Genomic DNA, 124,382 nt, shown 5'->3' with positions numbered 1-124,382 from the left:
ATTGCAGCCGCACATCATCATGCAACTCACAATCAGCAATAGAAAACAAATTGTCTAATGTTGCCTTTTCAGCAGATTGAGTGCTGGGGCAAAATCCCAAATAATAATGGTGGGTTTGATGTCGAAATACTGAGTGTAATCAAAGTAGAGAGAGAGTAACATGGAAGTTGTCTGCCACACAGGTGGGGGGAGGGTGTGGGGTGGAGGGGATACTGGGGTTTTGGGTGGTGGAAAATGTGCACTGGTGAAGGGTCAGGTGTTTCATCATTGTATAACCGAGACTTAAACTGAAAACTTTGTAACTGCTCTCAGGTGTTTCAATAAAAATAAATAAATAAAAACATGCTCCTTGATAATACAAAAAACTTGCAGGCTTTAAGAATGTGCTGAAGAGTGAGCTCTTAGCTTCTTTTTTTCTTTTTCTAGTGTTTTTATGTATTAAGACACCCTCAAGGTTGGAGTGATAGCACAGCAGGTAGGGTGTTTGTCTTGCACGCAGCCGAGAGTATCCCACCTGCACAGCAGTCTGGCAAGTTCCCCATGGCTTACTCGATATGCCAAAAACAGTAACAAGTCTCATAATGGAGACATTAACTGGTGCCCGCTCGAGCAAATCGATGAACAACAGGACAGTGCTCCAGTGCTAAGACACCATGATTCATAGTTTCAGACATTCTAATACCACTCCCACCACCAGTGTCAACTTCCTTCCACCTGTGTCCCCAGCCTCTAGCCTGCCTCCTTCAGAAGCAGAACTGTAAGTTTGATTGTTGTAGTTTGGTTTTCATTTTTCCAGGATTGAGTTCAATATCTTCTAAGTCTTGGGTCTGAAAATTACATTCCTCCTGCACTACGACCCACGGCTGTCGGGAACTTTCCAATCCCAGCGCATCATTTTTTATGGTTTGTGTTCATTGAGCATTGTTCTCTGATTCCTCCCATGCTTCTGCTGACTTATCCTTCAAGTGAGACCTAGGCAACCTGTGAGGTTTAGGACCCCCAACCGGTGTTCTCTCGGCTTACTGTCCCCCACACTCCCCAAACACAGACCCCAGGCCCCATAGTTTGGAAAGTAAATCAGTTCTACGCTAGGTGGGCAGAAAACAGGAGGGGAACTAAAACAGACTGAACTGAAATCTATCAAGAAAAAAAAAACTGGATATTGACCCCTAGAAATAGATTTGGTCCAAAAGCAAAACCAAAAAATGCAGTCACAAGAAAATCCAGTAAAACTGGTCATCATAAAAATTTGATTTTAGAAGCAGATCTGAGACAGGCTAGAGAGACAATATCTACCTTCAGGTTCAGTTTGTATTTCTCAAGAAAGATAAGTAGATGGGCCACAAAGAGTACAGTGGGGAAGGTGCGTACCTTGCACCTGGCCAACCCAGGTTCAGTCCCCATCACCACATATACACATATGGTCCCCCTGAGCCCTACTAGCAATGAGAGAAGGAAGAAAACGAAGAAAAGAGAGGGGGCAGGTCAGAGAGAGTAAGGAACTGCTTTGGGCTGACCTGGGTTCAGTCCCCAGCACCCCATATGGTCTCCCAAGCCCCACCAGGAGTGATCCCTGAACTCAGAGACAGGAGTAAGTCCTGAGCACCACAAGGTCTTGCTCCAAAACTAAAAAAGTAAAAACAAAAAGATCAGTAAAGAAGGAACAAAGAAATGAAAGATCGGAATGGTAGTTCTAGAAGAAAAACAAATCTAGTGATAAATAAGCTCAAAACACTCAAACTCCTGAAATTTTTGTCTAAACTTGGATCTGATCATAAAAATCAGGATATTAAAATGGGTGTTCATAAGAAAGCAAACATGGGTGTTCATGACATTAGCTACTTAAAGAATGTTCATAATTTACTCTATAGGAAATGCCCTCCCCAGTGTTTAAACAGCTGTAAGGGCTGGATAAATGAACAGCTGATAAGTCTGTTAGGACACTTGGTCTTATTCACAGTAGTCCTAGTGCTTCCGACTGACCTCCTAGTGAAAGAATTATTTTCACTAATTCTAAGTGAAAATAATCTCTTTAAATATAAAAATCTCATCTCTGAAAATCCTCTTCACTTTGTACCCTAATGCTGGGGAATTCCACTCATACAGAACCTCCCTAACGTGCCTCCCTCCCATACTCATCGATTTTAAAATGCTTTTTCAGTTGGAGTTAGAGCCGGTAAGCTGCTTGCCTTGCAATGGGCCACTTGGGTTTGATCCACCACACCTGGAATGTTCCCCGGATCCTACCAGAGTGATCCCCGAGTGCAGGGCCAAGGGTAAACCTTGAGCACCAGTAGGTTGCCCTCCCCCACAGCCCATCCCAAATCGCTTCTAAGTGACTAGGTAATTCCTGATAGGTATTCCTTCCATTCTGCTCGGGCATCTCGCTTCACTCTGTCAAGCTAAGCCTGTCCTCTGAGCTGGATTATGTTTAACCAGCAGAATTCGGAAGTGATCTCTGACCAGGGTTGGGCTTGGGCCTGAGTCTTCAAGAGGTCTGAAGGTGGGGCTGGAGCGATAGTACAGCGGGTAGGGCGTTTGCCTTGCACGCAGCTGACCCAATTCGATTCCCAGCATCCCAGATGACCCCCCTGAGCCCCGCCAGGAGTAATTCCTGAGTGCAGAGTCAGGAGTAACCCCTGTGTATTGCCGGGTGTAAGCCAAAAAGAAAAAAAAAGTCTGAAGGCTTCGATTTTGACGTTTGCAGTCCTGGTCACCAAGAACCCTCTACCCCTTGTGTGGGAGCTATAGTACAGTGGGTAGGACCTTTGCCTTGCATGCAGCTGACCTAAATGTGATCTGGGCATCCCATATGGTCCTCCCAGCACTGCCAGGAGTGACCCCTGAGAAATGCCCCTGGTGTGACCCAAAAAGCCAAACCTCCCCCCGCCAAAAAACCCCTAGTCTACCCTGACCAAGAATACTCTGTTCAGCCATACCACCGCCACCACTGCCGTGCCCCAAACCTGCCCTACCACAATTCAGCCACCTGGGACCACATGGGACAAAATGTGACCTTTCAAAATTTCACAATTGCAGCCAAGTGAGTCGCTCCCGCTGGCACTCTAGAGTCAAGCACAACGTCAGGATGCAACCCAGACCTCCTGCAGGCAAACTTACACCCTCCAGTGCTCCGAGCTAGCTACTTGGCTGGTCCAACAAACTCTATTCTAAGTCTCAAAATTCAAGCCACCGGGCCCTAGCCAAAAAAAAATAAATAAAATCCACAAACTGAAAACTTGCACGGTTCATTCACGTACAGGCAAACGACACCCATCCCAAGAGAGGTCTCTCTCTGTCCTGAAAGGCGGGCCAGGCGCAGAGCTGGGGCTCCCCCACCCCGGGAAGGCGACAACTCTTCCCAGCAACTTGCACCGAGCGAACTTGCAGCACGGTGCCGCCAGTGGGTGGTTCGCGCGAGCTGAGAGCCGCCCCCCCCCCCCGCCCCCCGGCTCCTCCTCTTCCAGCGCCGATGACCTCCCCAAGATGGCGGGCAGCGGGGACCCACTTCCGCTTCCGGAGCGAGCGGCCGGGCCGGAGGGGGGGGGGGCAAGATGGCGGCAGCAGTCGGGGTCCGCGGCCGGTGCGAGCTGCCGCCGGGCTCCGGCCCAGGCTGGTTCCTCAGCCTTTCCGCCTTGCTGAGCGTGGCGGCCCGCGGGGCCCTCGCCACCACGCACTGGGTCGTCACGGAGGACGGGAAGATCCAGCAGCAGGTAGCGGCCGGGGTGTGTGTGTGTGTGTGTGTGTGTGCGTGTGTGCGTGCGTGTGTGTGCGTGTGTGTGGTGGGGGAGGGTTGCCCCTCTCGGCCGTCGGCGCGCGGGGGGATTCCCCGGGCGGGCGGACGGGCTGGCGGGCTCGGGGCTGTTTGGGCCCCGCCCCCCGCCCCCTCCCACGCTTCCGGGGTGGGGGGTCCCGGGCGCCCCGGCCCCGGCGCCGCCCGGCTGCCCCGCGGCACCGCCGCCGTCCGGCCAGATCTCCCCCTTGCACCCTTCCCCCCGGGGTCCGCGCGCCGCCGCGGGCACTGCGTGGTGGACAGGCTGGGGGGCGGGGATGCAGGGGTGGGGGTCGGGCCCTGGCGACGTTTGTTCCTCGTGCTCGGCCCAAACCTCACAGTCCCCCCCCCCCCTCCTCGGGCCCACGCGGCGGCGTCACCAGCCCACCCTCCCTCTTGCCTCCCCGAGGAGAGGAAGAAAGCAGGTGTCCTCTCCGGGGGGATGGGGGGGGGGGCGCGCGCGTGTGGGTCCCCGGGGCAGTGACAGTTTGGGCGGCTGCGGGGGGGCCTGGGCTGCGTGTCGCTGACTGCCCCTTCCTGCGCCGGCCGCATCGCAACGCAACGCAACGCAACGCAACACAACGCGCCCCGGACTGTGCGGCTCTCGTCTGGGCGCCCGTTTGCCGTCGGGCGGGGGGCGGGCAGGGGACCCCACACTGGCCACAGCCAGGACCACCCCCCCACACACACACACACACATACACCCGTCCCCTTGCCTAGCCCGGCCTGCCCGCAGGTGCCTCTCGCTCACCCTGTGGCCTGCCACCCGCCCCCCGGCTCGCCTCCTGCACGGTGCCTTTTCCCCCAGTTCTGCGCCCCAGCCCTCCCGGGGACCAGGATGTGCCGTTTCCGCAGGCCCTGCACACTTTCCCTAGAGGGCTGGCTGCTTGCTGTTTTCTTATGTAATGTTAGGGGATGGTCTGCGTTTATTGGTTTTTTTTGGGGGGGGGGAGTGTAGGGGGGAGCTGCCACAAGACTCTGTATGTGTGTGTGTGCGCGTGTGTGTGCGCACTGAAGAATTTAAGTAAACTTGTGTGCGTGTATGTGTGCGTGTGCGTGTGCGTGTGTGTGCGTGTGCGCCTGCGCCTGTTCTGATGGAGAATCTCGGTCAACTCGATGACTTCCAGCAGCCTCGAGGAGCAGCAATCTGGAAAAGTCCAGCAGACGCTGCGGATGCAGAATGCATGGTTTCCCACCGCCCCCCCACACACACCTTTCCCCCCCAGCACCAATACCAACAGTGCAAGAGAGAGCATCACTGACCACCTCATCAGCATTAGCCACGGTCAGCCAAAAACCAGACCTTTGGGTTGTGTATGATGGATCGGGCGTGATAGAGGAGACAGAAACAGGTTTGCTTTGGTCCGACAGTGAGGGTCCAACTCTGAGCGTTCAGTGGGATGGCGGATTTTTTTTTTCACCTTCCTCGCCCCCCTCCTTCACCGCCCCCCTACACACACAACACACACACACACACACACACACACACACACAAAGGTGCTAAGCACACACTTTTGAAACAGCATCAGTGTTGGTGAGTGATTTGAGAAAAGACAGACTTCCTCTGAGGGGCCTTTTTCTTTTTACCTGACTTAACATTGGACCCCAAAACAAAAAAAGTCTTTAGCCATGCCAGCTGAAATGGAAAACATAGACCATGTGTTTCAGAAGCGCTTGGAAGACATTGCAAAGCCTGCATATAAGGGTTTGGGGATTGAACTCTGGCCTGCCTGCTCCGTGCAGGGCAAGCGCCCACCTACTGTATTATCACTTGATCCTTCGGCCCCACGAGGTGTGGAAATCTTCAGTAAGTCCTGACTGAGTCTCACCTCCTTTTGTTTTCTGTTGACAGTCTGTTGATGAAGGTAGGGGAGACCCCCCCCCCCAGGTGGACTGGGATTAAGTCCCCCTGCTGTGAAGGAGCTCTTTTGTAGTTTGGGTTTTGACCACAGGTATTTAGTCTCTGTGACATTGACGCCTTCCATTTGGGGGCCCTGCCTGCCAGTCTACTGGAGGAAGCCACCCCTCTGAAAAGGGAAACCTGGTAGAAATGTGTTCTTTGTACACTGAACACTGCAGCAAGAACATAGAAGAATATATGGAATTTGTTTTAACTTATTCCTTTCGGTTTGGGGGGGGGGCACACCCAGTGATGCTCAGGGCTTACTCCTAGCTCTGTGCTCAGGGATCACTTCTGGGGGTACTTGGGACAATATGGGGTGCCTGAGATTGAACCCGGATCAGCCACATGCAAGGCAAGTTGCCTACTTGCTCTACTGCCTCTCCCATGCCCCCCTCCTTCCCCACCCCAGGAATTTCTTATTTTTGCCCGTGATAAAAAATTTATGCATGTTTCAGTGTGGGTGTGAAAGCTAAAGACTTTTCTGCATCTCTGTTTAGTCACCCCAGCTCAGAGTAGTTAGGCTTAAAGTTCGGAAAGCGAGATTTCTAGGTGGCAAAGGCTGCTCAACTGGTTTTGTGCGAAGGGGACCCAGGTTCAGTCTCCAGCACCGTCAGGAACCCAGAGTAGCCTCCTGGGCACCCCTGGATACGGCCCGAAAACAAAGCAAGACAACAATATTTCTTTACTATGTGATTTTTTAAGCGAATTTTCTGGTACTTCCTTGTTGACACCAACTTTTATATAGAATGGAGGAAAAAGTTGGTGTCAACAAGAATAAAAATAAGCAAGGAGAAGGAAGTTGTATGATCTGAAGGAAAAACTGCCTATGAATAAAGAAACAGTGATCTGACTACTATCGCCGGCTTCTGAATCCTGCACTGATGGCGCGTGTGGCGGAGACTGCCGTCATTTGGCTTGGCAGCTGGGGGGAATGTTCCCTTCTGCACTCTCTGCTCTGTTAGGAGGCACACCTTCTAGATGTTCTTGCCATCAGCTTTCTGGGGTGCCCTTGAATCCCAGAGGGCAGTAAGGGGACCACCACAGAAACTTCCTCCCCACCTCCTGGTCTCTGTTCTTTCAGCTTCAGCCTTTGACACATTTCTGCACTTACACAGCGGAACTAGGAAAACACCCACCTCATGCAAGCCAGGGTCCTTACCAGGCAAGGGGGGTGGGGGGGGGAGGCAGTGCTGGAGGTTGCTAGAGGGATCTTCGGTTTAATTTGGCAGTGGGTCTTTTGGTTGGCTGTATTGTGAAACGTATACTTCGAGGGCTGGAGCAATAGCACAGCGGGTAGGGCGTTCGCCTTACAAGCGGCCAACATGGCCGACCCGAGTTCGATTCCTCCGCCCCTCTCGGAGAGCCCGGCAAGCTACCGAGAGTATTCAATATGCCAGACACAGTAACAACAAAGTCTCCAATGGAGACGTTACTGGGCCCGCTCGAGCAAATCGACGATCAACGGGAGGGCCTTTACCTTACCTTTACCTTTATACTTCGAGGTAATATTTTTATATTGATTTTGTTTCATACTGACGTTCTTTATAAAGCCTAAAGAGTGAGGCACTCTTTTTGTGTATGTTGTTTGGGGGCCACACCTTGGTGGTGCTCAGGGCTTCTTCCTGGGTCTGTGATCAGAAATCACTCCTGGTGAGGCCAGGGAACCATGTAAGGTGCTGGGTTGGCCAGGTTGAACCCTTGTGCTATCTCTAAGGCTTCCGTGGCACTTTCATTTTCAGCATAAGGGCCTGGAAGTTAGATAAACCTTAGCCTGGTTGGTATAGGAGACTAATGTAATTTCTGTGTTAAAAAATCACATTTCTTGAAGTTGGAGAAATAGTACAGCAGGTAAGGCGCTGGCTTTGCACTCGGCTGACCAGGTTTGATCCCCTGCATGGCACACGGTCCCCTGAACACTGCCAGAGGGATTCCTGAGTGCAGAGCCAGGAGTAACTCCTGAGCATTGCCAGGTGGGCCCCCCACACACACACACCCCGCCAATCACATTGGTTGTTCCGAATTACTAGGTTAATGATGAATTTCCAAATTGTTACCAGTTTGCTAGTTGTAGGTTTATTGAATCTGGAAGTTTGGCTTCATAAGCAGTCAGTATAGAGCCTGGATATGCTTTTTCTTCAGGTTTCAATTCTTAAATAGTGTTACCTTTTTTATTTGTCTTAAAACATTACAGAGTTAATTTCTTTGACAAATGTACCATCTGTCCCCTTTTTTGATTAGAACTTTTGCTATTTTAGATTTGGGAAGAAAAATTTTTGAGGGATCTAGGATACAACTCATTGAGAAAATTACCTGAACAAACACAACTAACGAATGACTTTTGTTGGTAGCTGTAAGTAGCTAATGTATCTATACTAAAGGTAAAGGTAAAGGTAAAGGCCCTCCCGTTGATCGTCGATTTGCTCGAGCGGGCCCAGTAACGTCTCCATTGGAGACTTTGTTGTTACTGTGTCTGGCATATCGAATACTCTCGGTAGCTTGCCGGGCTCTCCGAGAGGGGCGGAGGAATCGAACTCGGGTCGGCCATGTTGTGTTGGCCGCTTGTAAGGGCGAACGCCCTACCCGCTGTGCTATTGCTCCATCTATACTAGTTCCTTAAAAAGCAAGAACCTTGTACTTAGTTTATTTCCTCTCCCATAGTACCATAGATTTAAAAAAAAAATTGAAATAAAATAAATGCAAATTTGGGAGTAGTGAAGGAAATGGTTTCTCTTTCCAAGTTTACTTGTGTAAAATGTTGTGTGGTCGCCTCCCTGTTTGGGTTGTGGGAATAATTGAGGGTCCCAAATAGGCATGAATTAGTCTGGGAGTAATTTAGCCATTTTGCCTGCTGTGAAATAAATGTCTTTGGAATAAACCTCCTTTTACCTGCTCAGAACAAATGAAGTTTTTGGCAAACTGATGCTCAGAAGCTTAGCAGCATTGGCAAAGAACTGTTTGACACCTGCCTACCTCAGTCTCTAAGACCCGAGGAAGGGTGCTCAGGTTTATTTGGACAGACTGGCTAAGTCCAGTCTATTGGTCTGATTCAGCTTCTTCGTGAAGGAGTGATTTGCTCTAGTGTGATGTGAAGTGGTGTTGTTTGTCTGTGAGAAACCGTTTTCTTGCGTCTATGAAGCTGACAGCGCTAGTGCTTTTCAGGACAGAATCTGCCTTTTGGACACTGAGCTTTGCTTCTATGTTTGTACATTAAGGGATTTACTTAAAATGCTGTGATAAGCCACCAACTAGCTAGACACCTGCTGAACTTTTGCATTTGGTCCTAGACATGAGCCTGAAAACCCTTCTCAGTCCTGTATTTTAGGTATTTCCACTATTATTTGTCTATTACCTACAAAATAGGACCTTAGGAATGGACGCAGTATACGGAGACTAGTGATCACTTGTGAGTTTCAAAAGAAAAGGCATGTGGGCATGCGGGACTGAGTGTACAGTCCAGGGGAAAGGAGAAACAGGGACTGGGCCCCAGGCTGGTCGGTACTCGGTTTATTTCTCTCTTCTCCCCAGCGTAGTCTGGTCTCTTCCTTACAGCACAATCATGGTCTTGGTCATAGTCCCAGTGGCCATAGCTCCATCATCCTAGTCTCCTCGTAGACCTCAAAGTCCTCTACTTCGTTATCGTCTAGTCTCTCTAGTCTCCTCCTACCCCTTACAGCATAGTTATATAGAAACCGTGAAGGGTGGGGGTACCCATAGATGGGGTTGGACATTATAACAACAAACAGAGGCAAAGCCACTCCTTCAGGGGTATCTCTAGGGGATTAACTCAAGGACAAAGTCTCATCTGAGGGTTCAGCTTTCTAGATTACTAGGAGATCCGCTCAGGGGTGGGATTCCATCTAGGGTGTATTGCTTTCTCCTTTCCTCAGCTAGTAATCCATTTAAACGATCATAGTAAATTTACTTCTTATAATATTTCTATTCATTTTATATGGACACAGTAAGAGAGATATTAAGCCTAAAGGTTGGCTCTTCTTGGGGACATCTCGCTATATATCCCAGACTACAGTCCTCAGGCCAGGTTAGTTTTTCCTAACCCCAGCAAGGTCCTTATTCAGTTCCTTCTCTTTGGGTCATGACAGAGTTTGTTCCATGACCATGCTCTTAACTTGTTATACTTATGGCACTTAGCTTATCCCTTTCTGATGCCTGGGTAGTTTACAGCTTGCCCTGGGTCCATCCAGTCTCTTCATCGGGACCCGCCTTTTGGGGGTGTTAGGAAGTAAGGGCAACTGAGGCTTAAGTCAGGTAAATATGATGGATGCCAGGAGTAAATATTATTTGGAGTCTATTAATTCCCATGTTACAAAAACATAGCATCAACTGTCATCCTGTTCTATACAAAAAGGCCATTGCTAAATAAACCATGCGTGTGACATAGAGGAAAAAGAAAAGTAATGTAGGATTATTAGTGCTTGATGAAATTGGGTGTGCCTCAGGGGCACTGTTGTGGGAGTAGCTCAGTAAAATAAGCTCCCTGCGGGAGGAGCAGGGAGGAGCAAGACTAACCAAATGTTATCCAACAATCGCTTTATAAATATTTTCCCCAGCTGTTTATTGAACAAGTCCTGTCTATCCACTTTGCATCAGCCATGTGTTTGATGGACATGCTAGTTACTGTTAGGTACTGTGACACAAAACTCTTATTTTTCTTTGGAGGTGAGCAAGCTGTAACTCCTTAACCTTTTTCTCCCCAACTCCCCCCAACTCTTTTAGTCATCTAGATAAGTGGGTTTTGTTTTTTTTCTTTTTCCTGGTGTTTGAAGGGAAGTGGGTTTTGGCCACACTTGGTAGGGCTCAGGAACTACTCTCAGTTCTGTGTTTGAGGATCGCTCTCACTGATCCTGGGGGACCATGGGGTTGTGAGCCGGGATCCAGCCAAGGCCACCTGCAAGCACAGCGGTCACTTTAACCCCTGTGCTGTTTCTCTGGCCTACATAAGTGGTCATCCAACTTTCCTTAGCATACAAGTAATCCAGGGGGCAGGTGCTTTCTGAAATACAGAGTCCCAGGCCATTTGGTGTGTCTGATTCCAGGGGCTGGCGACAAAATCAAGGATTCTGCTTTCTCTTTCCTTTCCCCTTCCCTTCATTGTTGTGGTGGTTGCAGCAGCCAGAGCTTGTGCGCACAGGTGCGCGCGCGCACACACACACACACACACACACACACACACACACACACACACAGAGCTACAGGAGTTACACTGAGGCCAGAAATGGGATTCTTGCCCCTCAGCCTTGTGCTTGCCAGGAAAGTAGATCCTCGTGTCACTGGACTGTCACTGCCCAAGTCTCCAGATCTGTTTCCCATGACATTCTGACCCAGATGGTTCACTGTGGGTTATTCAGAGAAACTTGGTATAAGTAATACACCAAATGTCTTATTTCTTCTTCAGGCCTTATCTTTTTTTTTTGGATTGGGGGCCTGGAGAGGGCTTGGTGCAATGGAAGAGGATCTGGGCCCCAGCCATCAGTGCTCAGGGATCATTCTTGGCAATGCTTGGGGGACCATATGCCATGCTGGGATTTGAACTGGGCTTGGCCACATATACGGCAAGCACCTTACCCCCTATACTAGCTCTCTGACCCACCACTCTTCTCTTGGCCTCTTTGCCACAAGTAATCTCTCTGTCTCTCTGTCTCTGTCTCTGTATCTCTCTCTCATTTGTTTTGGGGCTCGCACCCAGCAGTGCTCAGGGGTTACTCCTGGTAGGCTTGGGAGACCATGTGGGATGCCAGGAACTGAACCCAGGTCAGCAACATACAAGGCAAACACCCTAGCTGCTGTACTATCTCTCCGGCCCCTCTCTTTCTTTGGACTTACGATGTCATAGAGGTGCTCAGCATATGGCTTTTGACTTTTTCCCCCCACCATGCCTCAGCTATTTTTGTGTACATCTTTTGGCTTCTGGGCCACCCCAGGCAGTACTGTGCCAGGGGCTCCTTTAGCCCGGCCTCTTAGGCTCTCTCTCTCCCAGCTTCTGCAGCTCAGACCTTTGCCCCAGGTTGATAGATTCCAGACCTCTCTAATCACTCTGTGTTCCTTTCACAATGAGTGGTGGGTCCCTCAAGTGTTTCATGACCCCCTCTGAACTCAATTTTCCCTTTACCTGTGTCCTGGCATTTTCCTAAACGAACTGACATATTGAAAGGGCCTTTCACCATCAACCCATCACAATCTGCTTATGGTGCCCATTCTTTAGTGTGTCTCTTTTTTTGTTTGTTTGTTTGTTTTTTGCTTTTTAGGTCACACCCGGTGGTGCTTAGGGGTTACTCCTGGCTCTGCACTCAGGAACCACTCGCAGCAGTGCTTGGGGGGCCATATGGGATGCTGGGGATCGAACCTGGGTTGGCTGCATGCAAGGCAAACACCCTACCCTCTGTGCTATAGCTCTAGCCCCCTTTTTAGCACAACTTAGTGATCTGGCCCTTCTTCTTGCGTGCCCCTACCCCCCTAAGCCCCAGGCTCAGTCTTGCTGTGCTCTCTTTTCTTCTTGAATCTTGTTGTTTTCCTGAGAACCCCTTGCTGGCTGACCCAAACTCTTTCCTATAGAAACACCTAGAATAGCCCCAGTCAAATAAGCCACTTCCTGGGGAGGCCTTCTCTGCATGTCCTTTCATGCACAGACACGCACGCTCCTTGTAGGGAGTGACCAGCCTCTCCCACTCTGCTTAACCATGCAAGCTGCCACACAGCACTCCTGCGGGGGCGGGATCGTGGTGTTTGCAGTAAGAAGGAAGTTTGAGGAGCGGTTCCCAGCCTCTAGAACTTAAACCATGTTCCAGCAGTTGGAACGCTCACCCCCATGGCCGTTTCATCTGGAGCCAATCTCAGAGAAGGGCTTTCCATCAGCGAGTCAACCCTGAGGCCTGCAGGCCAGCTGCTGTGCCAGCCGGGAGGCGCTCTGGTTCCAGCATCCGTGCTTGCCCTTTGTGTGGGTCACATCGTGTGCCTGAGAGTAGCTGACCTCTGAGTCCCTGAGGTTGCATCGCACAATTGCACAAGTCGGCTCAACAGCATGCGGGATGCCCAAGTTCAATCCCTGACACAGCATGGTCCCCTGAGCCCTGCCAGGTGTGGCTCCCCCACCTCCCCCACCACCACCCCACAGTAAAAAAGATGCAGGCAGTGAGGTAAAAATGATAAGCAAGCATCATGTCACTGTCACTGTCCTCCCATTGTTCATCGATTTGCTCGAGCAGGCCCAGTAACGTCTCCATTGTGAGACTTTGTTGTTACTGTGTTTGGCATATCGAATACGCCACAGGTAGCTTGCTAGGCTTTGCCATGCAGGTGAGATACTCTCGGTAGCTTGCCAGGCTCTCCAAGAGGGGTGGAGGAATCGAACCCAGGTCGCCCATGTTGGCCACTTGCAAGGCAAACTCCCTACCCGCTGTGCTATCTATCGCTCCAGCCCAAGCAAGCAAGCAAGCATCATAAGCATGGAAAAAAAAAATAATGATCCAGAAGGACAAAGAAATCGGAGAGATAATACAGGGCTAAGACACATGCGGTGCATGCAGCCGACCCCAGTTGGATCCCTGCTACCAGGCGAGCCCTGCCAGCAATAATTGCCCAAACACCTAGCCAGGAATCAGTAGCTCCTGAGCACTTCTGGGTATGGCCTGTCCCTTTCCTTCCCACCTCCAAAAACACCTAGAAGGCAGATGTGGACTGCAGGGGCGGGGCCACTGTGCTTTTGAGGAGGGGTCAGGCCGGGGGGGGTATGGCAGTTGCCATGAACATGAACAGAATTCACCCCGACGGCAAGGTTGGATCCAGGCTCGCCTGCAGGGTGGGCTGACATGTCCCATCAGCTTTGCGCTCTGCGAAGGGCCCCAGCAGGGAGCAGGGTCCCAGGAGCTCAGCCTTGCTTCATGGTGGGTGGCAGGGAGTTGCCCTCTCTGCGAGGTGACTCTTGGTGCTCCCTCTGCCCAGACCCGACCCTCAGTTCTCAATCATCTTCTTGATCACTTGGCACCCTGGGATTTGCCATCAGCCCACTGGCTTTGAATTGTTTCCAGTCTGTCAGGGCGCCACACCTGGCAGTGTTGTGGGAGCTATTTCCAGCTATTTCCAACTCTGTGCCGTGGGGGCGGGGAGCTGCTCCTGACGGTGTGATGCCCAGGGTTCCGCAGAAATCCCCGGTGCCAGCCCACCGGGTCCCCCCACTGCCCTGAGCTGACTGCCGGGACCAGGTCCCTCACCCTGACCTCTCAGGCTTCACCTTGGCTCTGGGAGTCTTCAGTCTTGGGACCCCTGTAGCTTCTCTCTGCATGTGTGCTCCCCACACACTCTTCTGCCATCTGGTGGCGTGAAATAGCCCCTCGGCCCCAGGGCAGCAGCCCCAGAGCTGTCTCCTGGCGGGGAATCTCCACCTGCCTCCCCACTTGTTGCTGGATCGCTCAGATCTGGAGATCTGCTCCCTTCACTGGCTCTTCTCACATCTGCTTCGTCTGTCAGGATTCCAGAATGCACCATGGGCCAAGCTAACTTTCTCCTGGGCCTCTGCTCCTCCTACCCTGCTCTTACCACAAATCCTTCCATTCATGGGTCCCTTGGTACCGGAGAAGTTTTTACACAACCCCAGGTATGCAAGTGTATAAAATAGGTATACAAGGAAGACTTTTTCTGATAATACACCCTAAATTTATTTTGAAACAGATTAAAAAAAAAAAAACTAAGTGACCCTGGCCAGAGCGGCCAACAGCTGTTGGCACCCCATATGGTCTTCCAAACCTGCCAGGAGTGATCCCTGAGTGCAGAGCCAGGAATAACGCCTGAACACCACCGGGAGTGGCCCAAAAACAAAAACAAAAGTAGTGGCTGGCCTGAGAGATGGGACAACGGGTAGGGTGCGTGCCCTGCACACTGCTGTGATTCTAGAGCACCGGAGTAAGCCCTGAGCACTGCCAGGTGTGGCCCCAAAACAATGGCCGAAGATTGCTAGACTCCATTTAAGACCACAGCCCATAATTTGAGGAGTTAGGGTCTGTCTCTCTCCTGAACCTATGCAGTCTCCTCCTAACCTCTCTCCTCACAGCCACTTTTTTTTTTATTAGTGAAACACCATGAGGTACAGTTGTAGATTTACAAATTTTTGTGTTTGGGTTTCGTTTATACAATGACCAAATACCCATCCCTCCACCAGTGCCCATTTTCCACCACCATGGATAATATCCCTCCCCCCCCCCATCCCCCCATTCCACCCTGCCACTGTGGCAGGGCATTCCCCCCTGTTCTCTCTCTCCTTTTGGGTGTTGTGGTCAGCAAAAGAGGCATTGAGTGGTAAACATGTTCAGTCCATAGTTTACTTTCGACATGCATCTCCCCTCCTGGGAGGATCCTCCAAACACCCTTTATTTGGTGCTCCCTTCTCTATCTGAGCTGCCCTTTGCCCTAGAATACCCGGCTGGCCTCTAAGCTATGGAGTAATACTCCTGGTGCTGATCTCAGCTATTCTTGGGTATTAATCTCATATTTTGTTATTTTATCACAGCCACTTTTTGTCCTGGTGAGTCTTGTTCTCCCCAGAGCAGCTGTAGTGATCTTTTATTTATTGGGTTGGGAGGAGCACCCACACCTGATCTCGGTGGCACTGGGGATCACACTCGTGGCCTCACACTGGCAATACAGGCGCCTTTAGCATCCCGTAGCTCTTGACTTGCATCTTGCCTTTCCCCCCACTTTCCTTGGCTGTGGTGGTTGCAGTGGCCGGCAGTACTCACTCATGACTGGGCCGCCAAGCGAGCCCCAGCGTTCTCACGCTTCTCTTGATTGCAGTGCCGCAGATCACAGATGGCAGCGCCACTGGGATTGGTGGGGTCGAGCAAGGGATAGGACCCCCAGCCTCAGGCCTGCCGGGAAGCGTTCTGTCCCTGAGCCTCATCCCCTGGCCCCTCATCTGTGGTGTTTTTAGGGAGGAGTGTTTGTGGTCCCACCCAGTGGTCCCCAGGGTCTCATCCTGCCTCTGTGCTCAAGGGTCTCTCCCAGCAGCTCGGGGAACAAATGGCCACATACAGGGCAAGTACCTTACCGCTGAGCTCTCTCTCCATCCTCATTTATGTATTTCAGATCTGCTCTTTATTTCAGCTTTCTCTTTCCCTCCGACATCCTTAGTTGGTTGATTGTTTGCCTCTGTCTCTGTGTAACCAGGCCTCCTCATACACACAAGGCAAGTGCTCAGGAGCCATATGCCAAGCCTGACTAGTTATTTTTAAATTAAAGTCAGGTGACTGGCAGGAGGGCCCCTTCCCCCCACCCTCCACCCCCCAGTGGTGAATCCCGACTGCTTGCTGGGACGTTGAGGCGGATATTTTATTTTATTTTTTAAATTTTGTATTTATTTACTTTTTTTATTATTAGTGAATGTGACAGGTATTTTAATCTATAGAACAGCTCCAGAGAGTAGCACGTGACCAAGGTAACCCAGTGGAGAAATGGAGTCGGGAACGTTTTCATTCGAGCAAGGATTTGCTGAGTGTCTTTTGTGTGCTCCTTGCTCCCCTAGGCAGACCTAGTTCCCTTGCATCTGGGTGAACACAGATTCGAATGTTCTGAGTGTGAGGTGCATGGGATCGGCCACGAAGAGATCCAGCCCCCGAGTGTGTTCAATTAATGTTGTTTGTGGAACTTTCATTATCGAAATCAAATATCTCTGTGTCACTTTACCACGTGCTTCCCTAGGACTTAGCGCCTCTTACTGTCCGTCAGACAGATCTGGGGAAATCTAGGCATGGAACTTCTGGCTGCCTCTGGTTCCATTCCTTGCCGAAGGCCACACAGGAGGAAGGAGCAGAATGAACCCAGGCTCCCACCTGACTCCATAGCCTGTTCTGCAGGGTGAAACATTGCCACCAGCCTAAAAAGGCTTGTGCAATCTCTCCAGGGAAATAGTCATCAGAATTCAGTATTTTTTGGTTTGTTTTAAATCATTTGCAGTTTTATCATTGAGTTAAAGATTCAAATACTGGATCATTAAGAAATAATCTACTCTTCTGAAAAGGAAATGTTTGGGCTGAGAGATCAGCGGGAGTTCGGACACATCCTAACACACTTCCCACCTGGATTCAATTCCCGGCTCCTAGTGGTTCAGGGCACCACCAGATGCAGCCCAGAGGCCTAGGGTGACTCGGGTGTCCCATCACCAGAGACCCGAACAGCAACAGATCCTCAAGCCCTCATATTGGACGGCCTGTGGACCAATATGATTTGCCTGGTCCACCAGCGCACCTCTTTGGCAGGCTGCTGACCCACACTGATTTCTTCCCCTCACAGTTGATACTCCTCCTGTTTTGATGAGTAATCAAGTTGAAGTTGATTCATTTCTCCTTTTATTTTTTAATTTTTTTAAAAGCAGCAATTTCCACTATAAATTCCCCACCCCAACCCCCCAGAAAAAAGAAAAAAGTTATAAAATGCACAGTGAAAGTTCCGCAAGGTCCTGGAAGCAATCATTTGGAATTATTTGTCTGTCATTCCAAGAAAGTTACTTTGCATTTGCAGACATGTTCCCTTTTCTGGTAACACACAACTGGAAACATTTAATGTCACGATTAGCTTTTATTCAGTAAATATGAATAAAACTTAAATATCTGTGGTGTCCCTCTTTCTCCCTGATGACTGCGTGATGGGGGTTCAATTACACACTGCATGGTACTCAGTGGTATGGATTTTCTCTAGGTTGTTAAGCATGTTCCTTGTTGAGGGATATTTAGATTCTGCCCTGGTTTTTCTCATAATGGTGATGTGTTAGCGCATGTATCTTTGCATGCTTCTTTGGGTAGATTGAGTCATATGTACCTGCAATGAATTATTTGGGATGGGATTTTCCACTTTGAAGAATACATTAGATTACGTTTTTCTAGATATTTATTATCAAACCGTCTTCTGGAAGGATTGCTTCAGGAACCTTGTATCGGTTTGAAAATGTGCTCGCAGTATTGAGATAGGTCAAACGTTGGCTCATATCCCAGCACAAGTTAAGTGAAGGGCCGCAGAGATAGTGCAGCAGGTAAATAGTACTGCACGCTTGCCAAGCACGCAGCTGCCCTGGCTTCAATCTCCAGCATCCCATGTGGTCTCCCAAACCGCGCCCAGAATTAGCCTTGAGCACCACCTCTCCCAAAAACAGTAGCACTGTGGCACTGTCCTCCTGTTGTTCATCGATTTGCTCTAGCAGGCACCAGTAACGTCTCCATTGTGAGACTTGTTGTTACTGTTTTTTTGGCATATCACGGGGAGCTTACCAGGCTCTGTCGCATGGGCAAGATACTCTCGGTAACTTGCTGGGCTCTCCTAGAGGGTTGGAGGAATTGAACCCTGGTCGGCTGCGTGCAAGGCTAATGCCCTACCCGCTGTGCTATTGCTCCAGCCCAAAAACAGTCACCGTCACTGTTACTGTCCTCCCGTTGATAATCGATTTGCTCTAGCAGGCCCAGTAACATCTCCATCGTGAGACTTGTTACTGTGTTTGGCATATCGAATACGTCATGGGTAGCTTACCAGGCTTTGCCGTGTGGGCGGGATACTCTCAGTAGCTTGCCGGGCCTCCGAGAGGGGCAGAGGAATTGAACCCGGGACAGTTGGGTTGGCCGCGTGCAAGGCAAACGCCCTACCGCTGTGCTTTCACTCCAACAGTAACAACAGATAAATTGATTTTTTTTTTTAAAAGAAGTCTAGTGAAAGACTATTTCAGCCACTCCCTTAAACTAAGCAGTGTTGCAATCTGGGGTGGACATATGAAAAGGAAGTTTTGTTTGGTTTTGTTATCTCCATAGAAAAATCGAACCGTTGTCATTCTTGGATGTTTCACACTTGCTGATATTGCAGTAAAAGAAATTAGTCGGGGGTGGGGGGTGGGGGGCTAAATACTACAGTGGATAGGGCACTTGCCTTGCACGCAACAGACCCAAGGTTTGATCCCCAGAACCGCACCTGGTCCCTCAAGCCCAGCCAGGAGTGATCCAAGAGCTCCATGGGTGTGGCCCAAGACCAAATCCAAAAATTTAGTCACGCTGATTTCTTCCCCTCACAGTTGATACTCCTCCTGTTTTGATGAGTAATCAAGTTGAACTTGATTCATTTCTCCTTTTATTTTTTTTATTTTTTAAGAGCAGCAATTTCCACTATAAAGTAACAAGCAGTTTCCTAGCAGTTGCGTTTGTCATCACCTGGGGAAAGAGGAAGTTACTGCGGTTCATTTTCTGGCACTGATTTTAGTGTCTCCTTTCCAAGAGTTTAATATCGAATTTGAGCTTAGACTGCCACAACAAAATGCCATAAACAGGTGGCTTATGCAACGTTCTCCTCGTCCGCGCAGTTCCGGAGGCTGAAGTCCAGGATCAGAGTGCCAGCAGGGGAGGGTACTGCCAGGGCTCGCTCTCTCCCTGCCTTGCTTCAACCTGTGTCCTGCCGTCCTCTCTAGTGGCAAAAAAAGAAGAAACCAAACTCTTGACTCCTCTTTTTCTTTCCTTCACCCACCCCAAGGGCTGGAGCAATAGCACAGTGGGTAGGGCATTTGTCTTGCACCTGGCTGTCCCAAGTTCGATTCCTCAGCCCCTCTTGGAGAGCCCAGCAAGCTACCAAGAGTATCTCGCCCGCACAGCAAAGCCTGGCAAGCTACCCGTGACGTATTCAATATGCCAAACACGGTAACAACAAGTCTCACAATGAAGACTTTACTGGGCCCACTTGAGCAAATCAATGAACAATGGGAGGACAGTGCACAGTGCTACCCACCCCAGGGCCGGAGCCACAGCTGGCATTGCTCAGAGATTATTCCTGGCTCTGAGCTCAGAGATCAGTCACACCTGGTGAGACTCAGGGGGACCAGATGGGGTGCCAGGGATCGAACCCAGTCATGGACGTGCAAGGCAAGTGCCCTGTCCGCTATACTTTCACTCCCACCCCTCTGGTGTCTCCTCTTAGCAGGGCACGAATCCCATTCGCCCAGCCACATGGTCTCACCTAAGCCTGATACCCTCCCCAAACCCATCCTTGATTATTGTCAGTCTGGGGTAGGGCTTTAGCATCAGGATGTGCAGGACATAAAACTCAGCCTACAGCACCCGTCTCGCTGAGAGCTGAAGTACAAACACAAGGGAATAGACAGTGTAGAACAATGGCAGATCTTTGGCGTTGGATTACGAAACCAAGATTACCAAAGCAGGGCCGGAGGAGAAGAGGGAGGTGATGAAGAGGTGGACCAGGGGTGACATGAGGACAGTGGAGGTGGGGTGGCACAGCAGCTGTACGCAAGAACAATAAAGGTTTGAGCGCTATTAGAGGCATGTTACCTTCGTTACAACAATAAGCAAACAAAAGTTGGATGGAAAGAAGGGGCTAAGTCTTGTCTCGAAGCTTGATATGTATTCTGAGATTACAGGGTTTAGATAAATACAAATAGCAATTGTCACTCAGGAAAAAAAAAAAGGAAGAATTTACATGCACATCTGTTTTTATTCATCACCATTATGCCTGAAACTCAGTGGGTGTTTATAATACATTTTCTGTTGCTATAAAAAAAATTCCCACTCTTGGGCTGCACAGATCGCCCAGTGGGTTAGGCACTTTGCCTAGCAAGTGGCTGGCTCAATTTCGATCCCCAGTGCCACAGATGGTCCCCACAAGCCCCCGAGAGTAAGCACCGAGCACCACCCCCACCCTCCCGGTCCGGTCTTGAGACAGAAATAACCAAAGAAACAGAAAAAAACAGCAATACAAAATTCCACAATACTAGTTGTTTTAAAAAATAACAATTCTTTTAATAGAAGTGTCAATCTGAAGATGAGACCGCAGACTTCCAGGAGCTGGAATCCGGGGACGGCAGTCCTCGGTCTGCAGGCGTTAGGGCCGAGCCCGTTTCCTTGACCAGAGTTGGTGTGGAAAAGCTGCCCCTGTCATTGGCTCTTCACGTCCTCTCGTACATCTAGTGACATGCATTGGCTCTTCACGTCCTCTCATTGTGCATCTAGTGACACGGCATCTCTCTTAAAAAGTCTTAGTCCTTTTTAGTCCTCTTAGTCCTCTCTGACTTTCCTCTTCCACTTTTTGGAGGAGGTTTGTTTGGGGGACCACACCCCGTGGTGTCAAGGGCTTACTCCTGGCTCTGCTCTCTGGATCATTCCTTGGTGCGCTTAGGAGACCCTATGCAGTATGAGGGGATCCGTCAGGGCCAGGCACGTGCAGAACAAGTGCCTTCCCCGCCCTTCTCTCAGGTCCGTGTGTGTGTGTGTGTGTGTGTGTGTGTGTGTGTGTGTGTGTGTTGGGGGCCACACGTGCTGTGCTCAAGGCCTGCTAGCCTGCTCCTGGCTCTGCTCTCAGGGATCACTTCTTGCAGGTTTGGGAACTGTACCCCAGCAAACCCAGCAAGCGCCCCACCCACTGTACTATTGCTCTGGCCCCACGGTCCCTCCACTTTTAAGGATCTTTGAAACCTTTGGGCCCACTTGAGTAAAGTAGGCTATCGTCAGCCTTAATTAAGGGACTGTAAATAGCAATCTTGATTCTCATCAACTGCCTTAATTCCCTTTCGACACGTAACGCAACACACTTGCGCTCTGGGAATTAGAGCCTGGACATCTCGGTCAGGCGCTGTTCAGTGAATATCTGCTGCTAGAATGAGAGTCACTTCTGAGTCATGTTTAAAATATCTCCAGCTGAGCAGCTGAATTTTTTTGATCTCTCTAGGAGTATATTAAGTATATAACTGGGAAGTATCAAAGTGATGTCAAAGTGTCTGTGATTCTTGTCCTGATCCAGCTTTTCGTTTTTCTTTCCTTGTCCAATTGTAAATTGCTTTCTTTATTCAGTAAGTTACTTCTATCTTTCCTTGTGACATAAAGTGAAGCCTGGGTAAAAGATATCAACTGGTTGATATATGGAAACTAGAATTCTGGGGGTGCACGTAAGTTAGTGTGCATGAATGTCAATGTGAAAGTCTGTCCATCTACAAAGTGCTTTTGTGTTTAGAATACCTATGTAAGTAAGAGTAGACCAATATCCAATTAAAAGGAAAGTGTAGAATGAGGGGCCGGAGTGATAGTACAGAGGGTAGGGCATTTGCCTGGCACGTGGCCCACCTGTGTTCTGTCTCTGGCATCCCATATAGTCCCCAGAGCACTGCCAGGAATAATTCCTGAGTGCAGAGTCAGGAGTAACCCCTGAGCATCGCCAGTGTGACCCCAAATCAAAAACAACAAATTGTAGAATGATAGCAGTTTTATAAGAAGAGAAGTTCATTTGTTGCCTGTGTTGAAAAATGGTGAACAACTTGCATATCAGTTAGAAAAAGGATGACTACTTAATATGAATGTTCTCATAAAATTGACTACAACCTACCATGTTCACATCTAGATTACAGCAATATAGTATATATCAAATGCCAAGATACTTTATGAGGGTTTTAAGTACTTACACTTCTGTCTTCCAAAAACTACGAACATGGAAAAAATGAGCTCTAGTTGAGGGATAAAGACCACTGTAGCACTGTCCTCCCGTTGTTCATCGATTTGCTCGAGCGGGCCCAGTAACGTCTCCATTGTGACAATTGTTACTGTGTTTGGCATATCGAATACGTCATGGGTAGCTTGCCAGGCTTTGCCATGCGGGCAGGATACTCTCAGTAGCTTGCCAGGCTCTCTGAGAGGGGCGGAGGAATAGAACTGGGCTCAGCCGGTCTGGCTGCATGCAAAGCAAATGCCACTAAAAAGAGAAAAAATTACTTAATGGTCAGGGTTCAGAATTTTTTTGTAAAGCTTTTTTTATTACAAAATTATTTTGTTTTATTAAAACTGTTTTAATAATAAATGGGGTCAGAGAAATAATAGAGGGTTTAAGGCACTTGGCTCACAATGTGACTCGCCCCAGCCAATCCTTGGCACCACACAAGCCCCTTGAGTATTGCTGGGAGTGACCCTATGAGCACAGAGCCAGGAGTACCTCCAAAGCACTGCTATGTGTGGCCCAAACCTTTCTCTCCCCCAAAATAATAAGAGCCAAGAGAGGGAAGAATACTCTGATAGAGATTGGTTCCTTTAAATATTTACCATTCTTGAAATGATCAGTATCTAAAAGCAGGTATCTCAGAAGGCGAAATTTCAGGTCTTTTTAACCTTTTTTCACTTTGTGGTCCAGCACCCCTCCCACTTTCTGTTGTGTTTTGTTTTGTTGCTATGCTCGGGGGTGCTCAGGGCTTACTCCTGGTGCTGGTCAGTGGTACTCCTGGCTCTGCTCAGGGGAACATTCAGAGTACGGAGGACGAAACCTCCATGCAAGGCAAGTTCAGTACCTCTCCCCAGCCCCTGTTCTTACAGTAGTGGATATACTTAGCCGACAGTCAGGAAATTTGTATTTCTTAGTGGTGCTTTGTTAGGAATAGGTGACTTAAGGGCATAGAGGACTGACTGCCTGTGAGCAACTTGACTGCTCAGAAATCAATCGCCACTGCTAACTGGAGCCTTGGTTTAGTTGGACAAAACGTAGTTTTAGAGAAGCTTTAGACTGTGGCTAGCCTATGTTTCAGTATTTGCCCTGGGACTCAAAATATTTCACATTGTTTCGTAGACTGGCAAACTAAAATTTTTGTTTTGTTTCTCTGGGCCATGCCTGGCATTGCTCAGGACTTTCTCCTGACTTCATGCTCAGGGATCACTTCTGGAGGTGTTTGGGGGACTCTCTGAGGTGCCCGGGATCAAACCTGGATCAGCAACATGCAAGGCAAACGCCTGACCCGCCATACCCTCTCTCTAGACTCCAAAAATATTTTTAGTTATCGGTATGTCCCAATTAATATCCCAGTTTTGTGAAAAAAGATTGATGGAATCAGTTTCTGTTCAATTCATTATAGTTGCTTTCCCTACCCTACCCACGTGACTGCTATGAAAAGAAAATTGAAGTTTTTCCAGCCCTTATTGAGATAAACCTAGCATTTTGCTTATAGACCTTTGATAGTTCTGATTGTTTGATGGAAGGAATTTGTAGCTCAGATAGTCAAATAGGAACCTCACTGCTATGTGACTGTGACTGTCACATCAGGGCCCAGCTTTACTCTCAAGCCAAGGGGTCATTAAAGGGTCATTCTTAAAAGCAAGCCTTTGGGAGCTGGTCATTATCCATGGCGATATAATAATTACGTAGTTAATTGTGGCCATGAAAGCATGAGTGAACAGGACCCCGGACTGGCTTTTCTGAGATGGTGTGGAATAAGTAAAGACCCCCCAGTGAGTTTGGCCTGTGGTCACTCAGCATTGTCCGGTTGTTATCATGAAAGCTACCATCCAACATTATTCATCTTGTCATTATGCCCTCTTTTAAAAATAGCCCTTTGAAAACATTCGCCAAGTTGTAAAGAGCAAAGCTATCTTGTATTTAAGAACTAGCCCCTCACCTCCCTTTCCCCCAATAAAAAGCTAGCTCTAAAATCCGTTCATTGAACTGAACTAACTAATGGTAGTTTCTTAGCAGCTGCAAAACAAATTTCGTTCTCACAGTAGAATTTCCTGGAGGGCTGACCTTTAGTTTGACAGTGGGGCACGGCAGAATAGTAGGAGTTTCATCTCTCACCCCTAGGCTCTCTGAAAGCCAGAAGCTAAGTGTGTGTGTATGTGAGAGAATTTTTCCGTTATTGTCAGGGTGTTTTGTGTACACGATAGATGACTTTTTGAAGTGCGGTTGTACAGAGTAAAAGTGTAGATTTATCCTCTTAATCCCTCTTCCCAAACAAAGCCACTGCAAACCAATTCCATTTATGCATGTTCAGACACGTGTATACCTGTAAAAATACCTGTAATTTTTTAAAGCAAAAATAGCATAAGTATACTTGTTACTCTTGTTTGTAGCTGACTGTACGTTGCGAATGCCTTTCTATACCATTGATCATGTTTTCTGTATCCCATTCCACCCTACTGCATTTCCCTGTGCCCAGACTGATCAAGTTCAGGTTGTTTCTCATTCCTTTTGCAGCTGATTATGTTGTGAGCATATGTGTAAATACTTTACTTAAGAATGTCTATGGCATAGTTTCCCAAAGTTTAATGCAGCTAGATCAAAGGGTGTGTACTGTAGACAGTTTTTCTTGTCATGTGTTGTCAAATGACCCTCCAAACCAGAAGAAAATGTTTAAACTGGCAGCCAGTGTGTGAAAAACCTTTTTTTCCCCTTACATCTTGCCTATGCAGTTATTTATTTATCATTCATTAAACATGAGTTGTAATTACAAAATTTATCTCGAGATTATTTTTTTCTTTGAGGTATGGCTTCTGCAATTTAAAAATAGGTGTTTTAGAATATTCTTTTATTGCTTCTATTTTTAGGACATAGAGACAGACAGCCCCCTTGTGATTTTGCAATACTTTACTTAAACACTGGATTATGAAGTTGTTCATAATACAGTTTCATGTGTTCAGTGTTCTAACACCAGTTCCACACCAGTATGACCTTCCCTCCCTCCACTTTTTTATTTTTCTTGCTGTTTGGGTTACACCTGGTAATGCTCAGAGGTTCCTTCTGGCTCTGCACTCAGGAATTTCTGGAGGTGCTCGGGGAAACATGGGATGCTGGGATGGAACCCAGGTCCTGGATTGGCTGTGTGCAAGGCAAATGCCCTACACCTGCTATACTATCGCTCCGGCCCCTTCCCTCCACTTTTGCCCACCTCGTTTCCCACCCACTGCCCAATTCCCCAAACCTGCCCCCTCAGCAGGCACAAAATCATTTTATATTTGCTTGTTACAACAAAATGGCTGATTGAGTCATCAAAAAGTACTTCAGTAAAAGAAAATTCGTGAAAATTGTTGTCATGTAGTGGGGTCATCAAATTGTTGAGGGTTTACTAGCTGTTTGTTGCTCGTTGAGCCTTCTGTGTTATTTTTGTTTTTCCTTATTGAGCTGTCATTGTCATTGTCCCGTTGTTCATCAGTTTCTCGAGCGGGCCCAGTAGTGGGCCCAACAAGTTGTGAGACTTGTTGTTACTGTGTTTGGCATATCGGAATACATAAAGGGTAGCTTGCCAGGCTTTGCTGTGCAGGCGAAATATTCTCGGTAGCTTGCCGGCCTCTCCGAGAGGGGCGGAGGAATCAAACCTGGGCCAACCAGGTCAGCTGTGTACAAAGCAAACGCTCTACCCGCTGTGCTTATTGAGCTAAGTTTCTTTATATACTACTTTCCCATCTAATTTGGTGTGTTCCTAGTGGGCTGTCAGTCTGGTGGAATCTGGAGGAGTCATGATCTGGAAACCTCAGGATCTGGGCTGATGAGTTTATGTGGTGGAAGCCGTGGGAGGAGGTTTATGTGGTGGAAGCTGTGGGAGGTGGGTGTGGCTGCCAGGGCTTCCAGAAGTATGGGGACTGAGGGAGGCAGTCCACCCCTACTCTGAGAAGATCCCAGAGTTTTCACTCGGAAAACCCGTATGCCTGGAATTTTCATCAGTTGGACAGCTCGGCAGAGATCAGCCAGGTGACAGTGATGTTGGGCCCTTGGCATGGCAGCGGCTGTGGGGTGTGGGCGCAGCCGCCCAGGCTTCGACAAAGCGAGGACTCATCCCACCCACCCCACCCCCCTCCCAGGAGCGCCACAGAGTTTTCAGCCCAAAGACCGGTGTCCCCATGAACTTTAGCAGCACGGCTTGCATCTCGTCCCAGATTCATGAAGCTGGGCCAATGAGTCACTGTAGCCGCAGGGAGCCAGGGCTGCTGGCTCTCGCTACCCTGTCTGTGGTTGACTGCAGGAACGGATGTCCTCACTCTCTACCGAACATTCCGCTGAGTATTTCCCCTATGACCAGCAAGTCATAGCGACTTCATCTGCATCAGGAGCCTGCCCTTTCCGGTTGGAGCTCTAGGCACGGTCATTGAACCTGTCATTCTCTTGGCTGAAACTCACCTGTGGTCACTTTTGAAACACCTCTTGAATTTTACTGAGTGTTTAGTACTTGAATTTTATCGAATAGTGGCGGTTGAAGTAATGTTAAATAGATAGTCGAAAAAAAGTAAACTGTTAACTGATGAGTGTTCATGAAAACTGAGCTTTCTTGCTTGCTTACTTGTAGGTGGACTCCCCAATGAACTTGAAGCATCCCCATGACTTAGTGATATTAATGAGACAAGAATCAACAGTTAACTACCTCAAAGAATTGGAGGTGAGACACCCGGGCATGGGAACCACTGTCACAGTCAAAGGAAAATTAAAGACTATTATTTTTTATGTCTGACTTTCCGCTTTTGTAGAAATAAGTTATTTAGCTCATATTTTAAAAAAAAATAGTAAGAGGGTGTGAGTGGCCATAGAGTGCATGTGTGCGGGCCTGATTTATTCCCCGGCATTGCAAATAAAAACGGAGGAGAGAATGGGAGATTGAAGAGACAGTGAGAATCTTGTCAGAGTGACTGTTAAAGCCAAAAGGACAAGAGACTGTACCAGCTCAGAACTTTGCATGATTTGTGACTCACTGTGTCCTTGAATTAAATTTACTTTTTTTAAGTTTGTCTGTCAAATATATAGAGGGATAAATAAGTATATTCTTGCAAGGAAAGTGTAACGTGTGAAAAGGAAGAGTGGTTTTAATATCCTATAAAATGTCATTTTTGTTCATTCTCATATAGTAAAAACTAAGGCCTTGATATTGTGTGCTTTTATGATTAAACTGGAGGACTTTAAATCACTGTTTTACCTTGAAAACTTGACATTGTTATTAGTCCAATAAACGGACTTCTTTGTTTCCATCACCGTTTCCATAGACTGGTTTTGCTTAGTAGCTAGCACTGTTGGCTATTTGGGGGAAGGAGGCCACATCCAGTGGTGCTCAGGGTTTGCTTTGGGTTCCGCAGGCAGAGATCCCTCCTTGTGGTACTGGGGGATCATCTGCCATGTGAGGGTCAAGCCAGGTCCAGCCTCATCCCGTATGGGATGCCAGGGATGGAACCTGGGTAGACCAAGTGCAAGGCAAGCACCCTTCCCACTGTCGTGTCACTCCGACCCTGTATCCATGGTCACTGCGGTAGCATTTACATCCACCAGATTAACTGAGGGTATTATTTGGAGCCCTTGTCTTCTGTCATAGAGGATTCTTTCGTTTAACTTTCTTTTGTTATCCGTGGTGTCTTGATCTAGAATTACTAGGGAAATATGTTCTTAATTTTCTTTCAGAAGCAATTAGTTGCTCAGAAGATTCACATAGAAGAGAATGAAGACAGAGATACAGGGCTGGAGCAGAGACACAATAAGGAGGACCCAGACTGCATCAAGGCCAAGGTGCCCTTAGGAGACCTGGACCTATATGACGGCACGTACATCACTCTGGAGAGCAAAGACATCAGGTGAGGAGAAGCTTTCCAAGCGCAAACTCCGGGTTTTACTCCCGGACCTTCCTCAGATTGTTAAGAAATCATTTCTCTAGTGATAACAAACTTTCCAGGTATATACTCTATCTAGGGGTCAGAGAGATAGTACAGTGGGTAGGGCGTTTGCCTTGCTAGTGACTGGCCCGGGTTCAATCCCAGCACCCCAGATGGTTCCCTGAGCACCTCCAGGAGGAATCCTGAGCACAGTCAGGTGAGACCCAGAAGCCAACAGCAACAAATCAGCTCCACAAATACATACTGTGTGTAGCATTCTTACAGATTTGTTGAAAGAAATATTGCAGTTGAACATTGGTGCTGTTGTGGCAACATGATTACAATAGTGTCAACATTTATGCTTTGGTGTACAATGATTTTGCACTTCCACCATCATCAAAATGTCAGAAGCCTTCCAACTCCATCTTAATGTCATGTGTTATCTACCCGATCTCTTCCCACCTCACAACTCTCCCTGATAACCACAGTTCTGTTGTCAGAACCCAAGGGTTTGTCATCATTGGCCATTTTTTTGAAATTTTATTATCATAAAGTTGTTCACAATAAATGATTACATTCACTATTTCAACACCAATCCCACCACCATTACACCTTCCCACCACCAGAATTTTGAAGTTCCCGCCACCATTCAAGTCTGCCCCACAGGCAGATGCTAGATAATTTATTCTGAATCGCTTGCTATGAATACTACAGGATGTCTGTAAGGGTCTATCTCAATGATTCAACAACACCACCACCACCAACAAAAATATTTACATACATATACATATATATACATGTATATATAGTTGTTGTTGAATCATTGAGATAGACCCTTACAGATATCCTATACTATCCTATACGTGTGTGTGTGTGTGTGTGTGTCTGTCTGTCTGTCTGTCTGTGTCTGTGTCTGACTTACCGCACAGCCGCAAAAGCAGCCTCACTCTGCTGGGATCATAAAAATTTAAATAATTGTGGTCCAGCGCCATCCCTGCAGCGAGCTGCTCGGTTCCGAGATTCAGATTCATATGTGAGTCTCATCATTGGCCATTGTCCCTTCCCTTTCTATATATATATTTTTTTAATATACCACGTATGACTAATGTCATCCAGCATTTGTCTTCCTTCCTCTGACTTATTTTGCTGAACATGACCTCCTTTTATTACATCCATGTTATAGCAAAAGGCTATGTATCATCTTTTCTTAAAGCTTTATATATATATGTGTGTGTGTGTGTATATATATATATATATATATATTGCATATCACTGTTACTGTCACTGTCCTCCCGTTGTTCATCTATTTGCTCAAGCGGGCCCAGTAACGTCTCCATTGTGAGACTTGTTGTTACTGTGTTTGGCATATAGAATACGTCACGGGTAGCTTGCCAGGCTTTGCTGCACAGTCGAGGTATTCTCGGTAGCTTGCCGGGCTCTCCGAGAGAGGGGTGGAGGAATCGAACCCAGGTCAGTTGGGTTGGCCGCGTGCAAGGCAAATGCCCTACCACTGTGCTGTTGCTATGTATATTTATATTCATTGTGTGTGTGTATATATATACATTAATGTTTTTATCTGCTCATCTGTCAATCATTTGGGTTATTGCTGGGTCTTGGCCATTATAAATAGTACTGCAGTGAATGAGCATAGATGTCCAGGTATCTCTTTGAGTTCATGTATTTTTGTGTTCTTGGGATAAATACCACAGAATAGAATTGCTAAGTCAGATGAGAGTTCAAGTTCTAACATTTTTTGCTTGGGGAAGGGTTTGGGCCACACCTGGTGGTGCTTACTCCTGGCTCTGTGCTAGGGAATCACTCCTGGCAGTGCTTCGGGACCATGTATTTTGAAAAGTCTCCGTACTATTTTCAGAGAGCCTGACCCAGTAAATGGGCCCCCTGACAGTGAGTGCGGGTTCCCCACCAGCACTTGTTGCTTCCAGGCTGTCATATGTGCCCATTCTCACTCTTACCAGGCAATGATCATTGCCAAAAAAAAAAAAAAAAAAACACTGGAGGTGGTGGGGGGAGGGTCCAGATCTTAACGGTCTGTGACGTAACAACCATTTTCTTCTGGTTTTGTTGGTTTGGGGCCACACCTGTCTGTGCTCAGGAATTACTTGTGGGGGACTCAGGGGACTGTATGGGGTGCCAGGGATCAAACCCCAGTTGGCCATGTGCCAAGCAAGTAACTGAAGCTCGGCCCTTACTAATTTCTTCCTAACTCTTGATCTTTCTCTAATGTGAACTCCCGACATTTTTCACTCTAGTGATGGCTGAGAAAGGTACAAATGTCGATCAGTAGCACTGTAGCACGGTCCTGCCATTGTTCATTGATTTGCTCGAGCAGGCACCAGCAATGTCTCTCACAAATTGTGAGACTTGTTACTGTTTTTGGCATATCGAATATGTCACAGGGAGCTTGTCAGGCTTTGCCGTGCGGGCAAGATACTCTCGGTAGCTTGCCTGGCTCTCCAAGAGGGGCGAAGGAATCAAACCGGGTCGACCGCGTGCAAGGCTAATGCCCTATCTGCTGTGCCATCGCTCCAGCCCATCAATCGGTATTGGTGGTAAAGTTGAGGTTGCTGTCGTGTAGGTCAGGGAAATAGTTGACCTTCCTTTACCTTTAATTCATTCATTGCTTGCTTCTCGCTCCCAGCCCTGAAGATTATATAGACACAGAGTCTCCTGTCCCTCCCGATCCTGAGCAACCTGACTGCACTAAAATCCTAGAGCTCCCATATAGTATTCATGCCTTTCAGCACCTGAGAGTAAGTAGAAAAACTTGAGAGATTTATGTGTTCTCCTTCTAGCCTCTTGCTTCTAAATGTTCTTTTTTCTTTCTTCTGTCTTCCAGCATTTTTACAAATTTGCAAACAACTATGTCTTAAAACTCTTGCTGAATAATTCAAAGTATATATACACGTAAATGTATGCAATTTGTGAAATAAATGTTGCCTGGTTACTTACGATCTTTTATGACTGTTTGGTTTTTTTATTGTTGTTGTCGTCCCCCCCACCCCACCCCACCTCCTCTCTTAGGGCGTACAAGAAAGAGTGAATCTTTCTGCACCTTTATTACCGAAAGAAGATCCGATCTTCACGTATTTATCTAAGCGATTAGGAAGGAGTATAGACGACATAGGTCACCTCATTCATGAAGGTTTACAGAAGGTAAGTCATGGTGACTTTCAGAACCAGGGACTGTGAAAAGTAGATCTCTTAGGCTCGCCCTTGCGCACAGGGCTCGCTCTCCCTTGAACACGTGTCTCGCTTCTGTCTGTTGTTCTGCCTTTTTCCACTCCAGAGGAGCCCGAGTTCTCTCTCAAACACACACGAGAGAGAACCCCTGTCCCCTCCCCTCATGTCTAAGTAAGTTTCAATAAAAAACTATCTTGCTTCACCAAAATAAATAAAATGGAAAGTCGATCTTTTTATCTCTGAAAATACCTACCTATCTTGTTTCTGTCGTGAGAATGATTCAGAATCATGATTTATGATTATATTGTTATAAACTGAGTCATTCAAAGCCTAGGTCCTCCTTACCAGTAAGGGACGCCAACAAGTTTCCCAGAAATGACTTCATGAGGACCAGAGAGAGAGAGAGATTAGGGAGTAAAGCTCTGTGGGTGGCCCACCCGTTTGATCCCCAGGGCCCTGTGGTCTCTGCACAGAGCCAGGAGTAGCCCCTGATTCACTGCTGACTATTGCCCAAAGCACCCCCTCCGAAATAATAACTACTTCATAGAAAAAAACAAATTATAGTTCAATATAAGGAGCAGGGTTTTGGGGTGGGGATGTTGTGTGTGTATTGTTGACTTTTTTTTTTTTTTTTAAGCTAAACCCAGCAAGCAGTGCTTGAGGCCCTGCCTTGCTGGCTCCTAGATTATATATGATTCACAGGAAAGAAAATGCCTTTGGTACATTTTAGCATCTTTGGTATATTTATGCAATACATAATCACTGTTCTCTGAACAAGCACAAGAATCACCAGCAGTAGTAATACCTTGTGATTTTCCTTTAAGGCAACAGCCACTTTAAAAAAAAAAAAAAATTGGGGGCTGGAGAGTCTAAAAGGATTAAGGCACTTGCCTTGCAGGCTGGTGCCATCCAGCACCACCAGGGGTCACTCCTGAGCACTACTGAGCCCGGAATACTTCTTAGCCAGGTGGCCCAAATTTCCAAAAAATTAATTAAATGATTACAATGAGATAAAGATGTCGGGAATTTTGTAACAGGACCCAAGAATTTAAAAATAACGTCCTGCAAAATAGGACTCTAATACCCAAGAAGAGCCGAGATAAGTACCCGGAGGTTTGCTCCATGGCTTGGAGGCCAGCCACACATGCTAGGGAAAAAGGCAGCTCAGATAAAGAAGGGAGCACCAAATAAAGGGTGTTGGGAGGATCCTCCCAGGATGGGAGAAGCATGCTGAAAGTAGACTATAGACCAAACATGATTGCCACTCAATGCCTCTTTTGCAAACCACAACACCCAAAAGGAGAAAGAGAAGAGAGGGGAATGCCCTGCCACAGAGGCAGGGTGGGATGGGGGAGTTGGGGGGTGGGAAGGATACTGGGATCCATGGTGGTGGAAAATGGGCACTGGTGGAGGGATGGATACTCGATCATTGTATAATTGAAACTCAAGCACAAAAATTTGTAAGTCTGCTATACTCATGGTGTTTCACTAATAAAATTTTTTTTTAAAAAATCGTTCTGGGTAATGAAGGGAATTCAGAAACATATTTTGCCCTGCTCTGTGTCAAAGTAGCACCATAAGCTGCATGCTGGTTTCTAAGCAGTATTACAGCCAGAGTCATTCTGACATTTATGTAATAAAAGGACACTACCTTTCGCTGTGCTTGATTGTCTTTTTGTCTGTTGAAACCTCTAGAACTCTTCCTCCTGGGTTCTGTATAATATGGCTTCATTTTATTGGAGAATTAAGAATGAGCCATACCAGGTCGTGGAATGTGCCATGAGAGCTCTTCACTTCTCATCCAGGTACGCCGCCCCACCCCACCGCCACGCCCATTCTGGGCCCCCCCTAATGTGCCACATAACTCAGGACTGTGAAGGAAGATTCCTTTAACAGTCTGTAAGACACAGCATTGAGTTATGCTTTCTCTCCCCATTATCCCCGGGCAAAGGAATTCTTCCCGTCATAAAAAATGATAGCTGTCAAAGTGTTCAAAGGGATATAACCCCACAGTATGCTTATACTTTCCAGTAAGAGGGATGGGGGAAAATATATAATACAGATTCTCCCTGATTTACTTGAAACTTGAATGCAGTTCCCGTCCCTGGAGAAATTATTATAAATATTTTAAAATCAGATCGGAGCCAGAATAGCTTTTTAAAATTAGTGTGTGCCACCCGTCACTTTTGCTGCAAGCCGTGTTGCGCTCGGGTTTGAGTAAGTGCCATCTCAGCAGTGTATAAATGAGACACTGGGAATTCTTCTCCTTTCCCCGTCTGGGAGGCTGCTCAGTCATTTTCCTGAACCAGTGACTTGGAAAGTCCTATCCCCCGCGTGGGGCATGTGTCGCCGTCTCGGAGCCTGAGCTTCTTTCCTATCCCCACCTCCTCTCCCAGGCACAATAAAGACATCGCCCTGGTGAACCTGGCCAACGTGCTGCATCGAGCGCATTTCTCTGCCGATGCTGCCGTCGTGGTCCATGCGGCTCTGGACGACAGCGACTTCTTCACCAGCTATTACACTCTGGGAAACATCTACGCAGTGAGTGCAGCGCGCTTCCTTGTCAGGAGCTAGACTAGCTGCTACTCTGTTCATTCTCTCTCCCTCCTCCCTCTCCCCCCACCCTCCCTTCCTCTCTTTATCTCTTCATCCTTCCCACCCCCCCTCCACCTCCCCCCCCTTTTTTCTCTTCCCCTTCCTCTTTTGTTTCAAACAAGGAAAAGGGAATAGAAATGAAGAAATCACAAGGAAAATAAAGCCCTCAGCAGAATTATCTGAGATGATTGACTGGGCTTCCTGACAAAAAGAGAAAAAAAAAACACTAATTACCTTGAGAGAAACACTGAGTCTCCTGCAGAGCCCACCTCTTGGGCTCCGGGGCCTCCAGTGAGGTTGGCTGACTGATAGGGTGCACGTGTGGAACTAGGGTTACTGGCAGAGTGAGCGCTCGGTGCGAGGTCCCGGGTTTGGACGGATGTGATGCTAACGCCCTCCTTCCCTCTGTGTGTCTGGTTTTGTCTCTTCAGATGCTTGGGGAGTATAACCACTCCGTGCTCTGTTATGACCATGCTTTGCAGGCCAAACCAGGATTCGAGCAAGCTATAAAGAGGAAGCACGCAGTCTTATGTCAGCAAAAGCTCGAGCAGAAACTAGAGGCTCAACATAGGTAATTGGGTGAGAATTTTTCCCTGGAGTGCTAGACCCGGGGGGCCTGAGATTCAGTCTGCGGAGGACAGTGGTGGTTTTCATTTGTTCGCTCGAATCCCGACAGTGACCCTGACACTACTACTAGTCCTCTCCCTTTCCTCTAGACCAGGGGGCTTAGTGCCCGTCAGTGGTGGTGTAGCGGGATCTCTGTGAGATCATCGTTTGCAGCAAACGCTGCTGTTGCAGTCTCTCACATGTGACTTATGAAACCACGCAGAGAGAGGAGAGGTGCAGCCGAGTACTCAGGACTCCACTGCTTGCATTGTTATTTCCATAAAGCCCGGAAGTAAAATCATTTGCCTGTGCTGTCTTTGCTCTTTCTCCTCTTTTGGTCTGTCATTATGTCCATTAAGTGATATTAAGAGATACTATTTGACCCACAGTTAAATCAGATTTATTTAAGTTTTAGTACAGTAATGGCATTCTATTATACTTATGTATTGAATGTATATAATTTATGTGTCTCATATATATATATATGTATGAGATCTCACAAACATTAAGACCACTGAAGAAACTTCATATAGCTCAGAAGTGAATCTCTTACAGATTAGGTTTTATTTATTTATTTATTTATTTATTTTTGCTTTTTGGGTCACACCCGACAATGCACAGAGGTTACTCTTGGCGGTGCTCGGGGGACCATATGAGATGCTGGGAATCAAACCCGGGTTGGATCCGTGCAAGGCAAACACTCTACTCGCTATGCCATAGCTCCAGCCCCATAGTCTTAATGTTTTAAGTCTTTTTTGATCATTGGAGATTTAAAAAGATACTTGAAACTCCTTAAACTTTGATATTTGCTTGTTTTCCAGTTTGTTGATTGCACAACGCGAAAGGAATGGCAGGCTACGTGTTTATGCCTAATTTCTATCATACCTGACTCAAACTTGCTTCTTTCAATATTATGCTCTTAATCATCCACTGTGTTTTTTTTTTTATACTGTCCGTATAAGAACTAAATGTAACTAAAGTCTATAAATCACTCAGTAGGTAACAGAGGTCTTTGTGACTGAAGTAATCAAATTTAACAAGTTGATAATTAGTAGAGAACATTCCTTTCTAAGCAAAGTTTCCGTATTTTTTTTTTGATCCTATAAACTAAGGAGCAGAATGTGAGAGCAAGGTAGTTGGTCCCTCTCTCTCTTGTTTGTTTTTGTTTTGGACCCACACCAGTGGAGCTTAGGGCTTCGTCCTGGCTCTGCACTCAGGGATTCCTGATGGTGTTCAGGGAACCATATGTAGTACCGCGGATTGAACCCGAGTCTGCTGCATGCAGGACAGGCTTATGTTACTTGCTGTCCTACCTCTCCAGTTCCATGTCCCTCACTCTCAATCTTGTCTTCAGGCAGAATCAAAAGGAAAAGATGAAAAGGAAGAGTCTAGAAAGGCTTGGAATGCCTGTGGAACTATTGCCAACTTTGAGGAAAGAAGTGGTTAAACATGTAAAACTGTATAGTGTGGGGTTATGTATGTACTTTTGACATCAAAAAGCCCAACACTCCAATCAATGTCAAGGTAGTCGTAAATGAGTGTGGAGAGTGGTACAGTGGGCAGGGCACTTGCTGTCCATGTGGCTGACCCAGGTTCCATCTCCGGAACCTCTTATGGTCCCCTGAGCACTATCAGGAATGATCCCTTAGCACAGAGCTAAAAATGAGTCCTCAGCACTGTCAGGTGAGGCCCAAAAGGGAAAAAAATAATTCCATTTAAGTGGAGAATTTATTTATTTATTTTGGCTTTTTGGGTCATACCTGGCGATGCTCAGGAGTTATTCCTAACGCTGTATTCAGGAATTACTCCTGGCGCTGCTCAGGGGACCATGTGGGATGCCAGGGATCGAACCCAGGTTGGCTGCATGCAAGGCGAACACCCTCTTCTCTGGGCTATCCTCCGGCCCCTAAGTGGAGAATTTCGTGTCCTATTTTCATTCCCAACTTTTAATAAAATATGCCGTTAGCCTCTTCATTCTCAAACTTGGCAGTACAGTGGTTATATGTTCAAAAGAAAAAATATATATATCTAGCAATTATTGGTGAGAACCAGAAAATACATGCCTTTAAGTGGTTTTAGAAGTGAGTTTGGAAGCTCTGTAACTCTCTCCTGGTATTAAAAACTCTTAAGATCCCTCCAGCGAACGCTGAATGAGTTGAAGGAGTATCAGAAGCAGCACGACCACTACCTGAGACAGCAGGAGATCCTAGAGAAACACAAGTTGATCCAGGAGGAGCAGATCTTAAGAAACATCATCCACGAGACCCAGATGGCAAAAGAGGCGCAATTGGGTACGTATGTCTCCAGTCAAACGAAGGTGTGCATCCCATGACACACACTTCTCGCCTGCTTACTCCCATAACGCCCATAATATCACCATGAGGTGGTAAAAGTTGTGCTTAACACTTCTCTCCGTGGTTAAAACCTGGAGCCATCACAGTGTACCAACAACCTCCCCCTTCCCCCCCGGATATCTGGATTAAGTTCCTATTTCAAAGTAAACACCCGATCTTTTCGGCCTCAGGAGTCCTGATAGTCCTTTTCCCTTCGGTGACTCCACTGGCGGGTTCTCCTGCATTTTTCTGCTTATCCTGGAAATCTTGTGGGAATGCAGATTGTGATTCAGGGGCTCTCAGTGTCTGACCAGAATGTCTTCCCAATTAACTCCCACTGATAAGTCTCCACTGGCCTGAGCTGAGAACACGCAGGGAGTCCACGGCCCTTACTCATGGACACATGCATCCAGCCTGGCTGGCTGGCTAAATGGCCCTCCCCACCCCTTGCTCCCTTGAAAGTAAATGCTTGCTTTTATTTTACTTTAGTCTGGGTTCAGAATCTACACCCGGTGGCACCCAGGGACTGCTCCTGCATTGTTCTTCTCTGTGCTTGGGACAAGGTGCATTACAGGGGACCAAAACAGGGATCAGTGGCTCTTCGCTAAGTGAGATTTTAGACTAGGGTTTATTTCAAAAATGCGTTTTGTTTTTGTTTTGTTTATTTGAGGAGCATATCTGTTGGTGCTGGGGGGCAGCTAGTCAGGGTTGCTCCAGGTTGCTCTGCCAGCTGGTGCCAGAGATCAAACCTGGGCTTCCCATGTACAAAGCACCTGCTTGTGTCCTTGGAGCCATCTACCTGGCCCGGCCTTGCGAATTCATAACCCGAGCCAATGGGTTACAGGACTGCATGTATGTGCAGTGTTTTTGACTTTTGGAGCAAGTAGGTTTTATTAAAATCTTATGTCTCTACGACACCATCAGAGCCACTGATCCAGAGAAACTGGTTGGCAGGAGACATTTGATCTGGTTCTAGCCAGAACATCCCATCTTTGATGAAGCCTTAAGTTGTTAAACCTTCGACAGTTTGTCCCCAGAGAATAAATTAAGAAAATCTCTTAAATTACACTCTTCTCACTTGACAACGACGTTGCTCTGGAAATCCTTTTAACCTTTGAATTTTAACTGTGATCGGTTCCAGGCTATCAAACAGATTTTCCTTGCTAAGTGTGTAGGTTATTTCTCAGTTCCTGGGATTCTTTATTACTCAGTCTGTGCTAAATGCAACCAGAGCTCTTAAATATACACATGAAACAGAACTACGATACATAGATAGCAAATCCCTGCCAGATAACATAGCCCCAGTCTCTTGAAAGTGACGTAACAGGGCCAGATTGCTAACAGCTTCATGACCTGGAGTACATGTTCTGCCTTCAGACAGCCCTGCTTCAGTATCGGGCATTGGATGGTCCCCTGAGTGGCACGAGAAGTGACCCCTGAGCACTGAGTGGGGCATAGCCCCTGAGTACCTCTGGGTATGACCTCCCAAAACAAGAAAGAACAAAAGATGTAGCCCGTAGATTTTCCTGTCATAGAATGTCACTGCCAGAGGATTTCTCGGTGACGATCTAGTAACCCCTTAGTTTTGTAGATGGAGACACTGCAGATTCTCTACAGTGCTCAGGGCTACTCCCAGCTCTGTGCCGCCGGTCACTCTGGGCAGTGCTTGGGGGACCACGTGGTGTCGGAGAACAAACCTGGGCCTCTGGCAGGCAGAGCATCTCCTGCACCATCTTTGGGCTGTCCCTTCAGCCCTGGGAAGTCTTCAGAGTGGTCTGCTCTAATTGTTAGCGCGTGTTCCCTTATCTACCCTGTCAGAGTACTCCGCCAGGCTCGGAAGTACACAGGGTTGAAACTAAAGAAAGAACTAACATGAGGGCCTGGAAGACTGCTCCATAGTTGGAAGCCTGCCTCAAGAGCGGGGGCTAGAAGGCAGCTGAAATAAATAGAGAAGGGATCACTAAGCACATGATGGTTGGAGGAATCGGTCGGGATGGGAGATGTGTGCTGAAAGTAGATAAAGGACCAAACATGATAAACGTCTCTCTCAGTGTCTGTATTGCAAACCATAATGTCCAAAAGTAATCCCATCAACAGCCAAGACTCAGAAACTATAAAAACCAGCTCCTGGAACCGCGCGGCCGCGCAACATCTTATTATAATATCTTATTATCTCATTCCTACTTTGGACAAACTGGCAGTTTACCGAATGTAGCCTGCCCACACGGCAGAGTCTGGCAAACTCCCCGTGGCGTACCCAATTTGCCAAATACCAGTAACAATGCTGGGTCTCATTCTCCTAAAGAGACTTGAATATAATCTCAGGACTGGGATGAAGGAGACGTTACTGGGGCCTGCTCGAGGCAATCGACGAATAACAGGATGATTTGTGATTTTGATTTGTGAATGTCCAAAAGTAGAGAGAGAGTATAGCGGAAATTGTCTGCCATGGAGGCAGGGGGAGGATTGGAAAGAGGGCGTATACTGGGGAGATTGGTGGTACGGAATGTGCACCGGTGAAGGGATGGGTGTTTGATCATTGTGTGATTGTAACTCAAACATGAAAGCTTGTAACTATATCTGATGGTGATTCAATAAAATTTTTTAAAAGTTTAAAATTAAAAAAAAAAGAAAAGACTGACTTACACTCAAAATATTTGCTTGGCACCGCTGGTCATCCTCATTGGTGTTATTTCCCTTTCTTACTCCAGGGAATCATCAGATATGTCGCCTGGTCAACCAGCAGCACAGCCTACATTGCCAGTGGGACCAGCCTGTGCGCTACCATCGCGGCGATATCTTTGAAAACGTCGACTATGTCCAGGTGCTTGTCTCGGTCTCCGAGAGTCCTTAGAAACTCCCACATGCCTAAGATTGGTAGCACTTTCCTCCCAGGGGCCCTTAGGAATTCAATCCCTGAAATGTTTGATTGTCATATAAGGCCTAAGGATGTTGTTTATGAAGTCTAGTTTTGTAGCAAGAATACTTGCCATTTCTGTTTCCCAAAGTAATACATTTTGTGTATTTTCATGTGTATTTGATTCCTTCATCAACTTGGAAGCTAGAATTGTGTTTTTATTTCTATTTAACAAAAAGTTTCTGACTCCCTTCTTACTAGAGTAGGACATCTAATTTAAAATTCAGGAAAGAGTAGCCATGCTCTTTCCTGAAGTCATCGGTCTAATTACATTGCTGTAGCTGCAGACACCAACAAAGCGACTATTACCAACAAAAGCATATGTTCAGAACCATTGCTAGGTGCATATTTTTCTTCTCTTTCTGTTTTGTGTGTGTATGGGTATGTGTGTGTACATAGCTTGTGCATTACCTATGCACAGACATATACATACACTCACATGATTCTGACCTAGATGGTTAGGAGAAAATTACATACAAATTACACTAGAGAGAGAGAGAGGAGATGGAGACAGAGAGACAGACTGCTCTCTCCCCTGTTGCTTCTACCCACAATACCAAATTTTGTAGAATATAGATAACTTTAGTCTAGGTAGGGGAGGGGAATAATGAACTAAATCAGCTGACTATTATTATTGCTGAAGCAGGATCATTTTTATTGGAACTTAATTAGAAAGATGTGAGGAGAGAGAAAGAGAGAAGTACATGTTCAAGAGAGACCACAGGTTTCTTTAAAGTGGAATTAAGCAAGTAACGAAACAGACAAGAAAGTGATATCCAGGCGTGTTCAAGAGTGAACACAGGCTTGAAGCACAAGCTCAACTGATTATCAAAAGTATAAGAGACCAGATCACAGAAAAGAAGAACAGGACAAGGAAACGACCTATGCCATTGCTGTCATACTACGGTGGCGTGTTGATCTGGCATTTGCTAACCAAACAATGCTGTCGGAGCCTAGAGTTCGAAGTTAAAAGATCAGACTGTTTTATCACTGATGTGCTTTCTGATTTCCTGTCACTAATGCTGACTGTTCTCTTATTTGGGACAACTCTGTAATTTGAACTTTTCCTTTCCCAGTTTGGTGAGGATTCGTCAACCTCCAGTATGATGTCTGTGAACTTTGATGTTCAGGCCAATCAGAGTGACGTCAGTGATTTGGCCAAGGCTTCCCCTGTAGCCCATTCCGTTCTCTGGATCTGGGGCCGGGACTCTGACGCATACAGGGTGAGTTAATGGAGGATGATGACACCACCGCAAATAGACAAGAGCTCTTAAATCTGTACCTTTCAGCCTCTGATTAATCTGACTCCTCTCATTCTTCACCTTTATTCAGCAAGCTCTTAATAAACTTCTGTTAAGTAGAAGGCCTGCCATTAGGTTAGGGAAGTGAGACCCAGGGTCTGCCTTTTTTATTTTCTTCCCCAATCAAGTGGAGCTGATAGACATCCTGATTTCAGTGCGAGACTTGAAGCACTGAGTATAATTATCTGCCCTAATGACTCTAAACCTGAACTAAGTGAATGCTTTCGGGTACTTCACTTACTTGATCAACGTTGTTTCATTGCATATCCGCTGCATACCAGACTGAAGAGAACTTATAAGCTCCTCATTCTCCTGAAGCTTATATTCTAGTGGAAGATGGAAATAAGAAGTTCATAAATAGAATCTTCCGGGCCAACTAAGAAATAGTTGTATGTTGGTCAATGAATAGGAGGACAAAGACTACCTTTCTTTCTTTCTTTCTTTCTTTCTTTCTTTCTTTCTTTTTTCTTTGTTTTTTTTTTTTTGTGTGTGTGTGTGCGGGGGGTGTCACACCCAGTGATGCGCAGGGGTTACTTCTGGTTCTCCACTCAGGAGTTACTCCTGGCGGTGCTCAAGGGACCATATGGGATGCTGGGAATTGAACCCGGGTCAGCCGCGTGTAAGGCAAACACCCTACCCGCTGTGCTATCACTCCAGCCCCGAAAGACTACATTTCATTGTGATTGAATTTTCATAGCGTATCAGGCTTTTATTCTGGTATAGCCACCTAGTTTTGAGTTTTTTGGTTTTGGCCCACACCCAGCATTGCTCAGCACTTACTCCAGACTCTGTGCTCATGAATCATTCCTGGCGGGGCTTGAGGGGCCAGGTGCAGTGCTGGGGGGTTGAACCCAGGTCAGCCACGTGCAAGGCAAGTGCCTTACCCAAACAAGAGCTGTATACTTCAGCCCATAGATTTAATTTTAAATTTGTTAACTTTTGGGAAGTGAGTTTAGTAAGGCTCTGATACTTATATTTAGGATATGCTTGTACTTAGGATAAAGATTATTTTGTAAATCAAGAAGCAGTTGGGGCCAGAGAGAACTCAAAGCACTGCTTTACCTGAGGGAAGCTCAGATTCTGCCTGCTCCCCCGAGCACAGCCAAAAGCAATCCCTGAGCACAAAACCAGGAGTAGCCCATCTGTACTACCATGTGTGGCCCAAAGCAAAAAGAAACAGTTGTCAGGCTTAGGCTTTCTCAAAGAATTGTATCTCTTCCCAAAACAAATCACAGATTTCCCCCTTAACATTGGCTCACACAGAAGAAAATTTGCCTCATGCTGCAGGAAGTCTGCTCTACGACACACTCTCAGAATGGTCGAGTCATTGACCTGTTCTTTTTCCCTTGTTGGTTTTCAGGCCACATCCAGTGGCGCTTGATGGCAGCTCCAGGCTTGCTCAAGGGACCATGTGGTACTAAGGATGGAACCCAGTTCTTCCACGTACAAACCTGGCACCTCAGCCATCTCCCTGCCCAACATTTGTTAAAATTTGATTGCACTGAGATAACATAATAACACGATTACAGTTATGTTAATGCTTAGGCTTTGGGTGTCAGAGTTACTGCACCTTCATCACTGCTGAAGCGCCGTGACCCCCACTGTGAAAGGTGTACTTCTCCCTTTTCCTCAGCCTCCTAGTGCTGCTTTCAGATTACAGCTTGTCTTCTCCGTGGCCAGCAGGTGATGGCCAGTAGCACCAGGAGCCTTGTGGTTTACAGTCCTGCTGCTGATAGGGTCTCCTACATTAACACTTGACCACCATTCAGAACCCTTCCTCCTCCTCTGAGTTAAACGCTGCCCCCCGCCAGTCTTGCCCCCTCGCTGCCCAATCCCCCCAGCCCCCTCGGGTGGTGTGTTTCCTACTGACTCCCAGTTCTCGTGTTCTCGGTTCCCATTGTCTTTGGACATCCAGTATTCCCCCGTTCTGTTTCCTTACACTGCACGGGTGAGAGAGATCACTCTGTGTGGGTCTCTCTCCCTCTGACTCACTTCACTCAGCCTCATACTCTCCAGGTCCCGCCGTGTAGTGGCGAACTGCATGACTTTATCGTTTTGGAGGCCGAGCTTATTGCGTTGTGTATGTGTACCATTGTTTGTTTACCCAGGTATCTCTTCTTGGACACTCGGGTTGTTTTCCAGATGTTGCCTGTTGCGGAGAGTGCTTGTGTCTTTCAGAAGTTCAGTTATTACGTTGACATATTTGCTCCAGAGACTCACAGGAAACTTTCGTTTCTTTCTTAGGACAAACAGCATATTCTGTGGCCTAAAAGGACAGACTGCGCAGAGAGCTACCCGAGCGTCCCGGCCAGCGGGGAATTGCCAACCTACTTTCTACCTCCAGAAAACAAAGGACTCAGGCAAGTGCTGGTGGACTTGGCAAAAGCGCTTGATTCTGCATGATGGTCACCTGGCGGTCTGTGCCAGCACCAGGCCCAGACTTGACAGGTTAAGTCTTTTGTCTTGCTGTCGCCCAGACTCTATCAAAGTGAATGCTGTTCCTTTCTCTTGTGCCAGGATCCACGAACTCCACAGTGACGATTATTCTTCCGAAGAAGTCGCCCAAACCCCCGACTGTTCCGTAACTGACTTCAAAAAAAGCCACGCTCTGTCCTACTTAGTCAAAGAACTAGAGGTTCGCATGGATCTGAAAGCCAAAATGCCAGATGAGCATGCCCGCAAAGTAAGGCTCCCTTAGGCTGGTGCTTGTTGCCGTCCCCTCGCAGGTGGAACAGAGTGTTGGCGGGAGGCAGCTGTGGTTGCACTTTGCGTCTCTGAAGCTGCAGGAGCGGGTGAGGGCACTCAGAGGCCAGTCGTACTCGTGGGCGAGTGCCGGGAAAGTGCTGATCTCGGTTCTGGGCCATTCAGAACCCCCACCCCCCCGAGCACGGCACTGCGTCCCCGGCGGAGACCGTTCTTGCCACCTCCCCTGAGCCAGCGGAAGTTGGAGTAGGTGGAAAGGGGAAAGATACCCTTTCCTTAGGGGCCACGCTATGACCTTCTATAACATCCTTAGAATTCTGCAAATGTTTTGTTATGCGTATTGTCAGTAGCACACCATAGACACAGAGGTGGGGGGGAAATTACCTTTGTACAGAGGAAAAGAGATCATCACGATGACCTCCTTTTAAGCTTAATCTCGAAGTCCTTGCGACATTCAGAAAGTACCGGCTGGGGCAGGGAGACAGTGCCAGGATTAGGGTGCTTGCCTTGATTGTTTCCAGACCCAGTTTCAGCCCCAGGACCCTGTTGCCTCGAGAGTTGCTGGATGTAGCCCTGGAGATCCCCAGGCATTGCCAGGGTCGCCTTAGTCATACCAAGCACCCCAGGGTCCTCATTGCAGTCCATTCGTAGGCCCTGAACTTCCCGCCCAGTTGACTTGAGTATCTGGGAGTGTCGTGTTCTGCTCACCCCTCACCCCCACTCCAGGCCCTGTATCTACTAAGAGCAAAATAAATCCCCAAATACCAGGTCCTGTTTGAGAGTACAAAGATACTGTTGGACCATGATCCCTACCTTCAGCTTGCTTCTAGTTGATAGAAGTGCTTTTCCTCCAAGCAGGATTTTATTACAGCAGGCATTACATGCTGCTGTCTTCTGAGCTATTACTGATGGGCTCTGGGTTCTTGGATTGCCTCCGTGGGGTTTGGTAGGCTGCCTGGATATATATGGGGGTATCTGTGTCTGAACTTTGGAGTTAGAAAGACTCTAGGACAGGTCACCAACGATTGGCATGTTGGTGCCCTCACAGTAAATATGGGTCTAGTCAAGTGAGCTGTTTCGGAGAAGCTCAAATACTGTTACTTGTCTGCGTTCTTTACAGATGTCTTCCCTGCTAATTTTCAATTGAGTCCATCTTCATTTTGATGTTTTCAGATTTTGCTTGCCCGTATTAATAATTATACTATCCCAGAAGAAGAAATTGGGTCTTTCCTATTTCATGCTATTAATAAGGTAAGTCACCTACGTCAGTCACCTGAACTTGAGTTAGCGTAATTTAAAGTTAAATTAAAAATCTCATTGATGGGGCTGGAGCAATAGCACAAGCGGGTAGGGCATTTGCCTTGCACGTGGCCAGCCCGGGTTCGATTCTCAGCATTCTATATGGTCTCCCGAGCACCACCAGGAGTAATTCCCGAGTGCATAAGCCAGGAGTAACCCCTGTACATCACTGGGTGTGACCCAAAAAGGCAAAAAAAAAAAATCTCACTGAGAGTAGGCACCCCGGATTCTCACGGTAACGGGAGTATCGGGTATGTTTTGCTCCAGCCAAATGCCCCCATCTGGCTGATCCTCAACGAGGCTGGGCTCTACTGGAGAGCGGTGGGAAACAGCACCTTCGCCCTCGCGTGTCTGCAGAGAGCTTTGAATCTGGCTCCGCTTCAGTACCAGGACATTCCTCTCGTCAACTTGGCCAACCTCCTGATTCACTACGGCCTGCACCTTGATGCCACCAAACTGCTGCTCCAAGCCTTGACCATCAATAGCTCAGAGGTGAGAGGGGGATGGTTTGCATAAAAAAATTTACAGGGGCCCCAGCTGGCGATGCTCAGCCCCACCAGACCTGGAGCCGACAGGACCGCCCACATGCCAGGCCCTGGTTTCACCACTGGAGTTAAATTCCCAGGCCGTGGGGTGGAATCATCTGTTTCTTTGTAACTCCAGATGCTGAGGAAGGAGATTCAGTTCCACGGGTGTAATGAGTGTTTGAAATCCTTGCTTTGAGATGGGGGCGGGATGGGGGAGGGTGGGGGAGAAGAGAAAGGATGGTAGAACAAAGACCAGAAGATTTGTCCCTAATAAACAACTTCCTCAGCAGTGGCCTACTTATCCCCAAAGCCAACGAGAGTGTCGTCGTCCACAGCAGTGTCACAGCTCAGCACCCAGGAGGCTTCTTGGGACTGGACTGTACTGGCTCCATACCCTGGCTTTAAATTCAGAGTCCAGTCGATGGCTTTTCCCTTTTGGTGGGGAATGGGGGCACACCCGCTGATTCTCAGGAGACCCTCTTGGCTCTGCGTGTAGGGGTCGCTCCGCCTGGTATTCAGGGAAGCATGCAGTCTTGGGGCTCAAAAACTTCCACGTACTGGGCATGCATTCAGCCCATTGAGCAAGCGCTCCATTCTCTGTAATTTGTATTTCTCGAGAGGAGATGCAGGCATTCTTGTGTTCTGTTTTCAGAGTGAAATTTGCATATCTTAAGAGAATAAAAGAGAGTTTGTCTTATTTTATTTTTGATGATTTTTCATTTTAAATGAGTAAAAATTATAGTTACTTTTTTTTTCTTTAGAAAATTAAATAAGAATGATAGAGCTGCTAAAAATACACTGGTACTTTTTTTTCTGCCAGTCTGAAACATCTGGTTCTTACTATCTCCTACTCATCACAGTAGGAATGCCACTTAGTATCAGACTGCTTTACAACTTAAATTCATAGAGAACGCTATATTAACCAAATCAGAACACAGTTTAAAGCAGGGATGGGGAGCTTCCAGCCTGGGGCTGGATAAAACCCATGAAATCCAGCAATCTGGCCTGAGTTCGTGATGGGCAGACACGGCTGCTCTCCATAGGCTGTATCAATAACCAGGGATATCACAAATATCCAACGGCCCACCCTTAGCAGAAGAATGGTTTCCCTCCCCTGGTTTAAAGGTTGTTTTGATAAGAATAGATACATGTTCAATATGCCCCAATCCTCCTTTGTGGAAGACCATGCACGGACTACACCACTGCCTTGAAGTTAATGATTTTATGTCAGGGTTTCTAACATACTACTACATTTGCTTTTCACATCTTAACATCTCTGTTAAGGATGGATGCATGTTGCCGAGCATGGTGTTATAATTACTGGTGAAATAAAACTAAAAAGTTGGTTAGATAACTCTTCCCCCTAATCTGAATGTTTGTAAGTTTTCTATCCAAAAGTACCTCTGGAAGAGGTGTGCATGGTTGGTCTAGGTTGATTTGGGGTATCCCACAGTTAACTTGTATTTCTCTTTCTTTGTGGGGCGGGTGTGCTTGGGGCCATACCCAGTGGTGTTCTGGGCTCTATTCCTGGCTCTGCTCAGGAGTGACCCCTGGCAGTGTTAGGGGGACCATGTGTGCTACCGGGGATTCAATTGGCATTGGTGGGATGCAAGGTGAGGGCCTTAACCCTTACCTCAGTCTTCCCCAAAACTAAATTTTTAACGTATGAAAGAAAATATTGTCTATTAAAAGAGTTTGCTTTGAAATAGAAAATTTCACAAGTAGATTCCAAACAGGGATTTACAATCCCTGTTTGCCAACAAAGTGCATCAGATAGTTACTGAACACGTAGCCTGTGCTTGGGGTGGGGACAGGGGCCAGCCGTGGAATGGGAGGAAGTGGACCCCCGTCTGACTGGCTTCTCCTGGGTCCCTGTTTGCACCAGTAGTCACAGCAGTCAGGTCAAGGCAAGGGGAAAGGGCACCTTCCTAAGTGGGTTGCCTTTCCCCGTGTGAAAGTTACTCTGAAATTTCATTTGTCACAAACTGATATTGCGGGTATTTGCCTTGCATGAGGCATGCCCAGATTTGATTCCCTGGCACCCCATATTGTCCCTCTGAGTACCATGAGGGGTAATTCCTGAGTGCAGAGCTAGGAGTAACCCCTGAGCACTTTGAGTGTGACCCAGAAACAAACAAAAACACCCAAAACTGTGGTATTGCAACAGGAATAAAAGTAAATGCAGGGCTGGAGTGAGAGCACAGCAGGTAGGGCGTTTTGCCTTGCACACGGCTGACCCAGGTTTGATTCCCAGCATCCCATATGGTCCCCCGAGCACCGCCAGGGATAATTCCTGAGTGTAGAGGCAGGAGTGACCCCTGTGTATCCTGTGTATCGCCGGGTGTGACCGAAAAAGAAAAAAAAAAAGTAAATGCAGACCAGAGTAGATACATAAAAAATAAATCTCTGTCAGCACCCACCTATGTCCGTCAACATTTGGAAGTATTTCCTTGAAAGCTTTATTTCTGTGCAAACATTTCAAAGTTGCCACTCTCGTGTGCTGGTGACCTGCAGAACATTTTATTAAAAAATGTTTGTTACTGGGGCCGGGGAAATGCTTGAAGTTCACCACCGCCCCCCCCCCCCGCTCCCCCCCCCTTTCTAATTTTCAGCACCACATATTGTCCTTGAGTACCACTAAGGGTCAGTCCTAAGCACAGAACCAGGAATGGCCCAAACCTTGCCCTCCCACCAAAAAAAAAAAAAAAAAGTTTATTATGGTATAACTCTCATAGTCATCAGTTTCAATGGTTGCCGAAAGGTTTGGTGAATTGAAATATCCTCACTCACTCCTCCGTTGGGTGGTTAAGTTGCTGATAGTGCTTTGCTATTATCCATAATGGTTTTCTGCTTCATGCCTTTTCCGTTTTTTAGATCTTTTATTTGGAAAGTGTTCTAGCAGTAGAATTACTAAGTCAATAAAAGAATGACTGTTTTGATGGCCTCAGTACAAAATGCCAGACAGTCTACCAAAAGCCAGTGTGTATATTGCCATTATTGCCATAATCATTCCTCTTGTATTTTCACCAGACACGAGCGATTTAACAACCGAAACTACTGCTCATATTTACTGAAACTCAGAAAGCTTGGATTTGAACTTAGATGGACCGCCAAGCTTTTAGTCATGCCACATTGCAAGTCTTTTTTTTTTTTTTTTTTTATCGAATCACAGTTAGATACACAGTTACAGGGTTGTTCATGATGATTTCAATTATATAATGTTCCAACGCCCATTCCTTCTCCAGTGTACATTTCCTACCACCACCAGTGTCCCCAGTTTCCCTCCAGCGCCCTACCCCACCCCTCTCTGTGGCAGACACGTTTCCCCTCTCTCTCCCTCTCACTTGCTTCCTCCCTCTTTTTTCCCTTTCTCCCTCTCTCCCTCTCTCCCTCCTCCTCCTCCTCCTGCAGTTTGGGACACATTATAATTCTTAGTGTCTGTGCTAACTCCCAGCCCCACTGAATACTTTTTTTTAAATCTTTCGTGGGGTGGGGGGGAATTTGTGTGTGTGTGTGTGTGTGTGTGTGTGTGTGTGTGTGTGTGTGTGTGTGTACATATTTGTTATATTGGGGCTAGAGCAATAGTATAGCAGGTAGGATGCTTGCCTTCCACACCACTCCCATATGGGTCCCCTGAGCTCCACCAGGAGTGATCCCTGAGCACAGAGCCAGGAGTAAGTCCTGAGCATCACTGGGTGTCACCCTAAAAAAAAAAAAAATTAAATGTATATTAGAGATAAAAGTGGCTGGTATCAGTGAGGAACGGGGCTCTAGTGGCAGAGCACATGCCTTACTTCTCTGGGTTCGAGCTCCAGCCTCACACCCTCCCCCCAGCACTGCCAGGTAGGACAGGCGCCTCTGGGGGCCACAACAGCCAGTGTAAACAGCAGTGAGCACTTCACCCCGATCTTGGTCCGGGTAGCCTAGGAGCAGCCAGAGAAAACATACTATTATTATAAAAGTTTTGTCACTGATAAAATATTCATTAATATTTTGCTGATTCCTTTTTTTTTTTTTACCCCCACCCCCTTTTCAGCCTCTGACCTTTTTGAGCCTGGGAAATGCTTACCTTGCTCTGAAGAATATCAGCGGGGCCCTGGAGGCCTTTCGACGGGCTTTGAAATTAACTGCCAAGTGCCCAGAGTGTGAAAGCAGCCTGAAGCTGATCCGCTGTCTGCAGTTCTACCCTTTCCTGTACAACACCAGCTCGGGGGCCCTGTGCAGTGGTAAGCAGCAAACCAAATAACGTGCTCCACCAGCCTCCCTCGCCGACCTACAGAATGCAGAAAATGACTTCCCCGAGGGTTACACCCAAGAGGCATGATTCTAGATCCACGGGAAAGAAATTTCATTACTTACTCTATAAATGCCTCAGGGTCTCAGACTTCATTTTGCCCCAGCTCTCAGGTTGCCAACAGCTAACTCGGGTCTCCATCAGGCTGGGGTAGATAAGGTGGGACCTTTTTGTTTCATTTTCATTTCCCTCTCTCCCAAGTCTCCGATGGTTCATAAAGATCATTGTGAGTGGTGAAGGATGGTTTGTCTCCCTGTGAAATCAAATGGTCTATGAATCCATTTTCCTGTGGTCATTTACTGAACTGTAGCTCCAGCCTGGAAGTGTATCTCTGTTTTTTTTTTATCTTTTGTTTGTTTGTTTCTTTTCTTTTTGGAGTCATGCCTGGCGATTCGTAGGAGTCATTCCTGGCTCTGCAGTCAGGAATTATCCCTGGTGGTGCTCAGGGGACCTTGTCAGGGGTCGAACTTGAATCAGCCGCATGCCAGGCAAATGCCCTCCCCGCTATATTATCGCTCCAGCCTGGAGGTGGTGTCTCTTGGCTTTCTTCCATCCCCAGCCAAGTGTATATGCATATGTGTATGTGTGTCTACGCAGCGTATGTGTATGTGCGTAGACAGCACATGCATGAGTATATCCTCATGGGAGAACAAATACTTGGCTCCAGTATCAAAACTCTTCTAGATCCATCCGTTCATTGGAACAAAGAATTTCAGGGTGTTTGGTGATTTGTTTGGGGTTTTGTTTGTTTAACTTTCGCTGCAAGGGGGGAATAAAATGAGTTTGACTTTTGAGTGCTGAGAAATGCGGTTTCCAGGATACGTGCATCTCGAGCCCACCAGGAGGGGGAGCTCCAGAGCGGCTGCTCCCTTCAAGTTTTGGGGCCACATCCAGTGCGACTCAAGGGTTACTCCTGCCGCTGCAATTAGAAATTCTTCCTGGTGGTGCTCGGGGGGCTATGTGGGATATTGGGAATCAAACCCGGTTTGTTTGTGTGCAAGACGGGCACCCTCCCCGCTGTACTGTCTCTCCAGCCCCTTTATCACGTTTTTCAGAAGAGTTAGTGAAATTAGCTGCTTATTTTTAAAAATAGCATTGTAAAGTCCTAGCTTTTTATAGCATTTTTTAATATTAGTTACCTAAAAAGGATTTAAAAAGGATTTAAACTGAGTGAATTTATTACAGGCTTCAGAATTATGAAATGTGGCACATCCTGCAGCAAAGTATAACTATGTGTGAAGTATCCAGATTTTATATCTCTCTACTTAAGACAACTTGAACAATTATCAGTTGGGTAACAATCCTTTGACAAGTATGAGGGAGTAAGAAAAATGCCCTCTTGGCATTAATTTAGAAGCAAAGACTGCTTTCCTCAAGCCTGAAACCTGAGCTCCTTCCTTCCAAAGGCCGTCTGGTTTCTCCACGGTCCCTTTCCTTCCAAGGAGGCCGACACTGTCACAGTGCCAGGACTGAAAGAATTCCCGTTCGTAGATTCACGAGGCCCTTTCCCGAAGCGCGGTCATCACTGTGCTTTTCCTGCCAGCCCTCCAAGCGATAGCTAGATACCGCCCCTGTAAAGAAAGCAAGGAGGTCAGTCATGCTGGGTCCTAAAGTACATTCCCCAGAGGGTCTCTTGGTCTTTGCCAGTCACCCAGTCTCCCCTATATTTTCTCTCCTTGGATTGCCACGTCATTGCCCTGTGTTCGCAGAAGTCTTTACATGTTGGCCCTATTTGCCACGGGAGCTCCGTAGGTAACCTTTGTCTTTGGGATTCTCAGTTTATGCACAAAATAGTTCCCTTTAGTGTTTATAAGCCCTCGGGCAGTTAGAGTCTGATAGGCAGGAGTTCAGCCTCTGAGAGATGATGGATAGGTGCTTCCTGGGTTTGGTTTGGTTTTTGGGAGGGGGTGAAGGGTCTCTACCCAGCGATGCTCAGGGGTTAGTCCTGGCTCTGCACTCAGAAATTACTCCTGGAGATGCTGGAGGTGCTCAGGGGACCATATGGGATGCTAGGGATGTCCAAGGCAAATGCCCTAACCATTGTACTATTTCCGGCTCCTTAATAGGAACTTTCTGTCCTACATACCAAAAAATGTTTTTTCTTTTGGCCAGTAAGCCAAAAGAGCTAGATGCCTCCCCTATAAAGGTGTTTTCAGACTATTGATTATTAGTTATTGACCTGGCTAAATAACTTTAAAGAAAAAAAAAAGAACAGAAATTTGGTAGTGGATATAACCTTGGAAAGCAATAGAAAGTTGGTGGGGTTTTATTTTCCTTTCTGCCAAAAGAATTTAATTGTCTTATTCATACATTCATTCATTCATTCAGCCAGTACCTACTCTATGCCAAGCATATTATTCTAGGAATTGAAACCAAACATAAAGAAAAGCCACGTTAGGTCTACATTCTAATAGACTAATAGAAAACAGGGCAGAGATATTCACACAGGGACAAAAACCATTAGGTTGGAAGCTCAGGGCTGCATGAGGGTAACAGAAGCAGAGCAAAAGAACTGGTTTCCCACAGGAAGCTTGCCACTGTGGTGGGAGGACGGTCAGGGAAGGGTGCGTGGTGGACATTGGGGGAGGGAGGTGGTCACTGGAGAAGGGACTGGCATGGGAATGTTTTGTGCCAGAACTCAGTCTTGGTTCTGACTTGGTTACAACTTGGTAACTTTGTAATTCACAGTGATTTCATTAATAATAATAATGTTGATGATGATGATGATAAAGAAGAGGAAGAAGAAGAAATTAAGGGCAGTGGAGGCGAAGTAGGGCAAGGGCTGAAGGTTGGAGTGACATATAAAGTGAACGGTTCAGAGAGAGAGAGAGAAGACAAGTGCCTGCCACAGAGGCAGGTGTGGGACGGAGGGGTGCAGGAGGGAAACTGGGGACATTGGTGGTGGGAAACGTATACTGGTGAGAGGATGGGTGTTAGAACATTAAATAACTGAAGCCGAATCATAAACAAGCAGGTAACTGTGTATCTCACTGTGATTCAAATTTTAAAAAATTAGTAACTAGAAATTTAAAAGAAAGTGAATGGTTCAGGGTGGCCCCATTGAGAGAGTGACATTCAATCGAAGATTTGAAGGAAGCGAAGGAAGGTTGAATCACACAGATGGACAACAACAAGCATCGTAGCCAGAGAGAGCAGCCACCTAAAGGCTTACTTAGGGAGCAGCAGGAAGGCCTTGTGGTGGCGAGGGGTTCGAGGACCCGAAAGCAGAGCCAAAGGGCAGGAGAGGAGAACCACATCATCACAGTCTCACAGACCCTTCTCGTCGAGTGAGCTTTGGGGGGGGGGGGCAGTGGTGGAGGGTGGGGAATGTACCATTTGGAATGCTTTGAGCAAAAGAGAGCATAGAGGGGCCAGAGCGATAGTACAGCTGTTAGGGCACTTGCCTTGCACACAGCCCACCCAGGTTTGATCCCCAGCACCCCATTTAGTCACCCGAGCCCGCCAAAAGTGATCTGTGAGGACACAGCAGGAATAACCCCCTGAGCATTGCAGGAGTGTGTGTGTGTATGTGTGTGTGTGTGTGTGTGTGTGTGTGTGTGTGTCCACCTTCCAAAAGCAAAAATAGAGCATAGAGATCCATGTTCTGGTGTGTGTGTGTGTGTGTGTCCACCTTCCAAAAGCAAAAATAGAGCATAGAGATCCATTTTCTAATAGTGCCCCTCTTGCTTTTTGTTGGAAATAGAGTGTGATGGATAACGGGCAGAGGAAGGAAATGGAGGAGAGGCGGCTCACTGAGCACAGACTTGGCATGTGGATGGTCAGGCATCAGTCCTAGAAACACATGGTCCCCTGAGTGCCCCAAGAAGGAAACACACACACACACACTGCTGTGCAGAGATAGAGGAAGGATGGTGCCAGTCTGGAAGTGGAGACGGGAGTAGGGAGAAGGCATTCCCCACATACATTATGTATTTTTCAAGACCAAATCAACAAGCTGCTCCTGCAGTGGATGTAGGAGATGCAGGAGAGCTGCGGCCAAGGTGCTCAACCAGGTGCTCCTTGACACGGTTTTTAAATAATCCGCCGGCTAGTAAAACCCAAAGGAAGGTTTAGGGAGAAAATCAGGTTTGTTCTGAAAACGTTCGAGTTGTTGGGCCAGGAAGATGGTGCAGACAGCTCGAGTGTATGTGGGACCCTTGGCTTTGATTCCCCGGGATGGCCCGGCCACACCTGCCCCCTCCCCCCGGAGGAGAATGTGTGCACAGCAGGCTGAGAATATGCTGTGTGTGCAAGAGGCCAAGGCCAATTCCTGAGCACCACTGGGAGCAAGCCTGGAGCACTGATCTGGGAGGTAGCCCCAAGCACCACCAAAACCAAAAAAAAAAGAGTAAGGAAAAGAAATTTGTGCATTGGTGCATGCCCGAGCAGTAACAGGTTTTGTGATAGGTGTGTACATGGGAGGATTTCTCTGGTTTCCTCCGAGGCAATGTTCAGGATGAGAAGATAGAACATAAGGCCAAAAATGAGGCCTCAGAAAACATTAGCATTTGAGGCTCAGAGCCAGGGTAAAAATGGTACAGGAAGGCTGGTTCTTTAGGGTTCAAAGAATGCCAAAGGGTCCAGAACAATAGTACAGTGGGCAGGGTGCTTGCCCTGCACACAGCCGACTCGGGTTTGATTCCCAGCACCACATAGAATCCCCTAAGCCTCGCCAGAAGGAATCCCTGAGCTCAGAGCCATCAGTAAGCCCTGAGCACCGCCAGGTGTGGCCCCAAAACAAGGAAGGGAAGGAGAGAGGGAAGGAATGAATTCAACGGTACTGTGTCCTATGTTGATTCTTAAAGTCTGGTACAAATTCACTTAAAAGTGTGCGTTCTTTTAGATTGTACTTAGAATAATACTTTTCATACTTATGGTTTATGTTACGGGCCTTCAAGAAATATATATAGTACATTAAATGCATGATTATAAAAGTGGTATTAATTTTCCTTTTCAAAATAGATTCACGTAAAGCCAAACTGAATCTATTTAAAGGAAGACATTATAATGGCAGAGGCACCTGTGGAAAAATGGCAACCGTCATGGGTGACTTCATTTCATAAAAAGTGTTTTCTGTAAAATGGGGAGTTTGGTACACTAAAACGAGAAGACAATTTGGATAATCGACGTATGAAATGAACTCTATATATAGCTGGATTATTTTTAGAGCCATTTGCATAGTTTCTAAACTATAATTCATGTTTCATCCTGCCACTGAGTGACTAAAATAACTTTAAAGCAAGTGCATGATGGTGCCAAGAATCATTCTTTAGAAAATAGGTTAATAAGAAGAACACAAATAGGAAGACTTTCTTAGAAATTTTACTTGTTAGTTCAAAAAAGCAGGAAATAGTCAAGTGTTTGAAGTAAAGTAGAAAATTTGTCAGGTCAGAGAAGTGGGGTGTCTTATCAGGAGGGTATCCTAGGACCCCCAGCGTGGCACATGTGCCAGGTGTTTGATTTGCTCTAAGAACAGAGTCACTTGACCATGATCCTTTGAGAAGACCGAGATCAAAGGCAGCAATCAAGCTGTCTCGCTGAACATTTCCCTAGCACTTCCGGAGGTCACCTACAATGGGGTTAAACACTGCTGTTTGCCATCCGTTTATGGAATATTTAAACATTGACCGAAAGTTATTATAAAGACATTCCCATGCAGAAACCATATTGAAAAAGAAGGAAAATTAACTCTCACCCTGTCATCATTATTTGAATGCCATATCCACTAGGCATTCCAATGAAAAGAACAGTTCCTAATGCTCTGGTATCTGTCGGATATCAGTAGGCTCAAATCTTGAGCGATTATGGAGTAATTAAGATCTTTGGTTTTTGCCAGTGGGACAGCATGGAGGGCAGGCACTTGTCTTGCACTTGGCTGACCCAGGTTCAATCCCTGGTGCCACATATGGTCCCCCGAGCCCTGCTAAGAGTGATCCCTGTGGGACTGGAGTGATAGGACAGCGGGTAGGGCGTTTGCCTTGCACACGGCCGACCTAGGTTCGATCCCCGGCATCCCATATGGTCCCTCAAGCACTGCCAGGAGTAATTCCAGAGTGCAGAGCCAGGAGTAACCCCTGAGCACTGCTGGGTGAGACACCATAAAAGCAAAAAAAAAGGGTGATTCCCTGAGCACAGAGCTAGGAGTAAGCGCTGTGTACAGCTGGGTTGACCAAAATAAATTGCCTTGTTTCATTAGAGGCTCTCATCTGATCTTGGGCATTTCTAGAGGAAGGGACAGTGACCGAGAGTGTCCAAGCTTCCACCCTGGCATCATTTCTTCCTCAGTTCAGAGGACACAGTGGCTGTATCAGCTCTGCACTAGGCATTTATTTTATTATTTTCAAGAGAATTTTTGTAATTAACTTTTTAATTGAATCACAGTGAGATACACAGTTACAAAGATGTTCATGGTTAGGTTTCAGTCATACAGTGTTCCAGCATCCATCCGTCCCTCTACCAGTTTCCATTTCCCGCCGCCAATGACCCATCTGCCTCCCGCCAACACCCCTCCCCAAGCCTGTCTCTGTGGCAGGCACTTTCCTTCTCTCTCTCTGTCTGTCTCCCTTTCTGTCTGTCTGTCTCTCTCTCTCTCTCTCTTTCTGTCTGTCGCTCTCATTATCATTTATTACCACCTTTTTTTAAAAGCCATTATTTTACTAGAGAACATTAAATCATGAAACAGCTGAAATTAAAAGCATTTGCCCCCTTTTTATTTTAAAGTTAGCTATTTACAAAAGCAAAAACAATGTGTGTATGTATGTGTGTGAATATTTATATATATATATAGTATTCAATATACCAAACACAGTAACAGCAAGTCTCACGATGGAGATGTTACTGGGCCCACTCGAGCAAATCGATGAACAGCAGGAGGACCATGATACCGTGATATATATATGTACTTGTATACATATATATGTTGAATCACTGTGAGATACACAGTTCCTAAATTGTTCATGATTGGGTTTCAGTCATACGATGTTCCATCACCCATCCCTTGACCAGGGTACATTTCCCACCACCAATATCTCCAGCTCTCCCATCCCCCACAAGCCTCCAAGCCTGCCTCTACTTGTAGACACTGTGCCCGCCCTCCCTTTTAAGGCTGTGATTTGCAGTCCAGTACCTTATATTTAATTGAGAGTATTGGAATCCTTCCTAGAAGGTAACTTTTCTAAAAGGCAGAAGAAAGAAGACTTCAGAGTATAAAACTAGTCCCATTAGAACAGGGATAATAGGGGGTATCTCTTGACTGTTCCGCTATTCACAAAGACCATTTTTCTAACGTCTGCTTCTTTGCCTTCAGCACCATAAAATTAAAATTCTAGCTCCCATTGCAAATCAGTTTAATTATTATTTACAATCTTAGAAATTCATTATACAATAGGTAGCATAGTAGTATTTCACTTTGTTCTATGAAAAGAGTAAGTTAGAGGAGAAGAGATTTGAGGGGGAAATGGATGAGAAGTAACAACCTAAAGGTGTTGATTAAACAGCAAGGAAATAAAGCTGACTTAGCCTAATATAGTATTACAGTCTACTCTTATTGTAAAACCGTGGATTCACACTGGCTACAAAAAAAAATGTTCTGTAGAGAGCAGATTGAGCTGATTTTCTAAATCTTTTAAGTAATGTAAGATTTAAATATGCCCTATACTTTAATCTGAGTTCATTGCTATTTTTAAAAGACCCTACTACCTCTAGTATTCCCTACAACACACACACACACACACACACACACACACACACACACAGAGGAAGTTGATAGCAGACAAGTACTATGGTACTCTGATAATTTGAACATCCTAGAGATTGAGCTGGCTCACACTACGGGCCTGAGTAAAAGAGATTATATTGGGATCATTTCTTGCTCCTTTGCAAATTACCTGGGCGACAACAGTAATGATGCGCTGGGCAGTGGCCTGCTTCTTTACATCTAATCAGAACAACCTAAACTCAGTTTGAATGTGGGGAAACAAATAAACAGGAGTAAGTTAAAAACAATTTCCTCTCGCTCTTACACAGCGAGAAAGTAGCAGGATAGGATTTGAACTCACTTAATCTGGTTCCAGCTCGTGGTCTAATCATGTTAGAACTCCCCACGCCTGTTGTTCGTTTTCCCTGGCTTGCATGACTAAGTTCTGGCTCCTCTTCACTGATTTGTGGCATTAAATTGATTGCAACTGACCCTAAAGAATTCTAAGTTACCCAACCAGGAATCTATTGCCAAGATTCAGGCAATAGGAATTCATTTTAGTGGAGTTCATGCCCAATTCGATCAGCCTAATCAATAGCTGATTAAATAGCAATACTTCTACATTTAAAGAAAAAGAATTCATTTTAACAAGTAATTGATTACCCAGCTCTAGTTAGAAAATGAGAATAAAAGAATATTTCTTTTAGAACTTTTGTATACACAGTTAATATGGAAAGATAAGTTTCCCTTAATTTGAATGCCCTGCCACGGAGGCGAAGTGGGGTGGAGGGTACGGGGTTGGGATGGTGGGAGGGATGCTGGGACCATTGGTGGTGGAGAATGGGCACTGGTGGAGGGATGGGTACTCGATCATTGTATGACTGAAACGGAAGCACGAAAGTTTGAAAGCCTGTAACTGTACCTCACGGTGATTCAGTAATAATAATTTTTTTTAAAAGTTTCCCTTAATTTTAAGAATAATTGCAGTTCCTGAGAATTTCGTTACTCTGAAAAACCTGTTTAGCTATGGATGAAATCAGGCTTTTATCCCTGAGGAGACTTAAGCTTTGACAAGCTATATGAAATACTTAGGGGTTTTCCAGCTCATTCTCAGGGGCCTAGGTTAATATTAACAACCCAATTATGCAGGCAATATTAAGCACAGAAAAGGATGTTGATATGTCTGAGATCCCAGGCAGTTCCAGGAGCAGAAATGCTCTCTTTGGTGTTTGCATTTCGTGGGTCGTACCCCGTTTTCTCTTCCATCTCAGGAAAACCCAGCTGGCAGGATCATGAATTAGATGCTAAATGCATTGCAAGCAAGTGTAAAAGCAGGAAAGTGCTTGCATTTTCACCTGGGGACCTCGTTAGCCAAAGCATTTCATTTGAATCACGTAGTTCCTGTAAAAAAGGAATCGTCCCTTTCAAGGTTAAACTAAGCCGTGGTTATTACGTCAGCAGATCCTAATAGTTAAGTGCATGGGAGATGCCTTGTTACTTTCAGCGTGCCCTTCCATTTCTCCTTCTCCAGTGTTTCCTTGAGATTCTTCATGAGAACGTTATTTCCATCATTTCCTCCCATACTTGGGAAGACAAGTAATATTTTACCGTATAGGCAACTTTTTTTTTAGTTTCCCCTCTGAACAGGAGCAGACCTACTGTCGCTGTCGTCCAAAGAATAGAAACTCTCCTTCTAAGGTGCTTCAGTTCTCACGCCAACAACTGGAAGGAGAGATTTCAAAATTAAGTAATTCAGCTTTCTATTGTTAGCCCAGGTACTTATGTAAGTCCCATCAGAACTCTTAAACTTGTCTCCGTTTAGCTGTCAGACTACAAAAATAATAATAATAAAAATCCCAGTTCCAGTCCTACAGTGTGGTCTTCACTTGATGATTTGTATTCTGCTAGCTTCCCAAAACACCCTCCTGTAATTTCCTTATTCCCTTTATTTCTCCCGAATCTCTTCTCCTACCCCCAGGTGAGCCACCGTTTCTGGAGTTGGAGGACAGGACATTCTTAGAACGCACACATCTGCATCAGCAGATTGTTGTGGCTTGAGGTCTTGCAGGACAATTAATTCTAGCTTCGGGATGTTATGCTTAGAAATTACCTAGAAGTATTTTTTTTTAATATATATTGCAGCCATTTTTTTTTTTAAAAAATGAAACCAATTAACTGTCTATAGTGGTAAGAGATTTAAGGGAGACTGGGGGTGGAAGGAGAATCCTCTGCAAAGATTGGAAGGGGAAGTCAGCGACAGGAAATACGGGCTGCCAGTGTTAAAAGTTTGCCCTTTGCTCCTATAACATTGAGTTTGACTTAACCGGTAAGTGTTAAGGTGAGAAATGCTTGAGAGGTAAATTTAACCAAAGCTGAACACCGGAACTATTTCCCAGGGAAAACATGTTTTAAAATTAGCAGCCTCCCTGTCGTCATTATTCCTTCTGTGCTTTAAATAGCCACGCTTAATTATGTCCCAATTAAGAATTATCTCTGAGACGTGTGATGCTCTTTATCACAAGTGAGTTTTGATCGGTTGGCTGCGTCGGCTGTTGTCACGGTTCCCTTTTATTTAATGCTCTTGGGCTTCGTTTCACCATCGCTACGCTTAGGGAGACCTTTTGGCGGCTTTGGAATCTCGTGGAGACTCTGGGGACAGACAGCCATGACCATTGCTCATAGCTTCTTCTTTCCTCTTAAAAACTCTAGAGACTTCAACAAGTTTCATCCCTGTCTGATTGGGCTGCCCCCTGCCCCCAGACACAAATGACAAGTCCTATTTCTGTCACTTTGTTCTCATGATTCCTTCCTGCCCAGAAAGGATGGACTAGTGGAAAGCCATGAAGTGATCTTTTCAATGAGACAGGCCTGATTCAAGTCCCAGATTTATCCCTTATTTACTATTTGGCCTTCAACAAGGGGCTTAATTTCACTGAGAGTCAGTTTCCTTATCTGAAAAAGAGAAGATGACAACAACCAATACTTCAAGGTTTTTTTTGGCTTTTTGGGTCACACCCAGCAATGCTCAGGGGTTACACCTGGTTCTGCACTCAGGAATTACTCCTGCTGGTGCTCAAGGGAACTATATGGGATGTCGACCCTTGAACCCAGGTCGGCTGCGTGGAAGCAAACACCCTACCTTCTGTACTATCACTCCAGCCCCAGATTTTTTGGTGTTTTTGTTTGTTTGTTTGTTTGTTTTTTGAGGATCAAGTCAAGGAAAAATTACTGAGTCGCTCAACAAAAGCGACTTTCCTTTAATACCGATCTGTTCTGGACCTCTTGTTTGTTTTTTGGTTTGGGGGCCACACCTGGTGATGCTCAGGAGTTACTCCTGGCTCTGTACTCAGCAGTCACTCCTGGCACCGCTCGGGGGACCATATGGGATGCCAGAAATGGAACAAGGGTCAGTTAGCCAGGTCACTGCCACATCAGACCTAACAGCTTCAGTGTACTTCCCTATCCAGAGAATGGCCATCGGGTGGCACTGGACAGTGGCTCTTTGTCCACGTTAACACACATTTCCCAAGAGGGTCAGAGTTCTGTGACTTACCTGCAAAATTATAGTGGAGGCCAGGCTCCCTTGGAGAGTTCCGTGCAAGACTTGACCTTTTATACCTAAATACGTTGTCAGCCACATGAGCAGGACTTTCCCCAAAGAAAAATGAGGCGGTCGCATTCTTTCCTGCCCAACTCTATCCTCTTTGCAGTCCGGAGACTTCGTGGTGTGCACCCTCACCCTTCAGTTTCATTTCCAGCCATGCCACAGGAATGACATCTTTCTCTAGCATTCACTGATCTCCAAGACTTAAATTTGGCCTGTTCCGTCTCGCCTCCGAGAGGTGAAATAGAAAGGAAAACTCCTTTTGGGTGCTGGGCTTTTGCTTTCGGCGAATCTTTCACAGCCAGGTCGTGACCGATGGATTGAGACCCTGAGCTGGATCTTCGTGTGTGTGTCAGTGGTTCCCCCAGACACTTGGTTCTTACAGGAGCTCAGTAGATGGAACTTGAACCTCCCCGCAGAGTCCTGAATCGCGGGAATGGTCTGGGTGAGTCCGCTCCCGCTTGCTCACCTGGCGGTGTCCTACTGGAGGAAAATTGATGCTGTCAATACCCTGCTGCTCTTCTCGGGGCTGAGTGGGGGCGGGGCCAGTCCTTGAGCTACGGGCTCCCCGCGAGACCTGTTTCTAATGTGTTTTCTCTGTGTCTCTTGTCCTTGAGGTCACTGTCACGCGAAAGCCCTGGACCACAGCCAGGACACACAGAAATACCTTGAGCACTCCCCGTCCGTGGACGCTGCCGCCGAGGAGCCCTCCGGGGCCACAGCCGAGGAGGAGCCCGTGCTCTCCACTCCAAGTGCAGGGAGGGACCCCGAGGCCCTGAGACTCGAAAGTAAGTGGATGTGACCTGAGCTGTGCTTCTGGGGTAAAGTCGACTCTCGAGCTCCGAGCCGCGGCTCCTCGTGGCTCTCAAGAGTTTGTTTCCTCCTTTCAGCCAGCACGGAAGAGCCATGAAGTGACCCTCAGGCGGCTGAGGCGGAAGACCAGCCAGCGTGTGAAAACACACTCCCCACCCCTCTGTCTTCTCCCCCCCCCCGCCCCCCACTCTGTTCCTCCAGCCACTTTGATCCGTTTCTGTACCCGTCTTCACTGTGTCACTCATGAGCCTGTTGAGAACGTACTGGGGGAGAAGGAGGAGAAGTGGTATTTATAAGTAACCCAATAAAAGTTAAGGATTTGGAAATCATAGACGTGCCTTCCAGGCCCTTTTTAAAAAAAAGAGAAAAAATCATTTTACATCACATTTTCACTTCTGCGTACCGAACAGTGCCTATGGAGATGATCAGTTCTTTTGTTTGTTTATTTGTTTGGGGCCGTACCTCGCCGTGCACTGGGCTTACTCCTGGCTCTGCACTCAAGGATCACTCTTGGCAGGGCTCGGAGGACCCTGCGGGAAGCGGGGGGTGGAACCTGTAATGTTCGCCTGTGACGTCCTGCCTGCTGGACTATCACTCTGGCCCCAGATTGTCAGTTCTTAATTGTCAAAATGAGTGTCTTCTTCTTAGCACTCATCTTTCTTAACCACTTCACTGCCTTTGGGAAGATACACCACTCCCCCCTTCTGGAAATTCTCCTTCCTCCTTCTCTTGGTTTTTGGGGTATCACTTGCTCTTTCCTGTTTACAGAATTTTCAGTTTCCGTCGCTTACTCTTAACCCATTATTTGTTGGACTTCTCACCACTTTGCCCTTGGTCTGTCCACGTGTCACTCCAGTATTTGGGGTACCTTTGACTGTACCAGTACTCAGATCTATAGTTTCAGGGAGGACATTCTCTGCAACTCCAGAATTTTTTTTTTATTTTTTTTGTGATTACTATCTAGATGTTCCTTCCAATTTCTCATATCTCAGATTCCTCCCTGTTTTCTAACCTATTTCTAAGTCCCGCACTCCTGCTCAGTTATTTATTGGTAACACAGTTCACCCAGCCCCTGCTCTGCCCACCCACCGCTCCCCACCCCCACAGACCTCCTGTGTCTGTCTTTCGGCCCTTTATCTAACCCTCCTCCCAATACCTGATTTCAAACTTTCTTCCCCTCCGCCTCATCCTTGTGTTCACACATCCTGATCCTTCACTCCACCCCATGCCTGAAACATGATACAAAATCTGAAAAGCAAGAGCGTGCAGTTACTGATTTCCTGTGTTTCCAGAGTACTGGTTTTTTTTTTAAAGGCAGATCGGATCAAATAAGCCTCCTACATTTATTTTTTTAAGCTTTCTACCAAAATTAATTTTTTTTAATTTTTTTTTAATTGACTCACCAGGCGATACACAGTTACAAAATTGTTCATGATTGGGTTTGAGTCATGCAGTGTTCCAACACCCTTCCCTTCACCAGTGCACATTTCCCAGCACCAATGTCCCCAGTTTCTCTCCAGCTACCTGCTACCACCCCCATCCCCCACCACAAGCTGCCCCCTTCCCTCCCGCCCCCTCACTTTCCCTTATGCTCTCTGCTCTCTGGCTAACCCACTCCCCACTCCGGGCGTTATGATTTGCAATGCAGCCTCCTCATTGAAAACTGTCAGTGGCTTCCTGATGCCTCTGAGAGGACTCCAGCTGCCGGTGTGGATCGGGGGGTGCTTTGCCCCCAGTGACATCGCCAGCTGGACTGCCCACCAGCATCCACGCGACTAGAAGTCCAACCCTTTTCGTTCTTCGCCACACGTGCCCGATTGCTCTGAGCCTCCATGTCCTCGGCACAGTCAAGGAGTGACACCCCCCCTTCCCCCCCGTGTATTCGTTGGTTTATGTGCACAAATCCTGGGCCTCTCTCAGATCCGATCCTAAGGTCACCTCTGCTGTGAAGCCTCAACTGGCAGGCTCCAGGCGCCGGGCTGCTGCTTCCTGTGCTGTCTCGTTCTGCTTGTCGTCCAGGGAAATGAAGGCAGTGTTCATTCATTGCTGGGGCGGCATCTCTACCGTCACAACTGAGCTGCTTGTAGACCATAGCTCGTGGAAAGTTACATTCCCGTGTCCAGGACGTCTGTGTTAAAGGGATGGGATGTGTCGTTGGCCTTCCTGTGTGGGTAGGATTAACACAGAATCATGTCTCTTCCTTCTAAGTGGTGTTATCTATTTTAAAAAATTAAAATGTCCACAACAGGGACCTGAGCAATAGTACAGTGGGTAGAGTGTTTGCCTTGCTTGCGGCCTACCTAGGTTCGATCCCCGGCATCCCATATGATCCCCAAGCACCGCCAGGAGTGATTCCTGAGTGCAGAGCCAGGAATGATTCCTAAGCATTGCCGGGTGTGACCCAAAAAGGCAAAAAATTAAAAAAAAAAAAAAAAAGAAGAAGAAGAAGAAGAAGTCCATAACATTAGGCTAGGCCTCAGATGGGAAATCGCAGCCTTCATTTTTGCAGTTCAGAAAATGAGTTTCATGCGTTCTGTCACGGGCCTTTGAAAGTACCAAGCTCCTGTTTACCAGTCCAAAGAGACGAAAGCTTATGGAAACCCAGGGGCTGCTCCCCTATGCTGCCTCTATATGGAAACCCAGGCAGGAAAGGGCCAGTTTATGGAAACCCAGGGGCTGCTCCCCCGTGCTGCCTCTCAGCTTCACGTCCCTTTCTACCATCAGGGACTCATAAAACCAGACAGCCAGCTCTGACGCTGCCAGACAAACGCAAGACCCACCCTAGTGAAACCGGGTGGTGTGCAGGGACACTGGATTCCATGTCTTGGGCTCCTGGGCAGTTGACAGGCAGCCCCCAAGTACGCAGATCGCTCCCCTGTCCAGTCGTGGGAGTCAAGCCCCCTTCTAACCTATCTTGGTCTCCCTCTTCTCTGAGTAGGTCTGTGCGGGAGACAGAGCATGCCTAGTGTTTGGGGGGGGGGGGTGTCCTCGAGCGCACCCCCCATCTGCCATAGTCCCAACCTGTGCTCAGGCCGCAGCTCCCCGCCCTTGTGACTCCATCCCCCCCGGATGGGGCTTCCCTTCCAGATGGCCCACCCAGCATAGGATCTTGACTCCCAAGCTCCATGACTCCTGGGTGCTAGCTTTATGTCTGAATTCTAGGACTACCTTTATCCTTTCCCTGAACACTGACAGGAAGTCAGAATTGAGATAATGCCCTCATAGACATTAACGTGTTCATACCAGCCAGCTTCCCGGAGAGGTTATCGGCCTCGGGGAAAAAGACCTCCAATTTTAAATACTAGTTGGGGGTCTTAATAAAAGGCAAAGCAGAGGCCTGGAGTGATAGCACAGCGGATATGGCGTTTGCCTTGCACGAGACCAACCCAGGTTCGATTCCCAGCATCCCATATGGTCCCCCAGAACACTGCCAGGAGTAATTCCTGAATGCAGAGCCAGGAGTATCCCCCGTGCATCTCTGGGTGTGACCCAAAAAGCAAAAGCAAAAAAAAAAAAAAGGCAAGCAGAGATGTCACTTTTTTATTTTTCTCAGTGCTGGAAAATCAAACCCAGGACCTCATTTTCACGATGCCTGGGCTCTACCACTGATCTACATCCTTGGTGAAGGACAGAATCTTTGAGAGGAATTCAGCAACAAAAAGAGCATTAGAAAACATTTTTACCAAGTTCAAATAGTTGCTCTTGGTTGGTTGGTTGGTTGGTTGGTTGGTTGGTTGGTTGGTTGGTTGGTTTCTAGAGCTGGGAATCCCACTCAGCATCTCAAACATGGCAGGGCAAGCACCCTCCCTACCACTCAGCTCCATCCCCACCCTCCAAATTCTAGTCGTTGAGACCTCTCCAGTAATCATAAGACCTCTCCAGTAATCATAAGCTATCGCTAGAATCACTGCCTTCTGTGGTATTTCAGAATTCACAAGGGATTAAGTATTACATATTTCCGGCTAGAGGGATAGTGCAGCCTTAGCCTTGCACACGGCTGACCATGGTTCAATCCCCAGCGCCCCGTATGGTCTCCCAAGCCTGCTAAGAGCGATCCCTGAGCACCGTCAGGTGTGGCCCAAGCCATCTCCCCTCCTCACCGGTCACGGTCACGGTCCTCCCGTTGTTCATCGATTTGCTCGAGCGGGCCCAGTAACGTCTCCGTCATGAGACTTGTTACTGTGTTTGGCATATCGAGTACATCACGGGTAGCTTGCCAGGCTCTGCCGTGCAGGCGAGATACTCTCCATAGCTTGCCGGGCTCTCTGAGAGGGGCAGAGGAATCGAACTCAGGTTGGCCATGTTGGCTGCGTGCAAGGCAAACGCCCTACCGCTGTGCTATCGCTCCAGCCAGCCCGAGTTCGATTCCTTCGCCCCTCTCAGCGTGGCAAGCTACCGAGAGTATCTTGCCCACACGGCAAAGCCTGGCAAGCTCCCCGTGACATATTTGATATGCCAAACACAGTAACAAGTCTCACAATGTTACTGGTCCCGCTCGAGCAAATCGATGAACAACGGGAGGACCGTGACCGTGACCCCTCCTCACCAAAAAAAAATTATAGATAACTAGCTAAAAAGATAAGCCTTCTTTTTTTGGGGGGAGGGGGGCCTTGGAGTGCTGGGGACCAAGCCCAGCACCTCACATATACAAGGAGATATCTACCACTAAGCCACATTCCCAGCCTTATTTGTGCCCAGCTTATGAATAAAAGAATTGGTAACCAATTAATAACCAATAAAAGCATTGATAACAAGTTAGGTACCTTGCCTAGGAGCTTTGGCAGGCATAACTCCCTGATCCCATGAACCAGATCCTTTGCTTGTAGTTCTCAGAAGGAAGCAGCTGTGTTCTGTTATAATAACAAAAGTGCCTTCTGTTTTGATCATTATCTTATAAAAGAAAGAACATTGTAATGTCAGACTATAAAGAACCTGCTCTTCCTTTCTCTTTATAAACAAAACTCCCTTTATGGGCCAGAGAGATAACTCAAATGCCGGTGTGCATGCCTTTTTTGGTGCAGCTGTCCCGGGTTCGATCCCTGCACCTGATGGCCCAGGGCCACCATGCCAGGATTTGCTTCTGAGCACTGCCAGGTGTGACTTTTCAGATTTTTCTCCCTATTTTATAGTTTTCTCCTCCACCCCTGTTTAGCCTTTGGCACACCAATTCATTGTTTTTTGTTGTTGTCTTTTTTTTTTTTTTTTTTTTTTTTTGCGCTTTTTGGGTCACACCCAGCAATGCACAGGGGTTATTCCTGGCTCATGCATTCAGGAATTACTCCTGGCGGTGCTCGGGGGGACCATATGGGATGCTGGGAATCGAACACGGGTCGGCCACGTACAAGCCAAACGCCCTACCCACTGTGCTATCATTCCAGCCCCACCAATTCATTTTTAATTGTACCCTGCTCTCAACATCATTCTTACTCTTCTTCTAAACACCTGAGGCTATCTTTACCACGTCTTCTGTCTGTGAAACATGCTGTGTGACACCTTCCCTAGTCATGCATTGACTAACATGTCTCACCGCAGCATCTCTCGTTCTGGTTAACCAGAAGCCTTTTTTTTTTTATTTTGGGGTCACACCCAGCGATGCACAGGGGTTACTTCTGGCTCTTGCACTCAGGAATTACTCCTGGCCGTGCTCAGGGAACCATATGGGATGCTGGGAATCAAACCTGGGTCAGCCATGTGCAAGGCAAACGCCCTACCCGCTGTGCTATCACTCCAGCCCCTTAACTGGAAGTCTCTTGTGCCTCCACTTTTACCCACCTGGTGTCCGGGTCAGTCATTGTACTCAGCTAGTAAAAAAAACACTCACCTGCCCTCTGGCCACCCCTCTCCCATCTGAGTCCTGCCCAGGGAACCTGCCTTCCTCTCAGAAGCACAAGAAATTTCACTCCCACACTTCTATCCTGGCCTCCTAATTTAGGGACATACCCACTTCCACCTAAAAAACCTGAAGAAAACACTTTTGCCAGCCCATACTCTCTGCTTGTTTTAGAGCTCCATCAGTAGTAATAGTTGTCATTCTTATGCCAGCAGATTGCTTCAGAAGACCAAAAACAACGCAGTTGAAAGAGTACAGAAGTATATATAATGGGGCGGTGATGCTCAGGGGTTACTCCTGGGGCTGCACTCAGGAATCACTCCTGGCGGTGTTTGGGGGGGCCATATGGGATGCAGTCGAATGTGGGCTGCCTGTGTGCAAGGTGAACCCCCTCCCTGCTGTACTATCTCTGTCTGGCCCTTGAGCAGTATTTTTACAGGGCCGCGCTCAGAAAGAGCCCTGTGTCTTTCTCGGAAGGGGAACAGATTTCCTGGCAACAGGCTCTTCTCGCTTTCTGGGATGGGAAGTGAGGTGGGAGGCAGAGATAATCCCTCGAGCCAACAGCAGTGCTGCCAGCCCTTTGAGGGCAGAGCTTAAAGTGATGAGTGGGTCTCTCCCCAACTTGTGTCCACCCACACCCCCAGAAACCAACTCTGCATTTCAAAGTGGGCTCCTTGCAGTGGCTGTAAAACTGGTCACTGTAGACAGATTTTTTTTTTTTTTTTTTTTTTTTTTTTGCTTTTTGGGTCACACCCGGCGGTGCACAGGGGTTACTCCTGGCGCTACACTCAGGAATTACTTCTGGCAGTGCTCAGGGGACCATATGGGATGCTGGGAATCGAACCCGGGTCGGCCGCTTGCAAGACAAATGCCCTACCCGCTGTGCTATCGCTCCAGCCCCTGTAGACAGATTTTTACCATTGGCCTTCTTACCACCGTGTTGAGAATCCCGGAACCAGCCAGCAGATGATTGGGAAAGCTCCAGTATGATCTTGTAGTCTGGCATTTTGTGAGCTTTGGACCCCACACTCTCTGGGTGCCCCGTAGCTTCAGATAGCCAAAGGGGGTGTTCCATGCAAATATTTGTTTTTTATTTGACTTCCAACAATAGATGCTTTTCAGGCACTACACAATACTAGATCAGGCCATTGATTCAAAATGATCAAGTTCAAGGATTGGAAAGATTGGAGCATTTGCCTTGCATGTGGCTGACCCGGGTTCAATCCTCGGCATCTCATATGGTCCTCAAGCCCTGCCAGGAGAGATCCCTGAGCACAGAGCCAGGAGTAAGCCCTAAAGTAAAATCTTATTCAGAAACTCGGGTTCATTTCTTCCTAACCTTCCTAGTTAACCTAAGCTTAGAAAAAGACTTGGAGAGTCTTCGGACTTTCTTTGGAGATGACACATTATTGATATTTGGGAAGAAATTTCCAGTAGTTGTTGCTCTGAGAAACTTCAGGTTTTTTCCATTTGAAACCAAGTGCCAGGCAGTTCATATGCTCCTTTGTTGGTGTTGCAGAGATGGGCTTGTAATGCACGCACATATACTTGTAACCAGTCTGGAGATCGTTGGCATCATTGTGGCATCGTGGCTCCTCGTGGATGGGGCCACTGGGATCGCACTCAGCCTGCAGTGCCAGGCTGGGGGCTGTCTAATGACTCAAGGTCTCCAGTACGCCCACTGGGCACTCTCCCACCAACATGAGCATCTTGATCACCGGGTTAAGGGAAAAAAAGTTTACATGACCCTAATGTTCTTCTTTTAGGTTAACCAGAAACAAATGGGAGGCTTCATATGGTAGTGGTGTTAGGCTAATACCATTCTTCATTTCATTCATCCAAATTATTACCAACTTAAGGCAGTGGATCGGTGTCATCCGGTCATACAACCGTCAAGTTTCATGTGCTATTCGAATCAAGCTCAAAGGACCCCGCATGTGAACTAACCTATAATAAGCTTGACCTTGGCATCTGTGTTTCATATCTGGACATGTCTGTGTTTCCCTAGCACTTGCGATCCACACCCGAGTGCCCTCTAGCGGCTGCCGCCGTCCTCAGCTGGGCTTTTGACAAAAGCTGCATGACAAGGATGATGCTTTATTCTTTGGAGATGCTGAAGAGCGTTTTTTTAAAAAGATAGACAAATAAACAAAGTTGGTCTACAGAAGAGCCTCTGGGCAGAGCCAAAGCTATCCCTCCCTCCCCCCCCCCCCCCCAAAGAACAGGATTGGAGACACTCGGGCTCGTGGCTGGGTCCTAGTCATTTGAATAACGTGCCGGCCCTTGAATTTCAGGTACGGTGGTTGAGGAGAGCAATGGTTCCGAGGAGATGGAGAATTCAGATGAAGCAAAAATGTCCGAAGAGATCCTGGCTTTGGTGGATGAATTTCAGCAGACCTGGCCCCTGGAGGGCTTCGGGGGTGCCCTGGAGGTGAAAGGGCGGCGCCTGGACTTGCAGGGCATCCGGGTACTGAAGAAAAACCCCCAGGATGGGGTGGCCAAGAGCTCGTGCTATGGAGACTGCAGGAGCGAAGACGACGAAGCCACGGAGTGGGTAAGCGTTCGGCCCAGCCGGGTGCTGGCAGAGGGTGGCGAGGCCGCCAGCTTCTCCCGGGGCCCCGCTATGTGGCTGAGGACAGGCATGACCGGGAACCCACTACCAGCCTGTGGACGTGCAGCTGCCCGCCTCAGAGCCCTTAGTTGTCGAGTTTTCTCTATGCGTTCTTCAGGGTGGTTTTATTTCACTGTTTTTTGGGTTTTTTTGGGTTTTTTGGGTGGTTCCTTTTTTTTAGACAAGCTAAAGTTACACTAGAAGGTAACCTGGCACAGGGAGGATTAGTGTTTTTGTCCCATCTCTTCCCCCCATGCACACACACCACCCCAGGTTATTATTTAAGCACCTTGATTTATAATGCTACTTAATATAAGGCCATCCTCATTGGCTCTAGATTTCTAGAGACAGAAATTTCTAGAATCAGAATGTCAAGGAAGAAGAGAAGTGGAGGAGGGAAGCCGTCGGAGGCGGGAAGTAACATCGGGGCAAGGGCCGAGAATGGGCACCTCTGTGGTAGAGAGAGGAGGGGCCTGGGAGTGTCTTAGTACTAGACCCCACACCACTGAGCACAGGGACCCGACTCCAATGATACTGTCAGGAAGAACCTGCACGGGGGCATGGTAGTAGGGGATGGAGTATTGTAGGCCTAAAACTCCATCTCAAATCACAGTGTCTAAGTGAGAAATTCTCTCTCTCTCTGCCTCCCTCTGTCTCTCTCTCCTCTCTCTCCTCTCTCTCTCTCTCTATCTATCTGTCTTATCTATCTATCTCTCTGTCTCTCCTCTCTCTCCTCTCTCCTTTCTGGGTGACCCTTGACGATGCCTGGGGCTCATTCCTGTCGGTTCTCAGATAGACATATATGGCACTGGAGCACCTTACCCCCTGTACTATCTCTCCAACCCCAAAGGAACTGTTCATTATTATTTTTATTATTATTATTATTATTATTAATAGTATTGGGCTGGAGCGATAGCACAGCAGGTAGGGCGTTTGCCTTGCACAGGGCCGACACGGCCGACCCAGGTTCGATTCCCCCACCCCTCTCAGAGAGCCCGGCAAGCTACGGAGAATATCTCACCTGCACGGTAAAACCTGGCAAGCTCCCCGTGACGTATTCAATATGCCAAACATAGTAACACTGTCAAAGTGGAGATATTACTGGGCCTACTCAAGCAAAATCAATGATCAACGGGAGGACAGTGACAGTGATTATTGTTATTATTATTATTATTATTATTATTATTATGTAATTCTGGGGAGGAGATAGGGTTTATGTGTTTGGTTTTGGGGTATTTTGTTTGGGGGCCACACCTGGCTCTTACTCCTTGCTCCGCACCACTCAGAAATAAGTCCTGGCAGGCTCAAAGGACAGTGCCTTACTAGCTGTACTATTTTTCCAGCCCTGAAAAAAAAGAAAAAGATTTTAATTTAAAAATTAATAACAATATTTCAGGCATACGATGTTCCAGCACCACCAGTGTCAGCATCCCTCCACCAGTGTCTCAAAGGCCCCACCACCTCCCCAGCAAACTTCTTTTATTATAGTTTGGGCCACCTACATGAAACAGTGCTAATGCCTTTGCACACAGTTGCCTCCCTCCTCCTCCACCACCCAAGTGTCCAGGACTGTCGGTCGTTATCCGTTGTCTCCTCCCACCGACATCATCGTTCCCTGCACATGCCCCTTAGTCTAAGCCCTTCTGGGTTCCGCACTCCAGCACCGGCGGTTTGAGGGCCAGTTAGCCGAAAAGCCCAGACCGATCTGACCGTTGGCCTCTCTCGCCCCTAACGCGTGTCTCTCTTCCAGATCACATTCCAGGTCAAACGTGTCAAGAAGCCCAAAGGAGATGCTAAGAAAACTCCAGGGAAAAAGGTAGAATCAAACCAAGCCGACAGTGCACCCCGCTCCCAAGCGAACCTAGAGATCACCGGCCCCAAGGTGGCATCTCCGGGGCCGCAAGGTTGGTTTCTTGCTCTGGGGATAAAAGTCTTGATTCTGACATTGACTTGATTTTTTTTTTTTTCCCACTCACCGTTACCTGTGTGGCTCACAGTTTCCTCATCTTGAGCTGCTTCCGTACTCTAGTGATTCTTGCAAATTAAATATGCATGTGGGAGACAGACTCCCTGGGGTCAAGCACCGATTCTGCCTTCCCCAACTCCCACCCATGGGCTTCATTTTCCTTATCCATGAAAGGGGTGTTCACAACACCATCTCCCTCACTGGGCGATTGTGAAGAGGATGGATGTAGATGTGTTAGTATGCGGTGAGTAAACGGAGCCCATGGAGCACAGTAAATACCAGCTGTGGGGCTGGAGAGAGAGCCCAGCAGGAAGGGTGCTTGCCTTGCACATGGCTGATCCAGGTTCGATCCCCCAGCACCATTTAAGAGTCACACTCCCCACCCCTGACCACCATCAGCTCCTCCAGGAGTGATCCCTGAGTGCAGAGCCAGGAGCAAGCCCTGAGCATACCGAAAGAAAAAGGTATTTTTTTGCAGCACAGTAATATGTGGTTACTGACTGTATGATAGAGGATATAATTATATCTAAGAGCACGTACAAATCAATCTGAAAAATGGAGCATTTCAGAGGCCAAGACAGTGATGGGTTAAAGGGCCAGCGTACACGTGGGAACCCTGAGTTTGCTCTCTAGCCCTGCATGGTCCCCTGAGCACAGTGCCAGGAGTAAGCCCTCAGGTGGAAAATGGGCACTGGTGGAGGGATGGGTATCTGATCATTGTATAATTGAAACCAAAGCACAAAAAATTGTAAATCTACAACTTTAAAAAAAATAAAATAAAATAAAGGGGAAAAAAAAAAAAAAAAGAACCACCAGGTGTGACCCAAAATCCTAAAAGAAAAGTACAGGACTTCAGGTACATGCAGTTCATAGGCAGCTGGCCAGACACGCATAGCTGCACACCAGCAGCCTCTAATAAGCATGCGAGAGAATGTTCACACCCGCTAGCAGCCAGAGTGGCACAGATGTACACAGTGAGGCGGCATCTTTACCTGGGAATTGTGTTGAAATGTGTCATGCACAGTAGACGCTGATCAGATGAGTTTAGGAGGAATTTGATTTGACGCATCTGAACTTTAAAGTAGACAAAGAATTCTGTGTCTGGCAGCTTAGCCTAAGCCAACCGTCTTACATGAGCCAAAGAGACATCCGAAGAGATTGACCACAGGGTGATTTTATTACAGTAAACCTTTCCAAGCAGTCTAAATGCTGATAATATTGCCTGAATAAATTATATTTTGAACATGCTGTGTACAACAGCCAAGATGTTTATAATTTAGTAAGTGAACAAAAGCTGTTTTATGAAATAGTATGTAGAGAAAATATCTCTGGGTTTACACAATAGCAAATACTGTATTCTGGCTACTTTTTTTTTTCCTTTTTGGGTCACTCCTGGTGATGCACAGGGTTACTCCTGGCTCTGCACTCAGGAGTTACTCCTGGTGGTGCTCAGGGGACCCTATGGGAATCGAACTCGGGTCGGCCGCATGCAAGGCAAACGCCCTACTCGCCGTGCTATCTCTCCAGCCCCCTGGCTACATTTTTGAGAGTTCTGTTCAATTAAGGTATATCTTACAAATGATGATATTTAAAATAGTGGATTTTTTTTCTTTAAGTTCTGTAAATTAATATATGCTTGACAATTTATGTCACGAGGACTGATGAAGTGTGCTGTAATAAGTATACATAGAAGTATGTATAGTAGGAATGTTAAAAATGTATGATAAATTGGGGCCGGAGTGATAGTACAGCGAGGAGGACATTTGCCTTGCACACAACTGACCCAGGTTCAATCTCCATCATCCCATATGGTTCCCTGAGCACCGCCAGAAGTAATTCCTGAGTGCGGAGCCAGGAGTAACCCCTGAGCATCGCTGGATGTGAACCAAAAAAAAAAATGGTAAATTATCAGCTCTGGGAGTTGATAAATCTTTTGATGTTTTCACGTTGCTTCTCTGAAATTTTCTATTTTCTAAATAAGTCATTATTGCTTTTTATAAACATCCTCAATATTTCTTATAAAAGTGAAAGTTGAAACTCAGATGTGTTTAAAGCCATGCGTGCTGTTTTAGGTTTTAGATACATTCAGGTTGCCATAGAACATACTACATGCTCACGAAATGAGATCACAAAACCATTTACGTGACAAAAGTGAAAAATCCTCAGCATGGAAGATATGAGAGAAGATTAGAGTTGGGTATCCTGACTTTCAGATGAACTCAGACTCCGCCCACTGCCAGGTGCATCACGTCAGTCTTGCCAGAACTCTGAAGTAGTTCTCCAGTAGATCTCAAGGAGCTTGTGGGGACTGGGTGAAAGAGGATCCCTGAGTGCCCTGGTCAGTGTATTAAGATCTAAGGAAATCGACACTGCTTAACTAATTCCAGTTCCTTTTTTTTGGGTGAGGGCCAAGAGTTCAGAGACCAGGGACATGCCATAGGCTCACCGTAAGTGGATTTCAGCCAGGTGGTTAGCAGAGCCTCTTCTGGGATCTTTGTGAACACAATTGCAGTAGGCTTGAAGGCAGGCTAATAAGACACATCTCAGGGCTGGAGCGATAGCACAACGGGTAGAGCATTTGCCTTGCACGCGGCCAACCCAGGTTCGATTCCCAGCATCCCTTATGGTCCCTCGAGTACCGCCATGAGTAATTCCTGAGTGCATGAGCCAGGAGTAACCCTGTGCATTGCCGGGTGTGACCCAAAAAGAAAAAAAGAAAATCTCAAGGCCCGGCCTCCCACTGTGCTTCAGCATGGTTCTCTGTACCAGCTACACCCTTGTTGTACCTCTGTGCCTTTGCACATGCTGTTTCTCTGCCTGGAAGGCCTGCATGGGGCATCCCAAACTCCAGTACTAGGCAGAAGGAGCTGCTTTCTCTTCCACCAAATAGTTGTCCTATAACCTGCATTCTAGCCCTCACCCTCTTGTATCACAATGATTTTTGTTTTGTTTGGCCTCCCTCACAGGAAGGTCAACAGGAGTCTTGAAATTCCTGGTATCTTTTAAGTTTTCCGGCTTACTTTATTATAAATACTCACTAACTATTTTCCCTAGTGAATTTCTAAAAGCTTGATCGTGGCCCTTTTCCTTTAGTTCTTTGCTATTTGAACAGAGTGGTCCGGGTTCAGGGAGGTGGCGCAGAAGACTGGAGTGACCCCTGGATTCATTCCCCGGTGCCTCGGGATTCCCTGAGCACCGCCACGTCTAGGCCCCAAAGAAAATGAAAGGAAAGAGTTTGAATCTAAACGCCATTTCATTGAAAACTAAAATCTAACCCCCTGGCCGTACCTGGGTTTCAGCTGTCAGTAAATCTCCACTGTACACACAGATAGTCAACCCATAGGTCTCTTCCCTGCCAGTTCCCTTGGGAGTCTACGAGGACCCTGGCCCGGCAGGGTCTGGTTCTGCTGCTCTCTGGGTGATGGGTGACAGTGACCCACCATCAGCGGCCCAGCATCACTCTGAACGGGGTGGTGATTTGGAATCTGCACAAGCCTGTTTGTACCTGCCGGCAAGGTGGTCAGTCTCCCTGCGCTGCCGCTCTCCCTCATCCGGGGGCCTCGCAGCACTGGACCAAGGTCCTGAGCACAGGCCCAGGCGTGCAGAGCTTTCTGCCGGGGGTGGGGGTGGGGGGGCGATGTGTTTTCTTTCTTCCCGCTCGGCCCCAGCATGTTTGCTCCAGAAGTGCTTGTCCACACGGTGACCCCTGCCCTCTGCTCCCAGGACATACTGGTAGCTCTGGGGGGATGGGGGTGGGTTTGCCACTGGCATCAAGTGTCCCACCTCGTCCACACGCAGCAGAGCCCAGCACAGAGTGTGGGGCAGCCGTGTCCGCAGTGCCAGACCCAGAGAGCGGCTGTAAAGATCTGTCTGCCGACACAGGTTAGGCTGCCTCTGTAAATCAAGATATGGCACACCTGGGACCCCAGAGGCGACTCAGGACTGGAACACATGCTTGGCAGGTGGGACGCCCAGGTTTGATTCCCAGTCCCCCTTGGTTCCCTGAACACTGCCAGGAATACACCTCTGAGCACTGCCAAGTATGACCCAAAATACAAAAAAAAAAAAAAAAGATTAAAAAAAAAAGATCATAAATCAATCAATCAGGACATGGAGGGTCAGAAATAAATTTAAGGAGAATGTTGCCAAGGGAGACAAATTTCATCTTTGTCTCAGGGATCAGTCTTCAGCGCAGTGAAGGACCCGTTTAATTTTTTAATCCATCACCTTTATAAACAAAGATTACTGGGAATGGTGGCTGGTTTGATATTGTTGTTCCGTTGTTTTGGTACTGTTTTTTTGTTTTTGTTTTTCCGGGGAGTGGGTTAGGCACTTGGTTTTTTGGGACTACAGTGGCCAACTCCTGGCTCTATGGCTCATGGGATGGCTCCTGGCAAGGTTTGGGCAACTATATGCATTGCTGGGGACCGAACTCAGGTGGGCCACATGCAAAGCAAACACCTACCCCGTAGTCCCCTCTCTCTCGCCCCCTGGGAGGCTTTTAATTAATTCTCCAGGTTCTCTAAGGACGCGAAGAAAGGGGGGCACCTCCGGATGCATATTCTGTAAGTCACAGGCGATTCATGTTGACTGGTGCCAAATGTTCCTTCCAGGAAAGAAGCGAGACTACCAGAGCCTGGGATGGCCCAGCCCGGACGAGTGTGTCAAGCTCCGCTGGGTGGAGCTGACCGCCATCGTCAGCACCTGGCTCGCCGTGTCTTCCAAAAACATCGAGTGAGTATCCGAACTCTCGCCTTCCTGCCCGACTTGGTAGGCCAGTGCGACCGACCACCAGACCCCGGTTCCCCCCATGGGTCCCTACTGTCTCAACGGCGATAGAACCCTCTGTTGCTCTCGAGTTGGCAGTTCAGAGAATGACTGTTGTGAAACAGCCCACAGGGGGAGCCACTGTAGTAAACAATGGATGGGACTCTCCCCACACCTCCATGCCCTCACCCACACTTTAGTCTTGAGGGCCATGCGTGGTGGTGCTCGGGCTGCTCCCTGCACTGTGTTCCAGAGTCGCTTCTGACAGTGCTCGAGGGATCATGAGGTGCTGGGAATCAAACCCAGGCCTCCTGTGTGCAAAGCCTGTGCTCCAGCCCTTGGTCCTTCAGCCACTCTTGGAAAACTCTTATTAACACACTCAGTGGGAGAACAGGATCCTGCGTGATCAGAGCACAGACACCGCTCAGGCCTTGCCGACATGGTGGGCTTGCAAGGAGGGCAAAGCAAACCTGCATTCACCAGCAGCCACCAAGACACAAACCAACAGGCCCAACTCTGTGAACGGCTCTTCCTCCCCAGAGATGCCTCCCACTTCCTGCTGCCACTGGAGCCCCCCGAGGATTAGTGCTGAGCCACCCTACTTGGATCATCATTCTGACTCCCCCAAGCTGCTGTCGCCCGTGATCTGGGAGTGCCCGAGTTTGACTGGCAACCTGACGCCCTTAACCCGTCATCCCGTTTCTTTGACGCCCTTGACCCATCATTTTGTTTGTCTCCCCAGACTCTCTGGAGTCCAGGGAGATAATATAACGGGTAGCACGTTTGCCTTTCACACAGTCACTCTGTTTTGAGCCCCAGCACCATTGGGTCCCCCAAGCCTGCCAAGAGTCAGGAGTCAGCCCTGGGCACCGCCAGAATCTCCCTGGATTCCCTGGTTCATGTTTCATAGGAAACTCAGGCTGAGGAGAACTAAACTCTACTGTCTGCTATCCCTCCAAATATAACGTGTATGTGCGTTGTTCGTTCCAGTCTTGTTATCTGAGTGCAAAACTCTGTCCTCGGGGTTGGTACGATAGCACAGCGGGTAGGGCGTTTGGCTTGAACGCAGCCCACCCAGGTTCAATTTCCAGCATCCCATATGGTCCCCTGAACACCACCAGGAATAATTCCTGAGTGCGAGCCAGGAGTAACCCCTGTGTGTCGCCTGGTGTGACCCAAAAAGCAAAACAAAAAAACAAAAAATCTCTGTCCTCTTCTGTAAAATCTTATCACGCCGAAGGTTGTGTGTTCACGGGCTCATTGGATGGCACTGTCTCACCGCCTGTGTTCGGTGCTCTTGAGCCGCTGTGTGTGGCCTGGATCGGAAGGGCTGTTGGCCAAGGGCAGAAGGAAGAAGAAACAAGGGCCAGGCCGGTCTATATCAATAGTAGTTTATTCCAATCCTCTTCACTCCTGTCTTTCTCTGCCTCCTTATCTCCTGGCCCCCAATCTTGGAACCTCTCTCCTTCTGGCTCTGACTCTGGATCTCTGGAGCCCGAGCTCTTTCGCTTCTGACTCCCTCTCTGAACTTACGTCTTAGTTTATATAGCAGTCACATAAGGCGGTGACATAAAGGTGGGTTGAATACTGACGAATCAGGTAAGACCACTCCTCCAGGAGATTAACTCAAGGATAAAATCTCATCTACAGAGATTACTTCAGATTACTAGGAGATCCGCTCAAGGGTGGGATCCCAAGAAGGGTGTGTTCTTCCCTCAGTTAGTAATCTACTTAAATAGTTGTAATAAATCTACTTCTAATATTTCTAGCAATGTCATTCTGTATGAGCACAGTAAGAGATATAAATTTAGTTTGGTTCTTCCTGAGAACATCTCACTATACATTTCGCAGTCCTCAGGCCAAGTAAATCTTCCTAGCCCCAGCAGGGTCCTAGTCTCGTCGTTACTTATTTTTGGATCTTGACAGCATTTGTCCATGATCATGCCCTCAACTTATAGTTGAGTATCGTGGCTCTTTAGCCTGGCCCATTTCGATGCCAGGGTAGCTCACCACTTGCCCTGGGTCCATTCAGTCCCTTGTCGGGACCCTGCTTTTGGGGTGCTAGGAACTAAGGGCAACTGAGTCAAGAAATCAGATGCCCAGGAGTAAATATTATTCGGAGTCAATCAACTCCCAAGTTACAAAGCATAATATTAACTGTCTTCCTGTGTCCACACAGAAAGGACATTGCTTACAATAACAAGTTCAGTGTCCTTAGATGGGTGTGACCTGACAAACCTAAGCTACCTAAGGAAGACAAAAGAGTGTTATCCTACACTCTTCCTAGTAAGCCCGCTTTTCTTCTCAAATCCAGTCAAATCCCGGTAATCATCCCTTTTGCTGTCAGACTAGCTTTTGGATACTATGCTCAGGAGCCAAAGGAATCACGAGACCCGTGCCTTGCATGCAGCTGAGCAGGTTCAGCCTGGGGCACCACATGGGTCGTGCTAGGTTGCCAGGAGCAGCCCCGGAAGCCCCCAGCTCCTCCAGGGAGCAACTTAGGCCCTGCGGAACACCAGCTCCTTGGAGTGCAGGGCTCAGAGGCCAGCCCCACTGCCCTGACTCTCACAGGGAGGACAGAGCGCCCCTTTTCATTCTTCCAACATGGGGGAACCGTGGGGCCCAGTGTCCTCCCACCGTGAGACCAGCAGGCAACGTCATCGAGCGTGAGAGCCGTCCTGGTGCCTGAGTTTCCCTGAGTCCAGGCCGTCCTGTTATCAGCCGGTCACTCATGTGCCCCATTCAGCTGCCGTGCCTAATATAGTCACCTCCGTTTGTTTTTGTTTCATTTTGTTTTGTTTTTTAATGAATCACCATGTGATACAGTTACAGACTTAAAAACTTTCATGATTACATTTCAGTCATACAGTGACCAAGTCCTGTTTTGTTTTGGGGTATTTTTCAGCATCACAGAACACATCGACTTTGCCACACCAATCCAGCAGCCTGCAATGGAGCCTCTCTGCAATGGGAATCTCCCCACCAGCATGCACACCCTGGACCACCTGCACGGGGTCTCCAACCGGGCCAGCCTGCACTACACGGGGGAGAGTCAGTTAACAGAGGTGAGCGCGGACGCGGCCAATGGTGGGAGCCCCTGGGAAGGAGCATGGCACCTTGCTTTTTTTTTTTTTTTAACTTCTCTGGCCTCTCAGTAGACCAAGCAGAGTTTTCCCCAGGCCATAAGTGAGTAGCCTGGAATGGCTCCTTCTCCTTCAGTCCTGCAGGTGGATAGTGTTCTGCTTACCGGCAGGTAGAAGCTTTGCCTGGTGGTTACTCCTGACGGTACCGGGGATGCCCAACGTGAGCTCATCTTATCACTCCATCTGTTAAGGTCTTCTGCTGGTTTTCTTAAGAACAGGAAGGAGAGCAGGTCCCAAGCACTCCGAGCAAAGTACATATATATATATACATATATATGTGCATATATATATATATATATGTGTATATATATATATATATATATATATATATATATATACCCAGAAGGCTTCGGGACATGGGCCACAAACGTCCAGTGACAATTATTTGTTCTCTAAATGTTGGGGTGCATTAGAGAGTGTACAGTGAACTCACTAAGAAAGCTAGGGTAGAAATATATCAGCATGGAGACATTTTTTTCAGAATATCTTTGTTGACAGTGTGTATTGTGATAAGAAGTATATGTCGAAAACAGAGAAAAATATCTGGAAGCTCTGTCTCAGGCTCTGCACTGTGTGTGGCTAGCCGACAGATGGTTTTGAACTCTTCTGCCTTCTGCTGTTCACTGTCCTGAAGGATTTTCACACGTTTGTGATCTCTGTTTTGTGGCAGGGCAGGGTGGACGGCGAAGCAGCAGTGTGAGGCAGCGGGCCCCGCGCCAGCCTCGCTCCCGGCCTCTAACCCGCCATCCTCCTTGCCTCCCCAGGTCCTACAGAATCTCGGCAAAGACCAGTATCCACAGCAGTCCCTTGAGCAGATCGGCACCCGGATTGCCAAAGTTCTGGAAAAGGTGAGTCCCTCTGCGGGGAAGCCGGGGCGGGGGCCGCTGGGCCCCACCTCGCCTCTCTCCCTGGGCAGCTGCCACTTGGGGACCCTGCGCACCTCTGCTGCTTCCTCAGCACTCGGGAACCAGCAGCAGTGCAGGGAGGGGCCCTACTCGTGAGGGTCCAGCTTGCCCGTGCCTGTGGCCAGCCCTCACTCCGTCTTCTTCCTCGCCGCTTCCTGTGGTTCCGACCATTGCCTCTTTTCCTCCTGGCGTGGCTCTGCAGAGAGGTGCAGGGTCCTGAGAGCCGTGGGCTGTTGGCCCAGAGAGGATGTCAGGTGCTCATCCAGGAGGGAGGAATAGTTGGTGCTTTCCACAGGAACCATGTCTCGGAATAGTGCTGGGCACGGTGTCCTTGAATCAGGAAACGGAACATTTGTGGAACCACTTTTTTATATGTATATCTGTGACCAGCCTGGAGCCAGTCTCAATGGAGCCTCTCTAAGACTGCTGTCTGCCTCTACGTTTTGGAGAGAACAGGAATGTTTAAATTGAATTCGAATGCTTTCCGGTCGCGACTCCCCCTGTGTTGATACCAGTGGAGGGGTGACAGAGCCCAGTGCTTAAAAGAATCAGTTTGATGTTCAGTGTGAGCCGGAACGTCTGGTGGGGTCAGGATAATTGTGTCTGTTTCAAAGCCCAGACCTGGAAGGCGCATGGCAGCCCCTGCCAGGGCAGTCCCAGCATCCGTCCAGTCCGAGGGCCGAGTACCCAGCTCCAAGTTAGGCAGTTCCTTGATTGGGGCCTGTTTCGGTTCCCAAATCTTTCTCAGTCCTTGACTCTTCCCTCTGAGCCCTCTTTCCATTACCATGAGTGTGTGTGTGTGTGTGTGTGTGTGTGTGTGCGCGCGCGCGCGTGTGTGTGTGTGTGTATGCGTGCGGACCTGGAAGGTGGCTCAGTAGTTTGGCTCTCAGGGCAGGCAGGAGTCTGGGCATCACACACACACCCCCATGGCACCCATGGACACTCGGAAGACGGTACCACCTGCTCTCCTGGAGCCCCTGCGATGAGGAAAGAATGCAAACGCCCTGTCCCTGCAACTGAATCATTGACTCAGTCTGCTGCTTGCCTTTCTCCATCCCTGGCACGACTTTCAGTTTTTCCAAAACTTGCAGACTTTTGGACCAGGGAGCTAGCGCCAAGGACTGGAGGGACCTGCACTGCCTGGTCTCCACAACACGGCCAAGAGGGGCCCAGAAACCAAAACCAACAACAGCAAAGCAACAGCAAGTAGACTGACTATAGGAACTGCTCCATCAGAAAAAAGACTGCAGGTCTCCTCAAGAATACTTTGGGGGGCAGGGAGGGAGGAAGCCCCGAGACCCCTAGACTGTTGTCTCTGCAAGCACAATCTAGACTTAAGTCTTTGCAAAGCAAGGGGAGCAAAGGGTCCGGCGCTCCAGAACTCTTTCCAGCCATGCTCTAGGGTCACTCCCAGCAGCGCTGGGCCACCACACGGTGCCGGGAATCAAGCCGAGATCAGCTGCATGCAGTGTGCAGGGCCAGGACCTTAACCCAGAACTGCCGCTCTGACTTTGATCCTCACCCTGAACCCCAGTTTTCCTGGTAGCACCTCTATCTATATGTGCCTGTTGCTATTGCTGTCGTTGATTTTGCAGTGGTGGGGGGTGGGGGGGCCGGCATCACACCCTTGGTGGTGACACGCTTCACTGTTTCATGCCTGACTGTGATCCTAACACACGTCACAGTTTCCGCGGAGCGCCCATACCTGACTGTGCGGCCAGGACCGCGGTTGGCGGCATGTGGGCTGGTTCAGGGACCCGACTCACGGTCCCGTGCTCGTGAAGAAGGCAGGTGTTCCGTCACTGAACCCAGCCCTGTTTATACACTTTGTTGTTTTTTGTCTGTTTTCCTGTCGTTGGGTTTTTGTTTTTGTTTTTTCTCCTTCAACTTGGAAACTTTGAACTGACTGGAAAAACTGGTAAAGGAGTTTCTCTTTCTAGCCCGCAGGTCCCCCAGATTCAAGGTTTTCTCTCTAAATTCTGCTTGAAAAACTGCACAGTTCCTTGCTTCGTTCTTTGCGCTCTCACTCTCAGTGCCTGACTGTAGGGTGTGGTGTGTGTGTGTCTGTGTGTGTGTGTATGTGTGTGTGTTGGGGTTTTATGAGTCCTTGCTTTGGGTTACCCAGATTCAAGGTTTTCTCTCTAAATTCTGCTTGAAAAACTGCACAGTTCTTTGCTCCGTTCTTTGCACTCTCGCTCTCAGTGCCTGACTGGGGGGGGAGGGGGCGGGTTATGAGTTCTTGGTTTGCGGGCCACACCCTGCCAATACTCAGGGGCTACCCTGGGCAGGTTGCTTGGGCCCTGGGGAACCTGGGAGCAAACCAGGTGCTCCTGCCCTGTGAGCCATCTCCCTGACACTAGAGGTGGTCTTGTCAAAACCACGTCAGCATTTATTTCCCTGTAGTCTTCATAGTCAGAGCCGCAGCTCGGTTAGGGTTAGGGTGTGTTTTCTGCTTTCCGCGACGCCACTCAGCACTGGCGCTGCCTTTCCCCCATCTCCCACGGCGGTTCCCTCTGGGCCCTTGCAGTCTCCATTAATAGCCTTCTGTCCCTCTCCCACCGAGCACTTAATACCCTGCTCCCCACATGGATGCCACGTGTTCCCCATCTGTCATGGCCAGACTCTGTTCCCCACACAGAAGCCCTGTGTAGTCACTCACCTCTCCCTAACCAGCCCCCCTAAACTTCACTGCCGTACAAGAAAACTGTCACTTGCTCAAGATGCTGTAGCCGGAGCCAGACCCACACGGGCATTTCTCCTGGTCTCCCTGGGAGTCGTTCGTGTAGCTGCCAGAGCGTGGAGGCTGCACTGGGGCTGGCCCCCAGAGAAGGCTTTGCGTCAGCGCCCGGGGCTGAGCCGGTACAGAGGTGGGAGTCCCGTCTCCAGGGAATCCTCCAGCAGAGGCGGGGTGCCTGGGACTCCGCAGGAGGAAGGCATACGCATCCGGATCTGTGCCCACGCCCCCCACTACCCAGTCCCGGGAACTGGAGAAACGGGAAGATTCAGCTACACAGAAGAGAGTGACAAAAGCCCAGGAAGGTCCTCGGCCACATCTAGATCTTTGCAAATTGCCGAAGAAGAGTTTGGATCCTGTGCTGCAAACTCTTGGTCCAAAGAGCAACCGTTCTGTTTTTGAGCAACTTTTCTCCATGTGTCGAGCCCTGAGAAGGTCTGGCCAGCAGCTCCTTGACCCGAGCTCTTGCTGCAGTAAAACCCATCCCCTTCCCAGTCCCCTTCCCCTGGCTGGCTGTGATTGGGCATGCTTGCTGCCTCTCCAGCCCACCACAGGCCCTGCACAGAAGTAGCACTGCCACCAACAGCCTCTCAGCAGAGGTGATGAAAGCCAGACGGCAAAGGAATGACATCTTCTCTCCAAAGGCAGAAAGCCGCCAGCCTAGGCTTCTCGTAGGCATCCTCTCCACCAGAGGTGGCCGGCAGAGACTTCGGGTGAAATAAAGACGACTTCAGACAAGCCGAAGTTCAGGGACTCTGGCATCAGTAGGTCTGCAGTGAAGCAGAAAAATTTTAAAAAGGAATTTTCTTCCCAAATAAATCAACCCAGATAGAAAGAGGAACCTGCCAGAGGGAATGAAAAACCCCAGGCAGGAAAATATGAATGAAGAGTAACGGTTCACAGTAGTAACTGCTGATCCCCAAAGAACTTCCTTTCTACACAGAACTAAAGTTCATGGCGATAGCGTAGAGGATGGGAGTGGAGTCGATGGCGTTAAAAGTCCGAAGGTTTAACTGGTATCAGCAAAGCAGTAAAAGTAATTTGCCTTGGACTGTAATAAGTAAGAATGTATGTTTTTAGCTCTAGGCTAACTATTAAAAATGGTTTTAATGTGTAACTTAATAGAAAATGAAATAATGTGAAACATTCGATTAATCAAGAGTCAAGAAAGGTAAGGGCACAACTATTAAAATAGTAAATCCAGGCCGAAGTATATCGGTAGTTAAATACAAAAGATTGTCTGATTAAAGTATGTAACGTGAATTGAATTTTTTAATCCAACTGTTAACTACTAATAAGAGAAAAACTTGTTTGTCTGTTTTTGGGGCCATACCTAGCGATGCTCAGGGATTACTCCTGGCTCTGCCCTCAGGAATCACACCTGACAGGATTCAGGGGACCGTGTGGGATACCAGGGACCAAACCTGGGTTTGCTAGGCAAACTGTACTGTCCCTTGAACCCCTTAGAGAAAAACTTTAAATATTAGCGTGCAGAGGTTGAAAATATAAAATGGAGACAGTTTGCTGTGTGGGTTTTTAAAAGAACTACATTTTGTCAGAAGAAAAAAAGACTGAAGCAGGGAGCATTACAAGAATAAGAAAACAAAAAGGAAAATTGATGCTAACAAATATTAGAGATGATATATATCGGCTCCTGTACATTGCTGTCATTTGGAGGTATAAAATGACATAGTCATTTTGGAAAGCATTGGCAGTCTGTTAAAAACTTAAATATATATGACCCGGTAATTCTGTTGCTAAATATGTATCAGAGAGACATGAAAATATAAATCTGCAAAATACTGGAGGGTGGGGTGGAGGTTTGGGGCCAAACATGGCAGTACTCAGGACTTACTCCTGGCTCTGTGCTCAGGGATCACTCCTGGAGGACTTGGGGGGCCCTGTGGGGGCCACGGATAGAACCTGGGTCAGCCACGTACAAGGCAAACACTCTATCCACTGTGCTATCTCTAGCTCCCAAAATAATGTTTTCAAAAATCTTCACAACAGACCTAATTAAGATAATATGTACATAGATAGATAGATAGATAGATAGATATACATATATAGAGAGAGATTGAGAGTTCATAAACAATGATATTTGTAATACAGTGGATACTATTCAGCAAGGCAGAGTCAGCACCCATATTGTTGAGTCTTAAAACTATGCCATTTAAAGGAATCTGAGTACAAAAAGTGTGCATCATATTTGATCCCAGTTGTATGTGTGAAATCCTAGAACTGACACTACTAGGACTACATCAGCGATTGCCTTACAGGGCAAGGGGGTGACCAGGAAGCAGGTTGATAGCCCTTTCTGGAGTCAAAACTACTAACTCACGCATTGTTTTCGGCTGGTGCCATAACTCGGTGGCAGAGCACTGCCAGGTATCCATGAGGCTCTGAGTGCAGTCTGGGGCACCACAAGAAACAAGCAAAGAAACAATCAGAAGCATTTCTTTCCATTTAAATTATACCTTTTATAGAGACAGAGACAGAGAGAGAGAGAGAGAGAGAGAGAGAGAGAGAGAGAGAGAGAGAGAGAGATGGTAAAGTGAAGATTTTAGAGTGATGGTAAAGCAGATAGGGCATTTGCCTTGCATGGGGCCAACCCGGGTTCGATTCCCCGCATCCCATCTGGTCCCCCCGAGCACCGCCAGGAGTAATTCCTGAGTGCAGAGCCAGGAGTAACCCTCTGAGCATCACCAGGTGTGACCCAGAAATAAATAAATAAAGATTGTAGGGCATCTGAAACTGAAATATGTGTGTTCCCAGCAAAATCTCTAAAGAAGATTTCTTTTAGGCAAAAAGAAAACGTTCCCTTATGGACACCCAGAAGTACAGGAAAATGTCAAGGGCGGCAGGAAGGGCGAACACTGGAGCAAAAATAAAGGGCCGACTGTGCGAACTGGTGACGGCACTGTCTTCGGAGACAAAGCCCCGCAGCAGCGATGATAGACAAGCCCGGGCATCAGGCCGCACTCGGAAAGGAAGGAGAGCGGGAAAGCGCAGCCAGTATCCACGTGGGTCTGGCGAGAAGCCCCACTTGGCCCCGGCACCGTGTCCTCCCACCCCATGGTCTTGCCAGCGAACACGTCAGGTGATTTCACTGCTGGGGACTCTCCTGGCTCAGATTCTGCAAGAACCAGATTCACAGAAAGGGGCCTGAGCAGTAAGTAGCAGACCCATAGCCCCGGGAACGCAGAGCCCTGGCCACTCACTGGCTGTCCGTCGTTCCGGAGAGAGTCCAGCAGCCCCCTGCCCTCCCCGTGTGCTCCTGGGAGTCGTCAGCTGCCTTTCGGGGAAGCAGAGCTCAAAGGTGCTCCCGGTGACAGTTTTCCTCTGTGCACACTCGGACCCACCTCCGTGTCTTTGACCTACGAAGCGTCTTAGAGTTCTCTGACTTCGGGGTACCCGGGAGCGGTTCAGGGCTCGTGGAAGCAAAGAGCCGGCCTCCGTGACTTGACCTCCTGACTCGGTGGAGTTTGGCCGGAGAGTTTCCATCAAGGCTGAGTTCCCCAAATAGTCTTGCTGGTCCTCACTTACAGAGCTGCAGGGGTGGCCGCCCAAGGGGGGGGCCCTTCCCCGTGTCCCCACTACCCCATGTAGCAGGCCCCGACTTTTCCGGTCTTTTATCATCGTCATCCTTTGTCATTTCTTCAGAAGCCCCCGTACTTGGCTTCTAGGTGGCCTTGCCAGGAATCCCAACAGTCTGCAGATGACAGGGGGCAAATCCAAGTTTGAGGGTTCAGTCACTTCGCACTGTCAGAACTCCCGGCCCAGGAGGCACTTCTCAGCCTTGCTCTTAGAACCTGACCCCAGTTTCTGTCAGGGCCCCGGATGCGCAGATGCTGTGTCAGACCTTTTGGGTTGGTGCTGAGTATTTCTCCCCCCATGTCTGACCCAGGGCTGATAGCAGAGGAGCTAGTCCCTCCGTGGAATGGGGGTCTTCCAAGCTAGTGTGGGTCCCCGCCCCCCACCACTGCCCCATGTGTCTTCAGCCCTGTCCCCGAGCTGTCGTCTCAGGGCATCGCCAGAGAGGGCTCACGAGAAAGTACTCCCAGCTGGCCGTGGGGGCCCTCGACCCCCTGAGACACTGAGTAACGGGGTCCAACAGTCCATGCAGGCGTGCCTGGCAGCCCTGAGCCACCAGCCCGTCTAGGACAGAGCAGTTGCTCCTGCTCAGTGGAACCCGAATAGCCTTGGGTGAGTGTAGCCCAAGCCCGTGACGTGAAGGCAGAGATGCAGTCAAAGGAGGTGAGGGGCACAGGTGACCATCTTCCTGTTTCTCAGCACCACGAGGATCTCAGCCCTCTCTGATAAGAATTTATGTCTCCTGTGAGCTAAAAGAAATGTTTTCTTTCTTACTCACAAATAGGTATATATTTGTAAAGGTGGCAGATGGCTTTCCATGTGCATATAAACATCGTTCATTGTGGTGCTACAGTATTTATGAAGAGTACACGTAAAATTTTAAATATAGTAACTATTAGAAAAGTCGCACTCAGACATTCACTTCTTTCTGTGCGATATTTCTGTTGCTATGCTCATTTGACTGAATTCTTTTTTTTTTTAATTAGTACTCATGGTTTAGATATAGCTCTTGGGAAAAAACCCAACTGAGTAGATTCAAGAAAAGTTTAATTTGGGGCTGGAGCGATAGCACAGCAGGTAGGCCGTTTGCTTTGCACGCGACCGACCCGGGTTCGATTCCTCTGACCCTCTCGGAGAGCCCGGCAAGCTATCAAGAGTATCCCGCCCTCACGGCAGAGCCTTGCAAGCTCCCCATGGCGTATTCGATATATCAAAAACAGTAACAACAAGTCTCACAATGGAGAAGTTACTGGTGCCCGCTTAAGCAAATCGATGAACAACGGGAGGACAGTGCTACAGTGTACTATTTAATAATAATAATAATAACAACAAATGGAGAGCATATTGATCTGTTGTTAAGAAAAGTTATGCACAGTGAAATTTAGGACTGACATACAGAACGTTTGTTGTCAAACAGACTACAAGGAACATTAGATTATATATGGAAGTGGAAGCCCGAACAGAGATAAAGCAGGAAGAAAAGTGATCACAACCTGTTTCCAGGGCTGCTGTATGTGCCTTCCTTTAGGGAAGTTGGTTGTTTTGTTTTTGGGGTGTTTTTTTTTTGCCCCATGTTTACTAAGAACATCATTTTTTGCAAGTTAGAGCTGATATCAGATTATTTTGATTTTCCTAATCTGCCCCTAGGACTCTGCCTTAGTATGCCCTCCACATTACTATGTAAGGTTTCCTTTTCACTTAGAATAAAAAGGATTTAGGTTCTCCCTATGTTAAAGAAAGGTCATGGGTGGTGTAAGGGAGGAACAGGGGTGGAGGGTTATTCACTGGTGGTGGGGGATGGTGAGTTTGTATTGTTAAGTATAAAAAAGTAATATGGGAACTGTTGTAAGCTATGTTTTCTCAATACACATTGGGGAGGGGGGTGGTTTCTACTGCTAGAATTTATTTCTAAAACTGAAAATATGTCCTTTTTTTGTCAGTTGTTGATTTATTATACGTATGCATGGAACTTAATGTTGTAATGCAATGTTGTGTCAGTAACAATAAATATTTTTAAAGAATACAGTTAGTGAGAGGGTAGAGATAAGTCCAAGACAAATGTCCCTGCCTTCACAAAGAAGAGCCTTCAAGGGAACCTCTCTTGAACCACGAAGTAAGACAGAACTGGAGAGATGGTTCAGTGGGTGAGGCGCTTGCCTTGTGTATGACCAAACCCCAGTTCTGCCCTGATACCAAATAACCAAACATGGCCCCCTGAGCACAGAGATAGAAGTAAGCCCGGAGTACCATCAGGTTTTGCCCAAAAGCATATATATGATAGTATGATACACACACACACAACACACACACACACACACACACACAGTACCATCAGGTTTTGCCCAAAAGCATATATATGATAGTATGATACACATACACACACACACACACACACACACACACACACACAGTACCATCAGATTTTGCCCAAAAGCATATATATGATGGTATGATACACACACAAACACACACACACACAGTACCATCAGGTTTTGCCCAAAAGCATATATATGATGGTATGATACACACACACACACACACACACACACACACACACACACGAGTACCATCAGTTTTTGCCCAAAAGCATATATATGATAGTATGATACATACACACACGCGCAAGCAAAAAAGGCAATGACGAATTTATACAGAAAAATTTCTTGTAGTGTTTCCATCTGAAATATACAAACACATTGTCATTATACAAACACATCCAACCCAAAATAGCATGGAGAGTAAATGCAGTGACACTCTGCTAAGTACCCAGCCGGGAGGGGCTTGGCAGGGCCACTCTTGCTCCCTGGGGTGCGAGCTGCCCCTCTGACGAAAGGCTCACTGTGGAAGAGCGGTCCCGACTTGGCAGCCCTCACTGTCAAAGCGGAAATCCTTTAGGTTTCTTCGGTCAGAGAAGACCCGGATTGTGACTTCACGGTTTCAAAGGTCACACAGTCACTCTGAGGCCAGCCCCCTGCAGATACAGAGGGAGGGTTGGCAGTCCAAAAGTTGGTTCTTCGTTCAAGTGACGTGATATATCTCTGCTTCTAGAAAGCGGGGATACCTGCATGTCAGCAAGCACAGTAAGTAGAGCGGGGCTAAGTACTCTAATTACAACTCACATAATCGGCTGGGGTTAAAAGATTGAACCCAATTATATGCTAAGTAACAGTCCTTAACCTAAGAGCCAGTTGAAATTAAGCCTGGGGGAAAAAAAAGTTCCGTCATGCAAACAGTATTCCAAAGAAAGCTCAGGTAACTAGACAAACATCAGACGATCTGGAATTGAAGGCAAGAAGCATTACTACGGAAGAAAACAAGTAATTCTCAGGATAAAGTGACCTTTTTAAGAAATGTAGAAAAGTCTTAAGTTGGTACGTAACTAATAGGATGATTTCAAAGTTTGCAAGATAAGTGATAAACATGACTCATCTCAAAGGAGAAATAAGTGAATTCACAGTCCAGTTAATTTTAACATTCATCTAAAGGGAAAAATAAATGACTTCACAAGTCAGTCTTTACATTCATCAAAGAGAAATGAATTTGCAATCAAGTGGATTTTTGTTTGTTTGTTTGTTTGTTTGTCACACTCAGGGTTTACTCCCCTGGCTCTGCTCTCAGGGATCACTCCTGGCCAGGCTCAGGGCATGCTGGGGATTGAACCCCGAAAAAAAAAGTCCATGGGACATTTGCCGTATTGATCATAAATAACACATTGAAATAATTTAGTTTATTTTCTAACCATAATGGGATTGAGCTTTTTTTTTAAAAAAAGTTAGAGACAAAAGATAAACAGGAAATCCCAGCTATTGGGGTGATATGAAGTATCATACTTCTAAATAATCTTTGAGTCAGTGAAGAAGACACAGGCAGAGTTAGAGAATGTTTCGAATGATCATAACAATCGGTGCATGTGAAAATTCATGGAACGGAAGCAATGCTTGAGGGCAGTTTATGACTCTAAATATGATCCATTTTGGTTATGCGCTGGGGGGGTGGGGCACACCCATTAATGCTTGGGCTTCTCCTGGCTCTGTGCTGGGAGGTTGTTTCCAGCATGGTTGGGGGTCTGGTGGCACCAGGGAACCAACCAGAGCGGGCCACATGTAAGGCACGCGCATTTACCCCTTGTACAGTTTCTCCACCCCAGGGTGTTCTTTTTTAAGACTTGAAAGTTGTGTCTGGGGAGATGGCGCAAATGATGAGGGCATATGTGGGACTCTTGATTCCATCCCCAGTCCCACATGCCACCTTCCCAGATCTGCTTGCTCTAGGCCCCCTCAACTCACAATTAAAATACAGGACTTAAGTCAGGAGATAAATGCCCACGTCCTTTGTGGTATCTAGGTAAAGAAACCAGGCCAGGAGACAGATAATGGCCAGTGCGAACAAGTCCAGACCCAGGTGATAGACTTGTGATTCCCAAAGGAGGATGCAGGAAGATGAGGCACCAACCCTGAAACATTGGTGGAAAGAGACTAACCCATTGGTGATGGGTGTGGTGTGGTAGCATGGCACCCCCAAACATAAATATTTGTGCTGTTGTAAAAGCAATGATGCTGCATTGTTGAAGAGCCTGGTACAGCATTTTTAAATTCCCATCTGTCTTTCATAACATCCACGACAATGAGAAGGGCCTTTTCCCCTCCCAAGAAACATTCGTTATTTTTTTTCTGAGGTTTATATTAATACTTTGACAATCAACCCTTTTGTCTTTTTGATAAACAATGAATGGAGGGGGGGACTCTAGTTTGTTGAGCCATCCCTCAGCTGTTAGGAACCACTCCTGGCAGGGCTTAGGGACCATAGGGGATACTGGGAATGGAGTGTTGATTCGCCCTGTGCAAGGCAGGTGCCTTACCTGCTGTGCTATCTGTCCAGCCCTGGTTTTGTTTTGTTTTGTTTTAATAAAGTTGAAAATCATCTATGCTTCCATCTCAAAAGGGTAGAAGAACAAATCAAAACAACACTGAGCTATGTCTTGCCCCTCACACTGGGAAAAACACGGCAGCACGAGGGAATGCTCCTGGCGAGGGCCAGGGCAAAACCCGCATGTCCTGCATTGGCTGGTGGAAATGCAAAAACAGAATAACCGGAGAGGAAATGAGCTAATCTGGCAAAATTATACTCACAGACCCATTTAGCCAGCAATCCTGCTTTTAGGATTCATCCCTAAAAATACGCTGGCAAAGAAAGCATAATACAAAAATATCCATGGGTAAGGCTGTTTATTGTCGGCAGATTGGTAATAACAGACTGAAAACAGCCCAAATGCCCAGCAGAGTGGACTGCGACTTCAGATAGCCCCTGAGAAGGTTCCTTTTGTGTGAAATGCGCACCGTGGAGGCTTCCGCACCTGTCAGAGTGGGGCCATTTCTTTCTTTTCCCAGTAATCTCCAGGATATAGCAAGTAAAAATGTTTAAGGGGGAAAAAAAAAAGCAAAAACCTATCTTAAAGGGTTTTTTTGTTTGTTAGTTTGTTTTTTTCCTTTTGGGCCACATCCAGTGGTGGTCTAGGCTTACTCCTGAGTCTGCGCTCAGGGATCACTCCTGACAGCGTTCAGGGGACCAAAATCACGGGGTGCCAAAATCAAACCTGGGTCGGCCACATGCAAGGAAAATGGCCTACATCTGTACTGTTGGTCCAATGCCTAAACTTCACTCTCAAGTGACAGGCCTGGCATGTGTTTCAGTGGTTGAGGTTTGCATTCATGAGGCCGTGAATTCCATGAGTTCCATTCCAGCACCCAAAATTTAATTAAGTGACATGGGTGGGAGGATATATGTAGGAAGAAATAAAACTACTTAAAAATAGAAGACTGACTTTAAGAAATATTGCTAGTGGCTCTCCATAGAGGCAAGGAAGAAATGGAATGGAAAGGAAGCTAGATTTCCTTGAATAATGAACATTGTCTTTGAGATTAACTTTGGAACCAAATAGTTGTTTCATAATTGCCCCCTTCCCCCCCAAAAATGTAAGAAAGCAAAATCAGAGACACCTTGAGAAAGGAAAGCTATAAACTTATATTCCTGATGAACACAGACACAAAGATTCTCAACAAAATGCTAGCAAATCTAAACCACCAACACATTTTTAAAAAAAAACATACACCATATACAAGCAGGATTCATCCTGGAGATGCAATGATGGTTTAACATATACATGTCTGTCAGCATAGCATACTGTATCAGTACACAGAAAAGAAAATCAGAAGATCAGATCAGTAGATGCAGAGAAAGCATTTGACAAGATCTAACACCCATTCATGATAAAAACTCAATAAAATGGGAATTGAAGGAACTTGCCTCTATGTGAATAAAGCCATTTTCCACAGTCTCACAGCAGCATGCAGAAATCCTTTCACTGTTTTCTATATGCAAACAGTGAAACAGAAGCTTTTTTAATCCCATTCACAATTGTGCTGCAGAAAATCAAGTACCTAGGAATCAACTTAACAAAAGAAGTGAAAGACCTAAACAAAGAAAACTATAAAACACTACTGAAAGAATAAAATAGGAAATGGAAACATCGCCTATTTACTTATTGGGGGATTAATAGTGTTAAAATGGCAATATTGCCCAAAGCATTGTCCAGATTTAATGCAGTACCTATAAAAATATCCCTTTTTTTTTCAAAGTAATAGACCAGATACCACTGAAATTCATATGGAATAATCCCCTGAACCCCAGTCACCATAGCAATCTTTAGCTTTGCCCAGATTCAAACTGTACTATGAAGCAGTAGTAAATAAAACAGTGTGGTGCTAAAATAAGGACTTTCAGATCAGTGGAAAAGAATTGAGAATCTAGAGACAAATTCTCAGGTATGTTTACAGCTAATCTTCAATAAAGGAGCAAAAAAAAGGCCTCTCCAACAAATGGTGTTGGCAAAACTGTAACGTGTAAAATTGAATTCAGACTCCTTCCTAACTTCATACATAAAAGTTAAAACAAATTAAAGACTTTACCATTTTACTTGAATCTATAAATTATATTGAGAAAAACATAGACCAAACTCCCCATGACAGTGAGTCTAGAGGCATCTTCCAGGATTCGGCGCCATTGGCCAAGCAAACAGAAGCAAAAATAAACAAATAGGATTGCATCCAATTAAGAAGCTGCTGCACCCAAAGTAAATGATGACCAGAATAAAAAGTCATCTCACAGAATGAGAGAAAATATTTGCCTATCACTCATGTGATAAAGGTTTGATATCCAAGACATAACAAAGCACTGGTACAACTGTACAAGAAAAAAAAAATTTTTTTTTTCAACCTCATCAGAAAATGGGTAGAATAGATGAACAGAAACTTCCTCAAAGAAGAGCTACAGCTGTTTATAATTAATACCCAAAGGCAACAGAAATTAGGAACTGGTCTTTAGTATGACGCTTACCCTGGGGAAGGGAAATAGAATGGACCTGGCATAGAGTGGGAAAACCCTCCGTCTGTGATGGAGGAAAGTGAACTCTCTCTGGTGGAAGGAATGATACGGGGATGTGTTATGCCTGAAACCCCACCATTGGCAATACTGTCACCACAGATATGCAATTGTTTTAATGTAATAAGGCAGTTTCTAATGAAAAGTAAAACAAGTACATGTTGATTGCATCACCATGATTGCATCACCATAGCAGGAGGAACTGTTGTAAGTGTCCGCAGAACCCAATTCTTGAACTACATCCTTGAGATTTATCCTGAGGACAGACAGACTCCTTGTATTGTTTTTTCGCCCCTTGAGGATCAGCTTTGGGAACAGTCCTCTGAGGTTGTCAAGTATATAGTGTGATTTTAGTTGCTGCTCTTGAACCTGGAATCTCGGGGAGGAATTCCGGGAGAATATCAGCATAATGCTGAGGAAGCATCTGTGCTCTTGAATTGGAAATCGGAGGAAGAATATCCCTCTTGTATCTCATCACCGTATGTTTTCAAATTTCCTAGTCGTCTTCCAGTATATTTCTATACCCAAAACCATGATCCGGTATAATTCTATACCCAGAATGATTCCTCAGTGCCAAATTGTGATCTTGAGGTATACCATTTTCCTTACCAAAAAAAAAAGGAGGGGGGAGCGAACTCAGGAGAAACTGCTTCTCACAGGTCTGGGAAAGCTGAGACTCCCCAGCAGACAGCAAAGGTTATGTCAGAAGAACCCGGATCCTTGGGGATGCTGTGCCACTGGTCAGAGGTACAAATTCCCCTTGCTACAGTCTGAGCAATGGGAATTGTCGGGCTGCTGCAGTGAATGAAACAAACAGCTTCCTCCTATCAGATTCATCACACTTGGCCTCTCCCTGAGAATTGTATTCTGGCACACAGCCTTTTTGTTTAAGTGTAAGTGTGAGGGCCCAAGTAGAGCTAAGTGGCAGAGTGCCTGCCTGGCAGGTACGGAAACACAAGTTCCAGCCCTGACACCACCCCCACATGCCAAGTGCTATCCTGACAGATCTGCTTCCCACTGTCCCCTGGAAGGGAAGGTAGCAGGGAGGGGGAAACAAGTAAGTTTCACCAAATAAAATAAGGAAAGTAGCGAGCATGAATCCTTTTTATTTATTCGTGTGAGTGTGCGTGTGTGTGTGTGTTGGGGTCACACCCAGTGGTACTCAGGGCTTAACCCTGCCTCTGAACTCAAGGATCGCTCCTGGTGGTGCTCGGGGGACCAGATAGGGTGCCGGGCTCAGACCCAGGTTGGCCTCTTGCAAGGCAAGTGCCCCTACCCACTGTACTATCTCTCCAGTCGCTGAATCCTTCCTTTTTTAGGTAAAATGTAAGTTGAGGTAATCAAATAATGGGTGAAAGCGTATTGATAGGAATAGTCGCACTAATAATTTAGGAATGTTAGAGCTACAGTATTGCAGCTTTGCAGCCTCTAATCTGTGACGTTCCTTGTCACTGGCTTCTGGCATTACAAATTAGACGTGTGTGTGTGTGTGTGTGTGTGCGCGCGCGCGCGCGTGTGTGTCTGTGCGTGTGTGTTTGTGTTTTGGGAGGAGTTCCAGTTACCATCTGTGACTAGTTCTGCCCCATTCCTTCCTAGTCAGTTGGTCTCTTGTCAAACCTCCACAGTCAATGTATCGGAAATACAAGGGACAAGGAGCATGGTGCCTGGTTCTGCACAGTGCCGGGAGATGACAGGATGAATGACATTATTTCTTCTAGGACAGTAAACTTAAGCCAGGATATGGAAGGCACGCTAGTGCCTGAGGACAGACGAACAAGACGCAGCATATATGCCCAGTCGACAGAGCTGGCTGTGAGAAAGCAATGAATTCTTGCCATTTTCCATAACACGATGACACCGCAGGCGGTCGGGGCTAAGCACAGTCAGAGGGAGAAAGACAAATACCAGATGATGTCACTCACACAGGGATACACAAATGCAAAGGGACAGACCAAGCCAAATGCAAACAGACCTTTGTACTGTTGATGGCCGAGCTGAGATGAGCTGAAGGGAAGGGGAGGAAAGGGAGGAAGGAAGGGGGGGTGGGTGTTTAGTGACCGTGGGGAGGAATGTTGGTACTTTGGTGGCAGGTACCATGTGGCAACATATTCTGAAGAGGTGTGAAATTGTACTCCTCAGATCTATAACCTCATCCCCCAATGTAAACGCAGTAACAAATAAAAAGTTAAATAAAAAATTTCAGATGGAGATTTAACTATAGAGATCAAGAGACACTTAAGGACTCCATCAACCAGTCACAATGTAAGGACGTCGTTTAGATTATGATTCAAACTATAAAAGCAGAATACTTTGATGAGAAAGTTGGGAAAAACAGGAATGCCAACTGAGTAATTGGTGATACCAAAGAGGATGGTTTTGTATTTTAGGCATAACTTATTAAGATTATGTTTCAAATGCGAGTTTTTCTCTTTTAAAGCTAAAACATTGAAAAATTTACTGGCAAAATTACGTGGAGTCTGGGATTTGTTTCAAATGAACATGCCTGAAGGTTTCGATGAAACAAAATTGGCCATAAGTTGATAAGTGCCGAGACTGGGTGATGAGCTCCTGGAAGTTCATTATACTGTTTTGAAATTTTCGTCATAAAACATTTAAAAGCTGTGATCTCCAGTGGAGCAAATAGCCTATCAAGAAGTGTGTGGGTATACGCGGCTGAGCCAGGTTCGATCCCTGGCACCCCGTCTGGTCCCCTGAGCCCTCCAGGAGTGATTCCCTAAATGCAGAACCAAGAGCACACTGGTGTGGACACCCCCCACCCCCACCTCCGCAAAAAAAGAAGTATGTAGGTAAAGTTAAAAAATGAAATTTTTAACTAAAAAAGTGTATTTCATCACAAAGATTGGGGGTGTAGATCAGAGGTAGAGGGCTCATCTCGCCTGTGTGAGACCCTAGGTTTGATCCCCAGCACGAACTAGTTTAAATATTTAAGCAGTGGACGAGTTAGATGAGAAACAACTGGTGAATTCCTGGAGTATTACAGAGCCAGGGGGGCTGAGTCAATGAGAGGCCAGAAACACCAAGTATATTCAAGTTGATAAATTTAAAAATCCAAAATGGAACCAGAGAACTAGCCCAAAGGGCTTGAGCGTACGCTGTGCATACAGATCAGGGTTCAATCCCTGGCACTGCACAGTCCCCTGAGCACTGCTGGGAGCACAGGGTATAAACCCAGACAGAACCCAAAAAATAAAATATTCAAGTTTCACAAAATGAAAATTCCCTGGTGCCGGATATCAGAGACCTCTGTGATCCAATTCCCAGTCGCTGCCACCTCGGTTCTCAGCCAGCAGGGGCCTGCTGTGTGCCGAGTTCACCACAGGCCACAGGTTCCGGTCAAGAACAAATGTTTCCGTCTGGGGGTGGGAGAGCTGGGGAGCTGAAGTCCTTGCACCGCATTCAGCGTGTCGTTAATAAGGACACTTCAGAAAATGAAATATTCACACTCCTTCAGGAGCTTCAGAAATCCCAAGCTGGGTCCAGATTCCTTACATGTTCCATATTCCTGCTCATTCTCTTTGGGATCAAAACTTTGTTTCCTTTTTTAAATCCATGCCCGGTACCTCGGAGCGAAAGAGCCCAGGGGACGCTGTCTCACAGGCCTCTGCTTTTGTCGAGAGGCTGGGAAGAAAATAGAAACGCCCTAGGTATTAGAGAAGAGCAAACGGAATGGGGGCTGGAGCAATAGCACAGCGGATAGGGCATTTGCCTTGCATACAACCGACCCGGGTTCGATTCCCAGCATCCCATAGGGTCCCCTGAGCACCGCCAGGGGTGATTCCTGAGTGCAGAGCCAGGAGTAACCCTTGTGCATTGCCACATGTGACCCCCCCCCCCAAAAAAAAAGCAAACGGAATGGAAATGACGAAGTTTCACAGTGGAGGGCTGAGAAGGGAAGGAGGAACGGTGAGGTCAGCCAGAGGTGCCCACCCTGGGGAAAGCCTGTCCACCCCAAGGCTACGTGAAGAAGGCTCTGGGGAGCTCAGACCCCAGCTTTGAACAACGGGTGCAGCCAGGCTGCTGGAGGGGGTGTGGGAGAGGTTCCCCCAGCCCACCCTCGGGCCCCCTAGCAAAACGTGTCCTTGCTGGAATGGCCACTAGGAGAAGCCACCGTGCACACTGGAAAAGGAAAAGCACCCGTTTCCCTCTTGCCAATCTCTCCATAAACAGGTTTTGCTAGGAGAACCTAACCAGGGCCTGCTAGCAGAGAAATATGATTTGCAGCACGCCGGCCACAGTGCTGGCCACAAAGCAGATTAGAGGATTTCCGATGGCAGCTGATAGGAACCAGCTGCATGAAGCTCCCAGCAGCCGTTTGATCCATCCACACATGCGTGGTCAGAGCCGGGTCCCTCCCATTCCTTTTTTTTTTTTTTTTAAGTGCTCAGAGTGAGCCAGTGAAGGAGATTTTTAAGACAAAGATCAGGCCTCCTGAAGAAAGGATTCACGATAGCGAAAAAGACCACCCTCCTGTTCCATCGATTCTTTGAAAGCCAGGCAGCAGATTTAGAAGGGCACCCCTAGAACTGTGTGCCCTACCACAGGGAAAGGAGCTGCATGTTTTTTTGTAAGAACCACACCTGGGGCCAGGGAGATGGCTCCAAGGACTGGAATCCTTTGCATTTGGAAACTGCCATTTGACCCCCTCTACCACTTGGTCCCCTGAGTACTATCAGGATTGGTAGGGAGAGTGTGAGAGAGAGGGAGAGCGAAAGAGAGAGAGACTTTAGGCATAAAATGTGAAGAAAAAAGGAGGAAATACAGCAGGTACATACTAATCGGAAGAAAGTCAATATAATTATATTAATTATATTAATTACTGAAAATATATATCTAAAATATTAGGGAAAGAATAACTGCATAATGATCAAGTTAATTCACCTGAATGATGCACTAATTCTTACTTTACATATACCAAATAAAATCACGTTAGAGTACGAGGTGAAAAATGTTGTATATAGTGAAAGATTTGTTGCCTACTGTCTGAACTCCATCAGACATGGTGTGGTAATTATGGAAAATGGGTAGGAAGTGTCTTATGATGTGTTGACAGTAGGCAACAAATCATAGAGAAGAAATATATATATATATATATATATATATATATATATACACATACATGCCTCTCAGAGACCCTGGCAAGCTACCGAGAGTATCCCGCCCACACGGACAGAGCCTGGCAAGCTCCCTGTGGCATATTCGATATTCCAAAACCAGTAACTATAACAGGTCTCATTCCCCTGACCCTGAAAGAGCCTCCAATCATTGTTAAAGAAGAGTCAGGAGAGGCTGCTAAAATCTCAGGGCTGGGACGAATAGAGACGTTACTGGTACCCGCTCAAGTAAATCAACGAACAACAGGATGACAGTGATACAGTGGCACTGAAAGATACTGGTGAATATACTGACATAAACACTTTTTCCAATATTAACCAGCCAGCTGGTCTGTTTAAATCTGCTCGGAGGTTATGTTGGTCTATAATATCTTTTTCTTGAAATAGCTTTCCCTAATTTTAGTGTCAGGATAATAGTGGCCTCATATATTGTCTTGTAAAGTGTCTCATTCCTGACTCCATGCTCAGGGGTCACTCCTGGAAGGGCTTGGAAAACTGTCTTCCCAGGGATTGAACCCTGAGTTGCCCACATGCAAGGCAGATGCCTTATCTGCTTATACCCTCTCTCCAGCGCCCCTCTCCTGTGTTTTTATGGAAGCCTCTGTAGAAAAGTATTTGTTCCCTGAATATTCTGTAGAATTCACTAGTGAAGCCACCTGAGCCAAAAGTTGTGTATATGTGAAAGGCAGAGATAAAATTTTAAACTCCAGTTCCATTCCTCTAAAAGTGGCTATTCAACTAAACCTTTTCCCCCTTGAATATGCTTTGTTAATTGTATCTTTATCTTGTCTCCACTTTATCTAGTTTGTCTTTATTAAAGAAGTGAATTATTATTTTTATATCATCAGTGGAACCTATAGTAATGTACCCTTTCATCATTCCAATGATTTCTTTTTCTTTTTCTTTTAATCTTTCCTTTCCCTGATTTTTCCATTTTAGGACTGAAGCAATAGTACAGCAGGTAGGGTGCCTGCTTTGCATACAGCCAACTCGAGTTCAATCCCCATTAACTCATTATGGACCCCTGAGTCCACCAGGAGAAAGCCCTGAGCATCACCAAGTGTGCCCCCAAAACAAAAGTTTTCTCATTTTATTGGTTGTTCTCAGAGAGCCAGTTTTGGGATCTACTGATTTTTCTCATTTTTTCTCTATTTCATTGATGTCTTGCTATTTTTAATTTCCTGTCATCTTGCTCAGGATTTAATTTAATTTGTCCTTCCTTCCTCCTTCCAGGAGGGCAGGAGGTGGGTGATGGGGGCCACACCCAGCAGTGCTCAGAGACTGTTCCTGGCTCCAGAGTGATCCCTGGCAGTGCTTGGGGGACCATAATGGTGCTGGAGATTCAAACCTGGGTCAGCCACATTCACAGCAAGCACGCCGTCCCTCCTGTCTTGCCTCTCTGCCCTCTGTGTTTAGTTTCTTTTTTTTTCCATTTTTAAATACTTTATTAAGAACATTCACTTTTAAAAATTTTTTTGAACATTCACTTTTTTTTTTCATCAGAGAAAGGATAATTTTTTTTCTTTCCCATCCCTCCATCAGTGCCCACTTTCCACCACCATGGATAATATCCCTCCCACCCCCACACCCACCCCATCCCACCTTGCCTCTGTGGCAGGGCATTCCTTTTGTTCTCTCCTTTTGGGTGTTGTGGTCTGCAAAAGAGGCATTGAGTGGCAAACATGTTCAGTCCATAGTCTACTTTCAACATGCATCTCCCCTCCTGGGAGGATCCTCCAGACACACTTTATTTGGTGCTCCCTTCTCTATCTGAGCTGCCCTTTCCCCTAGAATGCCCGGCTGGCCTCTAAGCTATGGAGTAATCCTCCTGGTGCTAATCTCAGCTATTCTTGGGTATTAATCTCATATTTTGTTACTTTATATCCCCCAGATGAATGCAATCTTTCTATGTCTATCCCTCTCTTTCTGACTCATTTTGCTTAGCATGATACTTTCCATGTTGTACCACTTGTATGTAAATTTCATGACTTCATCTTTTCTAACAGCTACATAGTACTCCATTGTGTAGATGTACCAAAGTTTCTTTAACCAGTCATCTCTTCTTGGGCATTCAGGTTTCTTCCAGTTTCTGGCTATTGTAAAGAGTGCTGCAATGAGCAAACAAGTGCAGATGTCACTTCGACTATACATTTTTGCCTCTCTGGGATATATTCCCAGGAGTGGTATTGCTGGGTCAAATGGGAGCTCAATTTCTAATTTTTTGAGAATCGTCCATACTGTTTTCCAAAAGGGCTGAACCAGTGGACATTCCCACCAACAGTGAAGGAGTGTCCCTTTCTCGCCACATCCACGCCAGCATCGGTTGCTTTTGTTCTTTTGAATGTGGGCCAGTCTCTGAGGTGTGAGATGGTATCTCATTGTGGTTTTGATCTGCATCTCCCTGATGATTAATGACGTAGAGCATTTTCTCATGTGCTTTTTTGCCATTCAGATTTCTTCTTTGAGAAAGTTTCTGTTCATTTCATTGCCCCATTTTTGGATGGGGTTGGATGTTTTCTTCTTGTGGAGTTTAACCAGTACTTTGTATATCCTTGATATCAACCCCTTGTCAGATCTGTATTCGGTGAATATACTTTTCCATTCTGTAGACTGTCTTTGTATTTTGGTCACTGTTTTTTTTTTTTTTGAGGTGCAGAAGCTTCTTAGTTTAAGATAGTCCCATTTATCTATCTCTGTTTTCACTTGCTCAGCCAGTGGCATGGCATCTTTGAAGATATCATTAGCTTCAATGTCATGGAGGGTTTTGCCAACTTTGTCTTCAATGTACCTTATGGTTTCTGGTCTGATGTTGAGGTCTTTAATCCATTTTGATCTTACTTTTGTACACGGTGTTAGGCAGAGTTCTGAGCCCATTTTTTTGCATATAGCCGTCCAGTGATGCCAGCACAATTTGTTAAAGAGGCTTTCCTTGCTCCACTTCACATTTTTTGCACCTTTATCAAAGATTAGATGATCATATGATTGAGGGGAGATGTCACTGTATTCAACCCTGTTCCATTGGTCTGCAGTTCTGCCTTTGTTCCAGTACCATGCTGTTTTAATTATTACTGCTTTGTCGTAGAGCTTGAAGTTAGGGAGGTTGATTCCTCCCATTTTCTTTTCCCAAGAATTGCTTTAGCTATTCGTGGTGGCTTATTGTTCCATATAAATTTCAGGAGTGTTTGCTCCATTTCTTTGAAGAATGTCATGGGTATCCTTATAGGGATTGCATTGAATTTATACAATGCTTTCGGTAGTGTTACCATTTTGACAATGTTAAGTCTCCCGACCCATGAGCAGGGGATATCTTTCCATTTCCTCATGTCCTCTTTTATTTCCTGAAGTAGCGTTTTGTAGTTTTCTTTGTACAGGTCCTTTACTTCCTTAGTTAAACTGATTCCTAGGTACTTGATTTTCTGGGGCACAATTGTGAACGGGATTTTTTTTTCATGTCGCTTTCTTCTCTCTCACTGTTTGCGTATAGGAAAGCCATGGACTTTTGGGTATTGATTTTATAGCCTGCAACTTTACTATACGAGTCTACTGTTTCTAGGAGTTTTTTGGTGGAGGTTATTGGGTTCTCTAAGTAGAGTATCATATCATCTGCGAATAGTGAGAGCTTGATTTCTTCCTTTCCTACCTGAATGCCCTTAATATCTTTTTCTTGCCTAATTGCTATTGCAAGTACTTCCAGTACTATATTGAACAGCAGTGGAGAGAGTGTGCATCCTTGTCTCACCCCTGATCTTAGAGGGAAGGCTCTCAGTTTTTCCCCATTGAGGATGATGCTTGCTGTAGGCTTGTGGTAGATGGCTTTAACTATGTTGTGGAAAGTCCCCTCTATACCCATTTTGGCTAGGGTTTTCATCATAAAGGGGTGCTGGATCTTGTCAAATGCTTTCTCTGCATCTATTGATATGATCATATGCTTTCTATCTTTTCTTTTGTTGAGATGATGGATTATGTTGATTGATTTCCGAATAGTAAACCATCCTTGCATCCCTGGGATGAATCCTACTTGGTCATGGTGTATGATCTTTTTGATAAGTAGTTGGATTCTATTTGCTAGTAGTTTGTTGAGGATCTTTGCATCTGTGTTCATCAGGGATATCGGCCTGTAATTCTCTTTCTTTGTGGTATCTCTGTCTGCCTTTGGTATCAGTGTGATATTTGCTTTGTAGAAACTGTTAGGAAGTGTTCTTGATATTTCAATTTTGTGGAAAAGCTTAAAGAGGATTGGGAGTAAGTCCTCTTTAAAGATTTGGAAGAATTCACTAGTGAATCCATCTGGGCCAGGACTTTTGTGCTTGGGGAGACTTTTTAATTACCATTTCAATTTCCTTGATGGTGATAGGTCTGTTCAGGTATGCCAGGTCTTCTTGGTTCAGCCTCAGGAGTCTGTAGGAATCTAGGAATTTATCCATTTCCTCGAGGTTTTGATGTTCTGTGGCATAAAGCTTCTCAAAGTACTCCCTGAGGATCCTTTGAATTTCTGTAGTTTCTATTGTGATGACCCCCTTTTCATTTCTGATTCGGTTTATTAGGGTTTTCTCTCTCCCTTTCTTTGTGAGTTTTGCTGCCCTCTGTGTTTAGTTTCTTAACCTGAGAGCTTGCTTATTGATTTGATACCTGACTTCCAACGTAGGTGTTCAGTGCTGAAAGTTCCTCTCTACCACCGGTTTTATCTTATCTTAGTTTGATTTTCATTCCGTCTAAAACACTGTAATTTTCCTTCTCATTTTTTTTCTTATACCCGTGAATTATTTATTGTGTGTGTGTGTGTGGCTCGGTGTCCAGTTACTTGAGTATTCCCTAGATCTCTTTATTTAATTGAGTGCTGATTTAATTCCAGAAAACATACTTTGAATTCCTTTGGGGGGAGGGAGGGTTAGGGCCATACCTGGCTGTGCGCAGGACTTACTCCTGCCTCTGCTTTCTGGGATCACTCCTTGGCAGGGTTCAGGGGACCGTATGCAATGCCAAGAATTAAACCTGGGCCAACTACATGCAAGGCAAGTGCCTTACCCATTGTACTATGACTCTGGCCCCCATACTTTGAATTCTTTGAAACTGCTCAGACTTAGTTTATGATCCATAGTATGTAGCTTGTCTTGAGAAACATTTTGTGTGACAGAGACCTTCTGCTATTGGTAGAATATTCTAGAAATACCATTTAGGTCAAGCTGCTCAAGTTGTTTTGTTCATGCCATTTTTTTTTACAACTGGTACAATAAACCTCTAGCAAAAAAATTAAGATTGAAAACACAAAGTTCCAGTATTTGGGTAGCACCGCACTGCACTGTCCTCCCATTGTTCATCGATTTGCTCGAGCGGGCCCAGTAACGTCTCTATTTTTTTGAGACTTGTTGTTACTGTGTTTGGCATATTGAATACGTCACAGGTAGCTTGCCGTGCGGGCGAGATACTCTTGGTAGCTTGCCGGGCTCTCCGAGAGGGGCAGAGGAATCGAACCCAGCTTGGCCTGGCTGGTTGCGCGCAAGGCAAACGCCCTGCCACTATGCTATCGCTCCAGCCCGGTATTGGGGTAACAGGAAGCAAAGCTCCAGCTCTGTCAGATAAAGAGAATACAGCGACATCGCTGTGCCAACAAATTTCCAAAGGGGTCGAGTAGACCGATTCCCAAAAAAAAACTATAATTGAAAAATATAATTCTGGGTCTCGTAAGCTTCGAATAAATTGAAGCAGTAGGTTCAAACAAATGTCTTCTCACGAAGATTACAGCAAGGGCTGTTGATTTCACAAGTGAATCCTCCCGAACTTTGGAGAGACACGATGCCAGTATAAACACGGTTTTAGACAACAAGAAAAAGAACAACTTAATTCCTAAGACTAATGCAACTTGGAAAGCAACGCTTGACAAGGGCATGATGAGAAACTGAGATTATAAATTAATCCCACACACCAGTACCAAGAAGACTAGGAGCAAAATAATAACAGACTCCAGTAGTATTCTTTTTTTGGGGGGGAGAGGTTGAGGGGACTCCCAGGCAGTGCCCAGGGATCCTCAGGTTGCCTAGTTGAGCATCAGCTCAGTGCTGGGGCCCAAGGATGCTGGATGTGGTGGTGTGGAGGCCCTACAGAGCTGGCGGTGGGGGGGGGGGGGGGGGAGGGAGGTTCTCCAGAGCTCCATGTAGAGATGCTTGGGAGCCATGTGATGTGGGGGCACCCTAACTCCTGTACTCTCTCCCCAGGCCCCAACAGCACTTTTTACCCCCAAAGATACATGTAGACCAGGTTAGGTTCAGTGTAGGCCAAGTTAGGTTCATCTGAGACCAACCAAGATGAAAGCCCAAACATTTATTCACCAAATTAAAGGGAAAATGTTGTTTAAATCATTTCAGTGCTTTGATCAAAGTCCAATTCCTATTCGTGCATATCAAGCTAATAGAAGTTTTAGAAATCGAAAAAGAATCTCCTTAATCTGATGAGAGGAATTAACAGAATATCTGCCGCAAAGATTTTTTTTTTTTCTTTTTGGGTCACACCCAGAGATGCACAGGGATTACTCCTGGCTCTTGCACTCAGGAATTACTCCTGGCAGTGCTTGGGGGACCATATGGGATGCTGGGAATCGAAACCGGGTTGGTTGTGTACAAGGCAAATGCCCTACCCACAGTGCTGTCACTGTAGCCCCAAAAAGATATTTTTATTTCTTTCTTTCTTTCTTTTTAAATTTTTATTAGTGAAACACCATGAGGTACAGTTGTAGACTTACAATTTTTTTTTGCTTTTTTTGGATCACATCTGGCAATGCACAGGGGTTACTTCTGGCTTAACACTCAGGAAATACTCCTGGCAGTGCTCAAGGAACCATATGGGATGCTGAGAATTGAACCTGAGTCGGCCGGGTGCAAAGCAAACGTCCTACCCGCTGTACTATTGCTCCAGCCCCGTAGACTTACAAATTTTTGTGCTTGGGTTTCAGTTATACAATGATCGAGTATCCATCCCTCCACCAGTGCCCAATCTCCACCACCAATAATTCCAATAATCCCTCCCATCCCCCATCCACCATCCCACCCTGCCTCTGTGGCAGGGCATTCCCTTTTGTTCTCTCTCTCCTTTTGGGTGCTGTGGTTTTTAAAAGAGGCATTGAGTGGCAGTCATGTCTGGTCTATAGTCTACTTTCAGCATGCTTCCCCCATCCTGGGAGGATCCTCCCAACACCCTTTACTTGGTGCTCCCTTCTCTATCTGAGCTGCCAAAAAGATATTTCTTAATAGGGTGATTTGTGCAGCAGCGGGATGGGGCAGTGGGGTCACCACACCCAATTGTGCTCAGGGCTTACTCCTGGCTCAGTGCTCAGGAATCATTCCTGGCCGTGCCAGGGATCGAATCAGGGTGTCAGCTTTTCCCTTGTCCTAACTTAGCCCCTGCCTTCTCTCTCCAAGCCGTGGTCTTGGTTTTTGTTTTCTGTTTGTCTTTTGTTTTTGCAGCGGCAAGGCTGGAACCTGGGGCCCAGGCGTGCAAGGCAAGCATTTCTGCTGTCGACCTGCACATCCCTGACCCACTGGGGAAATATATATATATATATATATATATATATATATATATATATATATTTATAGGGACCGAGGGGCCGGAGCGATAGCATAGCAGGTAGGGTGTTTGCCTTGCACGTGGCCGACCCAGATTCAATTCCTCCGCCCCTCTCGGAGAGCCTGGCAAGCTATCAAGAGTATTTCGCCCGCACAGCAGAGCCTGGCAAGCTACCTGTGACGTATTCGATATGCCAAAAACAGTAACAACAGTCTCACAATGGAGACGTTACTGGTGCCCGCTCGAGCAAATCGATAAACAAGAGTACAGTGCTACAGGGACCAAGAGTCTCTACTCGCTGGGATTACCCCATCCTAACAGTTCTCTGGTTGATGGTTTGGAGGTGTCCAGGACCCCATGAGAACTCATTCAGGGAAGGGATATGGCAAGGACTGTGCATACCAGGGAATCAGGCTCAGACCCTTACATGTTCATGGCATGTGCTCTGACATGTGAGCTGTCTCCCTAGCCCCATGGAGGAAATGATCTGAATCATTCTTTTCCATGGTGGGACATGAGAATTCCCATCATCATTTCTTTTTCTTTTTGCTTTTTGGGTTACACCCGGCAATGCACAGGGGTTGCTCCTGGCTCTGCACTCAAGAATTACTCCTGGAGGTGCTCAGGGGACTTTTTGGGATGCTGGGAATCGAACCCGGGTCAGCCGCATGCAAGACAAACACCCTACCTGCTGTGCTATTGCTCCAGCCCCTCATTACTTCTTTTCAGCTCTGCACTGACAGTCCCAGAAAGTGTAATGAGTCAAGAAAAACAAGGAGGGCCCAGCAACGTTGAGAACTCTGGGTCCCATCCCCAGCACTGCGGGGGCCCCACCTTTCTTCCGGCCCCCAGCCTCTTCTTCTCTGCCACCTGGGTTCCCATATCAATGTCCAGAGGCCATTGGTTTGTTTTTATTTTGTTTTATCTTTACATACTTAGTTTTTTTGTTGCACATTAAGGTGAAATCATGCAATATTTGTCTTTTTCTTTCTAACTTTGCTTCAGATAATCCCCTGGATTTCTACCATTTTGCTACAAATGTGACTTTTTCATCTATTTAATAGGTGAACTATATTTCATTGTGTCTGTCACTACTACTTCATTCAGTCATCTCTTATTGGGTACTTTGGTTGATTCCATATCTTATTTATTAAATAACTCTTCAATAAATATTATGGTGTATATAACACTTAGAATTAATGAATGCATATTTTTCAAATAGCTACCCAGAAATAGAATTGCTAAATTACATATTTCTAGTTGTTTTTTTTTTCATTTTAAGGAATATTGAAATTTATTGCAGTAGACTTAAGAAATATATGTTATGGACGAGACCAACGCCTTACCACTTGGCCACCTCTCGGAGAGCCCGGCAAGCTACCGAGAGTATCTCGCCTGCACGGCAGAGCCTGGCAAGCTCCCCGTGACGTATTCGATATGCCAAACACAGTAAAAACAAATCTCACGATGGAGACGTTACTGGGCCCGCTCGAGCAAATCGATGATCAACGAGAGAGCCTTTACTTTATGTTATGGACACACACACACACACACACACACACACACACATATGAAATGTAATGAACAAGATTCACATTATAAACATGTCTATTTTTTCACATTTGAATTTTAGAGTCAACGCTCATATAATCCAAATACCAGCAGTACCAGCAGATTGACTGGGTTGTATTGTTCTTTGTTTGTTTGTTTTTTTTTAATGCCCTTTTAAAGGCAAATCTTTACATTTATATGGAGGATAAGGAATAGACGACGCGACACTCTTGAGTAAGATTGTAAGAATTGCGTGGGATGTTCTCACTTCATTGGTAGCATATAGAGGAACAAAATCAAGGGTATGACTAAATATCAGCCGGTAATAAACTTCAGATGCTGAAATGCACACTTGAGAGTGCCACTCTGTGGGGTGGGGGGGACAAACAGGAAGTAATGTAGAAACATGGGTGGCGGGTCTCAAGCATGTGGGTGATTCTAAGAAAAGAAATGGTATGCACCAAAACCATAAGTGTCTGCCAACAAATAACGGGGGACTGGGGGAAGTGTAGGAGGGGCCAAAGGTTGGGCCCGAAGTGACATAAGGATGGGGAGGAGGGGCACAGCACTTTAGAGGTGGGGATAGAGGTGGGATAGTCATGCAGTAACTTTGTACATCAGTATAAGAAACGTGAATATTACTGCAGCCCTGTCACTGTCCTCCCGTTGTTCATCAGTTTGCTTGAGCGGGCCCAATAACATTGTGAGGCTTGTTACTGTGCTTGGCATACCGAATACATCACAGGTAGCTTGCCAGGCTTTGCTGTGCCGGCAACATAATCTCGGTAGCTTGCCCAGCTCTCCGAGAGGGGCTGAAGAATCAAAGGCGGAGGAATCGAACTCGGGTCGGCCCGGTTGGCCACGTGCAATGCAAACACCCTACCCGCTGTGCTATCACTCCAGCCCACTGCAACTCTATCACCTGTAATTTCAAAGATTTTAAGAATGGAACTAAGAAAAAGTCCAGGGGTTAAGGTGTGTGCTTTGCATGGGACCAGCCTGAACCCTGGTACCTGAGCATCTGGTTGTCTTTCCTGAGCACCACAGGATATGCCCCCTTACCAACACCCCCCAGAAATTGCCCTTTGCTCACAGTAGATTTTCTGTAAATTTTCACGTACCATTTACTGGAAGAATTATAAAGTGGCATTGTGCCTTTTGTTCAAGGTTAAGCAAAGAAGACTTAGAGAGACAAGATGGGAAACTCAGAAACGTGCTCTGAATGCTCAGACGGCTGGAAGATCAAGGGAGAGAGCAAGGGCTAGTCTGGAGGCCGTTGGCTCTGTCAGGGGCTGACTTGTGTGAGGCCCTAAGGTTGATCTCTGGCACCACCAACCCCCCTCAAAGAAAAAAAAAATCTCCTAGGAAGACCACTCAGGAATCTGCAAACTCAGTTGTTTGGTTAATATTAGTTGTCAGCTTACATTTTACATACAAAAGAAAATCATTTCTAACTTGAATTAAGAATCAAAAATAAAACTTTAAAAATAAGGTGCCAGAGAGATAACCCAGAGGGTAAGGCTCTCACCTTGCAGGTGACCAGCCCAGGTTCAGTTCCTAAACACCACCTGGAGTGATCTCCTGAGTACACACCCTGAGCATTGTCAGGTGTCTCTATCCCCCCCCCCCCCCACACACACACACACACGCAATGAAAAAAAAAATGAAGAGTAAAAATATGGGCAGTGATTTTACACAAAAGTTTCTTTAAAAGAAAGAACTCTGGGGGGAAATTTCCTAAGTTCAATTACATTAATTTTAGTTAAAAACATTTTAAATTTTAAGAGCAATGAGCCAAAGAGAGGAAAAAAACATGTGCAACACATTTCACCTACATAGTCTGCATAACATATAAATAAATTGATGAGAAAGATAAATAATAAAATAGAAAACTGCATTGAGATAGTAACAGAAATTTCACAGGAAAAGACATGTATGACCAGCAAACACCGGAAACAATCTCAGTCTTACCAGTAGTCAGAAAATGCTGACTTTAAGGCCATATTAAAACGATTTCTCTCTCTCTCTCTCTCTCCCCCTCCGTCCCTCCCCCCCCCCCCTTCTCTCTCCTTCTGGTAATACTAAGAATTAGAAAAGACACAGAAGAGGAAGCACTTTGCAACATTAGAGCTGAGACTTTAAATTGTCACAAGACCTTTAGGAAAGGATTTGGCGATCTCTCGAGTTAGACATTGGCATAGCCTCTAACTCAGCCGCCTCATGCCCAATTTCTAGTCTAGCCTTGCAGAAGTCCCACACACATTCCCAGGCAACAGAGAATATGAAAACAGAAGCGGCTCAAACCTTCTTCCACCCCCACCTACAAAAAATAGGCAAATACATCATAGTCTGTTTACTCCAAGAACATCTCATTGTACAGCACGGGAAAAGTCAGTGGAATCAAGACATGCAAAACCCACAGCGATGTGCATGGATTTTCGAGTGTTGATTAAAAAACCCCAGTCTGGGACCAGAGCAATAGCGTAGTGGGTAGGACACTTGCTTTGCACATGGTGGACCCAGGTTCAATTCCTGGCATCCCAGATGGTCCCCCGAACACCGCCAGAAGTAATTCCTGAGTACAGAGCAGGAGTAACCCGTGAGTATCACAGGGTGTGGTCCAAAGGAAAGGGAGAGAAAAAATAAAAAACAAAGTCTCAGGAAGCTGTTGATTAGGTGCCATACTATTTCTATAAAACATAGGAAGAAGTAAACTAGAGCCTACAGCATGGAAACAGATGAATTCCACAACTTTTAAAGCTGGAGCGATAGCACAGTGGTAGGGCGTTTGCCTTACACGCGGCCAACATGGCCGACCCGAGTTCGATTCCTCCGCCCCTCTCGGAGAGCCCGGCAAGCTACCGAGAGTATCTAGCCCGCCCGGCAGAGCCTGGCAAGCTCCCCGTGACGTATTCGATATGCCAGACACAGTAACAACAAAGTCTCCAATGGAGACGTTACTGGGCCCGCTCGAGCAAATTGATGATCAACGGGAGGGTCTTTACCTTTACCTTTACCTTAAAAAGCCACGGATGGAGTCCACAAAGGCTGACATTTCAGGTGTTGGCACCAGGGGCACCTCCGGAGAGAGGGCAGGAGGATGGAGCTCTCTGAATGACCCATGGAGAGATGCAGGTTCTTTCTTCTTGGCATTCATTTCTCAGTGCTTTAAAGTGTGTATTTTACATAAACACAAATTACATAAAGTTACATAAATATGTATGTGAAATATTAACAAAACGGGGAGGGCATTTGCCTTGCACACAGCCGACCTGGGTTCGATTCCCAGCATCCCAAATGGTCCCTCGAGCACCGCCAGGAATAATTCCTGAGTGCAGAGCCAGGACTAACCCCCGAGCATTGCCATTAAGTTTTTTTTCCCGGGGCGGGGGAGGCCACACCCAGTGATGCTCAGGAGTTACTCCTGCCTCTGCATTCAGGAATAACTCTAGGCAGACTCGGCACCACATGCAGTTCCAGGGATCAAACCTGGGTTGACCACGTGCAAAGCAAGCTCCTTGCCCACTGTACTATCACTCCAGCCCCTAAAGTTTTGTTTGTTTGTTTTTGAAGACTCCTTTGGTGTCGCCAGTCCTCAGGATCAGGTCCCTGGGAAGGACTTGCTGTCCAGGTTAGCATCAGGTTTCTCTGCACAGTCATTGATGCCCTGAAGCAGGGGAGCAATGCCACCCGGTTATCCCAGGAAGGAAAGAGCAAGCCAAGGGGGCTGGATCGATAGCAAAACGGGGAGAGCATTTGCCTTGCACACAGCCGACCTGGGTTCGATTCCCAGCATCCCAAATGGTCCCTCGAGCACCGCCAGGAATAATTCCTGAGCGCAGAGCCAGGACTAACCCCTGAGCATTGCCGAGTGTGACCCAAAAAGAAAGAGAAAAAAAGAGCTAGCCTAGATTTCATAGGCTGACAGCTACAAACTGGAAGGTTTGAACATACCTGACCATCTCCCCCCCCCCCCCCCCCCCACACACACACAGCCTCCTCTCTTTAGGGCAAGACCTGCAGTATGTCTTCTATGAGTCCTTGCCATGGGGCTGGTCACAGAGGCTCAGGGCCTCCAGAAATCGCCTCATTTTATCATAAGCACATCTTTAAAGACCTTATCGCCAGAGCCAGAGCAATAACACAGCAAGTAGGGCACTGACCTTGGCACATGGTGACCTGAGTTCCGTCCCCGGCAGCCCATATGGTTCCCCAAGCTCTCTAGGGATGATCCCTGAGCACAGAGCCAGGAGTAAGCCCTGAGCACCTCCAGGTGTGACCCAGAAAACAAAAGCAAACTAAAAAGACTCTGTCTCCAAATATTAATCTCGGGGCCAGAGTGATAGTACAACAGGCAGGGCATTTATCTTGCCTTTTGATCTCCGGCATCATGTATGATCCTCCAAGCACTGCTGGAGTAATTCCTAAGTGCAGAGCCATGGATAACCCCTGAGCATCACTGGGTGTGTCTCCCTGCTCCCCCAAAAAAGACAACAACAGAAAAGAATATAGTCAGAAGTATTAGTTTGAAACCTCAGTATCTGAATTTGACAGTAACACAATTCAGCCCATAAGAGCAATTCTCAGAGAATATTATTCCCATGAACCCTCCTTGTGAGAGCTATGAGAAAATGAACTTGGACTGATCGGAAGATGATTGAGGAAATCATCCCGAAGTAATGTCAGTGATCAATGGATATATTTAGCGGCAGAACTAATACGAAAGCAACTGTGAGGGATAAGGTGGCAGAACAAGCTATAAATACATTCTGCCCTGGCGGCGCAGAAGGATGAGATGAGCCAAAAAATTGAGTCAAAGAAAGAAGCGAGGGACCTGAGTAAGTTTCCTGAGAGCCCCATCTGTAATACCTGGGAGTACAAAGTATCCAACATGGCAAATGAAACAGACAGGACCCTCTACGAACCCAGCCCATGTGCTAGAATTTTTACCTGTGGCCTGGGGGGTGGGGGGCAGGAGAAGTGAATTCATTAAATATTGTTGGACAGGGGCTGGAGTGACAGCACAGCGGGTAGGGCATTTGCCTTGCACGCAGCCAACATGTGTTGGGGTCAGGAGTTCCCTAGCCCTGGGAGGCACGGAGAGACCAGACAGACAACGTTCCTGCAGGAATTCAAGCGGGGTTTTATTCAAGCCAGCATGCTGGGGCTCTGCAACATACCCAAGAGTGGGCAGAGGCTGAGAGCCCCGAACTCAGAAACAGGTCATCTTTTATACAGTTTGAGAACAAAGACCACATATTTTTCCCACATATTTTTCACATACATGTTTTGCTAGGTTCCTTACAGTTTTTCTTGCAGTATCTCGACTCAAACACCTTGACCCGGTCACATAGTTTCAGTTTCCAGAATGGTCAAAACACTCTATCTGTCTTTAAATAGTTATGTCTAACCCATACCTTACACATCTACTGGGTTCAATCCAATTTTGTAACCTCAAGGCTGCTGAACAGTTTACAGAAAGCAATTTTGCAAGTTAATTAACTCCTTCCTAGCCTTCCTAGCTCCTTTCACATGGCCGACACAGGTTCGATTCCCAGCATCCCATATGGTCCCCCGAGCACTGCCAGGAGTAATTCCTGAGTGCATGAGCCAAGAGTAACCCCTGAGCATCACCGGGTGTGACCCAAAAAGAAAAAAAATACATTGTTGGACCACTGACTAGCTGTCTGCATAAAAAACAGAATTGAAGCCACACGTTTCACTGCCCCTCACGTTAAATTTCAAGTGGATCGAAGATTTAGATGTGAAAATAAAGCTTTCATAATTTCAGCGGGCGACAAGAACCAAGTGCTGAAAGGAGGATGGTAAAAGGATGTATACATGATAACCTTGTAGTGCCTGCACTGCAAACCATAATGACCAAAAGGAGGGTGTGGAGAGAGGGAGAGAGGAGAAAAGTATCTGCTGTGGAGGAAGACTGGGGGTGGGAGGAAGGGAAATGAGGCCGTTGATGGTGGGAAATGTACACTGGTGAAGGGATGGGTGTTGAAACATTGTATGACTGAAACCCAGTCATGGACAACTTTGTAACTGTTTATCTCAGAGTGATTTAATTAAAAAAAAATTTTAGGGGCTGGAGTGATAGTACAGTGGGTAGGGCATTTGCCTTGCATGCGACCGACCAGGGTTCGATTCCCAGCATCCCATGTGGTCCCTTGAGCACCGCCAGGAGTGAGTCCTGAGTGCAAATCCAGGAGTAACCTCTGTGCATCACCGGGTGTGGCCCAAAAAAGCAAAATAATAATAATTTTTTAAAAAAATACATGGGGGAGAGCACTGACCTTCCAGGAGTGAGGCTATGAGTTTGATCCCCAACACCACTGCTCATGCCTAGCATGAACCCCACACCAACTATGTAAGTGACACCCCCCCCCGTCTTCAGAGAGAAGGGAATGAAGGGGGGGGGGAAGTTCAGAGGAGGGGCTGGAGCGATAGCACTGCGGATAGGGCGTTTGCCTTGCACGCGGCTGACCCGGGTTCGATTCCTACCATCCCATATGGTCCCCTGAGCACCTCCAGGGGTAATTCCTGAGCACAGAGCCGGGAGTGACCCCTGTGCATTGCCGGGTGTGACCCAAAAAGCAAAAAAAAAAAAAGTTTGGAGGAAAAAGGAGTTCTTTTTTGGAAAACCTTGAATTAAGGAAGACCATCCTAACTACAGCTGAAATGGTGGGGGTGGGAGTAAAGGGGGGTGGGAGTGGGGGTAAAATCCGGGATCCAGCAAAGAAAAATTCAGAATAAAACAGAACTACATAGAAATCCAAGCCCTTGGCGTCACCCCCAAGCAGCCTAAGTTCAAAGGCAAACGACATAAAACTGGGAGAAACATTTCCTGCGAACCATAGACTGGCAAGTGACTATAATCTCCGTAAAACTGGCTGGGGGGCTTTTCAAGAAGATAAATGAAGGACATTACAGAAAAATTAGCAAAATATCAGAACAGACACATCACGGGGGGGGGGGGGGAGTACTAAAGACCAAGAACCATGAAAGGATGATGAGCACCAGAAGAAAAGACGCAACCCGTCATCCACCTTCCCTCCAACCACAGGGACAGAGATCCGCGTGTTTGGACCCGGGGTGAGGCTGCCGCCAATGAGGTAGGCAGCGTTCTCCGGTGGCAGGTTACATTGCGACCATTGTACAGGGGACAGAGTGGTGAGATCTATCAGAATATCAAGCGTGAGCCCCTCTGCAAGGAAGGAGGAGAGCTCTCCCCCAACCCATCTTGCACAAATGCAGGATTAACAGCTCTATGGAGATGCTGTGTAGACTGCCGCCTCATAAGCATCCAGGGGAATGGGGAGTACTCACAAATAAGGACCCACTGAAATAAACGATTCTGTATACACTGTCACTGTCACTGTCCTCCCATTGTTCATCGATTTGCTCAAGCGGGCCCAGTAACGTCTCCGCTGTGTGACTTGTTGTTACTGTGTTTGGCATATCGAATACATCACGGGTACCTTGCCAGGCTCTGCTGTGCGGGCGAGATACTCTCGGTAGCTTGCCGGGCTCTCTGAGAGGGGCGGAGGAATCGAACTCGGGTCAGCCATGTTGGCTGCGTGCAAGGCAAACGCCCTACCGCTGTGCTATCGGTCCAGCCCTGTATACACACGGGGAAGTAATACTAGGCCGCCAAATAGAGGCACTGGTGTTGAAAGATCTCTGGGCTTATAGCACAGTACCTGCAGCGGCAGGCTCCCTCGTGTTTTGAAAAAAAGGGTAAGAGTGAAAGACTGTTCATTTTTTGTCTGTAGAAGCAAAAATTTCTAGAAGGTTCTAAAAAAAAAACCTAATTGAGTTTCTACAACTATACAAGAAGTGGAGCACAGAGTGCGGGGGGACACTTTGCACTGTGTGACTTGGCCTCATTTCTGCAGTTGGACGTTGGTGAATGAATGCCTGTTCAGGAATGCAGTACATTTTCATTCGTTTTTGTTTTAGGGCTACCACTTGGCTGTGCTCAGAATTTAACTCCTGTCTCTGTGCTCAGGGGGTCACTCCCACTAGGGGCTTGGGGGAAATACATGGGGGGGGCTGGGGGTTGAACCCGGGTCAGTCTCTTGCAAGGTAAAAACTTTAACCCGTGTACAATCTCTCTGGCCCTAAGTTTACGTTTATTTATTTATTTGTGAAACACCATGAGGTACAGTTGTAGATTTACAAATTTTTGTGCCTGGGTTTCAATTATACAATGACCAAGTACCCATCCCTCCACCAGTGCCCATTTTCCACCACCACGGATCCCAGTATCCCTCCCACCCCCCATTCCCCCCATCCCACCCTGTCTGTGGCAGGGCTTCCCTTTTGTTCTCTCTCTCCTTTTGGGTGTTGTGGTTTGCAAAAGAGGCACTGAGTGGCAATCATGTTTGGTCTATAGTCTACTTGCAGCATGCTTCTCCCATCCTGGGAGGAGGATCCTCACAACACCCTTTATTTGGTGCTCCTTTCTCTATCTGAGCTCCCTTTTCCCCTAGCATGTGTGGCTGGCCTCCAAGCCATGGATCAAAACTCCTGGTACTAATCTCAGCCACTCTTGGGTGTTAGACATAGAAAGATTGCATTCACCTAAGTTTACATTTTAAAGGAAACCCAGTTCTGCTAATTTAGCACTCAGCTAGGCCAAACTAGCCCCTGACCCTCTCAGAATCATTCTTTTGTCTATAAACAAAGGGCTGCTCTAAAGGTCTCCGAGGTCCTGGGAGCACCCGGTTAATAGGGTGGGAGCACCCGGTTAATAGGGAGGTGAGTGCAGAGAAACCTCCCTCCTGGCAGTCAGGGCGCCGGCCCCGGTGGTGACACACTCAGTAATCAGTGACTTGCTTGAGAGATAGCAGCCTCAGCCGGCCCTTCCGTTGCAGAACCAGACATCCTGGGTCCTGTCGAGCATGGCTGCACTGTACTGGAGAGTGCGAGGCCAGGGGAAGAAGGCCATCGACTGTCTCCGTCAAGCCCTACACTACGCCCCGCATCAGATGAAGGTAAGTGGGAAGCAGAGGCATGAGCTCTTGCTCTTTATAGGTCTTTCCCAGTGGGGTTGTTGGGACTTTTTTAGATTTGTTGTTGTTTGTTTGTTTGTTTAATTTCTGTTTTGGTACCACATCCAACTGTGCTCAGGGACCATTTGTGGCGGGCTCAGGGGAAGATACGGGGTGTCGGGGATTGAACCCAGGTTGGCTGCATGCCAGGCAAATGCCCTACCCACTGTCCCATCGCTCCCCTTTCTCAGTGGTTTATTCTAGGGTTTCAACAGCCTTCCCCAAGGCTGAGCCAGAAAGCAGTGGCAAAAGGCGCGGACGGGACAGAGAGGAAAACCAAGATCCGAGGGAAGTCTTCAAGATCACCAGAGGCGGCTCTTGCCAGGGTCACAGTCCCCCATCCCCAAAGTATACACAAGTAGCCACACAGGGCTGCCGCCACACTTATGCAGATACATACACACACCTACACACAGCCTGGGCCAGACTCCATGCAGTGGCCATACTGGGCCACCAGCCACTTCTGCAGACCTACACACACACACACACACACACACACACACACACACACACCCGGGCCAGAAGGCCCATAACCCTTGCCAGCATCCCTCCAGACACCCCCGCTGGATTCCAGCCCACACACAGAAGCCTGTTGTCAGTCTCTTCAAAAAAAAAAAAATCGGGAGGGGGGAGGGACTGGAGCTATATTATAGGGGGTGAGGCATATGCTTTGCACGTTTCAGACCTGGGTTCAACCCTGGCACCCAGTATGGTCCCCCGACCTGCCAGGGCAATCCCTGAGCGCAGAGCCAGGAGTAAGCCCTGAGCAATGCACATGTGTGGCCAAACAAACCAAAACTCTCAGCCAGATCCTGTTGATGGATCTTTCTGCGGCACAGGAACAGCCCACTCACCCGCCAGCCTTACAGCTTCTGTCGGGGCTCAGGCGGCCTACCAGTGACTGGCCTTTCACAGCCCTTTTGTGCCCACATGTCCATGATGTGCTATTCGGGCCTCCCTGACCACGGAAGGCAGTTTTTGGACTGGAGGGCGGGGCCCAGCCATCCCCATCCCATGTGACCGGCTCTGTGGTCTGTGGCCTCAGCTAGTGGTCTGCACTCCGGGGGTCTGTGCATCCAACAAAGTTTTTTTTTTTTCCTCACCCTGTTCCCTCAGTATCTCCTGGAGAACCGGTATATGGTGTGATGTTAGACCATGGATGGCTGCTGGAGCCATCACATGTAAAGGGACCCAGAGGGCATGATACTAACGGTGTGACTTCTTGTCCACGGCAACATGCAGTGCTGGATTCTGTCACCAGAAAGGAAAGGGCCTGAATGCTAGATCCAGGGTCAAAATGCCTCTAAAGAAGGCCTGGGGCTTTGGGGCCAATGTAATTCCTGCATGCAGAGCCAGGAGTAACTCCTGAGCATTGCTGGGTGTGACCCAAAAAAGCCAGAAAAAAAAAAAGGCCCAGAGCTTCAGAAATGTGCGCTGTCAGCCTGAGCAGCCCCGGGCACCCTTTCTGCCTTCACTGTCCCCGGAAGCCCCTCGAGGCCCTGGTGAGGTGGGGTACAGGCAAGGTATCGCTGGGGCCTTGGGCACATTTTTAGGCAGCCCCTGCTTCCCGGGGCTCAGCTGTCCTTGCTGGAATGCTGGCCCTCCGTGGTCCTGGCACTGTCTGTGGCCAGCCCAGCCCTCCTCCCCGTGGTAGGGACAGTGCAGTGGCATGTGCAAACTCCCAGACTCACTCAGCAGATTGCTCCACCTACCCTCATCCCTCCCTGCCGCAGTGCTGGGGATCAAACCCTGGGGCCTCAGGTACTGGAGACACATGCCCTCCCTCAGAGCCACATCCTGGGTCCATTTGGGAAAAATGCATGGCGGATGGGGGTGGGGGTGGGAACAGGGTCTGGTTTGGACCACACCCAGCGATGCTGGTGAAGGGGGTGCGGGGGGGAGTCTACACTCTGCTCCTCCCGGATGGCACAGTAGCAGGGATGGAACCCGGGCCAGGACTCCAGCCCTCTGTGCTCTCCCCACCCCTCCACCCGGACTGCCCCCTCCCCCTCCCCCCCAGCTCAGAAGGGAGCTCGCAAGTGAGTCCTCACCCCTCCCGCCTCTCTGCCCGCCCTCCTAGGACGTGCCGCTCATCAGCCTGGCCAATATCCTGCACAACGCCAAGCTCTGGAACGACGCCGTGATTGTGGCCACCATGGCCGTGGAGATCGCCCCCCACTTTGCTGTCAACCACTTCACGCTTGGCAATGTCTATGTAGCGATGGTGAGTCGTGTGGGGGCGGGGCGAGCTGGCACGGGGGTGGGGCGAGCTAGAGGGGCGGGGCTAGGTAACATGGGCGGGGCGAGCCAGATGGGCGGGGTTAGGCATCATGGGGGCGGGGCGATCCGGATGGGCGGGGCTAGGTATCATGGGGGCGGGGCGAGGCAGGGGCACACCTAGTTAACATGGGGGCGGGGTGGGCCAGTATATCTTGAAGGGGGAGGCCTTCTTTTTTGGGACCGCTTCCAATTCAGAACCCCTGGACTATATATCCATGTCCTCCCACATCCCCTGTCAGTCTCACGTCTAAAACTGCTCCCGCTGTTGAAAGTCTTTGGATCAGGGGTCTGCCGGGTGCTATTCCTGTTTATTCTTTTTTGGGGTTTTGCTTTGGGGAACCACACCCAGCTGAGCTCCTGGCGGCACCTGGGGACCAGGTGTGGTGCCAGGTACGGAACCTGGGTTGGACAGCTCTCCCTCTAGGCCAGCATCTTTCCTGCTGCCCCGAGAGGTGCTTTTTTTTTTTCCTCTCTTTTTCTATAATATATGAAATTCATCCACATGTATGGCTCCTCACCGCACAGGACTCCACACTCCCAGAGCCAGATTTACTTGGAATTCCTTATTTCCTTCGTTTTGTTTTGGGGCCGCACCCAGTTGTGCTCAGGGCTTACTCCTTCAAGGGATCACTCCTGACAAGGCTCGGAGAACCATAAGGGGTGCCAGGGATCGAACTGGGTCTGCAGCACGCGAGGCAAACACCCCACCCACTGTACTATCTCTCTGTCCCCAGATGTACTCAGAATTTTCTGGACACATCCTTTGTTCCCGCGGACCTTCCCTAGGAGCTCACCCAGGCCCTGAGCACATTTGTGCTTGCTTTGTTTCGGTGCTAAGCCAGGGAGCTCTTGCTGAGTCTGTTTACTCTCTCTCTCTCTGTCTTTTTTTTTCTTTTTGGGGTCACACCCAGCGATGCTCATGGGGTTACACTTGACTGCACCCAGGAATTACTCCTGGAGGTGCTTGGGGAACCATATGGGATGTTGGATCGAACCCAGGTCAGCCGCATGCAAGGCAAACGCCCTACCCGCTGTGCTATCACTCTGGCCCGTAGCTCATTTTCTCTTAAGTATTTGTTTGCTGCTAGACTTCCTTAACGGGAACCTCCCTTCTCCATGTCCCTGCATTTGACCCAGTGGTAGGCGGGTGGGAGCCCCCACCCCCACCCTCTGCATACTTGACACATGCCCAAGGGTTGGTTTCATGGGGGAACCACTTAACAGAGAATGGCAGTGCCAGCCTCCACCGCTCGATGTTCTCGTGGGAAACTTGGGAACTTGAGATACCCCAAAGCAGTCCCTCAGCCCCCACACCCTCTCCCCCCTCCCTCCCACCCTCTCACCCACACAGAAGCAGCCCTCAGCCAGACCGAGCTGAGATTCCTGCCGTCCACTTTGATCTCACACTGGGTGCCGCTCCTGTGGGTGTGCCCAGGGTCCCCCCCCCCCCAATAAAGGTGAAAACCGAAGGAGCCCCTCAGGGCTGGGTGTCATCGCCCACTTCCAGAGGCAGGAGGCAAGGCGGGATCTGCTCCAGTCCCTCTTCCTCGACGTGCAGATTTTCCTCTCTGCCTCTTCAGCCCCCGAGTCTGTGTTCGGACCCGCAGGATGAATGTGCCACCCCGTTGGGCCAGGAGGACTCTGCCCCCAGTAGCTGCGGGCTCTCCCCTGAGGGTTGGGACAGACACCCGGAGCGTGCCCGGTGGTTTCTAAAATGCTGTGGGGGAGGAGGGAACAGTCCAACTTTAGGGAGACGATGGAGGGCGTTTACTCCCATCCCCCAGCCAGAGTAGAGCGACCCATGCACGGGCAATTGATGTGCATGCATGGGGTGCAGTTCTAGAAGATTCTGAGGGTTTCGGCGGGAGGAAGGAAGGAAACGATCCCCGGAGCGCCAAGCGCAGGACCCTGATGGGAGCAGGTACCCGGCCCCATTGGCCGTGGCAACCCCTGTTGGGTTAGACCCCGGGGGCGCGGGTCTCTCCATCCCCCTTGGCCCCTGTGTGCTTGGAGAGGCTTCAGCTCGTGGGCAGAGGGACTGTTCCCTCCCAGGCCTCAGTGCTTTCCTGAGAAAAACGCAGCGGGGTCAGGCCCAGGCATTTCTGGACGGCAGAAGCGTGTCTGGCTCCACCAGTCCTCCGCCCCTCACCCTGTCCCTTTGCCCCTTCTGCAGGAAGAGTTTGAAAAGGCGCTGGTGTGGTACGAATCAACACTGAAGCTGCAGCCCGAGTTTGTCCCCGCCAAAACCCGAATCCAGACCATCCAGTGTCACTTAATGCTGAAGAAGGCCCGACGCGCCCCTTAGTGGCCCCTGAACCCGCCCCTGCCTCCCTCTCTCTCTCTCTCTCTCCTCTCTCTCTCCTCTCTTCTTTCTCTCTCTCCTCTCTCTCCTCTATTTCTCTCCTCTTTCTCTCTTCTTTCTCCCTCTCTCCCTCTCACCTCTCTCCACTCTCTCTCCTCTCCTCTCTCCTCTCTCTCCTTTTTCTCCTCTCTCTCTCTCTCTCTCTCTCTCTCTCTCTCTCTCTCTCTCTTTCTTTTTCTCAAGGTCCTTTAAAAAAACAATGAATAAGAAGAGAAATCAATCATTGTCAGTATCTACCTTTAATGATGTCTGTAAGATGCCTGAATAACATGACTTATAACAGGACTTTTATCTACGTGGGAACCGGTTTGTTTTTGTTAAGTTCCTCCTCCCCGCCCTCCCCTCCCCTCCCCCCCCAAACCCCCTCCTCAGCCAACCTGAAAAATGACAAACTTAACTCCAGGGGGCCGGGGTGGGGGGTGGGGGGGATGCAGCTTAGAGATACCGTGTAAATACCCACCGGAGTCCTTCCCCGAGCTGTGCCCTCATCTCCAGCCCTGCTGCCCTTCAGGGCCGCTCTCGGTGCTCCGGCAAGCCTCCTCCTGCAGAGCCGAGGGCCCCCCACCCCACCCCACCCCCGCCGCGTGCGTGTGTCCCCTCTTGTCTGTAGAAACACCGAGGCCCGTCGGGTGCCGGCCAGCGAGCAGCAGCGGCCCCCATCCCCACCCCAGCCGTCCATCCTACCTGGGGGGGGCAGCCCGATCTCATCCCGTCTGTTCCATGTCCCGGGGTTCTGCACTCTCAGAGGGAGCTCGCAGGAGCAGCGGGGGCCCGAACCCAATATGCACCACCGCACACACTGGGGCTCACCTGACCTTTGTCACGTTATTTATGTCGGGGAGGGAGGGGGGGGCCGAGGCAGGGGGATCGACACAACATCCAATATCATTTGTACTTTAATTACAAACCCCAGGCCACCACGCCGTGGAACTCCTATATAACAGGTTTATATATAGAGAATATGTATATTTGAAGCCCTCTACAGACGGAATCTATGTTTTACTAATTCTTTGTTCCCTGTGTTACCCATCTTGGAATAAAGGGGTGCGTGTGAGCCCCAGCTCTCCGAGGCTCCTCGGGGTGGGGCGGGGGAGTCAGGGGCCGGGCTGGACTGTCTCCGTACCATGCTTTTACCTCTGGTCCCAGGAGAATCGGAAATTCCAGACGTTTTGGAATCTTCAAGGGCACATACTAAGAACAAAAATAAACGTTTATGAGCAAAGTAGGTCTGTCATGTGGTTTGGTGTTTTTTCTTCTTCTGCTCCTCCTTCTCCTTCTCCTCCTCCTCCTCCTCCTGGAGAGAAGCCAGTACCAATCACCATACTTAAAACATAGGTACCCCCCTCCTCCTCCTCCTCCTCTCCCTCCTCTTCCTCCCCCTTCTCCTCCTTCTCCTCCTCCTCCTCTCCTCCCTTTCCTCCTCCCCCTCTTCCTCTCCTTCTTTCTCTCCTCTTCCTCATCCTCCTCTTCCCCCTCCCTTTCTCCCTCCCCATTCCCCCAAGCAAGGCCAGCGCTGAAGCCTGACTGTCTCTGAG

At 47.4% G+C, this 124,382-nt stretch overlaps 1 protein-coding gene across 2 annotated transcripts; it reads left to right on the top strand.

The window, feature by feature from the left end:
- The first annotated feature begins 3,546 nt into the window (after window positions 1-3,546).
- Window positions 3,547-123,233, top strand: TTC17 (tetratricopeptide repeat domain 17). 2 transcript variants are annotated; one of them, XM_056133254.1, is made up of 25 exons: window positions 3,547-3,713; window positions 26,740-26,829; window positions 27,837-28,006; window positions 30,684-30,795; window positions 31,067-31,198; window positions 32,921-33,030; window positions 33,622-33,766; window positions 34,252-34,391; window positions 36,557-36,717; window positions 39,471-39,583; window positions 40,753-40,899; window positions 43,222-43,337; window positions 43,495-43,660; window positions 44,854-44,931; window positions 45,247-45,471; window positions 49,543-49,729; window positions 61,718-61,888; window positions 70,038-70,297; window positions 72,105-72,258; window positions 76,934-77,054; window positions 79,993-80,152; window positions 80,995-81,078; window positions 118,029-118,148; window positions 120,286-120,429; window positions 122,659-123,233. In XM_056133254.1, the coding sequence occupies exons 1-25, from the start codon at window positions 3,555-3,557 to the stop codon at window positions 122,788-122,790; spliced, it is 3,597 nt and encodes a 1,198-aa protein (XP_055989229.1). In that variant the 5' UTR covers window positions 3,547-3,554; the 3' UTR covers window positions 122,791-123,233. The 2 variants fall into 2 exon arrangements, with proteins under 2 accessions (XP_055989229.1, XP_055989220.1); XM_056133245.1 differs by having other exon boundaries at window positions 49,543-49,732.
- The last annotated feature ends 1,149 nt before the right edge of the window (window positions 123,234-124,382 follow it).

This window comes from Sorex fumeus, unplaced genomic scaffold (genome assembly GCF_029834395.1).
Source record: "Sorex fumeus unplaced genomic scaffold, SorFum_2.1 ptg000007l, whole genome shotgun sequence".
Classification (NCBI taxonomy): Eukaryota; Metazoa; Chordata; class Mammalia; order Eulipotyphla; family Soricidae; genus Sorex; species Sorex fumeus.
The sequence above is the reverse complement of the archived record's forward strand: the minus strand, read 5'-3'. Positions and strand labels throughout refer to the sequence as shown.

Coding starts and splice junctions, on each gene's coding strand:
- TTC17 (XM_056133245.1), top strand. CDS start 3,555: ATGGCGGCAGCAGTCGGGGTCCGCGGCCGGTGCGAGCTGCCGCCGGGC. Junction 31,199..32,920: donor TTCATGAAGGTTTACAGAAG/GTAAGTCATGGT, acceptor TGAAACCTCTAG/AACTCTTCCTCCTGGGTTCT. Junction 70,298..72,104: donor ACGACGAAGCCACGGAGTGG/GTAAGCGTTCGG, acceptor TCTCTCTTCCAG/ATCACATTCCAGGTCAAACG.